The sequence below is a fragment of the Schistocerca gregaria genome, chromosome X (genome assembly GCF_023897955.1).
Source record: "Schistocerca gregaria isolate iqSchGreg1 chromosome X, iqSchGreg1.2, whole genome shotgun sequence".
NCBI classification, from domain to species: domain Eukaryota; kingdom Metazoa; phylum Arthropoda; class Insecta; order Orthoptera; family Acrididae; genus Schistocerca; species Schistocerca gregaria.
In genome coordinates this window covers 788,571,516-788,715,694 of record NC_064931.1, presented here as the reverse complement: position 1 = coordinate 788,715,694, position 144,179 = coordinate 788,571,516, and positions in this window count along the sequence as shown.

Here is a 144,179-nt window from a genome sequence, read left to right as displayed (position 1 = left end):
AGAATCACCTTTCAATAGGATTTCGCAACATGTTGTTCATTGACTTCTCGGGAGTTGAATACGGTGGTAATAAAACTATCATAATAGCAATTACAATGTTTAGCAGTTTTTATCGCTTCATTGAAGTAATCTGTTTATAAGTCACCGTCATCCAATTTAAGTAACCATTGTGTGAAAACAAGATTATAATTTGATTTCCTATTACGAGTCAAGTTATGAATTTTAATCTGAGATCATAAGAGCGATCGCTTTCGACACTGGGTCTTCTATTGGCACGTCTAACGACGGATAATACATGTCGGAACTCTCGACCAAATAGAATTACTTTGCTCTATAAGGGAGATTATTATTCATGATGTCTCTTAAAAGTCGATCGACAACGCTTAGCGCGTCTTTGAAAGTAAACAGCTCCAACCGCTGTTGTGACTATAGTGAAACTAGACTGTCAGTAGATTGCACCTTCTAAATTATTTACAGCGACGTGTATGTCCGAAATCGCGTCACAGACTACGCTTGCGTAATGAATCTAAACAGCTATAACAGCTGTCGTGCACGCTAGTTACGCGGATTCTCAGTAGATGGTACCTTTTACATTGTTTTCATAAAATAAAATTTTATGGTAAAAACAATAACTTTAGAATATATGTGTATTTTTCGTTATTACCCTCGAACGAAATCTTGAAAACGACTTTACAGTCATTAATTTTGATTAAATGGTATGGGTGATATGGCGTGCTGATAAAAAGCATCGTTGAGACATAATATACATGATAGCTTGTTGTCTAATTTCAAGTCTTCATTAGGAAAGAAATATCGTGGAAGAGAGCATATCAGTCATGTCAGAATTCACTGTCTCGTTGGCAGCGCATTCATTTCAGGTGGAGCACTAGCTCAAATGAAGAGGTGTCGACTAAACCTAAAGAAAGATTCGATACTAGCTCTCTGGGAATGAGAGTCAAGAGTCGAAACCACCTGAACATTGTCTGTATGGCATACAGTAAGATGACTGGAATAGCGTAATGTATTTCATAACAGTATTCCAGGATCACCTTGAACGTAGTCTTTAGCTATATCTAGATATTTGTGTAGTTTTATTGCAATGTGTAATGTTGACAAGTAATAAAGACATACATCTATCTAACAAACCGGAAGTTTGAAAAAAAAAAAAAGGTTCAAATGGCTCTGAGCACTATGCGACTTCTGAGGTCATCAGTCGCCTAGAACTTAGAACTAATTAAACCTAACTAACCTAAAGACATCACACACATCCATGCACGAGGCAGGATTCGAACCTGCGACCGTAGCGGTCGCTCGGCTCCAGACTGTAGCGCCTAGAACCGCACTGCCACTCCGACCGGCGGAAGTTTGAAACACGATATACACTGAAGAGGCAAAGAAACTCGTACACCTTCCTAATATCGCCTAGGGCCCTCGCGAGCAAGCAGAAACACGGCAACACGACGTGGCATGGACTCGACTAATGTCTGAAGTAGTGTTGGAGGGAACTGACATCATGAATCCGCTAGAGCTGTCCAAAAATCTTTAATAGTACGAGGACATGGAGATCTCTTCTGAACAGCACGTTGGAAGGCATCCCAAATATGCTCAAAAATGTTCATGTATGGGGAGTTTGGTGGCCAGCGGAAGTGTTTAAACTCAGAAGAGCGGTCCTGAAGCCACGCTGTAGCAATTCTGGACGTGTGTGGTGTCGCAATATCCTGCTGGAATTGTCGGGATGCACAATGGACATGAATGGATTCAGGTGATCACACAGGATGCTTACATATGTACCATATATCAGAGTGGTACCTAGATGTATCAGGGGTCGTTATCAAACCACCTTCAGACGTCCCACACTTTATAAGAGTCTCTACTAGCTTGAACAATCCCCTGCTGACATTCATGGTCCATGGATTCATAACGTTGTCTTCATATCTGTGTGCGTCCATCCGCTCGATAAAAATTGAAATGAGACTCGTCCGACCAGGCAACATGTTTCGAATTATCAACAGTCCAGTGTTTGTGTTGACCAGCCCAGGCGAGGCGTAAATATTTGTGTCGCGAAGTCATGAAGGTTATACGAATGGGCCATTGGCTCCGAAAGCCCATATCGGTGATGTTTCGTTGAGTAGTACGCACGCTGACACTTATTGATGGCCCAGCGTTGAAATTTGCAGCAGTTTGCGGAAGGGTTGCAGGTCTGTCACGTTGAACGAATCTCTTCAGTCGTCGTTTTTTTTTATTTTTTTATTTGAATGTCAAGTTGCGTAGGACCAAATTGAGGAGCAAATCTCCAAGGTCATGGAACGTGTCAGTACATGAACTTACAACATAAAAAGTAATAGCAGATAAAAATAAAATGTTCATGAACCTGAAAGAAAATCAGTCCATAAATTTAAGCAAACGCTATCAGCAATACAATGAGAATCATCTTCATTTTTCAAGGAACTCCTCGACAGAATAGAAGGAGTGACCCATGAGGAAACTCTTCAGTTTCAATTTGAAAGCGCGTGGATTACTGCTAAGATTTCTGAATTCGAGTGGCAGCTTATTGAAAATGGATGCAGCAGTATACTGCACACCTTTTTGCACAAGAGTTAAGGAAGTCCGATCCAAATGGAGGTTTGATTTCTGCCGAATATTAACCGAGTGAAAGCTGCTTATTCTTGGAAATAAACTAATATTGCTAACAAGAAACGACAATAAGGAATATACATATTGAGAGGCCAATGTCAAAATACCCAGACTCGTGAAAAGAGGTCGACAACAGGTTCGTGAACTCACACCACTTATTGCCCGAACCGCCCGTTTCTGAGCCAAAAATATCCTTCTAGAATGGGAAGAGTTACCCCAAAACATAACACCATACGACATAAGTGAATGAAAATAAGCAAAGTAGACTAATTTACGTGTCGAATTATCAGTCACTTTTGATAGCGTTCGAATAGTGAAAATGGCAGTATTAAGTCTTTGAACAAGATCCTGAACGTGGGCTTTCCACGACAGCTTACTATCTATCTGAACACCTGGTAATTTGAACTGTTCAGTTTCACTAATCATATGCCCGTTCTGTGAGATTAAAACGTCAGGTTTTGTTGAATTGTGTGTTAGGAACTGTAAAAACTGAGTCTTACTGTGATTTAACGTTAGTTTATTTTCTACAAGCCGTGAACTGAGGTCATGTACTGCTCTACTTGAAACCGAGTCAAGGTTGCACACAACATCCTTTACTACCAAGCTAGTGTCATCAGCAAACAGAAATATTTTAGAGTTACTCATAATACTAGAGGGCATATCATTTATATAAATAAGGTACAGGAGCGGCCCCAACACTGATCCCTAGGGCACTCCCCACTTGACAGTACCCCACTCAGATCCCATATCACAGCCGTTATCAACATTGTGAATAATGACCTTTTGCTGCCTGTTGCTGAAGTAAGAGGTGAACCTATTGTGAGCTACTCCCCTTATTCCGTAATGGTCCAACTTCTGGAGCAATATTGTGTAATCAACACAGTCAAATGCCTTTGTTAAATCAAAATATACTCCAAGCGTTCGAAACTTTTTGTTTAGCCCATCCAGTACCTCACAGAGAAAAGAGAATATAGCGTTTTTAGTTGTCAAAAGCCGAACTGTACATTTGATAGCAAATCGTGTGATATAAAATGATCAATTAACCTTACATACACAGCCTTTTCGATAACTTTTGCAAACACTGATGGCATAGAAATAGGTCTAAAATTATCTACATTGTCCCTTTCTCCCTTTTTATAAAGCGGCTTTACTACTGAGTACTTTAATCGCTCAGGAAACTTACCATTCCTAAAGGAAAAATTACAAATATGGCTAAATACAGGGCTAACATGTGCAGCACAGTACTTTAATATTCTACTAGACACTCCATCATAACCACGAGAGTCCTTAGTCTTCAATGATTTGATTATTGTCTTAATCTCCCTCTTGTCTGTATCACAGAGGAGTATTTCAGACGTCAATCTCGGAAAGGCATTTGCTAAGAAATTTGTATGATTTCCTGTAGATACTAAATTTTTATTTAATTCACCACCAATGTTCAGAAAATGGTTGTTAAATACTGTATATATATTTGATTTAAAAGTAACAGAAATATTATTGCTGCAAACTGACTTTATATCGTAAACCTTGTGCTGCTGACCAGACACTTCCTTCACAACTGACCATTTGGACTTAATTTATCCTGTGAATTAGCTATTCTATTTGCATACCACATACTTTTTGCCTTGCTAATAACATTTTTAAACACCTTACAATACTGTTTCTAATGGGATACTGCAGCTTGATTGTGACTACTTCTAATATTTTGATATAATTCCCGCTTTGTTCTACATGATATCCTTATCCCACTAATCAGCCAACCGGGCTGTCCATTACTGCTAGTACCCCGTTTAGAATGTTCTAATGGAAAGAAACTCTCAAAGAGCGCGAGAAATGTGTTATGGAAAGCATTGTATTTATAATCTATATTATCGGCACTATAAACATCTTGCCACTCTTGTTCCTCGACAAGTTTTGAAAAACTCTCTATTGCTGTTGGATTAACTTTCCTACGTAGTTTGTAATTAAATACGACACTGGTTAGAGTACAAAAACCTTTTAATGTTAAAATTTGTGCATCATGGTCTGAAAGGTCATTCACCCTTTTACTAGCAGAATGCCCATCTAGCAATGAAGAATGAATAAAAATATTGTCTATGACTGTGCTACTGTTCCCCTGCACCCTAGTTGAAAAAAAAAAAAAAAAAAACAGTTTGCATCAGATCATATGAATTTAGGAGATCTACCAACATCCTTTTTCTTGCACAATCATGTACAAAATTAATATTGAAGTCACCACATAGAACTACTTTATGGTATTCCTACAAAGTGAACCAAGAACCCTCTCTAACTTAAGCAAAAATGCTCTGAAGTCGGAGTTAGGGGACCTATGAACAACAGCAATTAGAAGTTTCGTTTCACTAAATTCAACTAACGCTGCACAACTTTCAAATATCTGTTCAGAGCAGTGTCGTGATTCGTCTATGGGCTCAAATGCAGAATCTTTTCCCGGCCGTAGCGATGTCGGACATTTGATGTTTTACCAGATTCAGGGTACACTCTGTGAAATGACCGTAGGGGAAAATCCACACTTCATCGTTACCTCGGAGATGCTGTGCTCCACCGCTAGTGTGCCAACTACAACACCCCGTTAAAACTCACTTCAATCTTGATAACCTGCCATCGTAGCAGCAGTAACCGATCTAACAACTGCTCCAGACACTTGTTGTCTTATATAGGCGTTGCCGACCGCAGCGCCGTATTCTGCCTGTTTGAATATATCTATGTATTTCAATACGCATGCCTATACCAGTTTTATGCCGCTTCAGTGTATATAAACGTGGTAGACTTATGCTCTGGACTCCCTGTCAAAATGGCTGCATTATTCCGACTGACTGTTAATCATTTCAACAAAATATGTACCTGGTATGTTATTTATCAGAAACGGTCGGCAAAAGCACTCATATCAATACCCCAGACATAAAAAAACTAATAACTTTGCACCTCCTGCCGATCAGTCAGTTGCAAAAAACGATTTTAGCATATCTGATGAGGAAACAGCGTAGCTCACACTCGCTCAGACATTTACGTAAAAATTTTTATGTGATGGACATGGGATGGGCACAATTTAATACCAGATTCAAACTGACTGCCCCGCTACAAAATGGTGCTCTTTTGCATTTGACAGAAAAGCAGAGCATCTGACATTGAACTATTAATTTTAATGTAAATGAAACTAGAAAACCAGAACGTGTTGCAGTCAAAAGAGAAAAATATGAAACTGAACAGTCTAAACTAAGGACGATAACAGTGCATATTGGTTCGTATTAGTACGTCTGTGTGACACGTCAGCTTATTAAAAGAGTGAACCTTTTTACAGTGTGATCAGCTACCTAGTGCCGTAATTTCGGTTTACCATTGTTACTTTCTGATGACGGAATGTATCTTGATTTTGTGCCAGTATCACAAAGATGCTCGTAACAGTCTCATATCGAGATGTCGATCGGTATTATACATTTACATCTACTTATACAGTGTGTTCGGAAGTTACCGTTACAAATTTCTAAGACTTAGAAAGACGAGTGAGTAAATAATATTTTGAATAGGAACCCATGTCCGGAAAGGAACTGTTTATGTTCTACGACAGTTTCAGTTCAGATGTTTAACTCATTAACTTCTGCTTGAGTAACTTAATTAGGCGTGAGGCAGTACAACTATTAGTGAACGTTTATTATATTACTGTATATCATAAGGTTTTATCTGGTTCTCATTCATGAACGAAACGTAAGAGAAATCCCACTGTGAACGATGTTGTTTGGATATTTGTCAGCTTCACACTCCCTACTATATGCATACATAAGGGCCTGTAGAATATTTGTATAAGGGGAAGTCAAATGAAAACAAGACGAATGGAAAAAAGTAAATAAACCATTTATTATTTCAAAAGCAATCCCGTATCTGTGTGGGTGAGAAGGGTGTAAGGATGTACGGGTGGGCGCTCAACGACCAACTTATCAGCGAGAAAGTAATTCCAATAACTGTTAATTCATTTACCCCACTGCGAGAAAACACGGTGAGTGCCTTCATGGAAAACATTTTGGGTTGTCTACGGAACCATTATTGAACCCAGCGTGTACTTCTCCGTCCGAAGAAAATCGATGGCCTCGAACATCTTTCTTCAGGGCTCCAAAAATATGTAAATTGTATGGGAAGGGATCAGGACTGTATGGAAGATATGTGAGGACTTTCCAGACTGCTCTGAACGACCTTGGTAACATGTGGACGGGAATGCCATCAAGTCCAACAGCCCAGAAATATTGATGAAAATCATTCTGTTGCAGGTTAATGCGCGCCCACAAGTGCCAAGGTTCAAACATTTTTCCATGGAGACACTGACCGTCATGCCTCAGAGTGGGATAAATGTATGAGCAGGTATGGTGATTACGTTTTTTACATGTGTCTCATTTTTATTCAGTTACTCCCTTTACCTATATGAAAAGTTGCTCTCTAATATTTTATTCATTTGTGCTAGTTACTCGGCGTCTGTGTTCAGGTATCTGCTATCTCTGATTTTCAAGCTAAGTTGCTACATTCTCCCGACAGTCAAATAGACTGGCAAACATTCGCTCTGACCTTTGTTCTATGCTCTTAATGTCCTTTCTCTACGTCTCCTTTGATATACCGCAATATTTCAGGGTAGATGGGACGATGAAATGAAGTTTCTAAGTATCTTATTAACGACTCGATGTCCTAATTTGATTTGTCTGCATCTGAGGCGACATGGTCTCTCTCATCGAACATAGCGACACTCAGCTATTTGAAGATGTGTGAGGTCGTCCAGGGTATACTGCTAGTCAGGTATAGTTTACTAATACAAATATGCATATCCACGCTCATCCATTAATAAACTTGATGCCTGTTACCGCAACGATACACTCTTCGTCCAGAAGCTGTGTACCTGGAAGGAAGGGCATACAGCGAAAAATTGCCACCTAACGGTCGTAAAGAAAAGAGAAATGACTGTAATCTGTAATTAACTATTTCATGGAACTAAAGCCTAAAGCATGTAAAAATCATTTAGAAAAGTCAGTTTTACCTTGTGAGGCTATTATTATTAGACAAGAATCTGTAAACTCTCCACCAAAGACAGCAGCATTCCAAGCTTTCATTAAAGACGATGTGGTGCTTCTGAAGTATGGGGCTGCAAGATCCGCTGTGAGTGTGGCCTTTCATACATCGGACAGACGACACGTACAGTCCATGAAAAATGCACAGAACACAGCGTAATAAGTGGCTGTGGCTGAGCACTGTATTGACAGCAGGCACCATATGGTGTGCAAAAACGTCGAAATTTTAATTTGATAACTAATGGAGTCCGGAAATTTCTGTAATGAATCTAACTCCTGTATATGTTGTATCTCTTTGCTGCCAATCAACGTCTCTGGTGTCTTCTGTATCTGTGGACGCATGCGCAGTGGCGAGGTCCGCGAATTTAAAAGGATCGTGCGAGTGCTGGAACGTTAGTCATTCGGCTCACTCTGAATATAGCTGAACGATACACAGCCGAAATGTCAGAACTGAAAGTGGAATTAATGCGGCTGCACGTATATACCGATAACTCATAAAAAATTAGCATGAAGTCAGTGTTACACCTGTATTTGTATACAAATCTGTCAGATGCCCGCAGGTATTGTGACTGATTCAGCAGTAAATAGTGCATTTCTGTATTATATTACTTACGTATATCTGTTGAGTGTACAGATGTTGGATGACTTGAAAATAGCTGTAAATGCCTAAAGCAGATACTTGTGTCACATGTATGGAATTTTTATTCGATAATTACAGGCAAACCTAGAAAAAATGTCACTTAAGAATATTGTAAATTTATGTTTTAAGACCAATAATTCCTGCGTTACACAGACAGTTATGATGTACTACAATTTGATGTTGGGCTGCCGCCCGCTCTAATGCGTTTTCAGGCGCCGTACCATAGCTCTCGAAGTCCCAAAGAACACTAAAAGATTAATCGCACTGCAAGTGAACTTTAATGACTACTGCCATGGGCACGCATAATGCCATCTCACAGATCACAGTCGTGTACAGATGCTCTGTGCATGTTAGCCATCCGCTGTGTATCGAGGTAGAATTGCTGACCTGGGAGTGGTGCCGGTTAAGTGTTGTAATTATGTTGAAAAGGAACACTAATGTTGGCTCCCACAAACTACAAATTAGCTATAGTTTCAGTTCCTTACTACCATTCCACTGGCCACTCGAAATTCTAGTAGTGAAAAACAATTATGACTGGCAAGGAACCGCTTGAGTGTGCCGTCGCAAAAAGCCAATGATATTTACGGAATTCGACGCCGTACATGTTGTCTTCCATGCAGCCACAATATTGGCTACTAATGGCAACAGGAGGAGCGACTGGAGGTATCCAGTAGTGGGCACAGCGTGAGGCTCCGGAGCGTAGTCAACGAGTAACTCACAACAGTGCAACACTGCTGCTTGTGTTGATAAAAAGCAGAGCAATGGAAACGGTCAACAAAGCAAACATTCCATTGTATCTACGGCAACAGCTTGCCGAAGTCTACATTTCCTTACACTGGAACCCATTCATTTTCACAGAGTGAGGAAGAAGCGGCAGATTATATACCGGGTGATCAAAAAGTAAGTATAAATTTGAAAACAGAATAAATCACGGAATAATGTAGATGGAGAGGTAAAAATTGACACACATGCTTGGAATGACATGGGGTTTTATTAGAACCAAAAAACTACAAACGTTCAAAAATGTCCGACAGACGGCGCTTCATCTGATCAGAATAGCAATAATTAGCATAACAAAGTAAGACAAAGCAAAGATGATGTTCTTTACAGGAAATGCTCAATATGTCTACCATCATTCCTCAACAATAGCTGTAGTCGAGGAAAAATGTTGTGAACAGCACTGTAAAGCATGTCCGGAGTTATGGTGAGGCATGGGCGTCGGATGTTGTCTTTCAGCGTCCATAGAGATGTCTGTCGATCACGATACACTTGCGACTTCAGGTAACCCCGAAGCCAACAATCACACGGACTGAGGTCTGGGAACCTGGGAGGCCAAGCATACGATCATCACCAAACGACGCGCGCAAGAGATCTTCCACGTGTCTAGCAATGTGGTTCTAATAAAACCCCATGTCATTCCTTGCATGTGTGTAAATTTTTACGTTTCTGTCTACATTATTCCGTGGTTTATTAAGTTCTCAAATTTATACTGACTCTTTGATCACCCGCTATTAGCGTTTTGCAGGACGTGTCGTACACGATCGCTTGTGCGGAAAATGAACATCAGTAGAGAAATTATGACGATACCAGCTTAACAGGTGAAAGTATACTACTGGCCATTAAAATTGCTACACCAAGAACAAATGCAGATGATAAACGAGTATTCATTGGACAAATATATTATCCTATAACTGACATGTGATTACATTTTCACGCAATTTGGGTGCATAGATCCTGTGAAATCAGTACCCAGAACAACCACCTCTGGCCATAATAACGGCCTTAATACGCCTGGGCATTGAGTCAAACAGAGCTTGGATGGCGTGTACAGGTACAGCTGCCCATGCAGCTTAAACATTATACCACAGTTCATCAAGAGTAGTGACTGGCGTATTGTGACGAGCTAGTTGCTCGAACACCATTGACAAGACGTTTTCAATTGGTGAGAGATCTGGAGAATGTGCTGGCCAGGGCAGCACTTGAACATTTTCTGTATCCGGAAAGCCCCGTACAGGACATGCAACATGCGGTCGTGCGTTATGCTGCTGAAATGTAGGGTTTCGCAGGGATCGAATGGAGGGTAGAGCCACGACGACGAATACACTCCGGTCGCAGAAATTGTTAGTGCTGGTGAACAGGTTGCAGCTCGACTTCCGCCAGAATCAGCCGAGGAAATACGTCGGGAAACTGGTCGTGCGTTGACGAAATCCAAGCCGATGAAGTCAAATATCAGCAGTAAAGAGAGGGCGGCCATTCGTGATCTGAGGGAACGCTCTGAAATTGTTGTCTTTCCGGCTGACAAAGGCAATGCTACAGTTGTTGTCCCCCATAAGGACTACACTGATAAGATGCAGAGCCTGCTAAATGACGATTCCTACAGGAAGATCAGCGTTGACCCTACAAAGAAGGTGGAGAACAAGACGTGGATTCTTCTCAAGGACGCAGATTTACCGGAGGGTGACGCTAAGAAATTGTTACCCCAAGGTCCGGTACCGCCTAGACTATATGGACTCCCGAAGGTTCACAAAGACGGGGTACCATTACGCCCCATTGTCAGCAACATCAGGGCACCTACATATTTGTTGGCCAAATACCTGACGGGAATATTAAGTTCTTATGTGGGTAAATGCCCTCATCACATCCGTAATTCCGTGGATTTTGTTAAACGCCTTGATAACTTCAGGTTGGATGAGTCAGATATCATGGTGAGTTTTGACGTCGTTTCCTTGTTTACGAGGGTACCCCTGCGAGAGTCGCTAGAGTTGATTGGTCAGAGGTTTGACGAGAATACCACTGAACTTTTTAGGCATGTCTTGACTTCCACGTATTTTCTTTTTAATGGAGAATACTATGAACAAACGGAGGGAGTCGCCATGGGTAGCCCACTCTCACCGGTGGTAGCGAATTTGTACATGGAGAACTTCGAGGAGTAAGCCCTGTCGTCATCCGAATGGAAACCTACTTGCTTTTTCCTTTACGTGGATGACACGTTTGTCATCTGGCCACATGGTATGGATAAACTTCTTGACTTCCTTACACATCTAAATTCCATACACCCCAACATCAAATTCACTACGGAGACTGAAACGGAGGGTAAATTACCTTTCCTTGACGTCTTGGTCAGGAGAAGGGCTGACGGCACCCTAGGTCATGGGGTGTATCGAAAGACAACACACACTGATCTGTATTTGCACGCAGACAGCTGCCACCACCCTTCACAGAGGAATGGGGTACTTAAAACACTAGTACATAGGGCGCGCACTATCTCTGACACAGAGAGTCTACCCCAGGAATTGGAACATCTGAGAACTGTGTTTCGAAAAAATGGGTACTCAGAGTGGCAGATCCAACGTGCTCTCCGCCCAACCACTGCAGCACAACCTGTTGAGATGGATGAAGTCACGAGGGAGGAGGTAGGCACTGCATTTATTCCATACACAGGCGCACTCTAGGGGAAAATCGCCCGCATTCTGAAGAAACACCGGGTCGGAACTGTGTTTTGTCCTCCGAATAAAACTCGTGCACTGGTGGGGAGCGCCAAAGATGACCTCGGTTTGAGGAAGGCCGGCGTGTACCAGATTCCGTGTCAATGTGGCAAGTCGTATATTCGTCAGACGATGCGTACCGTCGAGGATCGATGCCGTGGGCACCAGAGCCACACTCGACTGATGTATCCGAGCAAGTCGGCGGTCGCTGAACATTGTTTGTCGGAAAATCACGCTATGGAGTATGACCGCACGAGGATTCTGGTACAGACGTAGACATACTGGGACAGCGTTGTTAGAGAGGCCATCGAAATTCGCACCAATGACGACCTCATAAACCGTGACTGTGGCTATAATCTTAGCAAGGCTTGGGAACCAGCGATTGGGTTAATCAAGAGTAAATCGAGCAAACGCATAGTTGTGACGACCACGGCGGACAGAGCCATCACACCGACGTCATCTCAGACGCCGTCGCAATCTGTTCCACCGCGCTACTGTGGCGCGGGGCGCGGACGGCGGCGGGAGCGCGCCGCGGGCGGAGGGTATTTAAATCGGCCGCCGCCGCAACCGAACCCAGTTCTCCCTGAGCAGCCATAGCGTACGGATCTCCGTGCCGGCACGTTCACAGGAGCTCAGTCCGTCGGTTCACCTGATGATGGCGACATGTTTGATCGCCGAAATATTGTGCCCGTTGGACACTATACACCGGCAGTACACCCGTGGATATTTTGATTATTTGATTTAACATTTCTTGAATGTCGATGATGTTCGTTTTTTGAAGTGTTTTAAATGCATCCCATAGAAGGCTGCCCTCTGCACTCATCCCGGCACTCATTTCCGTCGCCTCCTGTTGCGTATGGTGAGTCATTAATAGGTAAAAATTTTCATGTCGTAATTACTAACACCACACTTTCAAAGAGACCTGACTAAAGATTGAACTCAAGGGGTTCCTTGTGAGTATCGCACGGAATATCACTAACGCTAAGATGGCTGTGGGGACTGCATGTGAACAGAACAGTTAATGAAGAAACTGACCAAATTGGCCACTACGGTCAAACATTGACCGTAGCCACCATAAAAATGTGGGACTGGACATTAAAGATAAAGCCCCATCGTTTCTTATGTCTCTATTAGGTTTACTACAGCCAAACCTGCTCTGAAACGACACTGCTGTCCCGTTATTGATAACCCTCGAAACGAACGGGGTTTAATCCTGCGTGGCGTAGCCATTTGCCAACGCACTGGCACTCTTAGGATACTGTATGGAGGATATTATTCTTCGGCAAAACGAGGTAATCGTTGCAGTTGGGGCTCTTCAGACTGCTGGAGGATCGGTCGCTACTCTGTTTCTGTGCTTCTTGGTGATCATCCTGACGCAATATTTGTATGTGAATGCAATGCTCCTTCTTTTTCCACCGAAATACCTTTGTGGCGCTGAGGAGCTTTTCAATGAAGTGTCTAAATGTCTGTGGAGGAATGGCAGCCTATTGCTGCTGAAGAGCCGAAATCACAGACGCTAGTGATGTAGATTCGATGCTCGTTCTGGAGTGACGTCAGGGTCTAATTCATTCTAAAGGTGCTCCATCATGTTCAGGTCGGGACTCGGGGCAGGCCACTTCGTTTCAGGAGTGTTAGTGTCAATAAACCATTGCCTCGTAGATGCTGCTTTATAAGAAGGAGAATTACCATCCTGATACAAAAGAAAGCCTTCGTCTCCGAATTGTTCCCGTACTGTAAGCAGTGCCCAGTACTGCAAAATGTGTTCATATCCTTCCGCATTTTGTGCATTGAGCCCAATAAGGGCAACACTTCATAATCAGGAAAATCTCCCGTATACCGTAAAACCACACGCGGAATACTTCACTGTTGACACTAACATGTTGGCTGCTAACGCTGTCCAGGCGTTTGCTAAACACAAATCTTTCCATAGGATTGCCACAGGGTATAGAGTAATTAACTGGTACCGCCAGGGAGAGCGGTGTGTTGTCTCCACGTCCCTCCATACTGCATCTAATGACGATGTTGGCAGAGGGTGACACGGCGGCCGGTCGGTTCCGATGGGTCTGCCGGGGCCTGTGGACGGAGTTTATCGTCCGTTCGTATCGCCCTTTATATAATCACAAGTGTCGCTTACACTGACATGCGAGGAGTTGCTTTACCATCGAACCCCATTCCCTTTAACTCCCTAGGCACCGTCAATGTGCTAATCTGATAGTTGATAGGACTCTGGAACTCACGAGTGATTCTTTCCGCTGATTTAAAGGGATTTTGTCCAACCACCCTCCGCAACGCTCGACAGTCGCTGTCAGTACATGAAGTCTGCCACGTCTTGTTTTAGCTCCGGTTGTTCATTCGCGCAGGAGTCGAATTGGGCAGCTTTAGAAGCTTGAAACGTCGGTGATGAATTTTTTACTCAGGTTACATCCACTGCCTAGTCGACATCCGAAGTCACTAAGCTCTCCTGACCCACCCATTCTGCTGTTGCTGACTCTCTACTGATATCACAAAACTCTTCGCCTCTTTTTATGGCGACGGGTCCGCCTCTCCCGGCATCTGTGGGTCAGCTCCACATTGCATATGGGAGTGTGGACACTTTTGATGAAATAGTGTAGTTTGCTCCGATCCAGGCGGACGCTTTTTGTGATTGTTGATACTAATGAGATGGCGTCCTTGTCTGTATTACTCGAACACGTAAATTCTTACAATCTGTTTCATAAACGCAAACTAAGCCAACTATGCTCTGAAACATAATAAATGACATTTGGAAGAAGTAGGATTTTGTTTGCTGCAGAACATAAAATCACTCTACGGCCCGGATACGATATATAAAACGAGAAAATTGTTATGTTGACCGAGGCAGCTCCGCCCATAAACAAACTAGATAATAAAAGAATAGTTTCTTACACCAGACCAATCGCTTTCCCTTACCGTATTAGTCTCGTAAGAGCTCCTGTTCATCAATAATGACATCGAAGACAACCGCTTTCTAAATATCAGCAGGTGAAAAACTAAAGGAAGAGCGAGACGGTTTACTAAAATAAACCGAGATACATTGACTGTTAACAGTCGGGCCCATAGAAAAACCTACGAAAGGCAGAAAACGCTGATCGTATCAAACATAAACATATACGCGCTAGGTAGCTAAATTACTGAAAGACTAGCAATTTATTGAGGAACATAACATTTGAGCCTCAGGCATTTACATTTATATATAATAAAAACGTAGGTACATCGATTCAAATTTTCAAAAGAACTTGGTCCGCAATACAGTCTATGGGATCGCGCATGATCGGCCGATCGCTCCTTCAGCCTGAGTGTACAAGGACATCGGACGCCAGTAATGGAAGGACGTGTAATTGGCACACCCGCCCTTTAGCCGCTAATCACGTCTTTAGAAACCGGAACCACTACTTCTCGTCGAGGAAGATGGCGGTTGTCCTAACGAGGCTTAGTGGATCCCGTTACAGCAGCGCTGCCAAAGAAATGTCATTGGCAATGCCGGCATCGAATCCACCAAACGCTCATTCGTGAAAGGACTCAATTTAAATTGCTACTATGGTTACTATAATAAATTATTTTGTTTAAAATATTGTTCCATCAGAAAAGTATATTTTACTTTCAAAAGAAGTAATAAAAACCCTCGTTTATTTTAAGCTCTGACGACTTTATCGTGATTTATGATGCTTTGAATGTTATATCTCACTTCCAGTTCACACTGTTTCTCCTGCTCCTTGCGTGGTCTATCCGAGTCTACCTTAAATGTATAATTTGTTTTGTAATACTGCGAAGTCAGTATGGGAAAGTGGTATTTAGCTTCCGGTGAATGTTCTGGGTCGTATGCTCGTAGTCCATGAAACTTTACCGTTCCTAACGATTCGTACAGAGCTCCGCTAAACCTCTTCAGAGGTGCACCTGTTCTCACTGAGAATTATCAACTGACCGGTATGGCATCGGATTGCGCCATAAATGACGTAGAAAAGGGACGTGCTCGAAGCTCACATGTGGTCGGCAGAGATAACCAATGTCATGGATAGAAAGAAACTATCGATTGTCGTCTAACGGAGCGATGGAGAGTTGGAATATATATATATATATATATATACACTCCTGGAAATTGAAATAAGAACACCGTGAATTCATTGTCCCAGGAAGGGGAAACTTTATTGACACATTCCTGGGGTCAGATACATCACATGATCACACTGACAGAACCACAGGCACATAGACACAGGCAACAGAGCATCCACAATGTCGGCACTAGTACAGTGTATATCCACCTTTCGCAGCAATGCAGGCTGCTATTCTCCCATGGAGACGATCGTAGAGATGCTGGATGTAGTCCTGTGGAACGGCTTGCCATGCCATTTCCACCTGGCGTCTCAGATGGACCAGCGTTCGTGCTGGACGTGCAGACCGCGTGAGACGACGCTTCATCCAGTACCAAACATGCTCAATGGGGGACAGATCCGGAGATCTTGCTGGCCAGGGTAGTTGACTTACACCTTCTAGAGCATGTTGGTTGGCACTGGATACATGCGGACGTGCATTGTCCTGTTGGAACAGCAAGTTCCCTTGCCGGTCTAGGAATGGTAGAACGATGGTTTCGATGACGGTTTGGATGTACCGTGCACTATTCAGTGTCCCCTCGACGATCACCAAAGGTGTACGGCCAGTGTAGGAGATCGCTCCCCACACCATGATGCCGGGTGTTGGCCCTGTGTGCCTCGGTCGTATGCAGTCCTGATTGTGGCGCTCACCTGCACGGCGCCAAACACGCATAAGACCATCATTGGCACCAAGGGAGAAGCGACTCTCATCGCTGAAGACGACACGTCTCCATTCGTCCCTCCATTCACGCCTGTCGCGACACCACTGGAGGCGGGCTGCACGATGTTGGGGCGTGAGCGGAAGATGGCCTAACGGTGTGCGGGACCGTAGCCCAGCTTCATGGAGACGGTTGCGAATGGTCCTCGCCGATACCCCAGGAGCAACAGTGTCCCTAATTTGCTGGGAAGTGGCGGTGCGGTCCCCTACGGCACTGCGTAGGATCCTACGGTCTTGGCGTGCATCCGTGCGTCGCTACGGTCCGGTCCCAGGTCGACGGGCACGTGCACCTTCCGCCGACCACTGGCGACAACATCGATTTACTGTGGAGACGTCACGCCCCACGTGTTGAGCAATTCGGCGGTACGTCCACCCGGCCTCCCGCATACCCACTAAACGCCCTCGCTCAAAGTCCGTCAACTGCACATACGGTTCACGTTCACGCTGTCGCGGCATGCTACCAGTGTTAAAGACTGCGATGGAGCTCCGTATGCCACGGCAAACTGGCTGACACTGACAGCGGCGGTGCACAAATGCTGCGCAGCTAGCGCCGTTCGACGGCCAACACCGCGGTTCCTGGTGTGTCCGCTGTGCCGTGCGTGTGATCATTGCTTGTACAGCCCTCTCGCAGCGTCCGGAGCAAGTATGGTGGGTCTGACACACCGGTGTCAATGTGTTCTTTTTTCCATTTCCAGGTGTGTATATAGACAGATATTTACATAAGAAAGAGGTGTGTTACATCGGTCATGGCCTTGCTTGTGAAACTATTTGTATCATGTGATTTAAATATATCACGGAAACTCTAAATCTGCGTAGCGAGGAGGAGATTTGAAGCCCGAACCAGACAATACGAGCCCGGCATACTAACCACTAGGCCATTTCGCTCGGGGTATGGTACTATCTATACTATCGGTGGTTTTTGTTATTCTATGTAATATATTCTTTTGCTATTGCAGTCACGATATGCCATTTGGGCCTTTTCATACTAGTAATGCAGATACAGCTTGTTGAGAGCTCAAAAGGAAGAACTCGCTCTAGGTGGGTGTTTTACTTTTCGTGTCTTAATGTGTTCCACCTGTAATATTCATAATAACTTGGGAATTCGTGGAAAACAGGTAGTCTAAGTACTTCACCTCGCGTAATCTCTCTTTGCAAGACCTGGCGTTAAATGACCACCAACAGAAACGCTGTTTACAAGTTCAGCGCTTCAGTGGCGGTCACAGAGAAACAAACTTTTTTCGATTTCGAGCGGATAGCGGCGTGGGAGGGGGATGTTTGCGGCCGGTGAACCGAACCTGAAGCCTTTACGAGTGCAGCGTGCTGGCGCTGCGCTTTCGGGCCAAGTCAAACAAATAATTCAGAACTGTTCTCCTCGTGACACCGAAGCAAATTTTTAAAAGCACCATATCGATTGAAAGCAGGATCAGAAACAAGGCAGGCTTAAAATATGCAAGGCACACAAACAGGCCACTCGACGAAGCAGCCGTGCAAAGTTGATGCTATCGAAACTAAAGGAGAGAAGAAGTGGTGAGCAGAAAAAAGAAACGTTGAGCAATACTGTCGACCAAAATTATCACGTCCCGCAGAACACCAGCGACATTAATAAAATATCTCCACACAAGGTCCGAAGATTTCTTGGAAAATGTTCTCCCTCGCTGAGTACAGTAAAGTGACATGAATTTAGAGTTGTGCTTAAGACGGAAACTGCGAGTCACGTACAAGGAGATTGTACGAGGAGGGCCCAAAAAGCCAATAAACGAGAGAAAATCCAGCGCTACTGATGAAAGTTGAGCGAAAGACCTTAGCTGCAAGTACATTAAGGATTATCAAATAAGATAATGTAATCAGCGGAAGTAAGTGCAGTCCAAAGTAGGGAGCGCTTCAGCCACTGTAGTGCTGGTGTAAATCTCCCTCGGAAGAGGGGAAGAAAGACATCGTGAGTGGTGAAGATAAAGTGTGTTCTGCCAGATCCAGTTTACTATGCGACGGTTCAGGTTCCGTAAGGCAGGATAAACTTTACATGGAGTGAAAGCAGGTGCTAAGTATAACAGAGGAGAGCGTACTGTTGTGTTGACAATGTTAGTAAGGATGCAGTTTTGTGTTTCACGAGTACAACCTGCTGAGATGTTAGCCAAGAAGACTTATTCTGGGATATAAAAGAATTATACATCAGAGCTCCTCGATTTATAGTGTGGGTGCAGTATTCTTGTACATCTGTCAATCATACCGCGTAGATGAACGGTTTTCCGAAGAAAACAAAATCATTTAAATACCAGCAGCATGTGCATACATGTAATACTGCTTCGTCGAGAAAGTTATATGTTCAGATACCACCTTTATCTAATCATAATTGGTTTGGAAATATATGAAACTATTTAGCTATTGAGCTTTAGAAAACACAGTCAACATTAATTAAGCTGGATTGAAACATGATAATAGACAACAGCAAATTTCTTCCGTTTTAAGATTCAAATGCAGAACAGTTGAGCAGCAATGATTAATATAACATTGAGTACAGTTTAGTTTGTCGTTCAGTTGCGATTGATGACGAAATACATTCATAAACTCGTGAGTTATTCACAGAGGCAAGGTGAACCATTAGTCTCCCAGCGAAACACCGAGTCCCGCCAGTGGATATGATATCCACTACATAGTTTGAAACTTCCTGGTAGGTTAAAGCTGTGTGCCGGGCTGAGACTCGAACTCGGGACCTTTGCCTGAGTTCGAATCTCGGCCCGGCACAAAGTTTTAATCCTTCCAGGAAGTTTCACATCGGTGCACACTCCGCTGCAGACTGAAAATATCATTCTGGAGTATATATTTTCTTCTTTCATCGTATCACCAAACATTCCATTAGAGACGTGGAAGTTCAGCAGCATGATCGTCAAAGGATACGTGAACACAATTTATCGAAGAAGGTGGCTCAATCTTAGTAACAGGATGTCGGTTGAAATAGACGCCTGACCATCCAGATTTAGCTTTTCTCGTATTTTTCAAATTCGCTTAAGGCGAATGCCGTTGCGGTTTCTTGTAAAGCGCACAGTCCAATTTCATGCTCATCCTTCCTCAAAAAGAGCTTGTACTCCACCTATAGTGACGTCATCGTCGACGGGACATTAAACCCTAGTCAACTTTCTTTCCTCAAAAGTGTTTAGACATTGCTATGTTTGGGAATACGTCAGCATCCGGAACACCATCTCAAACATGAAATGCGATTGCTCACCAATAGTTTCTATATGAATATAAATCGCACTTGGAGAGGAATACACTCATGCGTAACTGAGTCAGAGAGAATTACTTACTAGCGGGTAGTACTGCGTTACGCTGTGATGTTGAAGAAGACGCATAGTAAAACCAACTCCACGGCAGACCGAAAGCGCTAGAGAGCCTTGCATTACCACACAACTCAGGCGATTGCTTGTAGATGTATCGAAAGTGTACACGTCTCTCTCGACGGCACCTGAGATGCAATCGATCACACTTAAGTAAGGCTTCCTGCTTAGACACATAGGTCAACTATATACGTGCGGTGTTCAAGAAGTCATTCAGATGCAGTTTGGAAGCGATACGGTCGGGCATTAGCGCCTTGTCGAACGATGAGGTGCCTGCAGCGTACTACAGGCGAAACAACATATGGCCATGGTGACACAATAGGTTCCCACCTCTCACCATATGAAGCTACTCAATGCATCCACGGGCACTATCAAAATGTTCAAATGTGTATGAATTCCTAAGGGACCAAACTAGGGAGGTCATTGGTACCTAGACTTACACACTACTTAAACTAACGTATGCTAAGAACAACACATATACCCATGCCCGAGGGAGGACTCGAACCTCCGGCAGGAGGGGCCGCGCAATCTGTGACATGGCGCCTCAAACCGCACGGCCACTTCGCGCAGCATGGGCATTTTCGAACATGATCGTTTTGGTGGTCCAGTTTTTATGGTGTCTAGAGGCATAAGTTGCATTGGCGTACTGAACCTGTAACCTGCTCGTGGGGCACACAATACTCCTTAAAGCCTGTACTATGGTAAGTGAACGGGCTTCACCTTATGAGAAAGGATTTTCGTATAGATATCGACCGCGTGTACCTCAATGATGGCAAATCAGACTTACACCCACTCTGTAATAACAATGATACGTCATGTAAGTTCGAAATGCAACTACACGTCAGGATGGACAAAAAGCAACACGGAAGATGCTACCAATTTGTTAATAATACGGTCGCCAGCCTAATTAGGCATTAACTGAGTTTCTTCCCTGTACAAGTTGGCAGATATTCGTGCAAAGCAACAAGTAGTAACACTGCATAATATAGTAGAATTTTAGAACCAGAAAATCTATAGAACTGATAGTTTCACGTTCTGTAGTGATATGGAAAAACCATGAATACATAACACTACACTATAATGCATACTACAAAACTTTATACTGTCTATTGATCTGATTAAAATCGGGCATAGGTTACCCTAGAAATAGAACTTTCGAGCCACACACAAAATGTCAATCTTGATAAAGATAACACTGATAAATTTTGACTTATATACTGACTTTAACTTTTGCTGGTCAAACCAATGTGGAACACTTCAGAATTCAAGTGAATATAAAAGTGGGTACCCTGAAACTGTTATGATCACTATATTAAAAAAAATTCAATACTGAAAGTATCATGCGTTCAAGATTTTCAGCATATGAGTTACTATTTTTTTTATCTTATTTACCTCTCATTTAATTACCTTTATATCTGTCTCAAAATAATTAAACTTCATTACTATATCAATATTAAAGTTATCTTTCAATTTCGTTAGACCTTCGTTATTCATTTACTAGTTCATTAACTAAACATTTCTTTAAACACTATTCTGACATATTTAGGTCTGCAAGTAATTATCATTAACACAAAATTTAATTTTTCATTTCGGGACACTCGGATTGCACAACATTTGGAAAGGACCCAGTCTAGGTTAGTTGTGAGGATAATTAAATGAGGGGAAAGTACTGGTAAAATTTAGGTTATTATTGAACAGTTCACTCTATGATCCATGCGAATACAATACTAAAAGTTTCAACCTGCTTGTATCTATGCGGCGGTTGGCGAGCGGCGAGATGGGGAGGCACAGAGCACACATACAACCACAGCTATGCCTCTTGACGTATCGGCATTTTAATTCTTCTTAGCGTCGCAATACTTTTTCATTTAGTGCCTATGGACTTTTGCCACGCTGTGTGGGCGTTGGAACGGCATACCCGAGGCTCAGTGAAGCTACATCTTCCAGGAGAGCCTCCTCGCTCCAGAAGGTGTTGCTCAGACCAATTCCAAACTCCAACTACTGCTGCTGAGCCCGTTGTGTCGTGTAGTGCCCGTGTGCATTTTCCCGCGCTCGCCTGCCATCCACCTTTTACCGCTCCCTTACAGACAGGGTATTCATCCGAGGTTTTGCATTCTACATATCCTAACACATTCCCTACGTATGGACCAGACGCACAGTTACAAGTTTAAACATCTTACAACAGTTTCAACATTTGTTACATTTCTATTCTATCACAATATTGCTTGACATTTGACATAAACATTAACTTTCACATTGAAACCCGTTTACAGTTTTCTTAACACAATGGCATGAAACCAAAAAGAAATGAAAGCAGAACATTAATTACACAAGTATTTCGAAAAATCACAAGAAAAAATTACTTATTGATACAATAGAACAGCGTTGTTGTTGTTACAAACCTTCAAATCTCTGAACATGATATACTCTTCAGTCAACTTTATTAGGACACACCACTACTTTCTCAAGTGAACCCACTGAGGTGATGCAGTTGTTAGCGGAACGGACTCTCATTCATGAGGACGGTGGATCAAGTCCGCGTCCCGACATCTAGATAACGGTTTGTTATTTCCCCAGATCACTCCTGACAAATGCCGGGATGATTCATTTGAAAAATGGAGCGGTCGATTTTATTCCCCATCCTTTGGTAATCAGAACCTGTGCTCAGTCTCTGATGAGCACGCTGTCGATGGGCCGATAAACTCTAATCTTCCTTCTTGCTTCCAGCCTACTTCATGTGGGTCTTTCCAGGGCTGCATTTCGCCTTAATTTAGTTTTTATGGCTGACTATGCGCTACCGCAACGAACAGCGCAAGTGGAGCAGCTATTAAAGCGAGAGGACATTCGATGGAAGGGCTGTCGTGTCCGCTACCCCGACTCAAATCCCATCGAGCACGTGTCGGATACATCGGGGAAACGTATTGCAGAGCGTCCACATGCACCAACGACCATCATTCATCTGTCAACCTCTTTAGTGCAGGAATGAAATGACCTCTCACAAGAACTCCTTAACAATCTTGTGGCCACTATGGTAGCACGTTGTAGAGATTTTTTTGCCGTCCGTGGTAATGGCACACCCTATTACGAACCATATCTCACTTTTTGTAATGTCCAATGGACCATAAATCGCGGTGACTGCAGTATAGCTATTGTCTAGGAAGAAAAGAATTATTTCTGCTGGTCTCATTACGTATTTCTTTCAGTCACCTTCTGTACTGTACTATACTGTACTGTACCAGTTCTTTATTTGTATGGGCTCACTCTCCAGAATCTCTTCCTCATATCGAGCTAACCTGTTATAGATAGTACTAGAGAGATATTTATACATTAAGTTAAGAAGCATAATTCCTCCGTAATTCTAAGTATTGGTTCAAAAATGGTTCAAATGGCTCTGAGCACTATGGGACTTAACATCTATGATCATCAGTCCCCTAGAACTTAGAACTACTTAAACCTAACTAACTTAAGGACATCACACAACACCCAGCCATCACGAGGCAGAGAAAATCCCTGACCCAGACGGGAATCGAACCCGGGAACCCGGGCGTGGGAAGCGAGAATGCTACCGCACGACCACGAGATGCGGGCCAATTCTAAGTATTGTTTCCTTTAGTAAGTATTGGGTGAATTACATTTGAGCTCCAATCTTTGACAATATTTTCCTGATTCCATATAACCTTAGTTAGTGGACGCATCTCTGGAGTCCAATTCCTCCATTTTTCAACAGTTTTGCGGTTATTCCATCAGTTCACGTTGCTTTTATTAATTTTTTTTAGAAACTGTACTTCGTTGCATACTTTCTCTTATTTGGATTCCGTCTGTTTGGAACCACAATGTAATAGAATAGCTGCTCACTTCTGGTAGGACTGCCCTCCGAAATTCTCTCAAATTACTCTCTCCAATTGGTGAGGTCGTCATGTTTCAAATGGTTCAAATGGCTCTGAACGCTACGGGACTTGACATCTGAGGTCATCAGTCCCCTAGAACTTAGAACTACTTAAATCTAACAAACCTAAGGACATCACACACATCCATTCCCGATGCAGGATTCGAACCTGCGACCGTAGCGGTCGCGCGGTTGCAGACTGAAGCGCCTAGAACCGGTCGCGCACAGAGGCCGGCTTCGTCATGTTTACCTGTCAGTAGCTTCCCCCTTTATCTTTACATGGTGTTATTCTGCATCTATATTCTTGAGCTCCTTCTCTAATTTTCTCGTAAAGTTTTCTGCTTTCATTCCTTTAGTAATGCTATTTCGTTCCTATATCTTTGTCTTAATGGCTAACTCTCTTTTCATTATAAAATGCCTGATTTAATCTCGCATTTTGTTGTAAGCATTTCAGTCTTCCATCCTTTTTCTGTTCCGCTGCCACTATAGATTCGTCATCATTTCACCCTTCAATTCTAAATCTCCTTATTCCGCGCAGCCGGCCGCTGTATCCTTAGCGGTTCTAGACGCTTCAGTCTGGAATCGCGCGACCGGTACGGTGGCATGTTCGAATCCTGCCTCGGGCATGGATGTGTGTGATGTCCTTAGGTTAGTTTGGTTTAAGTAGTTCGAAGTCTAGGGGATCAGATGTTAAGTTCCATAGTGCGTGGAGCCATTTGAACCTTATTCCGCGCAGTATGTCTTGTGCAATTGTTAGAATAACATTTTTAATACAGTTCCTTTCAGTGTCTATCTGGTCTCCATCATGTTTTGTTTGTGACTCTTGGACTATAATTGTTTTGATATTCTTGACAGTAGACTTATCCTTCAGTTGTTCGGTTTTCCACTTATTTACTCTGGTACTATCTGCTTTGACAACTATGGCAAATGTCTGCCTCATTTTAGCTATTACCAGGTAATGGTCGTATTCGGAATTAGCGCACATTTTCAAAATCAGATATTCGAGGGGTGTTCAATAAGCAACGCAACACATTTTCTTCTCAAAGCAGTTTGGATTTATTCATGATTCCAATACACCATAATATTCCCCGCTCTTTTGGCTGCAAAACCCTGTTTTCCAACATAATCTTCGTTCACTGCGACGGGTTTAAGCTTACTTACTGGGAGGGCCTGGATGCCTGCTTGGTACCACTTTACTGGTTGACGTCAGAGCCAAAGTCTTGCTGCGTCAGTAACCTCACCGTTATCCACGTACTCTTTCCCGCAGAATGATCTTTAGTTGGGCAAAACGGGTGGTAGTCGGAAAGTGGGAGAACCGGGTTGTAGGGTGGATGAGAACGAAACGTCAAATGACGTTTTGTGAGCTGCTCTCGGGAGCCCAGATTTCGCCAAGACTTTACCGGCTGAGTGTGCGACTTTCAATATTTTATTCGGAAATGAGGTGCTGTGGCACCACTCCATGGATTGCCATTTGGTTTCCAGTTCGAAGTAACGGATCCATGTTTCTTCCTATGTGACGATGCTCGACAAAAAATTTTCACGACCTGCCTTACAACGCTCAAGCAATTTCGCACAGATGTTGTCCTTCGTTGCTCTTTATGACCTTATGTTAGAAGGCGAGGAACCCAGATGACACAAGCCTTCGAGTACCCCAATTGGTGAACGAGTGTGTCAGCACTGCCGACAGATATGTCCAGTAGGGCACCGGGGTGTTTCATTTTGATCCGTCGATCACCGTGAATGAGTGAGTCCGGACGTTCCAACATTACAGGAGTCACAGCTGTATGCAACCGGCCGGTACGCAGGAGTTCGGACAGGGTTAAACGACTTCGTTGCGATGATGGCAGAGGCCTCGTCCAACGGCTCACAGTGCTTTTGTTCACTCTACCACGTATCCGTAGACATTATGCAAGTGACTATGAATATTTCTGATGTTCTGGTTTTTCTCCAAAAGAAACTCAATGACGGCTCTGTGTTGGAACGTTTGAAAGGCTACTTATAGCGCCGCCACCTATCGGGATTCCATAAAATTAAAGGGGCTGAAGCAGGAATATTCAACGATGTTCCACAACAAATTTTGCATTTCTTTACCCGAAATCGGTTGAGAAAAAAAAGTGATGTGTTACGTGTTGAATGCCCCTCTATATGGTCAGCTCGGTTTGCTTGATTTTTTCCTGGTATTTTCCAGGTACCATTGTGGATATTTTTACTTGGGGAACAGGTACATAATGCCTCTAACTTGTTCGTGGCAGCAAACTGCGAACCCTCATACTGTTATTACTAGTTCCTTCATACAGACTTCCGTACTCACGTTAAGTTCCAAATTTGAGCACCTGTATATCCATATTCCTGGTTCTTAACGTAATTCGTCTTCGTAAGAGCACTGTGGCGTTCATTGTTAAATTATTGGCGATGGCAGGATTTCGACAAAGCAGGGGTATCACCACGCGCTCAGCAAGCAACCTGGAGGATCTGAGTTTCACTGAAATGTGAACTCTCCTAGGAAGACGCCGCCACCCAACCCAGTGTTGTGGAACACAGTCTGGCTCCAACGCTGAGGCCAAACAGGCTTGGGAGAGCCTGTCAGTAGCTACGTTCCCGCGACATAGCTCCCAGTTTCCTCAGAACAGCGGAGATATGCCGGAAACAACATGTGATTCGGATTCCTCGTTAAATTGTTCGTCCCAGGGAGACGTGTGTAGTCGATATGGTGTCAGACTGGGAGTCTAGCACCAGGCCGCTGAGCCACACGGAGTAATTATCACCATCAGGTACTCCGATCACACACATGAGACGGTGTCTCGTGAGAATCCTAGGGCCTGTGTAATCTCGTAAACAGTGTTGGGCTCAACAAGGCCAGGATAAGAGGAACTTTGACGTGTGCCGTACCAGCCCCGGTCTGTAATATGACGTCGAAGAGAAGTAAAAGTTTAGACGACATAGTAGTCACGTGGTTCCCAAAACTGCATCAGCCAGCATGGCAGCAGCAACATTGTTCACCAAAGTTTATCACCTGTTCACTTATTTTTTCCGAAACATCTTCTGAGTACCCTATTGGTTCAAATGGTTCAAATGGCTCTGAGCACCATGGGACTTAACCGCTGAGGTCATCAGACCCCTAGAGCTTAGACCTACCTAAACCTAACTAACCTAAGGACAAGACACACATCCATGCCCGAGGCAGGATTCGAACCAGCGACCGTAGCGGTGCAGACTGTAGAGCCTAGAACCACTCGGCCACTCCGGCTAGCAGTGCCCTTTTGACGACATGGAATCCCACCATCTGAGGGATGATGTTAAAAATAAAACTTCATTATCAGTGAATTCCAGCAGGTCACGCTTTGTCTCCGATCCTGAATGGAGCACTGCAAATTGTGTACACAGTTCTATCAGTCTCTCAGCACCTCTCGGAAAGTCATTTGAAGCTTACACCGTGCGCTCAAAGTCACTTATTGGCAAGGAGGTTCTTCAGCACGTCAAGTTATCAGGCGCGGTTGAGGTTGTTTGGGGGTATAGACCAAACAGCGACGTCATCGGTCTCATCGGAATTAAGTAGGACGGGGAAGGAATTCGACCGTGCCATTTCAGAAGAACCATCCCAGCGTTTGCCTGGAGCGATTTAGGGAAATCACGGAAAACCTAAATCAGAATGGCCGGACGCGGTATTGAAGCGTCGTCCTCCCACATGCGAGTCCAGTGTGTTAACCACTGCGCCACCTCGCTCGGTTTATCAGACGGAATAGCGTACTTCACAGCGACGTCTTCAGAGCATTCAGCTGCTGTCGTGGGACACAAAGCAATGACGATATGTCTTGTAGTGCTATACCGCAGTCATCAACACAGTTGATGACCACTACCTACAACTGGTGGCTCGTGTGTGCGACCAGCAGAAAGCAACATAACATCTCCCTGCCATTTTTGAGGCAACTGGGAGACCTGTGTTGACCTAGAATGTGGGAAACTGCACCCACACGATCAGTTCCACATACAAGCGCCAATTACAATGAACAGCACAACATCGTTAAGAGAGGGAAAGGTAAGTTCGAGAAGAACTTCACGCCTTGCTTTCAATAGAGTTAGCCGCATTATTACGAGGGCGTACTGAGAATCAATGCCTCCGAAGTTTCTATTTGAAAACTCTTAAGGTTTTTTAAAAAATAAAACAACTGCTTCATTTAGCACCTTTATTCTTCGTAACAACATATTTAAGCCTCAGCCTGGTCACCCTGGCGACAAAAAAACTTCAGACAACGGGAGACCAGTTTGTTGATACGTCACTGTAGAATGTTTGACTTTGTTTACGGAGCCACAACCTCCTCTCTGCTGGAACCGCTTCCTCTCTATCAAACTGAAGTCAGAGTGAAAGCGTTTTTAAATTTTGGAAACAGGTGAAAATCGGATGGGGCCTAGTGGGGACGATATGGAGGATGATCGATGACAGTGAACGCAAAGCGACGATTTTTATAGACGCAGCGCTCGTGTGTGGAGTCGCCATTGCCATGCTGAAGAAGAAGGTGCTCCATGTGTGGAGAAACACCTGCAATTCCAAACTCTGTTACAGCACTCTGTTTATTAAGTACCGATTCGTAGCCCTCTAGTGGCAGAGGGTTGCAAACATGTAAACATGGAGAATAAACATGTAGAAGGTTAATAACCAGAATGAGATTTTCATTCTGCAGCGGAGTGTGCGCTGATTTGAAACTTTCTGGCAGATTAAAACTGTGTGCCGGACCGAGACTCGAACTCGGTCCGGCACACAGTTTTAATCTGCCAATAAGTTTCAAATCAGCGCACACTCCGTTACAGAGAGAAAATCTCTTTCTGGAAACATCCCCCAGGCTGTGGCTAAACCATGTCTCCGCAATATCCTTTATTTCAGGAGTGCTAGTTCTGCAGGTTCGCAGGAGAGCTTCTGTTAATTTTGTTAAGTTTGGAAGGTAGGAGACGAGGTACTGGTAGAAGTAAAGCTGTGAGGACGAGGCGTGAGTCGTGCTTGGGTAGCTCAGTTGGTAGAGCACTTGCCCGCGAAGGGCAAAGGTCCCGAGTTCGAGTCTCGGTCCGGCACACAGTTTTAATCTGCCAGAAAGTTTCAAGGTTAATAACGTTTGTTTTATTTAAAAACGTTTGTTTTATTTTAAAAACTAGGAAGCATTAATTTTTAATGCACCCTCGAAAATAAAACGAAACCTCAACTAATTGGTCCCTTTTTACAACCTAACATGCAGCAAACTAACTTAAGCAGAGTGACAGTCATAACACCAGTGAACTCCACAACACCCTCAAAATTTTCGACTTACTGAAACATCACAGGTATAGACGTGAAGAAGCTACTGGAAGAATGGACAAGTGGGCGATCTTCAGTAAGCACCAACATTTACCGGGTGGTTATAATAAAACTTTCGCTACTTGAGAGGGCCCCCATGAAAACGAGTTACTGTAAGTCAATGAAACTTTTTGGAATCATTTGCAAGGACATCCGGAATAGAAATAACGAATAAAGCATTGGAAGCAACACATTTAATATCAGCATGAAGAGGTAACATCAGTCAAATGTGTGCCGTGATTAAGTTGCTCGCTAGAAACGTTGCTCAATGTGACGACCATTTGCATTCCCGACAGACTGGAACCGCACTAGCGGAACCGTTTCACAGTTTTTGCAGCGTTTATCGAACAGTTGACAGTAGAATGCTCAGCTATCTGGACACATCTCGTGCGCTGCTTGAAGATCGCAGATTATGTCCAGCATTCTTAGCAATGGCGACAGTAACTTATCAATTCTTGGCACAATTGGCCGTCAGTGTCTACCATAAACTATTCCCAAATCGCCATTTAATTCGAACTTCCCAATCATGTTGATCGACCACATTGCGGAAGGAGGACCTCTCTGAATTCCTTCAATGAGACAATACTCCTACGAGTAGCAACAGTATTGCTGTCTTTTTGATAAGACAGCTTTCCAGACCCACACTGAATGGCTACAACTGTAAGGCACAACAATCCTTGTGATCCAACCCTACGTTACCGTACCAATCCCGGCAAGAATGACATCAACACTAATAACAACGCAAATACTGCAAAGCATTGTCCGAACACTATTCGAATAAAGTACCCACACGGTAAATAGTTTTCCATCTACACTGGCTCAGGAAGCAAAGATTTAATCACAGCCACCCTGAATTTAACGATACAAACACCTAACACACCTTCGTTGACAGAGGTCGACCATTTACCTGAAATCCAATGAGTTATTTCAAATGACACAGGTCTGAGCACACCATTGCTGTAGGTAAAGGCGAATCTTAATGCGATAGATGTAGAATATCTGTACAAGTTTCGGAATCGAAACACACATCCCCGCCACAGTGCATTAACTATCATGATGAGCATTCCTTGTGGGGCAAAGAACCTCTTTACACGCCGAGAAGCTGAATTTCGGAATCAGAATGTAACCGGAGAAATTCCTTATCGTGGAGTGAAACTAATGTTCAAAGCTGCGCAGACTCCTTGCCTTAAAATCTTATTTGGTACATCTGCGAAGAAGCTTTCATGTACAGCTAAGGCTTCTACACAGTGAGACTTCTGCCACATATATCGGCATCTGCAGATTCACTTGCAAGCCAATAAGTGTTAAGTTGCCCATACCTGCATCTAAGACGACGTTGAGTGCAGTAGTAAGCAGTACTTCGTGAGATATGGCTGTACCAGCACAGCAGTATAATAAAAAAGCATCCACTTCCAAACAGAAAACACAAAGTATAAACAGCGAGATTCCTACAGGAAAGAACAGAAGAAGCGTGAAGTCGGGCACCTCACAGATAGCATGTCGAAGAGCATCCTCTTTATCCCAGAGTACAAATAATTTTGTAGAACTCAGTGCTAATATGGACAAACCAAGGAGACTCTTACTTCTCCTAATAAAACCACTTCCACAAGACACAAGGACAGAGGGAAAGTATATCGTCAAGCGATTCAAAACTCCTGAACAAGAATTAAGCCTCTCGACTGACAAAATTCGGAAACTTGTTTATCGCGATGCTTCAACATAAACTGCTCTGTGGCCTCTCACAGAATACGCGGGCAGGGATATTCCTCAGCAATACATATAACCCATTTTTAATTAGAGGCTCTGGCGGGAGCACGTGAGGCTTCACAACGTACTAAATCCTCGAAGTCAAATGTCATTTACAGTTCCGCAAACCTAATCATTTGTGTGTTTTCTGTATCAGATCTACAGCATACGCTTGATTCCAATCATATATACAATTCCTAGTTTTCAGTTCTCACAAATACTTGTATAGCTCTACGCCTCCCATTACCTATCATTGTACTTTCATCTCTTTGTTTTCTTACTTCCTAAGCGACAAAACATTCATTTAACCATTAATCGAAACATGGACGAAGAAAGAACGACTTAATTGGTGGAAAGCCTACTCGCTTAGAGGAAGAAAAATTACAACAATAATTTGAAAACCGTGTCAAATGTGCTATTTGTCATATATTGCATTCTTAAACATTGATCTTACCTGCAAACTGTACTTTGTTGACAACCAGGTCTCACGCCACCAATGCAATAATGTAAGTGCCTGGCTCTGAGCACTATGAGACTTAACTTCTAAGGTCATCAGTCCCCTAGAACTTAGAACTACTTAAACCTAACTAACCTAAGGACATCACACACATTCATGCCCGAGGCAGGATTCGAACGTGTGACCGTAGCGGTCACGCGGTTCCAGATTGTAGCGCCGAGAACCGCACGGCCACCCCGGCCGGCAATAATGTAAGTAGCTATGTGGTTCTGCATTTGATTTATTCTGATGTTTCCCTTATTTTTCATGCGTTTTATCAGATAAATTTTAGACGAATGCAGAAAACAGCCCTTTTAACGTGTGAAAAGGAAATACCCTAAGATACAACTCTTAAGAAAATATTTACGTGTGCCAGTTCACACTGGCTATATTTTTTCATATATACAACGGCTTTGTGAAGCCTTCCCAGGTCGCTGTGCTTGTCAAAGTGTTGCTTCGTCGACGAAGAGGTGCCCCTGCGCTGGGTCCAATCCGAACGGCTGGTTAACAACGAGGTTCGGTGTGCCGGCCAGTCTTTATATGATTTTTAGGCCGTTTCCCACAGCCCACTGGGTGAATGCCGGGCTGGTACCCATGTCTCGCCTCAGTTATACGATTCACAAACCATTAGAAGAATTTCGCTCACTTCAGCATTGAAAAAAATTGCACGCACAACATTGGGGATACACATATTCTACTCCAAAGGCTAACAGCGTGGTGACGGTAACAGAAACTGGTTACGCCTTAAATTAGCCATACCACATCCGTTTCTAACCTTGCTGACCCTACCTTGATGCGGAGCAGAGGCACAAGGAGAAACAAAAGACGACCAGAAGAAAGCATTTTTCAAGACTTCTGTACTCTTGAGGTGCAGCATGACACAGTGGAAGAATATTTATCCACAGACATAGAATCAGTTTTGAGTGAACTCCAAACTTCGGTGACGGGACTACTAGCGTCCATGTCATACAGGCATGTTAAATTTAAAATTTTTGTGAATAAGTTTTGCAACAAATGTGTTTCCTTAGAGGCAGTATACAATCTAACCCTTTGACTAGCATCGGGACATATGTGTCCCACCATAGTTTATCAGTGGGAATTTGCTTCATATTCTTGCTATGTATCAATGTCCGACTGTTAAAGGGAAGGCTGTTAACAGTTCGCAGAATTCTTATTGCACCAGTCGTGCTGTCCTCAAGTTTCTTTATTAGCTCTCCTGTAGGTAATGTGACATGGACATAGTTTGCTTCTGCATACAGTTAACCCAATTCACATTGAGCGTCGTCTCAAAGAATTGCAATCATGATTACGTTTCCCACACCACAAACGAAGCCCTTACTGTGCACTTGCAATATGAGTTACAATCTTGGAGAGATTCGTTATCTACTGGTGTATGTCTGTTTCATGTATATATTTTAGTTTTTGCTCTGTTGTCCTATGAAACCCCACTAGTAACGAATAATCTTTTATAGCCTACCTCATCCCGTGATGGAAAATGAAACGGCTGGAAATATTGTCTTCATGTTGTTTCTGTGACGTTCACTGAAATAACCATACATTAATGTCTGAAAAAAGAAATGTCAAAGGTCAATGAAACAGTATATTATTTGAGAGGTTGATAGTTTTACAACAGTTGTTACTGATTACACTGAAAACATTGTAGAGAAACTCGATGTTTACGCGTCAAAGGAGGCGAAATTGTGCTATTACGTAGATGCAATGCTGCGTCGTGAGGCGTTCCTACATAGCTCAATCTTTGAAACTGATCGTAAAACTTGAGTCTGTTCCTCATACACTACAGTCTAGTGATCTAAGCTTTGAGTTTTAGCGCTTAATACACTCCTGGAAATGGAAAAAAGAACACATATACACCTGTGTGTCAGACCCACCATACTTGCTCCGGACACTGCGAGAGGGCTTTACAAGCAATGATCACACGCACGACACAGCGGACACACAAGGAACCGCGGTGTTGGCCGTCGAAGGGCGCTAGCTGCTCAGCATTTGTGCACCGCCGCCGTCAGTGTCAGCCAGTTTGCCGTGGCATACGGAGCTCCATCGCAGTCTTTAACACTGGTAGCATGCCGCGACAGCGTGGACGAGAACCGTATGTGCAGTTGACGGACTTTGAGCGAGGACGTGTAGTGGGCATGCGGGAGGCCGGGTGGACGTACCGCCGAATTGCTCAACACGTGGGGCGTGACGTCTCCACAGTAAATCGATGTTGTCGCCAGTGGTCGGCGGAAGGTGCACGTGCCCGTTGACCTGGGACCGGACAGCAGCGACGCACGGATACACGCCAAGACCGTAGGATCTTACGCAGTGCCGTAGGGGACCGCACCGCCACTTCCCAGCAAATTAGGGACAGGCGTGAATGGAGGGACGAATGGAGACGTGTCGTCTTCAGCGATGAGAGTCGCTTCTGCCTTGGTGCCAATGATGGTCGTATGCGTGTTTGGCGCCGTGCAGGTGAGCGCCACAATCAGGACTGCATACGACCGAGGCACACAGGGCCAACACCCGGCATCATGGTGTGGGGAGCGATCTCCTACACTGGCCGTACACCTCTGGTGATCGTCGAGGGGACACTGAATAGTGCACGGTACATCCAAACCGTCATCGAACCCATCGTTCTACCATCCCTAGACCGGCAAGGGAACTTGCTGTTCCAACAGGACAATGCACGTCCGCATGTATCCCGTGCCACCCAACGTGCTCTAGAAGGTATAAGTCAACTACCGTGGCCAGCAAGATCTCCGGATCTGTCCCCCATTGAGCATGTTTGGGACTGGATGAAGCGTCGTCTCACGCGGTCTGCACGTCCAGCACGAACCCTGGTCCAACTGAGGCGCCAGGTGGAAATGGCATGGCAAGCCGTTCCACAGGACTACATCCAGCATCTCTACGATCGTCTCCATGGGAGAATAGCAGCCTGCATTGCTGCGAAAGGTGGATATACACTGTACTAGTGCCGACATTGTGGATGCTCTGTTGCCTGTGTCTATGTGCCTGTGATTCTGTCAGTGTGATCATGTGATGTATCTGACCCCAGGAATGTGTCAATAAAGTTTCCCCTTCCTGGGACAATGAATTCACGGTGTTCTTATTTCAGTTTCGAGGAGTGTATATGAAGATAAGTCAGATGTGAGTGTGAAATCGGGTCACACGCCACCGAGTGAGAACTTTTGGGATCGATAGAAATACTGAGTCTTTATAGTCTTTAGTTGGACAGGCTGCATGCAGAAGAATTCATATATAGCGACTGCATTCACACTGACAAAATGCCTGAGTTCTCTCTACGTAAAAATGAAATGATTATATGGAATTGATGGGCGGCAGATCCCACCTGAAGTAGTTCGGCTACCAATTGGAAGTCTTTTCAGATGACGCCACATTGGGCGATTTGCGTGTCGATGATGATGGAATGAAGTTGAAGACAAAACAACGCCCAGTCCCTAGGCGGGGAAAATCTCCAATATAGACGGGAATCAAACCCAGGCCCGCTGCGCAGCAGTCAGATTCGCTAATCGCTCAGATGAGGAAGCCTCCATCCCTCTCTGTAGTACAATGCTAGTCCTAGGATCGGAATATGTTTTCCTAGCTACCATTCATCGACGAACGAATAACGTGCACGAGTACGTGGACGACTGAGTGACAATTTTCTCGGTTGTATGCATGGAAAAAGCTGTCCGGAAAAGGGGAAGCTACTGTGGATGATAGTCCATGATCAGTACAGTCTTTCATGGTTGTCAATGAAACATATGCTGTCGCAGAGGACAATCTAGTCAGAGTGGGTCCTTGAAACCTGGCCCAGAACCTTATTCTCTCTCACAAATATGCCTTCATAATAATCCACAACAGTTTGCAGAAAGGATAAGAGTCAGAAGCTAAACCCGAAATTATACTCTAAGAAAAAGAAAGATGCATCATGAACGAATTATCAAAATGGGAGGCAAACAGTTAGATGAGTTGTAAACGAATAGGCAAACAAATGATCATAATTTCAGAAAAATTGGATGACTTATTCAACAGAAAGAGATTCACAAATTGAGCAAGTCCATAAAGCGTTGCTCCACCTGAGGTTATCAAGCAAGTAATTATTCGGCCTGACTTGATTGGCCGGCAGCGTGGTCGAGTGGTTCTAGACGCTACAGTCTGGAACCGCGCGACCGCTACGGTCGCAGGTTCGTTTCCTGCCTCGGGCATGGATGTGTGTGATGTCTTTGGGTTACTTAGGTTTAAGTAGTTCTAGGTGCTAGGGGACTGATGACCTCAGAAGTTAAGTCCCATAGTGCTCTGAGCGATTTGAACATTTTTTTTTGTCTTGATTGATAGAGTTGTTGGATGTCCACCTGCGGGAAGCCGTGCCTAATTCTGTCCAATTGGCGCGTTAGAGCGTTAAAATCCCAGGGTGATTGGAGAATCCTGCCTACGATGCTCCAAATGTTGTCAGTTGGGGAAAGATCTGGTGACCTTGATGGCCAAATTGTGGTTTGGCAAGCACGAGAATAAGCTGAAGATACTCTCGCCGCGTGTAGGCGGGCATTATCTTGCTGAATGGATGGCTTGCCATGAATCCAACATAATGGGGCGTAGAATATCGTCTATATACTGCTGTGCTGTATGGGTGCCGCGGATGGCAACCAGAGAGGTCCTGCTATGAAAAGAAATGGCGCCCCAGACCATCACCCCTGGTTGTCTGGCTGTACTGCGGGCGACAGTCAGGTTGGTGCCCCACCGCTGTCCAGGGCGTCTCCTGCCACGTCTTTGTCCTGGAATTGTCTTTAGTGATGAGTCCCGCTTCGAACTGACCCCCGATGACCAGCGGAAACACTTATGGAGATGCCCCAGACAGTGGTGGGATACCAAGCTCAATGATGGCGCGACACCTAGGAGTAATAGTCTTGGGTGTCATTGTTTATCATAGAAGGACACCTTTGGCTGTCATCCGCAGCACAAGTAAGGCACAGCGGTATGTAGATAATATTGTACGCCTTGTTTTGTTGCCCCTCGTGACAAGCCATCATACGCTTACATTTCAGCAAGATAATGCCCGCCCGCACACGACGAAAGTTTCTGTTATTTGTCTTCGTGGTTCTCAAACCCTAGCTTAGTCATCATGTCGCCGGACATATCCCCAACTGAGAACGTTCGGAGCATCATGGGCAGGGCCCTCCAACCAGCTTGGGATTTTGACGATCTAACGCGCCAATTGCACAGACTTTGGCACTACATCCCTCAGGACATCCAAAAACTCTGTAAATCAATGCCAGGCCGAATAACTGCTTGTATAGGGATCAGAGATGGACCAATGCAAAAAAATGTTCAAATGTGTGTGAAATCTTATGGAACTTAACTGCTAAGGTCATCAGTACCTAAGCTTACACACTACTTAACCTAAATTATCCTAAGGACAAACACACACATCCATGCCCGAGGGAGGACTCGAAACTCCGCCGTGACCAGCCGCACAGTCCATGACTGCAGGACCAGTGCGTTATTGACTTTTTCAATTTGTGAAGCTCTTTCTCTTGAATAAATAATCTAATTTTTCTAAAGATGTTATCATTTGTTTGCCTGTACATGTCCATCATACGGTCTAAGGCGCTGCAGTCATGGACTGTGCGGCTGATCCCGGCGGAGGTTAGAGACCTCTCTCGAGTATGGGCGTGTGTGTTTGTCCTTAGGATAATTTAGGTTAAGTAGTGTGTAAGCGTAGGGCCTGATGACATTAGCAGTTAAGTCCCATAAGATTTCACACACATTTGAACATTTTTTTGTCCATCATATCTACCGATTTCCATCCCATTCAGCATAAGTCCTTCATGGTGCATATCTTTTTTGTCTTAGGGTATATTTAACATATGGGTAGAATCATTTCAGAATTCAAGTAATACATATTTGTTAGGAAAGCAAACCAGCAACACAGCACAAAGATGCCACATGGTTCTTCGTCACACTTAAAAATTAAAAAAAAAACAGAATTTCAGGCTAATTGATTTTCATACGATTAAGAAACTCATAATGTATAAAGACGCCGACAGATGCAAGGTAAAATGTCATCCATTTCGAACCTGTTCATGCTACCTTCAGGTACAAAAACATCAAAATATTATGATTTTATACAATATTTTTCTGCTGTGGAGCAGCGCTTAGCAAGATTAGTTAGATACGCTTTAACCTGTGTGATTCAAACCGCTCCTTCCAAAACAAACAGAAAACGTGGCCGTTTGATTGAGGTCATATTTTTTCAAAGCAATGTAAAACAACACACGGTTCCACGTACCACAGTAACCGCCCTCCACATCGAGCGAGGTGGCGCAGTGGTTAGCACACTGGACTCGCATTCTGGAGGACGACGGTTCAGTCCCGCGTCCGGCTATCCTGATTTAGATTTTCCGTGATTTACCTAAATGCTGGGATGGTTCCTTTCAAAGGGCTCAGCTGACTTCCTTCCCCATACTTCCCTAATCCGATGAGATCGATGACCTCGCTGTCAGGTCTCCTCCCCCAAAACAATCCAGCCAACCGCCCTCCACAGCCTGGAGTTCTCACTTGGCTATTTGCAGATTTTTCAAAGTGAAGCCTAATCTAATCCACGACAGGCGGAAAGGTGATAAAGCAGTGAAGCATTTGTTCAGGCAACTTCCAAAAAAGTTTCCGAATAAGGAAAAAATTTAAAAAGATTGACTGGATGACGAAATTTGTTTGGTGATTATTTCTAAAAGCGCTTATACGGGGAGGAAACATAATAAACGTCGCTTCATTTCCATTTGGCTCATCTTCGTAATTTCAACCATTAATTAGACTTAAGAAAAGACATCGTTCAGGTAACACTCAGAGTTCGCAATCAAACGGATTAAATTCCTGTGCGCTTACAGAAGTGCGATATTGAACACTGCATAGAGCATAAGGGTAACTGTTTAAAAACGACACAGCTTTGTATAGTTTTGCTGCCATTAATAATATGTAAAAAATGCACTAACTGTTGAAAACACTTACCCTCTTAACTCCAAGAATTAGCAAAAATGGTTAAAATGGTTCTGAGCACTATGGGACTTAACACCTGTGGTCATCAGTCCCCTAGAACTTAGAACTACTTAAACCTATCTGACCTAAGGACTTCACACACATCCATGCCCGAGGCAGGATTCGAACCTGCGACCGTAGCAGTCACGCGGTTCAAGAATTAGCTGTTGTTGACATGTCAACATTACACACGAGCACGAACGTCGTTGGAAAGCGGAAACTGAAGCAACGGTGTAACTTACGGGAAACTCTGTTCTCAAATATCTTGGACAACCAGACAGAAATCATGCTTATGCAAAAATTTACATCATTTTAGCCCTTTAATGGCAATTGAAATCGATTTAATTCCATTCTGCATTGAACACTTGGACAAAAGAATACATTTCTTCGGAGTACATCAGCAGAGTGTCCTTTTATTAGTATCAGGCTGTATAAGTATGCGTGCTATTACTTCGCTTTATATTCACTCCTACTGGAAACGCGAAACTACTGTGCATCTTGGTCCCGATGTGTAGCTAAATGAGACTCTCTGCAACAGATATATTAATAAACATGAAGATTATTACTATGATGCCAAAGGGATATTGTCGGCGGTAATTCGTGGTACGGAACAAAGGACGTTTTCGCCAAGCTATCCTACGGAACGTCCTGTTTCATAAAATTCTGCAATTAAATTTTTCAGCAAACAAAACTTTCCAAACTGTGCCGCAGCTACCACTGACAAAGGGGTAGAGAGCTGAAATCCAGCACAAGAACAACTAATACAGATCTACATTTCTGAAGATCGCCGCTGTGTTAGAGTAAAGTGGTCGATTACTGATTTGTTCATTTTTATATGAAGTATTAAATCTGCTTAATCATCTTGGTGGTAATGGTAGTTCCTGTTGACGTTTCCTCCGTATTTGTGAATTAAATCTGTGTTTTTAAACTGCTAAAAACAATATATGCCTTTTTTCTACTAAGCCTCAAAAAGGCGGTGTACAACATCCATTTGCAGATCATTTTATAAAGAAAAAACAGCACCCAAATAATCTTGAAACTAATTTCAAGATCCTCAGAGAAAGCAATGATCTGTAACAAACACAAACACAATAGGAGAATTACCTCATAAAATGCAGTAGTATAAGGAAAGAAAGTTTTGTATGAATACACAACATTATGCAACGAAACGCATTTGAAAAACTTAATGAATTATGCTAAAACATTTTATCCAAGAAGATATAGTATATTTAACACCTTGCATTACAAAAATGATACACGTGCGCACACGCACACACACGGGCACACTGGACAAATGCAAAACGATGTACAAGTGGGCTGCGACAATGACATAGCCTCTCTCGTTGAGTGTGGCAAGCCGGCCGTTGTGGCCGAGTGGTTCTAGGCGCTTCAGTCCGCTGCTACGGTCGCAGGTTCCAATCCTGCCTCGGACATGGATGTGTGTGACGTCCTTAGGTTAGTTAAGTTTAAGTAGTTCTAAGTCTAGGAGACTGCTGACCTCAGATGTTAAGTCCCATAGTGCTTAGAGCCATTTGAACCGTTTTTGAGTGTGGCGATATATGTTTAGTCTCAAATGACGTTTTGTTTATGAAAACGTGATATCAGGTGAGGGTGAAGTGTAAAGAACGTGTATGTAATTACAACCAGAAACAAACCAAAGAAGCGTAATAAGACGCACGTCATAAGCGAGTGACTGCGTGTGAGATCGCTCTCCAGGTTTTTATATATTTTTAGGTTTCAGATACATATTTTAATGGTTTTTGTGACAATATTTACAGTATAAGTGACTTATTAGTGGTTTCTTCATTCACATCTGCCTTTCTTGTGTTGTGACCTGATATTTGTGAGTGTTTCGTATCGAGCAACGTAACCTCTTACCTGTGTTTACATTCCGCGCTGACCAGTTGCAGCTGTAGCGGCGCACCGAAAGCTAACTACTAATTAATTGTTAGTGTATAGTGGTTTATTTAGGAACTTTAGTAGTCTTCAACCGGATTTTTTTGTGTTTTCTGGTGAAATAATTTCAGAAGAATCTTTTGAGAACTGTTTTGAGCTTCGTTACTGTGTCATTAGACGTTTGATTCTCTTTCTGTATTAGTCTTTTGTTATATTCACATTTGTTGTTTATTAATACTGTTAATAATAGTAGTTACTTCCCTTGTAGAGTACGTTTGTGATTATTGTAGTCAGGTTTTTAACATCTTCTTATTGTAGTACTTAGAAAAAGTAAAATTTTACCATGAGTGAGAAGTGTGGGCTTTGCCGTAGGTTCGTGAGTAGTGGATTGCGGTGTGAGACTTGTTGGAAGTATTTTCACTGGGTGGAATGCAGTGGGGAAGCCAGTGGGCATTCTGGTGAGATCGTCTCCTGGAACTGCAGGTTATATAGCAAGAGTAAGTTGATAGAGGAGCAGGAGCGTAAGATCTATGCCCTTCAGATGTAGTTGAAAAACGCACAGGGGGAGCTAGATAGGATGAGGAGGGAGAGGGGGGTTGGAGAATGGGAGGTGGCTGTCGGCAAGAGATCTGCTAGGAGAAGAAGATTTTCAGATAGTTTTACTATCGGTGTTTACAATAGACATGACCAACTGTCAGAGTCTAGTGGAGAGGAATCTCTAGTAGCTGTAGATGTAGGAAGTATGCAGCAGACCTCAGTAGTTACGGTGGCTAGATCAGTTGCAAAGTAGAAGAGGAAGAAGAAGGTTCTGCTGTTAGGTAGCTCTCATGGCAGAGATGTAGGCCAGCAGTTGCAGGAAGTGCTGGGGAGTGAGTACCAGGTCACCAGCATTGTGAAGCCTAATGCAGGATTGGCTCACGTGACTGTTAACATAGGTGGGTTATGTAGGGATTTTACTAAAGAGGTTCAGGTAGTGATTGTGGATGGGGCTGGTAATAGTATTGACAGGGATGGCGAGTATAACATAGATGGTGACCTGGAAAAGATAGCCACTCAGACTGGCAACACAAATGTGTATTTCGTGTAACTGTTTCAGCGTCACGATCGGCCTCATCTTAATACAGCCGTCAGGTGAAATAACATGAGACTTGGGGGTGCGCTGATGACAGAAAGCATTTCTGTGGTGTCGGTGGAGTCTATCAGCAGGACGGGTTTCACTAGACATGGCCTGCACGTCAACAGGTATGGGAAGGGGAGGTTGGCAAAGCTTATAGGTGACAGCATAGGTGGGGTTGGTGGGATCACTCATGGGAAAATTCCTGCAGTAGTGGGTGTTAGAGCTGCACCTTTTTTAGATTGAAGTCAGCTGATAGGTATTCCTGCTTAAGGGAAGTGTCTCTAACAAAGGAACCACTTTTGACAAAGCTTAACTATCCGAGTAATCAGGGAATTAGTATATTTCATCAAAATATACAAGGTATTAGAAATAAAGTTAGTGAACTGCTTATAGATGTTGACACTGAAATTATTGGGTATCTGAACAATTCTTAAATAACGAGATAATTCAGAGGATTCCTTTACCAGGATACATGTTGGCTGGCAGCTTTTCGAGTAGCTCTTTGCGGTGTGGGGGAGTAGCCATGTATGTGAAAACCGGCATCCCATTTGAGTCAATTAATGTTTCAAAGTACTGCGCCGAAAAGGTGTTTGAATGTTGTGCAGATGTGGTTAAATTTAACGGAGCTAAACTTCTAACTGTTGTTATTTATAGATCCCAGACTCCGATTTCACAACATTTTTGCTAAAGCTAGAGGAGGTTCTTGGTTCACTTTATAGGAAATACAGAAAGTTAGTTGTATGTGGTGACTTCAATATTAATTGTATAAGTGATTGTGCACAAAGTGCCAATTATATCAAAACGTTAGAAACAGTCAAAATCTAAACGCAGCAGTCCATTACAAACAGTATTGTAAGGTGCTTAAAAATGTTATTAGGAAGGCAAAAAGTATGTGGTATGCAGACAGAATAGCTAAGTCTCAGGATAAAATTATATACAGTTTTTAATAATCACTTTCTGAATATAGCAGGTGAACTAAATAGAAACCTAGTCCCAACAGATAATCATATAGCGCTCTTAGAAAAAAGTATTCCGAGACTGTTATCTGAAATGCTCCTCCATGATACTGATAAGAGGGAGATCGAGTTAATAATTAAATCACTAAACACCAAGAACTCTCATGGATACGACGGGATATCTAGCAGAATACTGAAGTATTGTTCTATGTATGTTAGCCAAGTACTTAGCCATATCTGTAAGTTTTCCTTTAGGAATGGTCGCTTTCCTGACCGATTAAAGTACTCGGTAGTGAAGCCACTTTATAAAAAGAAAGACACTGATAATGTTGACAATTTTAGACCTATTTCTATGCCATCGGAGTTTGCTAAAGTTATCGAGAAAGTTGTACATACAAGGTTACTGGAGCATTTAAATTCACATAGTTTGCTGTCAAATGTTCAGTTTGGTTTTAGAAATGGTTTAACAACTGAAAATGCTATATTATCTGTTCTCTGTAAGGGTTTGGACGGATTAAATAAAAGGTTGCGAACGCTAGGTGTTTTCTTTGATTTAACGAAGGCCTTTGACCGTGTTGACTACAACATATTACTGCAGAAGTTGGACCATTATGGAGTAAGGGGAGTAGCTTACAATTGGTTCGCCTCTTACTTTAAGAACAGAAAGCAGAAGGTAATTCTCCGCAATATTGAGAGCGGTAGTGATGTTCAGTCCCAATGGGGCACTGTTAAGTGGGGCGTTCCCCAAGGGTCGGTGCTGGGGCCACTGCTGTTTCTTATTTATGTAAATGATATGCCTTCTAGTATTAAAGGTGATGCAAAAATATTTGTGTTTGGTGATGACACCAGCTTGATAGTGAAGGATCTTGTGTGTAATATTGAAATAGTATCAAATAATGTAGTTCATGAAATAAGTTAGTGGCTTGTAGAAAATAATTTGATGCTAAATCAAAGTAAGACTCAGTTTTTACAGTTTCTAACTCACAATTCAACAAGAACCGATATTTTGATCAGACATAATGGGCATATTATAAGCGAGACGGAACAATTCAAGTTCCCAGGCGTTCGAATAGATAGTAAGCTGTTGTGGAAAGCCCATGTCCAGGATCTTGTTCAGAAACTAAATGCTGCTTTATTTACCATTAGAACAGTATCTGAATTAAGTGACACTTCAACACTAAAAGTCGTCTACTTCGCATATTTTGATACGCTTATGTCGTATGGTATTATTTTTTGGGGTAATTCTTCTGATTCAATAAGAGTATTTTTGGCTCAAAATCGGGCTATACGAGTTATATGTGGTGTAAGTTCGATAAGCTCTTCTCGGCCCCTATTCAATAATCTGGGAATTCTGACATTGCCCTCACAGTATATATTTCCTTTAATGTCGTTTGCCCGCATCTCGTGGTCGTGCGGTAGCGTTCTCGCTTCCCACGCGCGGGTACCCGGGTTCGATTCCCGGCGGGGTCAGGGATTTTCTCTGCCTCGTGATGGCTGGGTGTTGTGTGATGTCCTTAGGTTAGTCAGGTTTAAGTAGTTGTAAGTTCTAGGGGACTGATGACCATCGGTGTTAAGTCCCATAGTGCTCAGAGCCATTTGAACCATTTAAGGTCGTTTGTTGTTAGCAATATTAGCCTATTCCCAAGAGTAAGCAGCTTTCACTCAGTTAATACTAGACAGAAATCCAATATGCATGTGGAATGCACTTCCTTGACTCTTGTGCAGAAAGGAGTGCACTATTCTGCTGCATCCATTTTCGGTAAGCTACCACAAGAGCTCAAAAATTTTAGCAGTAGCCCAAACGCTTTTAAGTCTAAACTGAAGAGTTTCCTTATGGCTCACTCCTTCTATTCTGTCAAGGAGCTCCTGGAAGAGCTAAAAAAGTAAGCAAATTCCAGTGTTACATTCTTGATTTTCTTTATTTAAACTTAAGACTTGTCACCTGAATATGTTTTTTTTATATTTCACTTTATCTGTTTCTACTATCGTGCTATAATTTCATGTATTGACTCGTTCCATAACCATGGAGACTTCTCCTTAATTTGGTCCCACGGAACAATAAATAAATAAATATAAAAGTATGGGACACACGCTAGTACGACTACTACTATCGGAAATGAAGTCCCATGCTTCTTCACAGAGTGTAGGGGAACAATTCGGGAAACCAGCACCACCGTACTAGGCATGGTTTTAACGGAGGTGGTTTGCCGTTACCGTCCCCTGACCGTAATGGGGATGAATGATGATGATGAAAACGACACAACACAGAGTCCTCTCGAGGTAGGTGAAAATGCCAAAGCCCGCCGGAAATCGAACCCGGAACCCCGTGCTCGGAAAGCGAGGAGGCTGCCGCGAAACCACGAGCGGTGGACACTACTACTATTACTACTCTCTAACAAGTATTCCAAAAGTAATAAGTCTTTAAGCAGATTTTTCCGTCTACTGTGGAAATAAAATGCATTCAGAGTATAAAAAGGTACAAATTCAAGCTGAATTGTACAAATAAACTTTCACAATGAATGTGACTTCAGGTGAGCAACCAAACTAAATAAAAAGGCGTATATTAAAGTTCTTATTGCTGAAACAGAAGACAAGTATGAACATTGTGTAATGCACTGTCTGAAACAGAATGTGAGGCACCCAAAAGGGGTGGAGGAAACGAAAAGGAACTTTATGGGTTGAGAAATAATATGATGTTACTTCAGTGATTATAAAGTCAAGTCAAATTTAAAAAGATCTTGGTAGTACGTGTGATCTAATAGCGTTGGAAAGCAGTCATAAAACTGCTGTATTCTCTGCTTAGCCAACCTGGTCCACAGCTGTTGTATCTGGTATTTGGTATTCCAGATACTGAACTGTGACGGAGTTGACGTCTGAGTTAGTCTCACATTCTCTCTGTATGGATCATATCTGGTGATCTCGCTGGCAATGGGTATACATCAAATGGCTCTGAGCACTATGGGACTTAACATCTGAGGTCATCAATCCCCTGCACATACAACTACTTTAACCTAACTAACCTAAGGACATCACACACAGCCATGCCCGAGGCAGGATTCGAACCTGCGACCGTAGCAACAGCGCGGCTCCGGACTGAAGCGCCTAGAACCGGTCGGCCACAATGGCCGGCGGGTATACATCACCATCACGCAGACTTTTCATAGAGAAAGATGTGATGTACGAACGAGCATTATCGTAATGAAAAATTACATCACTGTACTGTTCCATGAGAGGTAAAACGTGAGGACACAAGATGTCCATGACGTACCCTTGTACCGTCGGAGTGGCGCACGAAATGTGTTACCATTTTGTTTTTGAATATAAACTTTATTGTCAATACAATCTGAAAGGAACATATGCTACAATGAACAGTTGTCCATGGAGATTTTTTTCTAACTCTTCACATGCTCAATATGTCCACCATTTCGTTTCCTAACTTCCTTCAAACGAACACTGAAGATAGTGATTACCCTACGGCACATGTCTTCCGTAATTTCACTGCAATCTTGAAGAACAAGTCTTCTTAGCTCCATTAAATCACGTGGACGTTTCGGGAAATTATTTTTCTTTAGGTACCCGTAAAGAAAAAAGTCACATGGATTAAGGTGTGGACTACCGGGGGCCAATTTTTTCCGTCATTAAAGCGACCTAGAAACCTAAGTGAAATGATTCGCATGTCGAAATGCTCGCGTAAAAACTCCAAGACAGTGTTTGCAGTATGTGGCCTTGTTCCAACTTGCATGAACCACTGCGTGTTGAAGGGCAAGGCAGTAACAAGAAGCTGTGGATTGAAGCTATTGCGAAGCATGCTCAAATAACGCTCGCTGTTCACAGTTTCTTCAAAGAAAAAGGGTCCAATAACTCCGTGACTGGAAATTGCTGCCCACGCTGTAATCCTCGGAGCATAACGTTGTCGTTCATGAAGCACTTGTGGGTTTTCAGTGGCCCAAAAGCGTACATTTTGTTTGTTAACCACACCGTCTAAATGAAAATGCGCCTCGTCTGAGAACCAAACGTTGAGAGTTTCTTCCCTATCCTCCGCCCACTGAGCAAACAGTAGTCTCTGCTGCTTGTGTTCTTCAGTGAACTTCTGTGCACAGGTCATCTAATATGGGTACAGATGGAGGTGACTTTTAAGAATGCGTTGAACGGAGCGTCTGGATATTCCCAGTTGCACTGCTGCCTTTCTACACGATTTCCCGGGACTTCTCTGTACAGCAACACGTACCGCTTCAATATTCTCCGGCGAAAAAACAGGCTTAGGCCGAGATCGCTTCGCTTCCAATACTGTTCCTTCCTGTACAAATTTATCGTACAACCTGTGGATGGTCTTCTTGCAAGGACTCATCGTCTGTTAAACTGTTGTCGAAAACGCCTCTGAGTCACAACAAGGCTTTTCGTTTCATGATAAACTAACACAATTGCCGATCGTTGCTGTGTCTTCAGTCTTCCATTGTCAGCCATTGGTGCTTACTAGTTTCCTAGCGGCAATATCGGAAATTACACGTCATTTCGTAACTCATTTGTTTTCCAAAGCTCTGCTGGTACTGCTGTAGAGATCCCAGCGGGATGTCTATTGTGCGTCGTAAATTGTGAAAGAAACAATTGGTAACACATTTCGTGCGCCACCCTGTAGTAATCTGAAATCATATCAGATGGTCCCCTCACCATGACAACAGGAGTAACGCAGCTGTCATTTACCAACACATTTGAAGAATGGCATCTCTTCCCAGGTTGCCACCATACTCGCTCACGATGGCAGTCCGGGGTAATGCAGAACTGCGACACCATTCGTCAGCAGTCCAAGTGTCCCGGTTGTAACACCACACCAGAGGCAGCCGTTTGTGCAGTGGTGTTAACGGAAGCCTGTGCATTTCTTAATCGAGCTGCTGCCAGGCTCCGACCTATGTTGCGGGTTGATAAAGATGTTGCAGGTATTTCATACTTGTTCTCGGATAGAGAGGGCAAATGTGAAGAGGTTACAATGTGCTTGCTGCACAATACGGTAATCCTCTCCTGTGGTGGCCAGACTTCGTCGTGAGGGACCTTGACAGACTTCACACATCGGGCCACTGTCAAATCCGAACGCCCTACAAATTAACATATTGCGCGATTCGACTAGGTAAACTAGAGACCCATAACGACGAACCTTTAAAATTCTGTCAGGTGCTTATACACTGTCTCACACGAACACGTGGCATATTCGTTTCCTCACAGTGATCACGCAACACCTCACGTTGTTCTCGGTCCTGCCGGGCCTGGTAACAACACTAAACACGAACAACAGTAATACACTGTGGTGATCGTTCAACCTGTCACAGACGAATCAGTCATTTACATACCCGCTCAAAGTGCGTACGTGTACTAAGATACATTGACATCCGACATGCCTTCTGGTGCATCACTTTCTTTGTCAGGTGGTATTTTTTTACTGAAACGTATCGAGGCTCACAGAATATGACATAAATGAGTTCAAACATAGAAGCGCAAATAGGAAAAAGAAAGACATTGTTATTGAAGAGGGTAGAGTTTAAACACAATAGAAATCTAGTCTACTAATTTCCTTGTCGATTTCCAGGTATTACTTCGTAGCAACCGTGTGGAGGATTGAGCTTTCAGTGCTGGATAATTAGTACGAATTCAAATTCCAGAAGACATCAAACAAATCGAGGAGATGCAGATGTTGTAAGATGGGACAATGCTGAAACTCCTGGTTGCCATCATGATACAGTCTTTTTCGTTGCTCCCTTCAGACATACCGAGTGGAGGAAATGACAGATGTCTGAGTTTGTCCTTCAACAGTTCATCTGTTCACAAATGGTTCAAATGGCTCTGAGCACTATGGAACTTAACTTGTAAGGTCATCAGTCGTCTAGAACTTAGAACTAATTAAACCTACCTAACCTAAGGACATCACACACATCCATGTCCGAGGCAGGATTCGAACCTGCGACCGTAGCGGTCCCGCGGTTCCAGACTGTAGCGCCTAGAACCGCTCAGCCACCATGGCCGGCAGTTCATTTGTTACTCCGTCTCTAATGATCTCACTGTCTTCGAGTTATTATTATCCTTCACGTAGGATACAGCAATAGTTTTGTTTCTTCCTGTGTTTTAGCTTAGTATTACATTTTTATTCATCTAAGATTTTAAGATTCTTTAGTGGGGACAATCTTGGCCTTATGTTCTTTACGGAAAGTTGTGGTTGGAGAGGTAGGAAACAAAAGTTCAAATGACAATAAATCCTATCGTCATCTACTCTGGGTTGCCAAATGCGTGAACTGAAAACGTTGCTGTGTCACGTAAGTGCACCATACAGGCTGATTTGTCTACATAAACATGATTACTCTGAAATTCACAACTAATTGCTGGCCGGCCGGAGTGGCCGAGTGGTCTAGGCGCTACAGTCTGGAACCGCGCGACCGCTACGGTCGCAGGTTCGAATCCTGCCTCGGGAATGGATGTGTGTGATGTCCTAAGATTAGTTAGGTTTAAGTAGTTATAAGTTCTAGGGGACTGATGGCCACAGAAGTTAAGTCCCACAGTGCTCAGAGCCATTTGAAACATTTGAACTAACTGCTTGGCAGAGGGTTCATCGAACCGTTCCATTCTCGAATATCGCAAGTTAGAACGAACCCTTAAATATTTCCGTGCGAGTTTAGATTTCCCTTATTTTATTATGATTATAATTTCTGCCTATGTATGCTGGCACCAACAAAAATTTTCACACTCTGAGAGAAAAGTTGGTGATTGAAATTTCATGAAAAGATCGAACCGTACCGAAAAATGCCTTTCATAAAACTGAGTTCGCGATTGTTAGTGCGAACGAGTGTCAGCTGTATAAGGGAACAACGATAGTGAAAAGTTGTGACGCACTGGGACTCGAACCCGCGTTTCCTGCTTTACGCGAGCGGTCACCTTAATCGCCTGGGCTATCCGTGTACAATTAACGCCCAGAACTGACGGCCAGGTCCAAACGTCCATATGTTGTCATTCCTGCGTCACAACCTGTGCCCGTACACACATTATGTAACGCCCGTACAGAATGAATGCACGTCCGAAAGAACATTGTATCGTTATCGGTAGCGGTGCGTTCAGCGCTGCGGAGTGCTAAGCGAAGGGGCCCGGGGACTGCATGTTGTGTTCTCCTTACTTTATTATTGTCATAACTGATATTACTATTGAGATCGCTGAATGGCCGTGGCCATAAAGTCAATAAATTGAAAAAAACTACAAAAGGAAAAAGAAAACATTGCATCGCTCTTCTTAACAACACAGGCACTGCAATGTCTTATTTAGCCAACGATATCGAGCAGCGACTTTCAATTGAAATGTCCCCCCCCCACCCTCCCATCTACAAGAATTACATAATGTGTGTACGAGTACAGATTGTGAAGCAGGAACGACAAAATATGCAAGTCTGGGGCTGGTCGTGAGTTGTGCGTGGATAGCCAAAGCGGTTAAGCGACCGCTCGTGTAAAAGGGAAAATCCTAAATCAAGTCCTGGGCCAACACAAATTTTCATTGTCATCATTCCCTTGTACAGCATGCGACTGCTCGTATTCGCAACTGCGAATACATTTATGTGTCTAACAACGCGTGTAGTCGCCGCAATGCCTATTCCTTCAAACATGCAAGGATGTCCGAAAGAACATTGCATCGCCCCTGTTAACAAAACAGACACTGCAGTAGCGTAAAAATACCTTACTTTTAATTGTTACCACAACAAATCGCGTATCATACCCGTAGCACTCTGTCCCCTATTTCGCGGTAGTGCAAAACGAGGTGCCCTTCTTCAAACTTTCTCGATGTCCTCCGTGAATCCTATTTGACGTGAAGTGGGCAGCCAGTTGCAGTGTAAGCAGTCTCTTTAGTACACCTCTTACATTTTCTAAGTGTTCTGTTAATAAATCGCAGTCATTGGTTTTCCTTCTCGCAAACATTATCTATATGAGGTGTTCCAGTATACGTTGTTCTTAGTCGTAATCCCTAGGTGTTTTGTTGAACTTACAGCTTTCAGATTTGTGTGATTTATCGTGTAACCTATGTGACTATGTTTAGCGAATATGGACGTTTAGATTTAGTTGGTCGAGCGGTTCTAGGCACTTCAGTCTGCAACCACGCGACCGCTACAGTCGCAGGTTCGAATCCTGCCTCGGGCATGGATGTGTGTGATGCCCTTAGGTTAGTTAGGTTTAAGTAGTTCTAAGTTACAGGGACTGATGATCTCAGATGTTAAGTCCCATAATGCTCAGAGCCATTTTAACCCTTTAGATTCAGCTGTCACATTTAGCACCATACAGACGTCTTGTCTAAACCAGTTCGAAATTCGTTTTAATCTTCTGATGACTTTACAAGATAGTAAATCACAGCATCACCTGCAAACAATCTAAAAGGGCTATTCAGATTGTCTCCTAAAGCGTTTATATTGCTCAGGAACAGCAGACGGTCTACAACGCTTCGTTATGTAACGTCAGATGTCACTTCTGTTTTACTCGATGACTTTCCGTTAATTATTACGACCTTTGATCTTTAAGCCAGGAAATCACGAATACAGTCCGACAACTGTGACGATAGTTCATAGGCGCGATATTTTCTGCATCCGTATTGACTGTTAGTCAAAAATCGTTTTCTTCGAAGTAATTCACAATTTTCGAACACAGTACACGCTCGAAAGTTCTACTGCAAATCGAAGTTGGAGCTATGGATCCGTAATTCAGCGGATTACTCCTATTTGTTTTTTAGGTACTGGTGTGACTGGTGCGATTTTCTCGTATGTAAGTACGGATATTTCGACGAGAGAGCGGTTGCATGTGATTGCTAAGTATGGAGCCATTGTATCAGCATACTCTGAAAGGAACCAGACTGGCATACATTCTGTACTGGATGCCTTGCCTTTATTAAGTGATTTAAGCTCCTTCGCTACACCGAGGACATCTACTTTTCAGTTCCTGATGTTGCCATTTGTTCTGATGTTCGAATTGTGGAATATTTACTCTGTCCTCTTTGATGAAGGAATTTCTGAAAACCGTATTTAGTTACTCTGCTTTAGCTGCACTGTCATCAGTAACTTCAGTACTGCTGCCATGCAGTGAAGGTATTGATTGTGCCTTGGCGCTGGTGACCATTACGTACGACCAGAATCTATTTGGATTTTCTAGACAGAGTTTCATTGCGGAAACAACGGATTTACGTCACTTCGCATTGAAGTTCGGGCAAAATTCGAGCTTCTGCAGAACTTCTCCAGTCTTGGAGGTCTTATGTTCTTTTAAATTTGGCAGGCTTGTTTCGTTGCTTCGGCAACTGTGTTCTTTGCTGTTTTGTGTATCGTGGGAGATAAGTACCATCTCTTATATATTTATATAGTATACATCACTCACCTGCCATCCAAACTACTTCTTTCAATTAATACCACATGTTGTCTACGCGGTAGCGTTCTCGCTTCCCACGCCCGGGTTCCCGGGTACGATTCCCGGCGGGGTCAGGCATTTTCTCTGCCTCGTGATGGCTGGGTGTTGTGTGATGTCCTTAGGTTAGTTAGGTTTAAGTAGTTCTAAGTTCTAGGGGACTGATGACCATAGATGTTAAGTCCCATAGTGCTCAGAGCCATTTGAACCATTTGTTGTCTACGCTTACGTATTCAAACTGGAAGGAGTGGAGGCTGTCTCTTAGGACGGCGTCAAGCGAATTTTTATCTTCTTTCTTAAATAGCTGTGTTTTGCGTTTATTGCCGTCATGATGCTCCCTACTTTCTGAGCATTATCTGTTGCGAAGTGGTCAGGTATGTTTTCGCAACCGTTTACATTTCAAGTGGTCTCCTGAGCATATTTTTCAAAATAATTTCCTGTGAAAGCGTTCAGTACGATTTTGGATGGTGTTTTATGCCTATCACCGACTTTAAACATGTATTTTCATCACCAACTATAATTGTATGATTGGGGTACCTATTTGGAATGAGACTCAAGTGATCTTTGAGTTGTTAAGCACCTGTATCATCTGCCTCGGAGATCCATAAAAGAAACCAATTTGTCAAGTATAATCTCTACTCATGGCAACTTACAGGAACTATGTACATCAACAATTAATATCTACATTATTTTGTTCATATATCAGCATTTCCGTAGACGACTCATTTCAAAACTGTGTCAATATGATTTTCACCATATATTTCTCCCAGAGCCGGCCATCGATAACATGCAGTGAGCCATTAGTAAAGGTGTTCTAGTACAGTAATGAGGTATGAACTCCTTTTGACGAAACGTAGATCGTGCCTTCAGATTTCAGTAGAGGCACTAATCTATGTGGTAAACACCGCTCAACAAGCATTTTTCAAAATATGTAGCTTTCCCTTTGACAACCGATAGCTGTAAACCAATTTGTCATTCTTTCCTTTGTCCCCCGTTCAGCATCATCACCCCCTGCGCAAGTGACGTTGGGCTACCATTCGTGAAATACATATCTTGCGACCTTAAGACTGTTTATAATTCGTCTGGAGCCAGTCAGGTTTCTTCAAACATATGGATAACACTAAGAAGTGAAGAGAAAAGGGATGAGCACGTGAAATTAGCAAGAGAATTTGCGAATGTAACACCTAGATATACTGGGAATATTATGTGTGTGGTACATCTGCAAAGAAAGCCGCATATAAGATGCACCTAATTTTAGAGCGTTGCTCCGGTATTTTGGTTACACATAAAGAAGGCGTAACAACAGCACCGAACGAACTAAAAGAGGCACTGAAAGTAACAGGTCAGTACAGCCTATACGAAAATGAGAGCAAGATACTCAGAGAATGTAAATGGAGACAGTTGGAAGGAGAACGACGATACTCTCGCGAATTTCTGTTGGTTAAATTCAGAGAAATGTTGGTGAAAGACTGTGCAACAGTTCTGCTGTATTCATTATATTCTTCGCATAGGAACCATAAGAATAAGAGAAGAAAAACTGCGACGCGTTCCTAGCCATAAAGAGGCGGTCCAGTGGTTTATGCATCTGTACCAATGTCCTGCTTCTGTGCTTTCCTTAAAGCAGTTCAGGCGAATACTGGGATGGATATCTCACCAGGTGAAGGTCGTATACATGAAACTTATTTCGTAATGAATTTCAAATAAGGTCCATGTTAAGGGACATTAAGCTCATATATATTTCCTTCCTTCGTATGAAGATCTGCATTACTTACTAACCGCTGCTCGTCCACGGATACCTAACCTTTCATCAAATTCTGGGCGTATTGGCCGCTACTTAAAAATCTTTAAATGTTTTAAACTCTTAGATACTGGCGGGATAGGTTCTCTTAAAGATACCCACTAAAGCTCAACGGTCCTTAGAACGAAATGTACGACATTATTTGGTAGCTTTTGGGCTGCGAATTCTACGGATTACAGGGACTATGATCGGTTAAGATTAAGGGAACTTACATCACGAACGCAAAAGAAGGGAACATTTAGTCTGCGTTTTGGAACGTCGCAGCAGAATGTAGGGAATCCTACAGAAGAAAAGGTATGCTGAAGATTCTACAGTAACATGAGCATAACTCGGACGTCAGCGTCAGTCGAAGAATTTCTGAACTTCTGTTAACTTGCACGCTCTAATGAAAGACATATAATTTTCAGTGGCTAGCTAAACACTTTGTCTTATACCAACGTTGGCAGTTTTCAACGAAATGTGGAAAGCATTATATGGAAAATGCATCCTTCTTTTAAACTGAGAAAGATTTTTCCATTAATCTCGTCGTATGATGCCTTATTCAACTGAGTTGGTTTTGGATCATATTCATTACTTAGTTACTGACGACCTGTTTAGAAACTCTCCATTACTGTGAATTGTGCAAGGAATAGCATACAGTGAAAACATATTTGGTACTATTGACGCCAGTTATACAGCGAGGTGAGGGGAACGGGTAAATTAGTATGTGGTAAGAGATGGTTCAAATGGCTCTGAGCACTATGGGACTTAACATCTGAGATCATCAGTCCCCTAGAACTTAGAACTACTTAAACCTAACTAGCCTAAGGACATCAGACACATCCATGCCCGAGGCAGGAGTCGAACCTGCGAACGTAACAGTCGCGCGGTTCCGGACTGAAGCGCCTAGAACCGCTTGGCTACCGCGGCCGGCGTGGTGTGAGAGCCGAAAAAACAAAGAGCTTCCCCATGAATTCGGTACAATTGCGTTCCCTCTTCTTCCAATAACTGCTTCTTTGTAGGAAAAACATTTCAATTAATGTATTTTTCCATGGCTAATATATGAGCTATGTAGTATTGCAGACAAATTCTACTTGGTAGTTTCTGTGTATAATTCTTGATAAATTTAACAGTTGTCGTTTAGCCGATATGTGGTTTTTTCTTACATCTTCTTATTAACTTATTTCAGTAGCATCCTTACAGCTTCGTGAGTGCGATCGAAACATATGCAAAGTAACATCCATGGTGTTAACTGAAAGTATTCCATATGGAGATAAACAAGAAAAAAGTTCAGTAAACATTTGATCCAGCATGCATACCTTAAGATCTATGGGCAGTTGTTCATCTTCGCTGTTGTGAAACATATTTCCCCTACTGCAAGCTCTTTGCTGCTATGAACGACCTACAGAATTCAGTAAACAAATGAGGACACATTCCTCTGTTATTGTCCGTGGATGCATCATGCAGTAAACATGTGTTTATGTTGTTACTGTAATCCGTATTCACAGTTCTGGTTAAGTTCAGTGCATAAATAAGTTCTAATGGAACCAGTTTGTGTTTTGCTAAATTTGTGAAATGCTTTGCGGTTTAATTTTATCTTTGCACTTACCAGCATAATTATTTCACACAAAGTATAACAGACGTGATGAGCTGCTATTGTGTGGCAAATGGAAGCAATTGTGGAGCCTGTGTCTGCCATTTCCCGTGTGAATTATGTGCTTCCATTAAACCGCTAAGCGAAAAGGTACAGTACGGCTATACCTGCCGTCAATAGCTGATTAGACACGGTTTTTGAGTACGCGGTTCTTGAGTGCTTGCTTCGCCATAGTCTGCAGGCCTTAGTTCATAATCTTAGTACTAAGTGCATACTGTGACACACCTGGACCTAAATTCGTGCCAGTTGCCATTAAATACCCCTTGTCAGTGCTCACTTCGATTTGGAATCTTGTTAGTAATTATTATCGTAAGCTATGAAAAAACGGTCTACCCTAAGTTAATATAAGGAAGATAATATTATTATCATTTTATTAAAACATGTTGTGTTTGCCGTTGTTAGGAATATTATTAAAACGAAAGCTATGGGACGTGGAAAGTGGGAGTGGCAGCAATCAACACTGGTGTGAGTTGGGAGAGATTAGAAGAAAACAACATACTGTGACACCCCTGGCCTAGATTCGTGCCAGTTGCCATTAAATACCCCTTGTTAGTCCTGTGCGGTATTTAGTAATATTCTAGGATGGGTCGCACGGGTGTTTCGTAAGCAGTCTCCAACATTTTCCCGTTATCCTACTATATGGACGGAAGTCTGCCTCCTACCCTACCTTTCGATTTAACCTATTTCTTTATCTTCATATTTCCACAAACAGTTGCATCCAGACATTTGTATGAGTTGACTATTTCTAGTTTTGCCCTTATGGTACGATTATAGCAGTTGTATTTTGCGGAATGCATTTTTTTCTATTTCTGAACATTTCAAGCAGGTCTATAGTGGCTTCTTCAGTTTTAAATATTACCTACATTCGAAATGACAGAGACGTTAAAGTTGTTTAATTAGTGGTAAAAAAATAATCATTTTCTTTTCCACCTTCTGTCATTTATTCAGACTTTCATTTCCGATGTTGTACTTCTCCCAGTGCAGTTTACGGAGTTGTCACACAAGAGAACAACACAGTGTTGTATAAATTCGTCTGGTATTCGAGAGTAGTGAGATTCCAAATGCAGTCTAGAAAGTACGCTTTCCATTTTCCGTGCTACTCCAGTGTAGCGGAATATCGTCGTTAAGCCGTAGCTGAGCGGAGATGAGCTTCCGAAGCCTTCTTGCCTTTCACATGCCTTTTCCCCTGGTGCAATGTTATTCGCGGGACATTCTCCTCCATTTCTTAATTTCTATTCTGTCCGTCACGGAAATAACCAGCAAACAGAAAAGAACGACTTCAAAGCCGGCCGGAGTGGCCGTGCGGTTCTAGGCGCTACAGTCTGGAACGGAGCGACCGCTACGGTCGCAGGTTCCAATCCTGCCTCGGGCATGGATGTGTGTGATGTCCTTAGGTTAGTTAGGTTTAATTAATTCCAAGTTCTAGGCGACTGATGACCTCCGAAGTTAAGTCGCAAAGTGCTCAGAGCCATTTGAACCATTTTTTGAACGACTTTAAAAACTTTTTAATTCTCATCCACACACTTTTCCTTCTTCTGTAAATAGTACCAGCAATCTGCACTCTTAAAATGAATTACCAGTAGCAAATTCATATTTAGGAATTAGTGTCACAAGCTCATAGCTTCCTTCCAGTAAAACATAATATTCCAATATCATATACTATGGAGAAATCCTGAAACATTCGAAAGGACAGTGTTAACATAAGTTTCGCAGAGGACATGTTGTGTCAAGCAAACGATATCTCTTCAAACATTCACTGTGCTGTATGTGATTATCACATTCCTAAAACATTTGAAACCCCTAGTAAGCTGGGAGCTTCTACATTAGCAAAATTGTATTGTAAATGGCAGACTGCTACAAATTGTACACGGACGGTTCCAAAATGTATGTCTCTGCAGGAGTCGCATTTTTTAATGATGAGACAGGGCGTCGACAATATTTCCTGTTGCTTACTGTAGCGTTGATACAACCGCGGAGTTGTACGCCATTCACCAAGCTACACTTTACATGTCGACTTACATGTCGAAGAGGTCCCAGCATGGACTGACTCGGTAAGTACCTTTCAGTCTCTTATAAGGGCAGCCGATCGTTAGGGATACGAAATACTGCGAAGTCTCAGTCGGGCAAAGCAGCTGCGTCAGTGGGCTCACTTTCGACGGTAACCGGGGCATGTTGGAATTAAAGGCAACGGAGGTGTAGATTAACTGGCTAAAACAGTGCGGTATCTACTCCACGTCGACATACTCATACAATACAGTGATTTTCATAGTAGTTTCACCCGACAAGCAAAAAGGGAATGGACGAAGTTCGTAGGCATGAACCGTAACATCAAAGGCACATGGTACTGTGCGATTCAGCAACATATTCCATTCCAACCTAGGTTTTTCAACATGGCACTAACAAGAGTAGAAACTGTTATTCTTAAAAGACTGTAGGAGGCCATATGTAGAGCAGTAAAACGAGACATTGATTAAAATTCATTCCTTCTTCAGACTGTGATTTCTGTCTCATTGAGGAAGACATTGCACATATATTCATAGAATGTGATAGATACCATCGTCTAAAAACACACTATAAAATATTTTGAAAATTAATATTTTAAAAATATTGGCAAATGTATTTGCGATTTCAGTCTTCATAAAGGGTAACTTCAAAATTTGGGCTGTCTCATATTTCATTATGAATGAATTTAAATGGATTTTATGATACGATTCCGTGGTTTTTATTATAATGAAGCAGTCGGAGTAACGTACTTTGCTGACACGTTATTTCGTTTAATTATGTTTCATATTTTGTAGTAAAATCCGACCAATGTCCTTTTTTGTATAATAATGTACAATAATAGGTATCCGGTGAACGAACTCTGCATCAAACCAAATAACATAAAATGAAACAAAAAGAACTTAATATTTTGGCACAACGGAATACCAGAGTGGACAATAACTTAGCAAGACATTTCTCGAATTCAGTCTACGAAGCGGCAGGACTCAGTGTGTTTTTTACGTCGCTTCGCATATTTTCCCAAGATAATACGTATTTTGTGCTGAAATTTTGCCAAGCCTAATTTCGTAATCAAGAAGATTAGGGTAGAAATATACCGATTTATGTTTCACACGCGGGAGGGATACCTCGTTTCTCTCCTTCTTTGCCAACAATTCGTTCATAACTAACCTAGTATTCTAGTTCGAATGACACTGCAGCAAATATTAGCTTAAACACGGAAGTTACAGACATCCAACTACATGTATTCCGATTATGGTGGACAGATAACCATTAGCTCCTTTGCAGATCAAGATAACGTGGAAAACTTTGATATTCGTGCCTTAGGTTCATACCAAACAGCATTTAGTAAAATATAACTCCACAGCGATGTACAGTATCAAAGTCACTTTAACAACTCAGTCTATCGTTCGATTTATAAAATATACGCAATAGCAGTTCATTTAAAAAGAAGTTCTCTTCTGAGCAACTACGAATAAGACATTTTTTCTGTTGTAGATTCACCGAAGAGAATAAAATTCTGTCGCATTATTCTTTCAGGCCCTAAACTTAACGTCTCTCAGAAAAAAATAACTTTTTCAGACTCATTTACTGATTAAATTATTTGCAGTGCTAAGGCTGAGTAAAATAGATTTTTCTTTGAATTACTGAAGAAATTAAAAAGAGATGAATACATCATCCATACTGATACCAATAGGGAATGTTAGCCCCAGCGGCCAAATTTGGAGTTTTTAATATAGAGAAGTTGCTTACAAGATCGTGTGGCCATCGTTTCCTATATTCTTCTTTTTGCTTCTAGTGAAGTCTTCTCTGATTTGAAGGCAAGCATAATACAAAATGCACACACCTGTTACTCACTGTTTCAGGCTGAAACAGCTCTATACCATAAAAGTACAAGGAACATTTAGCATGGAAAGAGCAGTAGGACAAAATTAGCAGCATGCTGCCGAACTTTGAAACAAGAAACCTCATACAGCAAGAATGTTCTAAAAATGAATCCTTGACCTCATTTATTCTCTCATATGGGTGTAAGGTCATTCCAGGAGAGACTTTTCGGTAACATTTCAAAACTAAAACATATGACTATCTGCATTTTTACTGTGTTCCCCTGAGTTTAACCATCAACCAATAAGGGCAGTTCTTTGCTGTTCTGTATCGTTTCAATAGGGATGCAAAAGCGTTCCAAGAAAAAAACTATACGCTCTGCGTTGTACGTAAGGAAAATCGAGCAGTGTGTCTAAAGGAAAATCGCAACGGACCACTTACATTTTTGTGATGTAATAACATTCTTTAAATCCAAATAGAGGACGAATCAGTGCGATACTAAAATATTGGGGCTGTATCCGCATACAAATGATATCTAGTAAGGAAAAAGAAAATCCAGAGCATTGACTTGTGACTCTCTTGCGACATTTCGCTGGTTATCCTTCATGTTGGAAAGGAAACCAATGATCAGCATTAGTTACATACGTATTGAACATTACGAAGATTTGGAATGTATATCGTTAAATGATACTGTAGCCATCTCACTACTGATCTGAAAAGAGATGGCGTTCCCAGATAGCGAACATTCGTCTCGAGATTATGTGATGGTGTTGATAAAAAGTCAAAAGCGGACGCTAGTGTAAAAACAATTGGATTGCGTCAGCCTGAGAGTGTTTTTGTGATAGACCAAACTGGGAAGAGAGTAGGGAAACTGTACAAATATATTCATTGGCTAGAAGAGAAGTTTCACAGCCTACTCAATACCTCATAAATATTAAACGATGTATACGGAATTAATTTTCAGGTCGGTCTGCTGGCATCGAACGAATATAAATAATGAAAATTGTCGGAGAGTATAGAATGCATGCTGAAAGGTATGCCAGTATGTGATACACCGATGGCACAAAGTGAACTTTGTGTTAGCGAGGCCTTCCTACACATTTGCCGAGCCCTCTACCTCTAAAGGTCAGAGTTCAGCTGTTGCACAAAGCCTCTTCCCCACGAATGTGTCCGCATTCAGTGCGTACCACATGTGTATTTCCAACTTTTTAAACGAATAGGAGCACAATTGGAAGTGTCAAGTAAACGTTTTTTTTACGAACTCCTTTCATTAAAATGAAGTCTTACGATCGACTCCGTATTCGTGACAAAGCAACGGTCTGAACATTGCATTGAAAATAAACAAAGTACTGTAAACAGAAAGCGAAACTTTGAGCAGGCAACGCGAGTTGGCGTAGCAGTCGTACGGTAAATGTCGCCAGCACGGCAGCACGGGGAGTGAGTGAGGGGGCGTGGTGGCGGCTACCCGCCTACTACACTCGCTTTCCGCACTCGCATCTGATACGACACTGCGGTTCGCCTCGCGTGGCTACGGATTACAGTACAGGCATCGGGGGCAATAACATTACGTGTGATACGCTAGGAAGCAGGTGACGGAGACATTCCACCAAACTCTGAGCTCATCCGAGAGATACGGTTTTTAAGTAAGGGGCGACATAAATGAGTACTGCACCACTGAAGTGATTATTACACGATCCTCCAACACAAAGACGTATGGATTCGTAAGATAATGCCGCGTTCTCTCTTCCGAAAAAGACACGATGAAATAAAAATTTGTTTTTAGACTTATAGACGGCTTTGCGCAAAGGAGTTACTTAGGATACGCAAGCTCTCGTGCGGCAATGTCTAGACAGGGAAGCTCTAAAGGAGCGGAAAAAATATGGGAATCTATCGAGGCGAGCGTTGTTCAGAATACGCTGTGATGTAACATTGGAGTGATAAACATTAATAGATACGTGACGTATTATAAAAATTTGTTTGTGATACGCTATTTACAAATTCTGATCAAGAGCGAGTATTTCCCTAGTAGTCAGTTTCAGAAATGAAAAAGACAATTGCAGTTAGCTACTTTTTCATTTGCTAAGCTACTAGAAAGAGGAAGGCTCGAAATGGCACAGTGTTGTACAAAAAGACGTTAGTTCAACGTCTCGATCAGCGCGATCGCGATATATTAATTGTTGCGCTGTTGTCGTCGAGAACGGCGTGTGGAGAGTCGGGAAGTGAAACTGAGAGGTAAGGGTGGGCGAGGGAGCGTGCAGAGCGTGCGTGCGAGCGCGAGCGGCGCCGGCGGCGTGGGGCCACCTGTTGCTGACTCACCAGAGCGCGAGCCGGCGTGGCGGGCGGCGCGGACACCACTGGCGCTGCGGCGAGGCGCGCGCCGCTCCACACGGCCGGCGCTACCCCAGCGCCGCCGCCGACGCTGCCGACGCCGACGCCGCCGCCGCCCCACCGCGACATCGATCCCACCGCCACGGCCAAACGAGTGCACTCCGCAAAACCTGGCTCCAATTTTTATTTTTTTCGGAAAGGGAAGTACTGACGGTGACGATGGCACGGCGTCCAGCCACCGGTGCTCGTAACACACGGCGCGGCTCCGCGGCCGGCGCAGGACGCACCCGCAGCCGCCGCGCTTCCCGCCGTCGCCCTCCTCCGGAGAAGGATTCACCAGCTCACTCCTTCTTCGTAACGCAGCATACTTTCCGTCCCAGTAATAATTATTACACATATCGGAGAATAGTTTTTGTTTTTCCTGACTCACCGTTCGAAATACTCGTGGAAATTTCTGTGAGATTTCGTATGTGTATACCGGGTGATCAAAATGTCAGTATAAATTTGAAAACTTAATAAACCGAGGAATAATATAGATAGAGACGTAAAAATTGACACACATGCTTGCAATGACATGAGGTTTTATTAGAACTAAAGAAAAACAAACGAAGTTTACAAAGTGTCCGACAGATGGAGATGGAGAGCAAAACGTCACTGACTGCTCATGACAATCGTGTATAAAAGGAGCTGTAATGAGAGAGAGAATCCTTAATTCCCGTCGCTCCGCAATCTTCCTCTCCCTGGACCTCGAACGTGCCTATGACCACGTATGGCATTCCGGTCTCCTCTTCAAGCTCCAAACCTTCGCCCTTCCCATTAACTACGTCCGTTCCGTCTCTAATGACCTCGTTGTCGACGGGACGTTAAACACTAACCACTAACCACCACCAACTATGTCCGTCTGATCGGCTCCTTTCTCTCCAACCGTCCTTCCTACGTCACCATCCATAACACGGATTCCTACACCTTTTTTCCCTCCGCCGGTGTGCCTCAAGGCTCCGTCCTCTCCCCCCTACTGTACCTTTTGTATACGCCGCCGTCACCCCCCGTCCACCTTCTCCAGTTTGCCGATGACACCGCCTTCCTTGCCCTCGAACCCACCCTGCAGCGTTCCCATCACCTTCTCCAATCCCATCTTGACCAGTTCACCGCTTGGTGCAACCAGTGGTTGCTCAAGGTCAATCCCTCCAAAACCCAGGCGACCATTATAGGCAAAACCACCCCTTCCTTCCGCCTCCTTGATTTCTATCTCACCATCTATGGCCGTCCTATCGCCCTCACCCCCACCCTTATGTACCTTAGCGCCACCCTCGACCGTCGCCTCTCCTGGAGCCCCCATCTCCGAACAATCCAAGCCTAGGCACGCTCCCGACTCCGTCTCCTCGAGCTCCTTTCCGGCCGTACGTGGGGTCTGGACCCCTCCACCATACTCCACGCCTATAAATCCCTCATCGCCCTATCCTCTGTTACGCCCATCCTGCCTGGATCTCTGCCCCCCCCCCTACCTTTTACAAGTCCCTTCAGATCCTTGAACTCCATGCTCTCCGCCTTGCCTATCGCATCTGTCTCCCTTCCTCCACGCGGATTCTGTACGACCTCATTCCGTTATTCCACCTCCTCCTTTTCCTTGAAAGGATACAGATCCTCTATGCCTCCTGTAAACTCAATCCTCCTCACCTGCTCGTCTCACCCATCCTCTCCCACCCCCAACGCTACCGCACCTGTGTTCCCATGTCCCACCTGCTCTCCATCTCTCCACCCTCCTTACCCTCTCCCAAGGTGGTTTGCCCCAGCTCCCCCTCCCTGATGATGCCTTCCTCCCCTCCATTTACCCCTCCTACCAACTTCCCTCCCTCTTCCTGTGTTTGCTCCTTTGGGCACCCTCCCTCCCATCTCTCCCCCTTCCCTCCCATCGGCATTTCTCCCCACTCCTCTCCCGGGCTTCCCCTCCCCTGTCCCTCTACTCCTCCTCCCATCTCCTCAGCATTCGCATCTTTGTTCTCCCCTCTCCCCTCCCCCTCACCCTTCTTCCCCTCTTGGCAGGTCCCCGGACTCGCACACGCTACGTGTACAATCGCGCACGGAAGATCATCACCATCAGTGTCTCGTGTGTGCCGTTGTGTTTAGTGTTCAGTGTTCACCGTCGCACTCCATCGTTCACCTGTGCCATCGATATCTTCAGTGTTTGTTCGTCATGTCAACTGTTTGTAGTGTGGATTATCGTCGAGTGTGAACAGCTCCGTGTTTGTCTTTATGTGTCTACTGTTTTATTACCCACCGTTATGTAACTTATGTGTATTCTTTCTGTTGTTTCTTTATCTATTCTATGGCTGAAGTGCAGCGTAACATGCTGCTGACAGCCTTCCTGTTGTAGCACCTTGAAAATAACAATAAAGAAAGAAAAAAAGAGAGAGAGAAACAGATGCGCCAGCCGTCGCAGCATGTTGACGTTACCTGAAAAGGCGCTTTTAGTGAAGCTGTATTGTCAGAATGGGGGATGTGCTAGTTCAGCGCTACGATCCTATCGCCATAGGAAGGGTATTAGAACGGGTAAAGGTCCGTTGACAAATGCAGCTGTGCCGAGAATGATTTCGAAGTTCGACGCCACGGGTTGTTTAGACGATAGACCCCGTAGTGGCCGACCGAGCACAAGGCGTAATGCTGCTGAGACAGTTCAGGAAAAAATGGAGACTGTAGCTGGTTCGTCTTTGCACGGGGAAATCAGCGCTCGTGCAGTCGCACGTAACACCGGCATTCCATACACTACTGTTCGATTGGCACTCAGGCGTACCGTCCGATGCTATCCGTACAAAATCCATCGGCATCATGAACTGTTACCTGGCGATTTAGTAAAGCGGAGGGCATTTGCAGTGTGGGCATTTCAAAAGACGATTGGCTGAGTAACGTGTTTCACGCTCCGAGGGTCTGTCAACGCCGACAACTACAAAATTTTGGCTACCGAAAATCCTAGAACTGTCGTGGAAACTCCATTGCACGACGATAAAGTCACGGTACGAGTGGGATTTACTACATCCAGCGTTATCGGGCCTTTTTTCCATCGAGGAAATGCGTGATTCTGGTTTTGCAACTGCTACCGTGAGGGGTGAGAGGTACGCCGATATGTTACATAATCGCATCATCCCCAGCCTGGCTGATAAACACCTGCTGGAACGTACGATGATTATGCAGCATGGCACTCCACCCCATATTGCTAGATGCGTGAAAGATCTCTTGCGCGCGTCGTTTGGTGATGATCGTGTGTTCAGCCGCCACTTTCGTCAGTCCATGCGATTATTGGCTTTGTGGTTACCTGAGTCGCAAGTGTATCGTGATCGACCCACATCTCTAAGGAAGCTGACAGACAACATCCGGCGCCAATGCCTCACCATAACTCCGGACATGCTTTACAGTGCTCTTCACAACATTATTCGTCAACTACAGCTATTGTTGAGGAATGATGGTGGACATATTGAGCATTTCCTGTAAAGGACATCATCTTTGCTTTCTCTTACTTTGTTATGCTAATTATTGCTATTCTGATTAGATAAAGCGCAATCTGCCGGACATTTTTTGAACTTTTGTATTTTTTTGGATCTAATAAAACCCGGTGTCATTCCAAGCATGTGTGTCAATTTGTACATCTCTATCTACATTATTCTGTGATTTATTCAGTTTTCAAATTTATACTGACTTTTTGATCACCCGGTAGCTCCGCATTACACTTCGTATACCTATCAATTTATTAAAATGCCTTTTACATTGATTGAAGACCTGGAGAGCTCGGAAATTCCTATTCCCTTTTCTTATGTCTTTCTTTAAACAACTGATGAACTAATGTCAGGCAGGGACAGATACTTCATTAGGTCGTATCGGAGACGATACGTTTCTAACGACAGAGGAAAATTCTTACACGCATTAAAAAATCTCTTTAAATACTTGTGTCATCGTTATTGACTGATTGATTGAGCGGGATTATAGGACTAAACAGCAAAGTCATCAATCCCGTGATTCAGAGGTAGGATGGAGTGTCCGCCAAAAGTGGACGGACAGTCAGAGATTGTGAGAAACACGAATATCTAATTACATAAGCAATGACATTCGTAATGTAACACCACTTTCAATATATAATTTTATTTGAATTACGACGAAAGAAAAAACATGGAGACAGGACGGCGTTTCACTTGAAATGGTCAAATCTGGATGCAAAATAATAAAGAGAAAGAACATTTGTTTACTAATGGTCTTTGGAGGAAGACAAGGCTGCCGGGCTGCCCGAGCGGTCCTAGGCGCCACAGTCTGGAACCGCGCGACAGATACGGTCGCAGATTCGAATCCTGGCTTGGGTATGGATGTGTGCGATGTTATTAGGTTAGTTATGTTTAAGTAGTTATAAGTTCTAGGGAACTGATGACCTCAGGAAGACAATTCCCCAAATCTGGAACGCTGTAAATATTCAAGTACAAAAGAAAAGTCTTTCACGGCTCCCTTTCATAGCATCCAATCAAATACACTGTCGGAGAAACAATCACAAAACCAAGAAGAAGCTGTGCGACATAACCAAAAGCTGGTAGGCGTGTTTCTACGTATGAAGGGTGATGTCGGTTCCAATTTGGTTCCACATACATAAGAGTGGCGCTAGTAGCGCCGTTATGAGTATACAAGTATGGTTTCCTTTAAATTCGCACTGTAACGGTCGTGAGCATTAGTTACCTTTGAGATTGGACGTAGTGAGTTGATAGTAGTCAGGAATGGCTTTGAGGCAACAAAGACGTCATTATCAACACCCCACTGTGTTTGAAAGAAGTCACGTAATAGGACTACGAGAAAATTGGTATTTCTTCTGCAACATTGCAGAAAGACTTGGCAGGAATATAGCCATTGTACATAATTGCTGACAGCAATGGTCACGAGAATGTACGGTTACAAGAAGAAATGGTTCAAATGGCTCGGAGCACTATGCGACTTAACTTCTGAGGTCATCAGTCGCCTAGAACTTAGAACTAATTAAACCTAACTAACCTAAGGACATCACACACATCCATGCCCGAGGCAGGATTCAAACCTGCGACCGTAGAGGTCGCTCGGCTCCAGACTGTAGCGCCTAGAACCGCACGGCCACTCCGGCCGGCGTTGCGAGAAGACCGGGCTCAGGCTGCCGCGTGACACTGCCGAGAGGATGGACCATCATGTTAGGTATACGACTCGGGCGCATCTTATTGCATCTGCAGCAGCAATTTTATCAGCAGTTGGCACCACAGTGACAAAGCAAAGTGCTACAAATCGGATACTTCAAGGACAGCTTCCAGCGAGACACCCTCTATCGTGCATTCCACTGACCCCAAAACACCGCCATTTGGGGGTTCAGTGCTGTCAAGCGAGAGCTTTTTGCAGCCCCCTCACGCCGCCGCTACAAGAGGGCACGGTGGAGGTCTGCTGTGTTTTCTGACGACAGCTGGTTCTGCCTCTGTGCCACTCATTGCCATGTGTTGGTTAGAAGGAGGCTAATTGAGGGTCAGCAAACAACCTTTTCTTGCGTTCTAGACACGCTAAATGTACACATCGAGGTAAGGTCTGGTGTGCGATTCCGCGTTAAGTAGGAGCACTCTCGTGATTGTCAAAAATGGTTCAAATGGCTCTGAGCACTATGGGACTTAACATATGAGGTCATCAGTCCCCTAGAACTACTTAAACCTCACTAACCTAAGGACATCACACACACTCATGTTAGAGGCAGGATTCGAACCTGCGACCGTAGTGATCGCGTGGTTCCAGACTGAACCATTTAGAGCCGCTCGGCCACTCCGGCTGGCTTCGTGATTATCCCACTCACCCTGACTGCAAACTTGTACGTCAATCTGGTGATGCAATCTGTTGTGCTGCCATTCATGAAAGCGTTCCAGAGGATGTTTTCGAACAGGATAATGCTCGGTCACATATCACTGTTGTAATCCAACATGCTCTTCAGTATGTCGATATGTTGCCTTCGCCTGCCCGATCACCATATGTATCTCCAGTCGAGCACGTGTGGGGCTTCATCGGATGACATATCCAGTGTAATCAACAAACAGCATTAACCGTCCCTGTATTGAGCGACCAAGTGAATGAAGCACGGAGCTCCATTCCACGTGTAACAGTCAATGCATGCTCTTTTGCATGCTTGCATTCAAAATTCTGGCGGTCACACCCGTTATTAATGCACCTGCATTTCACATTTACGATGTCTTATCTCAGGCTTACATTACCCTGTGGTCTTGGAATGTTAATCACTTAAATATGTTACTTAGACAAACGTATTAGTGAAATTTCATTACTCAAAATGAATTATTTTTTGATGGAGCGATTTTTTCCGTCAGTGTACAGAGAAAACTGTATTCCACTTTAATGACCAAATGAGGAACCTGACTTTATAAGTCGATATAACACAAAGGCTCAACGGAAAACAGCGAACTAAATTACTTTGAGGAGCCACGTGTATCAGTTACCACACTGCTGCGATTTGCACATTCTGAGAAAACTTATTCCGCAGTTTCAGAATGGTTCAAATGGCTCTGAGCACTATGGGACTTAACATCGATGGTCATCAGTTCCCTAGAACTTAGAACTAATTAAACCTAACTAACCTAAGGACATCACACAACACCCAGCCATCACGAGGCAGAGAAAATGCTGCAGTTTCAACTAAATCTGTCCAAACAAACCCCTATAAAAGAGACATTGATTCAATTAATGCTAGTACACCGATGAATGTATTCGTCAACGCCAGATATTGCATTAGTCTTCATGTGGTATGTGAAAAATTCAGATCTGAAAAATGAGTCACGTGAGAAGAATCCAAATCACCAAATCTATTCCCAGCAGCCCTAGAGAAAATTTTCAGAGGCTTATTTGGGAAAACTAACAACGAACGTGCGTGCTTACATCTTACCTTCATTTTGTTGATGACATTTGGCTCTTTGTCTGTAGAAAAGAAAAGCTTCAACAACGACTAAAATAGGTTAAAGGAGCTTGAATCAAGAATGTGTAACTGACACATTATTTTACTTAATTTAAAATTGACAATGGCCTTATCGACTTTATGCTTGCTGTGAAAACCTGCCGCCCTGTGTGGCCGAGCGGTTCTAGGCCCTTCAGTCTGGAACAGCGCTACCGTTACAGTCGCAGGTTCGAATACTGCCTTGGGCATGGATATGTGTGATGTCCTTAATTTAGTTATATTTAAGTAGTTCTAAGTTCTAGGGGAGTGATGACCTCAGATGTTAAGTACCATAGTGCTCAGAGAAATTTGAACCATTTTGTAAAAACCTCTTCCATTTCTGTATTATGTAAAATGGTCCCGCATCAGAACTTTATAAGGAATCAGTGGCGACGAGTTCAAAACGCGTGCCGGACCGGAACTTGATCCCGTGATCCTAGGATTACTTTTTTATGAATCTAAATATCTTAATTAGAAAACACAAATGAGGAATAATGGAGAATCGTATTTACAATATAATTTATATTATAAGGGAAGAAAGGGGAGAGGAGAACAATTGGGCATATACGTGCTTCCACTGGTGGAGTCCGAGGGCTGGGAGGGTAGCGGTCATGATTTGAGGCCTAGCCATGCTGCCCCAGAACCTCTCCACAGTCGGATGCAGAGGAGCGGTGTACGTATGGTAGTTACGGTGAAATGGGGAAGACTTTCTGTTGTTTAATCGTAATTGGGGTGACGTGGGGAAAGAGAGTAAAACTCATGTGGTACCTTATGTGGGCTGTGCTATGTTTTGGGTAAGATAGGTAACGTTGTGGTGTTTGTGATGTCGTCAGAAGGCGGAGTTTAGATACGCAGATGCAGTGAAAGGATTGGGAGAGGTAAGTCATAAAAGGGGAGTCAGAATGAGGCTCATTACGTCACAACTGGGCGGGGGGAGATGAAAACACCATGCAAGTAGTTAGAAAAAAGGGTCCAGCAAGTGGTCGTTGATCCAAGGCGGAACGTGAGTTGGCTGAGCGCCAAATTTTTATCTCATGTATGGCGTTGGTTTTGACAACCAGGGGGAGCCGGGAAGTATATGTCTTCAAGAAAGATACACGCCTTAAGTTCAAGCATCGTCGGAGGAACGTGGAGAAAGCAGACGACCCTTTTGTGGCTAAGCTGCCAGACATCAAGGGTTGATGGGCGTGTTAGGTGGTGAGTATCCTCACCGGGGTGTTGGCAGGAGCCACACAATGAAGTCTCAGCTAAACCAATTCCACGTAAGTTCTGTCGTATCCCAATTTTATCATTGGTAATCACGTTGCTGTAACATATGTGGGGAGGTAAACCTGGTGGAAATCGCGTTACACATTTGACCAATGGATTGTAGGAAACCTGTGTTCTACCAAGTTATCCAAGTTATCTGACACTAGATGTACTTCATTGTAGGAAGATGCATGATCGGGAGTGCGTGGTGCACATGACTATAAGCCACAATAAAGGTCGCAATATGTGACGAGGAGATATGAATGTCACCATTCGCCACCAGTGGAAGAATGGACGTCAGTATTTGGACGTCAACCAAGCTACATGTAATGGACGGTACTGGTCCAGTCCATTGGTTCCTCATGCTTCCACATCGTTCGCATATACAAAAGCATCAGCTCTGTGCTGTATGTTAGGCACACTAGTCCAGAGTCCTCCCTCACGCGCGGGGGCGGGGGGTATAAGCGTTCCATACTGGACCTTCTAGATCATTTCCATGGTCAAATAGTAGTCAAAGACCGCTTGCATATGGACTCCAGTCGTGTGTGGCAAAGGTAGGTGTTGTGTAAAGTGCACCAGTTTCCAAGCAACATGGTGTTTGAGGTAGACGACCTGCTGAAGAGGGTCGAGACAGTGGAGTAGACTGATCTCGATACGAACACTCTGCAATGTGCGCCAAAAATTCGTGATTGCCGTATGGGAAGCATTGGGGATAAAGGCAATGCCCAGGTACTTGATCGTCTACATCCATGGGGAGGCCACGACCTGTTAGGAGAGCTGCAAATTTATTCACATTCATCGGCCTGCCCGTCGTTGCGTTGTATGTCACGATTCCTTCAATAGTATGTAATGTTTTTCTCCCGAGGAAACCATGAGGAACTGATCGTCGGCGTATGCTCGACAATGGAAAGTGTGTTGTCGTTGTGTGACTCCCATGAGAGTAAATTTCAGGTTCCCAATGTGGGAAGCGACTCGTGTGAAAAGTTCTTGAAAAATGATGGTCGATCTCGGGGCCATTAACGCACAGAAGGAACGATACAACTCTATAGGAATCAGTCTGTTCTGAGGGATTTGTTAATTGTATCCTTGTCGATGGCTGTCTCTACTTTCTCGGTAGTAACTCATTCTGTTAATTAGGTATCATCTACATCACGGCTGGTGTAGGGGATGTAAGAACAGGACCTGACCAGTTAATGTTGCTTCAACAATTCCGGCAACATAGATGTTTCAGTAGTGAGCGATGAAGACGGTGATTATTACGGATTGTTGGGTATGGTTTGCGCCTGCAGTGCGACGAGTTTCGTTGTCAGCTGTCGTTGTTGGCTATGTGGTGTCCATGGTAGGAGTCTCGTGGTCCAATGAGTCTTGTAGACACGTCCTAATGAGGACTTCCTGTAGCTGACATCAGGCTATAATCCGCTGCTGCTCCTTCTGGACGTGTAGGTTGGGTCCTTGGGTGTCTAAATCTCGGAGGATGGCATAATAGTAGTTAGTTGTGTCACAGTATGCCATAAGGAGGCTTTTCATACCATAACCACAATTGTAAAGTCGTTCTATAGTTGGCTTCGATGTGGGAAGCAGGCATTGTCAAATTTCTCTTTCCATGAGTCACTGAGTGGGAGGTCTCGGGCGATATGGAGATCTTCAATGGTATTAAAGTGAAGTGCCTGATCTTTCTCCTGCCAGACATAGTTTAATTTGCCTCTAAATATGTAGTCACCGTAGCACTCTAAGAAAAATGGGGTAGTGCCTTCAGAGTAGTTTGCTCGCCGCTGCCGGTGGGCAGAACCAGACAAGGCATAGATGTTGATGATCCAGATATCCCTAGTGATGAAGGCCATGCCTCATGCCGATGGGAGAATGCTAAGATTCATAATTGGGATTCCTTCACAAATGTATGCAGCCATGCCCCTATGAAGAAGGTCACCAGTAAAAGTGTAAGGTGTGTATCTGGCAACGTGAGGCAGAACAGCAAGATGCGCTTTCTGTAGGAGTTCAATGTCAATGTCACATGCCCTGATCATTTCCTGGAACACGGATACCTGTTGGGAAGAACTGATGTGGTTGGTATTGATTTTTGCAGTCCTGTATGATTGGCAGTATGGTAAAGGGAGGTTCAGTCTCACGTTGTCGGTAATCAAGGAGGAACAAGGTGGTCACTGACCATCCTGTCCAGATCCCAAAGTTTCATCCTAGATACGTTTAGGCCTTGGCTGCTAGAGACGCTTTCGCTGATTGGACGTCAGGGTCGATTTCTATGTCATCTCTCTATGCTGAAGTGTGGAGTCCCGGCGAATCATTCATTATCTCCAGCAGTATAGGGTGCTTGACTGCTAAAGAAGTGTCCAAATGGTCAGTCATGTCCTCTGGTCCCACAGCCCCTTGACTTGATGTCAGGGCTGACGGTGGCTGTTCGTTTGTGGAACTCGGTGTTCTCAACTTCAATCGACTTGTGGTAGTCGTCCATGGGAAATGCAAGTGAGGAGTCATCAGGGGGTGAGGCATCCCGATCTCAGATCGTGTGGCATCTGCGTTCACAGCACTTGGGTGACCGCTGCTTCTGTGACCGGCCTTCCATGTGGGAAGGTGGGGGCCAATCGCATCGTTCCAGCACAAAGGCTGTCACCGGTGCTATCACTGATCTAAACTCCACTGTGTCATCTGAGAAATAATCGACTTCCGCTGGCGATGGTGCCGGTGGTGTCGACATGGCTGTTTGTTTCTGTGGATGTTGTGCAACCGTTTAACAGTGGCGTCCAATATGGGTGCCGATGTAGGATCCAAGCAGTGCTGCGAAGCTGCGTGGCAACGAGATCCATTGCATAGGAGATCAGAAAGGGCAACGATTATCGTGCAGGCGTCATGTCAGAGACTGGCAGTTCTATGGTGCGATCGTGGAGGCATTCTGATCGACTGTGCCCTTCCTTTCCACATCCTAATCAAATCCGCAACTAGTCGTCGTAAACGACGATCGTGCGGCAGTCACATATCTGGGGGTAGGATGGCACATGACGACAGAGGTCTATAGTTACTTGGCGGACGCCACTGAGGAGTGAGTGCTATCGAACGTGGGCCCACGGTTCGGCCAGAACTGTTCTCGTGCCTAATTCCGCACGGTCCACCGTCAATGCCACGATGTTACCATCGGCAGGGCGGCTACGGAGTTCCTGCTTCGTGTTCCGAAGGATCTTGTGACAGGTTGCGTAAGCGGTTAATTTAACATACACTGTGCTGTTCGATATAAATAAGTAGATGCCCATTAGTCGTTCGCCGTGATTTTAGATACATCAAGAGTAAAGTGCTGTACCTCGAGGCCTTTGGTATTGCGTAGTCATTGCAGAATGTGAATCGGCGGGTTGATTTACGGAATCTGTTCGTGACTAATCTGGAGTACAGGTACGAGATTGAATTAAACAAGAATAACATTCACGCTCCGCAAGCGGAAATACAGAACGACCGCACTGCTCGGCTGCTAAAGCCGAACTACTTACTAAGCAGTTGCGCTGACCACTGGGCCATATGGACAGAGTGTTAATTGCAAATGTGCGGTCTATCTCGGCACGCTCCTTGTTCAACCCACATTCCCACCCAGGGTCACCACTTATCCGCACTACCCGTCCATGTTCTCCATTCTCCCTAATTGTAGTTTCCTGCTGGAGGTAGAATGTAAATGTTCATCTGCACTGATGATTGTGGATTCGTAGCCCATCAAGGAATACCAATTATCCAACTATATGAATGCATGATGACTGTTCTTTCAGACATATCGAGTGCACTGTTTGTCCATTTCGAGTCTATGTTCATCGCAACTGTGCCCTCCTGGGTAATATCTCGCTGCCTAATTCTAGGGTTTTCTGTTCCACTCGTTCCATCTGTCAGGTGCTGATAACGCCTTCTCACAAGTACCTCGGGGTCGTTAATAGCGATCACTCAACGTCTAACTCTCTTCGTGCCCCTTATATAAAGTACCTGATCTGATAACAGCCCTTAAAACGGAACTCTCGTGACCATTGCACTTATCACAGGGAATTGCAACTCTAAATCATTTACGTACCCACCGATGGTGTGCACGTGTACGAAGTTACATCTACATCCGACCATGTCAGTATTGGGAAAAATCCATTTCTACTCCAAAGTACTGTTATCGAAGATGGCGACGATGACGTCATCCAAGATGGCAGTCGTGACGTCATCTGATGACGACATCCAAGATGGCGTATTTTGGCGGGAAGTTTGAATTTTGGTGGGAAGACAGGTCAATTGGGCTAACTCCACTAACATAACCCCATCCCTTAGAAAATGGTGGGAAGTTCAAATTCCATCAGGGTAATGCCCCCTCTACTAACATATGAAAAGTGGTTGGAAACAAAGGGCAGTTGGGCTACCTCCACTAACCCAAGTCGTTCGACCGCCATCTCTCCCTAGGGATTGGTGCGATGTTTGAATTTTGCCGGTAAAGAAAGGTCAAATGGGCTATCTCTACTAAACTAAGAAAATGGCAGGAAAAAAAGGTTGCTTGGGCTACTTCCAATAACCTAAGTCACCCGACCGCCACCTAGTCCTAGGAAATGGCTGCAAGAGGTCTCAACGTGTGCTGGACATTAGTCTTTATTTTGCATGCACCAGTCTTTATTTAAACAATTTGATGCAGTACAGCCATACATTGTGTTCACCATGAGTTGTGGACTCCAACTGACCTGGTACACAGTACCACCAACACAGGGCACTCTCATCTACGATGTCAACAAAGATGGCGTCATGATGTCAGATGATGATGCTAGTCCTGTTATCCAAGATGGCGGGAAACAGTGTGTTTGCCACGAAGACTGGGCCTAGTGCACAGTACCACCACGAGAGAGCGCTGTCTTCCATGAAGTAACCCAAGATTCTGGGGGAAGATAGTGGGAACCAGTATGGTCACCATGAGGTATGGACCTAGTACACAGTATTGTCACCAGAGGGTGCTGTCGCTCGTTCCATGAAATAGCCCAAGATGACTGTATGGAGGGGTAAATGACTCAGCCTGCACCGGGCTGCTGGAGAGAGGAAGGAGTGTACTTTATTTATTTTGGAACAATTTATTTAGGGATGAATTTGAGACAAACAATGTGAGCATGTATGCATCGACCCCCCCCCCCCCCCCCCCAGCCCCTCTACTAGACCGCACAGGAGACGACTGCACATGCTCCCAGAAGTCGGGATGGACCAACAGCCACGCAAAGTGATGCAGTCATCAGCTGACAAGCCATGCACCCATGCACAGTTGCCCATTCAGGTCTCTCAAGCATGAGCCTGCAACATCCCTTTCATACTTGGTACATGAGAAATTCCTTTCGAAAGAAGAGATCACCTAGACACCGTTGCTGACATGGCTGGACAAGAGTGAAGACCTATTTGCAGAGCGTGTTGATGCCAGACGCAGACCAGCGTGAGCCATCACTATCACTCTGCTGCTGATAGCATGTGAAAGTTCTTCAAATGTTATACTGATGTCACAGGTCTATATAATAAGCACCAAGTCATCCTTCGGACCCCGCATGCGTGTGTTTACTATTGCTGGTGTGATGATGCATAGCTGCAGTGCGGTTCCAGTGGAGGCACCGTTCGTCATTGTTTTCTGCAGATGAGACTTCTGGCGGTAAAATTATTTTGCACAGATCGCTAAACTGCACTGACAGTTAAACCCGCAAAAGTTGTATACAGTTCATCAGATACATACAAGACTCGCAAGAATATTGGAAGACAGGAACATACACTCCTGGAAATTGTAATAAGAACACAGTGAATTCATTGCCCCAGGAAATGGAAACTTTATTGACACATTCCTGGGGTCGGATACATCACATGATCACACTGACAGAACCACAGGCACATAGACACAGGCAACAGAGCATGCACAATGGCGGCACTAGTACAGTGTATATCCACCTTTCGCAGCAATGCACGCTGATATTCTCCCATGGAGACGATCGTAGAGATGCTGGATGTAGTCCTGTGGAACGGCTTGCCATGCCATTTCCACCTGGCGCCTCAGTTGGACCAACGTTCGTGCTGGACGTGCAGACCGCGTGAGACGACGCTTCATCCAGTCCCAAACATGCTCAATGGGGGACAGATCCGGAGATCTTGCTGGCCAGGGTAGTTGACTTACACCTTCTAGAGCACGTTGGGTGGCACGGGATACATGCGAACGTGCGTTGTCCTGTTGGAACAGCAAGTTCCCTTGCCGGTCTAGGAATGGTAGAACGATGGTTTCGATGACGGTTTGGATGTACCGTGCACTATTCAGTGTCCCCTCGACGATCACCAGAGGTATACGGCCAGTGTAGGAGATCGCTCCCCACACCATGATGCCAGGTGTTGGCCCTGTGTGCCTCGGTCGTATGCAGTCCTGAATGTGGCGCTCACCTGCACGGCGCCAAACACGCATACGACCATCATTGGCACCAAGGCAGAAGCGACTCTCATCGCTGAAGACGACACGTCTCCATTCGTCCCTCCATTCACGCCTGTCGCGACACCACTGGAGGAGGGCTGCACGATGTTGGGGCGTGAGCGGAAGACGGCCTAACGGTGTGCGGGACCGTAGCCCAGCTTCATGGAGACGGTTGCGAATGGTCCTCGCCGATACCCCAGGAGCAACAGTGTCCCTAATTTGCTGGGAAGTGGCGGTGAGGTCCCCTACGGCACTACGTAGGATCCTACGGTCTTGGCGTGCATCCGTGCGTCGCTGCGGTCCGGTCCCAGGTCGACGGGCACGTGCACCTTCCGCCGACCACTGGCGACAACATCGATGTACTGTGGAGACGTCACGCCCCACGTGTTGAGCAATTCGGCGGTACGTCCACCCGGCCTCCCGCATGCCCACTATACGCCCTCGCTCAAAGTCCGTCAACTGCACATACGGTTCACGTCCACGCTGTCGCGACATGCTACCAGTGTTAAAGACTGCGATGGAGCTCCGTATGCCACGGCAAACTGGCTGACACTGACGGCGGCGGTGCACAAATGCTGCGCAGCTAGCGCCATTCGACGGCCAACACCGCGGTTCCTGGTGTGTCCGCTGTGCTGTGCGTGTGATCATTGCTTGTACAGCCCTCTCGCAGTGTCCGGAGCAAGTATGGTGGGTCTGACACACCGGTGTCAATGTGTTCTTTTTTCCATTTCCAGGAGTGTAGAAACATCAGTACCATTCTTATGACTTGACGTGCTGTTCCCTTGGTCATCACAGTACTCGATGTCAAATCCATACCTTCCTTATGAATCGACATAGTCATTTCATTTGCATATGTCGGAACACAAACACATGCTTCCCAAGCCTGATGCTCAAGGCAAACCTATCACACACCCCCTACTACTAAGTGTAATACTTCACCAATAAATAATCGCTGGCGATACGAAATAATACTGACTGAAAGTCAACTATGGATGGGCATGTCTCCAAGTTTCTTCCTGCGAGTGCCACCAGGTGTTAAAAAATCAAACCGCAACAACTACTGTAAGTTACTGTCACAAGAGTTCTTGGTTCTACATGTGCACACAAGTACCCATGTTAAAAGGTATACCAGCTTTACAAATCCACGTATGGCATTACCTATAAATCACGTGGTTTTTCCAGACAAATACCGAGAATGTGATCGTAGGAGTGCATGTTATCACACCGGCAGTCCGGTTACAAGTAGCCCACAATGCAAACTCGTCATAAAGTCACTCAATTTTGAAAGTGATTCAGCTAAGGAACTTGGAATGAAACCGCTTTTTGCAGCCCCCTCACGCCGCCGCTACTAGATATTTTTCCAGTATTTGTAACATATTCTGTCGCACTACCGTGTCAGAGGTTCTGCAATATATCCACTGAGTTATAGGCGATGATTGATTGAGAACGATCACAAACAATAGTAGATGGTGTGCTGATTAATGTCGCAAGAAATGTATACTAGCTTTTCAGATCTCTAGAGTTACGCTGTCTGCTAGAAATGATGTCTATGATTTGGAATATAGTTTTTCCATTCAACCACATACCTGAGTAGGATCCTATTGAGAAGTCCTCTAATGATTACAGTCACTAGTAAATCATATTTCTGGCACTCTCATACCTCGAAATGGCTACCTTTCTCGAACTTATCTGCTACAGTAAAATTCTAGCATGGTTTTAGGTAGCCCCTATGCATCTTGCAACTACTCCTGAGACACTGAACTGCTGTCCATGCAGCTTTGCGCATGTGATCGTTCCAATGTATTTTGGAACAGAGTAGAAGTCGGAGAAAGCTATATTTACTACCTTCTGCAACCAGTGTAGAAACAGGCGAAGCTGAGTTACTGCAATAGAACTGTGTTTTGACCATTTGACCGAAATGAAGCCTGCTCGAGCAACACGAGGTAGTATAAAAGGCAGTATGGGAACTGGGGAAAGTATGAGGATTTTGCTAGTGCATTGTGGTGCTTCTCCAAACTACAAATGTTCACATGGCTCTAATGGGGGACTATGGGTCTGAACATCTGAGGTCATCAGTCCCATAGGCTTAGAACTACGTAAACCTAACTTACCTAAAGACATCACACAAATCCATACCTGAGGCAGGATTCGAACCTGCGATCGTAGCAGCCATGTGGTTCCGGACTGAAGTGCCTAGAACTGCTCGGCCAGAGTGGCCGGCTCCAAACTACAAGCAGGTACCACAGATCCACATCCCTTGGGGCCCATTCACATGTATCACCATAACATTCTATCATTGTTGTTCTGTTCCATATACCAGAGAAAAAATTACGAACTATTAAAGCTCTACTAACTTCATCCGACAGAGAACTCGATAAGACATTTACTGCATCGTTCTCCTCTCATATACTGAAAACAAATACCACATGTGTGCGAGCTTCGAGCACGTGTGATGATCCTATTAAATATACAGGTATTGACCCACTGCACAGACCTGTTTGAAGTTTCATCACCTATACTCTAGGAGGATGGCCACAGCCCACAGACTATACTGTAAGTCGCAAGAGACGCTCCCTGTGACCGCGTGTCGTTGTTTTAAATATATTTTTTCCTGCTGTAACACGATTTTTAGCGTACACTACTATACATAATTTTCTTCCGCCACTTCTTTGAGGTCTTTGTCGGGTTCTAAACTGATATTAATACACTCTGATCCATTGCCTCTTGCAGAAAACTAAACGTCACATGGTGTAAATGATGTTATTACTGCACTTACCATAACACACCGGACAAAATGGCTCTAAGCACTATGCGACTTAACCTCTGAGATCATCAGTCGCCTAGAACTTAGAACTAATTAAACCTAACCAGCCTAAGGACATCATACACATCCATGCCCGAGGCAAGATTCGAACCTGCGACCGTATCGGTCTCTCGGTTCCAGACTGTAGCGCCTAGAACCGCACGGCCACTTCGGCCGGCTAACACCCCGCACACACTGAGTGATTTTAAATAAGAGACACTTAGAACATAAGGACACTGGGAGCATTTTACGACATTGGCGTGGGTTTCCAAACTACTTTTAAACTCTTCTGTCACATTGACCGAATAGCTGATGGCTCTGCGTTTCATTTCTTCTGATTCCCCATATTCCAGTCATGTACGTGATCACTGTTTCGATACTATCCATACACAGGCGTTGTGCCCTCCACCAAAACTCTTTCTCCACCTCAAACAAGCCGTGTCAGTCAATCATTAAGTGGTAACCAACAGCGTACCAGCAGATGGATGGGATGGAAAAGACACTCCCCGTGTACTGAAATAACAAGCAATACAGTTGATTGTGTGAACAATTTTACCAATATTAAAGTATGTTTAATACTGACAGATGATGAGACAGCATGTTTATGAGTTTTAGTATCATAGCTAAACCACCCCATCCCCCACATTGCAAATATCATTGCGAACGTGTATAGATGACTGTGCAGTACGTCCATGCATTGTTAATTCTTGAATACATCCATCAACAAAGTTTATCAGACAGTGCTCTACATATTTCTAACACATATTCTCTTCTAGCGTACCCTCATTTATATTAAATGTTCAGATGTGTGTGAATTTCTAAGGGGTCAAATTGTTTAAATGGCTCTGAGCACTATGGCACTTAACTTCTAAGGTCATCAGTCCCCTAGAACTTAGAACTACTTAAACCTAACTAACCTAAGGACATCACACGCATCGATGCCCGAGGCAGGATTGGAAACTGCGACCGTAGCTGCCGCGCGGTTCCAGACTGTAGCGCCTAGAACCGCTCGGCCACCCCGGCCGGCAACTTCTGAGGTCATTGGTCCCTGGACTTACACACTAGTTAAACTAAATTACGCTATGAACAACACACACAAACACACACACGCGCATAACCGATCGCGGTCCTCTGCTTTGGAGCCGAGTGGAAGGCTTAAACCAGAGGCTCAGACGATTCTGCGGAGACCTGCGGTGCAAATTTCTCGACCTCCGCTATCGGGTGGAGAAATGTAGGGTCCCCCTGAATAGGTCAGGCGTGCACTACACGCCGGAAGCGGCTACGAGGGTAGCGGAGTACGTGTGGAGTACACATGGGGTTTTTTTAGGTTAGAGAATTCCCTCCCTAGGCCCGACAAGACGCCTCCTGAGACGCGGCAAGGCAGGAGTAGGCAAAATGCAACAAGGAATAACAATATTAATGTGCTAATAGTAAACTGCAGGAGCGTCTATAGAAAGGTCCCAGAACTGTTCTCATTAATAAACGGTCACAACGCCCATATAGTACTAGGAACAGAAAGTTGGCGGAAACCAGACGTAAACAGTAATGAAATCCTAAACTCTGATTGGAATGTATACCGCAGAGATAGGCTGGACAGTGAAGGGGGAGGCGTGTTTATAGCGATAAGAAGTGCAATAGTATCGAAGGAAATTGACGGAGATTCGAATTGTGAAATGATTTGGGTGAAGGTCACGGTTAAAGCAGGCTCAGACATGGTAATTGGATGTCTCTATAGGCCCCCGGGCTCAGCAGCTGTTGTGGCTCAGCACCTGAAGAATAATTTGGAAAATATTTCGAGTAGATTTCCCCACCATGTTATTGTTCTGAGTGGAGATTTTGATTTGCCGGATATAGACTGGGAGACTCAAACGTTCATAACGGGTGGCAGGGACAAAGAATCCAGTGAAATATTTTTAAGAGCTTTATCTGAAAACTACCTTGAGCAGTTAAACAGAAAACCGACTCGTGGCGATAACATATTAGACCTTCTGGTGACAAACAGACCCGAACTATTTGAATCACTTAATGCAGAACAGGGAATCAGCGATCATAAAGCGGTTACTGCATCGATGATTTCAGCCGTAAATAGAAATATTAAAAAAGGTAGGAAGATTTTTCTGTTTAGCAAAAGTGACAAAAAGCAGATTACAGAGTACCTGACGGCTCAACACAAAAGGTTTGTCTCAAGTGCAGATAGCGTTGAGGATCAGTGGACAAAGTTCAAAACCATCGTACAATATGCGTTAGATGAGTATGTGCCAAGCAAGATCGTAAGAGATGGGAAAGAGTCACTGTGGTACAACAACCGAGTTGGAAAACTGCTGCGGAAGCAAAGGGAACTTCACAGCAAACATAAACATAGCCAAAGCCTTGTAGACAAATAAAAATTACGCGAAGCGAAATGCAGTGTGAGGAGGGCTATGCGAGAGGCTTTCAATGAATTCGAAAGTAAAGTTCTATGTACTGACTTGGCAGATAATCCTAAGAAATTTTGGTCCTATGTCAAAGCGGTAGGTGGATCAAAACAAAATGTCCAGACACTCTGTGACCAAAATGGTACTGAAACAGAGGATGACAGACTAAAGGCCGAATTACTAAATGTCTTCTTCCAAAGCTGTTTCACAGAGGAAGACTGCACTGTGCTTCCTTCTCTAGATTGTCGCACAGTTGACAAAATGGTAGATATCGAAATAGACGACAGAGGGATAGAGAAACAATTAAAATTGCTCAAAAGAGGAAAGGCCGTTGATCCTGATGGGATACCAGTTCGATTTTACACAGAGTACGCGAAGGAACTTGCCCCCCTTCTTGCAGCGGTGTACCGTAGGTCTCTAGAAGAGCGAAGCGTTCCAAAGGATTGGAAAAGGGCACAGGTCATCCCCGTTTTCAAGAAGGGACGTCGAACAGATGTGCAGAACTATAGACCTATATCTCTAACGTCGATCAGTTGTAGAATTTTGGAACACGTATTATGTTCGAGTATAATGTCTTTTCTGGAGACTAGAAATCTACTCTGTAGGAATCAGCATGGGTTTCGAAAAAGACGGTCGTGTGAAACCCAGCTCGCGCTATTCGTCCACGAGACTCAGAGGGCCTTAGACACGGGTTCACAGGTAGATGCCGTGTTTCTTGACTTCCGCAAGGCGTTAGACACAGTTCCCCACAGTCGTTTAATGAACAAAGTAAGAGCATACGGACTATCAGATCAATTGTGTGATTGGATTGAGGAGTTCCTAGATAACAGAACGCAGCATGTCATTCTCAATGGAGAGACATCTTCCGAAGTAAGAATGATTTCAGGTGTGCCGCAGGGGAGTGTCATAGGACCGTTGCTATTCACAATATACATAAATGACCTGGTGGATGACATCCGAAGTTCACTGAGGCTTTTTGCAGATGAGGCTGTGGTGTATCGAGAGGTTGCAACAATGGAAAATTGTACTGAAATGCAGGAGGATCTGCAGCGAATTGACGCATGGTGCACGGAATGGCAATTGAATCTCAATGTAGACAAGTGTAATGTGATGCGAATACATAGAAAGATAGGTCCCTTATCATTTAGCTGTAAAATAGCAGGTCAGCAACTGGAAGCAGTTAATTCCATAAATTATCTGGGAGTACGCATTAGGAGTGATTTAAAATGGAATGATCATATAAAGTTGATCGTCGGTAAAGCAGATGCCAGACTGAGATTCATTGGAAGAATCCTAAGGAAATGCAATCCGACAACAAAGGAAGTAGGTTACAGTACGCTTGTTCGCCCAATACTTGAATACAGCTCAGCAGTGTTGGATCCGCACCAGGTAGGGTTGATAGAAGAGATAGAGAAGATCCAACGGAGAGCAGCGCGCTTCGTTACAGGGTCATTTAGTAATTGCGAAAGCGTTACGGAGATGATAGATAAACTCCAGTGGAAGACTCTGCAGGAGAGACGCTCAGTAGCTCGGTACGGGCTTTTGTTAAAGTTTCGAGAACATACCTTCACCGAAGAGTCAAGCAGTATATTGCTCCCTCCTACGTATATCTCGCGAAGAGACCATAAGGATAAAATCAGAGAGATTAGAGCCCACACAGAAGCATACCGACAATCCTTCTTTCCACGTACAATACGAGACTGGAATAGAAGGGAGAACCGATAGAGGTACTCAGGGTACTTTCCGCCACACACCGTTAGGTGGCTTGCGGAGTATGGATGTAGATGTAGATGTAGATGTCCGAGATAGGACATTGCGACTCTAACCGAGCGACCACTCCGCTCGGCATTTAAATTACGAGGGGCGTTCAATGAGTAATGTAGCACATATTCTTTTCTCGGGTAATTGTGATTGAAAAATTTCGGAATTTTTTTTGTTGTGGGACATGGTGGAATATTCGTGCTTCACCCTTTATAGTTTAATGAAGTTCCGACAGTTGGCAGAGCTACCCATGGCCTTCAGAATAGAGTCTGTAACAGAGGCATGTTCCCACCAGAGAGTTGCCATTGAATCTGTTTTGGAAGAAAGCATAGCAGATATTCATATACGCTTACAGGATGTCTAAAGAGACCTGGCAGTGAAAAACAGTACGGTGAGCCGTTGTACGAGGCGTCTGTCATCGCAACAAGGTCACGCAAACCTGTCCGACATCCCGTGTGCCGGCCAGCCGAACACAACTGTAACTCCTGTAATGTTGTAACGTGCGGACACACTCGTTCGAGGTGTTGGACGGATGACAATCAAACACCCCACTGCACGACTGTATATCTCAGCTGGTAGTGCTGACACACTCGTCCACCATTTGGAGTACTCATAGGTGTGTTCCCGCTGGGTTCCTCACCACCAAACATAACACTATGAGAAGCAGAGAAAGACTATGTGTGCGGATCTCCCTGGGCGTTACGAGGATAATCGTCACAATTTTTTGTCGATCATTGGTTCATCATTTTGAACGGGAAACAAAGCGGCAATCCATAGGGTGGCACCACACCATCTCACCTCCGAAGAAAAAGTTCAAAGCCTCACAGTCAGCCAGTTGACTCACGGCGACGGTATTCTGGAGCTCTTAAGGTGTTACTCACTTTGATGTCATCCCTCATGTTACAACGATCGACTGCGAAACGTGTTGCACTACTTTCGAGAACCTGAAGAATCGATTTTAGCTTGCTCGTTATCACAAAAATGTAGACTAATTTTTCTTTTTTCATGAGAGAAGTATGCGTGCCAGTGAAGAGGTCACAAAACCTCGTTGGACCGTTCTTTCTCATCCTCCCTACAGTCCAGATCTCGCTCCTTCATATTTTCACCTGTTTTGCCCAATGAAGGATGCATTTCGCAGGAAGCAGTACTTGGATCATGATGAAGTTATTGATGCAGCAAGACATTGGCTCCGACCTTGACCAGTACAGCGGTACCATGTGAGCTATACACACCTTTCCAATAAGTTTGCGTAGGACCGTCGCATTGAACGGAGACTATGTTCAAACATAGCCAAAAGAGAGAGGAATAATAATATTATGTATCGTGATCCTGAATAAAATGTCTGCTTTCAGAGTGTTGCATTACTTATTGAACGCCCCTTGTATACCAGCATTCGTCATAGATTGAGAGATCGTTTCAGCAGTACTTGTCCGCAGCTCGTGGTCTCACGGTAGCGTTCTCACTTCCCGAGCACGGAGTCCGGGGTTCGATTTCCGGGCTTTTCACCTGTCTCGAGATGACAGGGTGTTCATGTGTCGTCTTTATCATCATCATTCATCCCCATTACTGTTGGAGGAAGGCAATGGCAAACCACCTCCACTAGGACCTTGCCTAGTACGGCGGTGCGGGTCTCCCGCATCCTTACCCTACGCTGTGTCAAGGAGTATAGGACTTCATCATCAGCAGCAGTAATTACACTGTGCTTTATTTTATCAGCTTCGGTGTGGAGAACGGTCTAGTTCGACACGCTGGGATATGTAAGATTAACATTACAGAATATTTATCAAATATGTAATATTCTTTGTTTGTCACAATGATCGTTACTGTGAAATGCCTTTACGGGACGTAAAATTGTTATTTGTCCTTCAGATAGCGTAACCATTTGTGGTGGAATGAATGGTTTCATTGTAAATGTGTTTATAATTGCTGTTAGTAATTATTCATACGGTGTACTGCATTCCGGTGATTGACTTAGTGCTCTTGCATTTACTGTATCAGTATTCCTGGACTCATTTCATGTTATTAAAATGTGTGCTATGTCTGTCGTTAGCTGTCCGTATAAGCTACTTGGGATCCTACTACCTGCAGACCAGAGCGAATGACGAGCAGCCGCCTGTAAACTCCGTGCCGGTAAAACGCGGTGGCTCGCTCGCGCTAATCCTCTCATTGTCCGCAGGCCCCCTCAGTGCGTGCTCAGCGAATACCATTTCCATCATTCTAGCTTTCTGTTCATATTTACTCAGACTCAGATTCCACGTAATTGTTTGTTATTTTCCTCTACAGCCCAAGGATTCTCTCAAGACACATTAAATTACAGTCTTCTACTGTAAGAGCGTCCTGGTCTCACTTGCCAATCCAAAAATATACCTTACTTGATATGGTCTTAGACTTGTTGGGTTGTAATGCCTCCAATTAATGTGACCTTTATTTTACTGAATGGTACATTAAGTAGCACCTGGCATAACTAGTGACAATGAACATACTCTCTACTGGTGTCTAACCAGTAGCGTAAATAATTTGATGTGGTGCATGAAGCAGTATGATTTATCTACAGAAATTACCACGATTCAGCCCAGACGAATACAGTAACATATACATTCAGCATTAAATTGACTTCAACATTTGAAATGGTATAATAGTTCTCTTAGATTTCCTATTTTCAGATGTCTTTTACGAAGTTACTTCCATTTAAGGAAATTATTGTTTGCTTTAAGAAATTACATAATTTGAAACGACCTTAATAACTACTTAAAGAGCACGCGGCATTGCTTCAAAACACTGAATTCATTGTTAGGCTTCAGTTTCTCACTTATTTCACAGCACCGTAAAGATGTTCTGGCGTCGGCCACTCTACATTTCCTGCAGTAGCTGCACAATCTGTCAGTGATGAGTGTGGCACCAGACACTCAGTACTGAAACAACGCATGTGTTACTTTGCAGCCAACATCAGCAAAGAGAATGTGAGAGCTGCTGACAAGTGACCAAGGTATAGCTACCAAGAATTTATATTCCAATGAAAGCACATTTTTCAGGCCCTGAAGGCAGCCCCCGGTGGAGACGACGCACTGATACGGTAAGTGGAAATACAAATGCCATTATCTCTTGGAAATGCTTGATTATTTTTTATTTTCTCAACAGCCCTGTTATTTAACAACAAGAACTCCATTTTAACAACAATTTAGCCAGAAAACAAAAGTAATGAATTTCTTAATCTAAGATAAAATTTAATTATACTTTCCTTGTGTGGAATTCATACAATATTTTATTTCAATTAAGAAGTTGTACACTTTAATAAATGCTACTCATCTAAATATGACACAGTGATAATTATTAATTCATAAACAAGTATTTGCATCATATCCAATTCAGTACGTACTACGATAATTTAGTTCTTCATGATATTCCGGTCTTCACAGATCTGAAGCACACCATGGTCTCAAATTTTTATTCATCCTTGCACACATTGCTAGTGTCTGTTGTGCTTCTATTTTTAAACCATCCCAGCTTTTAACTTTTTCGATGTGGCCAATACTTCGTTACCCTGTTAAAATGTATTACAATTTTGCCTTATGTGTCATATACTGTAGCTCAAATACAAAATACTTCTCTAAAAAGTTAAGTGAGGAACTCATTTTACAGAAATATCAGTAGGCATTACAACATCTGTAGTTAGCTCATTCACTATGAGACATATTGGAGTTATGTTCTCCACATTGTAATTTTAATAAAGATTCATTTTTATGGGCATACTTAGTTCACTAATGGCATTTTTGAACTTGTCACCTGTTACTGGAAGTGTTAGTAAATTCTTATTTCTATACCCACTTATAAACTCTTCCAAAACCACTGACACGTTGCTCAATTTCTACTTCTTCCCTCTCTAAACGTTTCTCACTTAATAGATAATTTTCAAAATCTGTTTCTCTTTCTTCCACTTCTAAAGCGTACATCTCGTAGGTGAAAGAACCTTCAACCTCTTGTTTTGCTACAGCTGTGGGGACATGAAAAAATAGAGAAAGGCATGAAACTTTTAAATGCAAGAGAGCTAACACAATCACCAGAATGCAATAAATATGGCTCTGAGCACTATGGGACTTAACGTTTAAGGTCATCAATCCCCTAGAACTAAGAACTACTTAAACCTAACTATCCTAAAGACATCACACACATCCATGCCCGAGGCATGATTCGAACCTGCGACCGTAGCGGTCGCGCGGGTCCAGACTGTAGCGCCTATAACTGCTCGGCCTCCCCGGTCAGCCTGCAATAAATACATCGTATAAATAACTATAAATTGCAATCATTAACATATTTATAATTAAACCGTATGAGCGATGAGATTTCAGGATTGCAGCCGGATCATGCAGAATTCTTGCCACGATATTTCGGCTGGCAATCGTCCAGCCATCTTCGGGTGAGTGTTCGTTTCTTGCCACGATATTTCGGCTGGCAATCGTCCAGCCATCTTCAGGTGAGTGTCAACATGATCCGACTGTAGTCCTGAAATCTCATAGAACATTCAATACGCCGGGAAAACTTCAAGAATCAAACCGTATGAGAGGTGTAACTGTGACGATGCAACCTGCAGTACTCTGTAGTGCTGTAGCGCACCGAGCATATATGGCTAGAAACGCACAAAGTAAGAAGTAGATTGCAGCGGCTCCAGCCACAGGCGAGCACAGATGTTATGCCTTACTAAATATAACACAGCCGCCTCAACTTTTCGGGGTGAGCCGCCTGGCGAGCTGTGGAAACAGTAGACACACCAGTGCCTCGGGTTAAGAAAGTAGAAGCCTTACCACACCGGCAGCCGCAGAAGTGTTAATGTACCTGCCGCGAAGCACGCCAGAGCCCAGTAAGTGGAGCCTGAAAGCGTATAAATACGTAGAAATTTCGTACTGAAACCAATTGTGTCAGTATTGCAGCTCTGCCGCCACGGCGACTGTGACACTGGGGTGCAACTAGCACGCTGTTCCAGGAACATAATTCAACTCTACGTGAGAGCAACCAACCATGAGATCATTGGGCGGAGAGCCGCAACCACATTTGGGACGCCCAGCCCTTGGAAGCAGCTTGCCGGTCGTCAGCGAGAGTCACTGGGTAAAGGCCATTACGCCACCCGCCAATATCTGCTGATCAGCACGAAGGATGCAAGATGCACTGCCACACACGTGGGTACAGCCATGTGTAGCTGCTGGTACCCGAAATCGTCACTGCCAGAATCAGTTGCATAACGCACTACCACTCGGCCCACCCCGTGCTCTGTCAGCATTGCTGGGCGACACACACACACACACACACACACACATACAAAGGAGACCGCGGAATGCTGCAGCCACGCCGCTGCTGCCTGTAATGAATTATGGCGGGAAACCGCAATAAAGTAATTTGGAATTCCTGGCTGTCTGACTGGCACAGCAAGGCTTTCCCTGCCCCTCCCTGACTCCAGACCTCTTCACTGTGATAGTCTAGGTGCTTTGTACTCCAGTCAAACTCGGTTTCATATTTTAAAGCTTGCGCCAATCTCCCGGAACAGGATAAAGGGTACCTATGTCGTATGTCTCTCTGTAGCTCTAACCTCGATACGCAACATCTCATCATTTTAATCACCCTTTCCGTCTTCCTCCAACAAGAATTCACTCGCTTCCACCCTCGTATCTAATTTCCTATTCCAAGCTGGTGAGACTACAGTTACATCGACTACACCGACATTACTTAACACTATAATTTCACTTACTCCGAAATATTCCTCGCTACTACAAAGTACCTCTTCAGAATTCATAGTACTTTTGTCAGATTTTGGCTTTCGTTCTTTGCTTTAATGCAAGACCCCCACATTTGCATCATTGACATTAACTACAGACACCTTTCCAATTTCATTACCTTTGTTAAACAGGTAATCATATACTTTCCTTTCTCCTAGGTCTTTTCTACTCCCCTCAAGCTCTTTCGCTACTTTAAATTTTTCTTTCGTTCACTATTTTGGTAACAGTGTTTCTAAAGACTCCCATATGATCTCCAATCATTAATACTATAATCCGCTTCCTACTTTACTTGCTACTCAGTATTAATTTCCAAATGTAACTCAATAGTTTCTCCATAGTTACTTACTGCTATCTATTGATCTGTTTTGAAAATACTCAGTGACACTTTATCGACATCTAACTACATTGGCTCGTCTCCCTCTATAGACAAGAAAGACCTGATTCCCTTACCGAAATATCCAATCCAGCGGTAACACTATCCTCGTCCACAACTTTATTTCCTGAACTCTCCCCCTCATTTTCCCTCGACAGTAAATGTATTATTTCTGTCCGTATATACTGACTTTTTAACCATATCAGCTGATACAAATTACAGTTCACTACAACTATCTTCTTCAACTTCCGCCAATACAATATACGTATCACCGGAACTATTTTCTTCAACGTCCACAGACACATTAAAATCTTCCGTTTCTGACTCTCTACCAACCTCACATTGATTGCCGCTATCAGACTGTATCCTAGTCGAGTTTAAATAACATTCTAGTACCGTCAACTTTCACTTACGTCTGGTCTCGAATTTGATACCCAATTTTCCATCAAATGTTCTCTTCTTCCCCAGAATCCGATTAACCTTCTAGCTTTATTTTATCATCATGTAATATATTTCTGTATCTTATATCTCTTCCATTCTGTTAGTTTGCTTCCGACTTCTTCCTACTCTCCTTTCATCTTTTAAAGCTCAATTTACGTTATTTGAGCCCTGTTTTCTGATTGCCTGTATGCTCTCGGGTTTGCTACCCGCAGTGTTCTTTTCAACTCCGGTTTGTTTTTCAATCTCTCTACCAAAGATGCGGAGAAAATAGTTTTCCGATCTCTTGTCGCTGTTATCCGATGCTTCAACTCTTTGTTCCCTATCAGATTCATAAAATTCCCTTCTTGATTATTGCCTCTTTGATAATTATTCCCATTGCTATTAGTGTTCTGATGAAATTAATTACGTTGGTTTCGTTCTTGATAGTTGAAATAACCATTGTGATACCTATTCCCTTGTTTCCTGTAAAAAGTTTGTGGGTTAAATTTCAGTGGGTATTCCGACATTTCTACGAAATCTCAAAACTCATTGACTGGGCCATGGACTAGGTCTCTCTAACGATTCCGGTAATCGTCACTTGAATGTTGTAATTTAGTCAGAACACCAAGTGACCGACTTAAGCGCATTAGTTTATTTAGTTCATGTACACAAAATTAACGCATTGTCATATTGCTGTGTCTATAGCTTGGCCCGTTTAAGAATTCATTCAGCAGTCGTGTCAGCTTCGCCTCACTCCAGAATGTATTCACAAAACACAGTTCAAATGCTTCGTAAATGGTAAATGAATTGTTCATCGTATTAATTCTATTATCGTATTGATTATTATTATTATTGCTATTATTATATTCACCATTATTATTATATTATTCACCATACATATTATATGATTGTTCGTCACAACCTACCTGCTTTTTAACCAACTTGACATTAATTTCATCAGACATTCCCAGTGCGAAACTGTCTCTAAACAATGGAAGAAAATTTATTGGATAGTACTTTTCATCGTTAGCAAAACATTTTGTGGTTTCTGGTCAACCCCAAGGTACATTTATTACAGTTGCTACCTGCACTGTCACTAGACCGTCCAGTTTCGTACTCATATCTTTAATTTATTGCTTGTGTTGTCCTGTCTCCACACTAATTGCTTCCTCCAAACCCCATTGATTCTTCACAATGGCCCTTTCACACTCAATATCTTCCAGACATGTTATGAACTGCCGTTTGAGTCTCTGCCACGTATACATTCTGCCTGAGTATACAGGAACTTCCACCACTCCCCAATTCAAAATGCATCTGCCAGCGATTTTTTGACATCACGTATTTTACCCTCAACGTGGCTGACTTCCTCAGCAATTTTGCCCATTTCGGTTCGAATCTCTGTTAGGTTCCCCTCAACCATAGCCTCTATATCCGTTTTAATTTCCCCAACCTGTATTTTTGTGTCAGTTTTAAAATTCCCTGTGTCAGTCCACAATTGAGAGCTCACATTTGAAATATTAGTTTTTATATCCACCATCATTCTAAACATCTTCTCAAATGGGTCTTAACTAAACTTCCCCGCTCTGATTTAAGGGCCATTTGCGAAAGTGTAATGATAGTTTACCGAATAGCCCTAAATCAGAAAAAAAAATGGCTCTGAGCACTATGGGACGTAACATTTGAGGTCGTCAGTCCCCTAGAACTTAGAACTACTTAAACCTAACTAACCTAAGAACATCACACACATCCATGCCCGAGGCAGGATTCGAACCTGCGATCGTAGCGGTCGCACAGATCCAGACTGAAGCGCCTAGAACCGCTCGGCCACTGCGGCCGGCCCCTGAATCAGAGCGAACTACAAGTGCTCGGTTGCTGTTTACTCCGTTTCCGATATTGATCCTGCAGTCACACAACTTCACCTGTCGTCACCAGTGCATAGCTTTCCTGGAGTGATGACTGCCTCTGCTGTGAAGTTGACACGAGAAGTATAGGATTCTGCCGACGTAGGAGCTGACACCACTGCCGATGGTAAAGATCTTTATGTGGCAGTCATAGCCGTTGCCGTAGCCTGTGCTGCCATTTGAGTCTCCACCGCTAAACCTAATGTCTCGCACTCAGCACGTCTTTGCGTTGCCGCCTTCCTCTTTTTTTTGAATACTGCTCCACGCCTAATTTCCCAAGCGTAATTCCTACCAGCTTCGTGTATTTTCTACAGTCGATGATTTTTAAACTCGGAACCGCTATGCAAACTGCCTACACCTCTCAGGACCTGGGTTACGGGTTCCTATTTACAGCTTCAAGAAGAAATGTATTTAATTCGAAACCCTTATTAGAAAACCTACTTACGGCGTTATTGCCGTAGCATTTAATGTGACAGAGAGGCAAATATACGCCTTCGAATAATGTTTGGCTCGTAAAAAGCGGAAGTCGTACACTTGTTTACTTTACGCCCCGTTGCTGTATTAGCAAAATAATTTACGAGAAGGTGATCCTGCGGTCACATAAAAGAGAGTAAACGTGTTATACGAACTATAAATTAATGAACGCAATAAACAGGGAAACTTTTGTAATATACGTAGGCAGTATTACAAAACGTGGCTCAAATGGCTCTCAACAGTATGAGACTTAACATCTAAGGTCGTCAGTCCCCCGGACTTAGATCTACTTAAACCTAACTAACCTAAAGACATCACACACATCCATGCCCGAGGCAGGATTCGAACCCGCGACCGTAGCAGCCGTGTGGTTCCGGACTGCAGCGCCTGGAACAGCTCGGCCACCGCGGCCGGCGCAGTATTACAGATTTAAATTTTAAGTACAGATGGTTTATTCAGTAAGGCCGAAATTCGTGCTGATTGGTGGTGCAACAAGCAGTTTTATATACGAATAAAGTTAATTATTAAAATATAACAACAGCCACTGTAACCAAGACTTGATGTCCCAGACGGTTCTTTTCTTCCCTTCTGTCCTTTCGCTCCCAGGAGCACTTCTGCCCCCGCCGACAGGCACCAACGTCATAATACTTATAACGTCATAACCAGTGGGAGCTGGAACAGCTGCCCACCAAGTTACGCCTTGTAAAACTCTCTTGAATATATACAAATGGATCGCCATTCCTACACTAACGATTCTGTAACTGAAATATATATTCTAATCGACAGATTATGTCATGACGAGTCTGCCAACACCATCTCTTATTTTACACATCTCTCTAACATCGACATTTTTGCGGTTTTAGTGTGCCTTGATTTATATAATAACCGGCATTGCTTATAGGTTAAATACTGATTTACTAATAATTACATATGGCTTCATTTTATCAGTGCAACTATAGAGAACGATCTGGTGTGATAGACTTACGTATATTAATGTTGTATTATAGAATTTTTAGCAACAGTAATATTAATTGTTTGTCATGATGATGGCTTCTGTGCAATGTCATCACCAGACGTGTGGTTTAGAGTAAATTATAAAGTTATTTCTCACACAGATAATTAAATATTTGTGGTGGAATGAATGGTTTGATTGTAAATGTGTTTGTAATTGCAGTTGGTAATGTTTTATACTATGTATGGAATTCACTTGATTGACTTAGTGCTATTACATTTACTTTACCACTCTTCTACGCCTCATTCAGGTTATTAAAGTGTGTCATATGTCTGTCATTAACCAGTCACGTACGCTAGTTAGTGTCCAACTACGTACGGTCCGGTACATTTGACCTGCAGCCCTATTTGAACGTATTGTCTGAAAACCCGGTTCACGCGCTTATGTAATCCTCTCATTGCCTGTAGGTCTTCTCAGTATCTGCTCTGCCTGTACCATTTCCATCCTTCTAGCTTTCTATTCATATTTACTAGGAATCGAAACCTACCTAACTATCTATAATGTTTCACTGCAGCATCGGGAGCCTTCCAAAAAAATGGCTCTGAGCACTATGGGACTTAACATCTGAGGTCATCAGTCCCCTAGAAACTTAGAACTACTTAAACCTAACTAACCTAAGGACATCACACATATCCATGCCCGAGGCAGAATTCGAACTTACGACCGTAGCAGTCGCACGGGTCCGGACTGAAGCGCCTAGAACCGCTCGGCCAACAAGGCCGGCCGGGAGCCTTCCAAGACTCATCAAATCTCAGTCTTCTATCGTAAGCTTGTCCTGGTCACACTTCCTGAACGGAAACAATGCCACGACCGCTTAGCGAATAATAACTACTTGCTATTTGCAGTTTCAGCAATGTTATTCGCATTTTGCAAGCAAACGTATTCCATCCATTCACATGTTACTTCACCAAAAGACTGGCAAAAGACTGGCCACCGAAACTATAGAAGCCTGTTGCTTCATACTGATGCAACATCGCCAACATTGGTTCTTTCTTCAGATAATTCTGTTAATTGATGAAGAAAATTTTACAAGTCATGGAAATTTGAATTAAAGAAAAAAGGACCATTGGAGTACTAAATGTCTGCGCTGGCACAGGCAGACTGAACATCAGAGGTGATGGTGTGAGACTGTTACATAGTGTATAACTTATTCTTCCTTCACTGAGCAAAACTTAACAGATAACAGATCCGCCCAATTTTTAACCTAAGTTGTACCATCTCTTTTTGGGGAAACATCAATTGATGTACATCGACGTATTTCGCTGCGGCCGAACTCATTGCTGGTTACTGGATAGTTGCCAAATTTATGTCCATACACAACCAATTGCCAATGTGTACTACAGTAGGCGATGTGAATTTTGAATATTTATGAGATAAATATAATTTTATCGAAGCTGTTATGACCACTGCCTAATTATGCTGTTGTTTTTGTCCCTGATGTAAGTATATAATGTAAATATCGTTCCCTAAATTAAACTCACATAATTTTTTTACGGTGTAGCAAAGTGTGATTATGATCAATGTTAGTCAGTTAGTAGGATGTTCCATAGGTCATTTGGATGATTATTTTATCGAAATGATGTGGAAAGACTCCATTTTCCAGGTTACGTATACAGATTACTTTTAACATTTGAAAAACCCACGAAAGAAACGGGGTACATCACATTTTGTACGTTTATCAGGAGAGGAAATTTAACTTCGAAAATTACAAAAAAATACTTAAAACACTCCAGTCGAGTGTACCCAACGTAGTAATGATGCTAAATCTTATGCTTGTAAAGGAGGCACTTTAGAAAAAAAAAACAACTGAAATTATATCATAAAAAAGAAAAAAAGTGAAGAAGGACATCTTTGTCACGGAAGGTAAGAGGTAAGACCATCACTTTTTGCTAGGCTTTCTTCTTTTGTTTGCGTTGTTTAGCTTTGGAAGTTTCTTTTTGTTAGTCTTGGATTTTGGTTCTTTGTGTGGTAGACTGGAATAGAAATTTCCTGCCCCTTTTCACAAAGCTGTTTTATTTGTAGAAGGTCTGTACATTTTTCATAAGATACTGGCACGAGATCTGAAAATATGCCCTTAGAATTACTTACTTGCAAAACAATCTTGATTTACCTTAAAAAGCATCATATTACACAACAGTTACCATCATACGCTTGATGAGGCTGTAAGAATTCGTCATGTCCCAACGGTTGATACTAAGGCTCGACTTCTACTTGTAGACCATCAGAACGTTCCAGACTCCATGCTCGAGGTTCCTTGGTAAATAATCCAGTATCTGAACAGCTTATGTTCCTTCACAACCAGAGCTTCTCTGAATAGTCTTGGAAATAACAATTCGGTTTGTTGCACGTTTTTAAAAAGATCGTCCAGTCTCTAATAATTCGTTATTAAATAGGAATGACTTTGTGAGATCTTGAATTTATCCTAGCGGTTCCAAACGAATTAAGCCAGTCTTCTGGTAACACTGAAACAGTTTTCTTTTTTATCAGACCAAAGTTTTCATCGTATTACCTATAAAAGCGTAGTGAAGATATACGAGCACAGCATAGTTCTTACACTCCTGGAAATGGAAAAAAGAACACATTGACACCGGTGTGTCAGACCCACCATAATTGCTCCGGACACTGCGAGAGGGCTGTACAAGCAATGATCACACGCACGGCACAGCGGACACACCAGGAACCGCGGTGTTGGCCGTCGAATGGCGCTAGCTGCGCAGCATTTGTGCACCGCCGCCGTCAGTGTCAGCCAGTTTGCCGTGGCATACGGAGCTCCATCGCAGTCTTTAACACTGGTAGCATGCCGCGACAGAGTGGACGTGAACCGTATCTGCAGTTGACGGACTTTCAGCGAGGGCGTATAGTGGGCATGCGGGTGGGCCGGGTGGATGTACCGCCGAATTGCTCAACACGTGGGGCTTGAAGTCTCCACAGTACATCGATGTTGTCGCCAGTGGTCGGCGGAAGGTGTACTTACCCGTCGACCTGGGACCGGACCGCAGCGACGCACGGATGCACGCCAAGACCGTAGGATCCTACGCAGTGCCGTAGGGGACCGCACCGCCACTTCCCAGCAAATTAGGGACACTGTTTCTCCTGGGGTATCGGCGAGGACCATTCGCAACCGTCTCCATGAAGCTGGGCTACGGTCCCGCACACCGTTAGGCCGTCTTTCGCTCACGCCCCAACATCGTGCATCCCGCCTCCAGTGGTGTCGCAACAGGCGTGAATGGAGGGACGAATGGAGACGTGTCGTCTTCAGCGATGAGTGCGCTTCTGCCTTGGTGCCAATGATGGTCGTATGCGTGTTTGGCGCCGTGCAGGTGAGCGCCACAATCAGGACTGCATACGACCGAGGCACACAGGGCCAACACCCGGCATCATGGTGTGGGGAGCGATCTCCTACACTGGCCGTACACCTCTGGTGATCGTCGAGGGGACACTAAATAGTGCACGGTACATCAAAACCGTCATCGAACCCATCGTTCTACCATTCCTAGACCGGCAAGGGAACTTGCTGTTCCAACAGGACAGTGCACGTCCGCATGTATCCCGTGCCACCCAACGTGCTCTAGAAGGTGTAAGTCAACTACCCTGGCCAGCAAGATCTCCGTATCTGTCCCCCATTCAGCATTTTTGGGACTGGATGAAGCGTCGTCTCACGTGGTCTGCACGTCCAGCACGAACCCTGGTCCAGCTGAGGCGCCATGTGGAAATGGCATGGCAAGCCGTTCCACAGGACTACATCCAGCATCTCTACGATCGTCTCCATGGGAGAATAGCAGCCTGCATTGCTGCGAAAGGTGGGTATACACTGTACTAGCGCCGACATTGTGCATGCTCTGTTGCCTGAGTCTATGTGCCTGTTGTTCTGTCAGTGTGATCATGTGATGTATCTGACCCCAGGAGTGTGTCAATAAAGTTTCCCCTTCCTGGGACAATGAATTCTCGGTGTTCTTATTTCAATTTCCAGGAGCTTTGTAAGAACATTTATTTTTCGATCAAGGATTTCACTCACATAAATGTGCTAAAAGCTAATATCTTCTTGCGCTATTTTATGCTCTTCATCATCAGTGTCAATATTAAACACTACATCACTGTTGTTCAGTTCATGAATGTGGAAACTGTAAAACGATACGTGACGCTCATAATAAACGTCATTAGTTCTGATATTTTCCGCTATCTTTTTACTTTCTCACCTGGCTTTTCACTTTCTTCAATGAAATGGAAGAGCCCTTAACTTATGAACCTGGACTTCTACTCTAAGTCCTTTAATTTAATTTGTAATTTCACACTTTTCTTTTTCAGAGATAGTTTGTGAAAACTTGACGTTCAGAACTTTTGATTGTGCCCGAAATCTGAAATAGCGATTTCTGAAATAGGTATCATCATGCCTAGGGCTTCTTCGAGCAATTAATGTCACAGAAGTTAAGCTGGTTAAATAGGAAGACTGATCATTCCAGTTGTCAAAGAAATAAAATTTTTTGATCATCTGATCTCTTTCGTGGGATCTGGTTTGTTTGAAACATTCAAACAATAACCATTTGCAGTCAATGCCTAACTGATTAGACTTTGCCGTAAGTTCCCTACAAACTTTCATCATTGCGCCGTAACTTTATCTCATTTTATCCAATTAATTAACAGATGGCTACTCACTATCTTGTCACGATCCACAGATTTTAAAGATCCTAAGACGACCTCACTACAATCACACATCAAGCTAAACACTTTTACTCAGAGAAAGAGACGTAGAGTAAGAAACACGGCGGGTGGAGATTCGATTCCTCCCTCGGGCATGGGTGTATGTGTTTGTCCTTAGGATAATTTAGGTTAAGTAGTGTGTAAGCTTGGGGACTGATGACCTTAGCACTTAAGTCTCATATGGTTTCACACACACACAGCTGACGTTACTGGTGTAACGAAACCTGTGGAAGCAAACGTTGGGCCGCCCCATACTTTCCGTCGGAAGACAGAATATTCTTTTCGTTACCGTTAATAGTAAAGCCCATTGTAGCTCTGTAACTTTCCAAGCTCTTTGAAAGTCATTTTAACTGTGTTGTAGCACCGACGGCTGGCCATCAGAATGTGCGATAAACTCATTATTTTATCAAGTGGACTACCCCATTTTTTCCTATGGTTCTTCATTTAAGAAAACTTTGTTATTTAGTCCTAGACATGCAACTACACTTAACAGCAAAGTTTTTTTCTCAGGCTACTAGTTTTCAAATAAAAATTCATTCATGGAATAATAGAAGTTTTCCTGAAGTAATGGTTTAATGCTAGATTTTAACGCTTTTTCTACCCATCAGACATTTGATGTTACTGGGCCAATGATCAAAAGTTTTAGTTTCTGCATGTTGGACTTCTTTCTGAGACACTAGTAGCCTTAATAATTGGAAATGAATGTCATTTTTTTTCTTTAGTGCCGTAAGTATAGGCTTCACTGTCATTTTTAAATTGTAACGAATTTTATATGGTGTAACTCATAACTAAATAGATATTATGGCGATGGTACCAGACTCCTTGAAGGAAACTGCGGATAAAAAACACATATTATTCTTTCTAGTCATTCTTCTGCTAGCACTATTGTAATGACTTCAGAATTATTCCATAAGGTGTAATTGAGTAGAAATATGCAAAATATGTTGGGCTATTGAATCTTTTTTTTTTTTCAAAACCAGTATTTGTATGAAGAGAAAAGGTGACACGAAGACTCCAATTTGCAGGATATGTCTGTGTAATTACTTTATCATTTATGAACATTTTATTATTCAGCCCTACTCGTGTTTGAGTGGTTCAGTAACATGCTACTTCCAATTGATATTTTCATCAGTACGTACAGTCAAAAATATTTGACATTCTACCTTATTTACTGACTCCTGTTCATTTGCTACATCAGTTGTTGGCATGATACTATTTGTTGTACAGAACTGAATACAGCGTGTTTCTTCATGAACTGGGAAGAGTCCATTTTCTGAGAACTACTCTTTTAAAAACACCATTAACAGTTTTTTGTTGTTTTTCCACTAATGAATCTTATTATAACATTAGTATCTTCTGCTAAAGTTACCAATTCTGCTTGATCAATGTTAAGTATGGGGTCGTGCACATAACGAATAGAAGTGTACCTCAAATCTAACCGTGCGAGATTCCCTTCGCGATCTCTAACCAGTTACTAAAATTTCCCCTCCCAACATCGTTTGAATTGCTTAGGACAATGTGTTTTCATTTTGTTTGTTAAGTATGAGTCAAACCAGTTATTTGTAAAGCACTCAATTCTATAAATTCTCTCTCAGATATATTAGAAGCTATTAATTATATTTTGAAACATGTAGTTGGTGTCAATATATTCAAAGTATCTAGTTTAAATGTTGCTATGGCAAGCGACTATAAAGTATTTAGTGAGAACGTTCTTCTAATTAATTAGGATTAATACTCTAAAACAGTTCCTGACTTATCACAGGTTAAGAGCTAAGATGAATAATCCTAAATTTAAACTTCTTCACACTTATTCAGTATATTCCGATACATAATAACAACCAATGATGGCATCTTACATTCGATGAGCAGTACGTAAGCCATAAGTACACATCGACTTCTCCATATAATGTGATATACGTTTAACCAGCAACTCGTGTTCAAAGCCATAGACTCTTGCTATTCATTTCACTAACAGCATCCTCTGAAAGATATGCCACTGAATTATACGGGTATTCAGAAAATATTTTCTGAATGAAAGAGCTTCACCAAACTTTGAAAACTTACATTCGGGTACAACAGTTCAGCACCAGACATCCAGGACTTTTTATCTATTTCTGTCCCACTGAATGCCTTTTGATAAATTTAGTACGTCTACAGTGACTGCATGCTTCAGAAAATTGTGATCTTATATTATTCATACGGCTCATAACGCAGTGGCAGATTCAGTTAACTGTTATTTTAGATGCAACTATATCGTAGCTTAATCGCTTCTGGAGATTATTGGATGCAGTTTTTATGATGCAACATAAAAAAGGTTCGTTGAAATTACATGCAATGATGGATAATCACAATCCAACAAAGCATCCCTATTTAATAAGATACGTATATCTGAGGAACTGGTGTAGTTTGTAAATCGTATTTAGATGGCTATAGAAACAAACTGAGGCATCATGTTTAAAAGTTTGAACGGAGAAATTTTTGGAATTGAAGAGAAATAGCTTTTAACGTCTGCTTTAGTGGCTGTCTTTGACTTCATTTGGAGTTCCAGAGACACTACAGACATAAGACTTCTCTACTCGTTACTTTCCACATCAATATGCACATGGAATAGAGCGCAAAAGCGATAATGTGCAATTCCAGAGTCTTACGGAGTATATACGCAGATGTAGATGCAGGTAAGTGTCTCCGGTGTGTACCCAATAAAAATTTCTGCAATATTTCCACACTGTTCTTCTGATATAGGACACCAGTGATTAATCCTGCTATACGTCCATGCGGCGTGCAGGACATTTTTTAGTCGCGATATTGAAATTCTGTTATGGCCAGCATGCCGTAATTGTAAACATTCCCTTGGTTCGGACAAGCTTTGTCATACTGGTTCAATGCCTCTTACAGGGATGAGCTGAAAGCCCCCAGCCAAGCAACGTTAATGACTCTATTTGCGTTTCTGTGAATCAGACTGATGCATACTTGACTGACGTTTAATCCCTAATCGCTTGATGTGCTTCCGAGGTATACGAGGCAATTTGAATTTACGAACTCTCTCGCCTACAAAGGAATTTTTTCATAGCTTATACAAGGAAAAATAAAAGAAAGTACCACAATCAGTTACAAACGCTCTTGTGGTAACTGGATGGCAGTCTACACTTTGAGTATAGTCCCAATGGATATTGTAATACTGTCTCCTTCGTCCTTCAGAAACTATGATCCAGTTTATTTAAGGGTTTATGAATTTGATGCACATATGGAAAACTTAACCTGTCGACTACATCGTTAGCATGTAAGATTAACTAAAGTCGACTCAAATATGTCATTTAGTGATGAACGGAACACTTCGTAAAAGCCAAAAAAGCACCAAAAATAGGAAACTGGAAGCAGCAGCACTGAATCATTGAAAACGGAAAATGGCAGCTATATGTGTATGGGAACCTTGTTGTTCTGTTTCTTTAGAAGAATTTCGTGTCACCCATGAACACTTATCTTTAACCGTTTTCCGCAAGAACTGGTTGCAGCTATTTAGAGAACTTGTATTTTCAAGCACATGTTACATATTTTACTCTTGTTAAAGTCCGTGTATCCACAGCAGTAATACCAAAAGTATAAGAAACAGTAGTTTTTACTATTGCTATACACATGAAGGGGACTGAGGCGTTTGGATTGGTATTTCCTCCTGGTAAAACGTTTTGGGTTTATGGTAGTTTACTCAAGTCTTTACCTGTGTGTTCATGTATTGTTTCTGTAACTAGGCTGTAGCTCTTACTTTCCACATTCAACACCAGCAACTAATAACGATGTCTTACGAAAACGTACATAGCCTGACAAAAGAAGTGAAGCCCCAAGAAGCAGGATGGCTTCGCATACATACATGCCATTGGCGGGTATGTAAATGATTAGCGTTTTAATTCTCTTGGACAAGTAGGACGGCCAAAAGAGTGGATTATTGTTCGTGTTTAATGCTGTTAGCAAGTCGTTTTCAGTCATCCGTGTTCTGAATAGTTGGATGCGGCCGGCCAGGGATTCTCTCAGTCAGTGATGGTTGAAGGTATCGCTATACAAAGCAGAAATCTACTAATGCCAATACTGCTGTCTTGTTTGGATCAGAACCGAGGTGGAATCTTCCTGCACGTTGGTCAGGGGCCTGAAGATGGCGTAGTAAATCACCGAAACTAGTAACCAAATAAAATGAATTTGGAAATTAGACGGCTGAAAGGTTTTTAATTTGACATAATGTACTTTCAAGAGGTATCGAGCAGCTTCATTTTGCACGATGCATTAGCTACTTGATACTAACCTTAACACATAGCCGCGTTCTTCAAAACAGATGAAATAAAGAGCAATAATGTTTCCCGGGAGAGTTTACGCCTTGCCGGAGGCAGTGGGGGGAGCGAGAAGAGTTAGGGACGCACTCTACGGCTCGTAAACACGGGGCAGCCGCAAGCAACGCGTAGCTTCCACTGACTCTAAAAGTCACCGCTGGTATTATTCACCAACTCTCTGGACCACAGGGCGTGAAATCTGACTGCTGACGAAATTTGTGCGCACAAGCAAATTGTACCCCTTCTGCTCGACCTTCCACGGCTGTAGCGTATCGTAATCCCACCGCATCGACGAGGAAATCCATTACATAAAATAATGCAATAATGCGCGCGTAGTGTACGTCACAATAAAATCACCTACTCATCCATAATCCGTAACCAATGTAATAATATTTTCAAAGACACCACTCTCGTCTTCGACTGCTAATGACTTTCATAAAGTTTTATGTTGTTATTGTTGCTGGCCAACGGCGTTTCCGCATTGGTAACGCCAACTCTCCTCAGATCACCGAAGTTAAGCGCTGTCGGGATTGGCTAGCACTTGGATGGGTTACCGTCCCTGTCTTTTGGCAAGTAGAGTGCACACAACCGTTGTGAGATCAACTGAGGAACTACTTGATTGAGAAGTAGTGACTCCGGTCACGAAATCTGACAACAGCTGGGAGAACGGTGTGGTCACCACACGCCGCTCAGTATCTGCATGCAGTGACGCCTAAAGGCTGAGCATGACAGGGGGGCCTATCGTTACCGTAGTGCTTTCAAGGCCTGTTCGGACGGTGTTTGTTGTTGTTGTCATTTTGGTCTTCCGTCAGAAGACTAGTTTGATTCAGCTCTCCATTCTACTCTATCCTGTGCCAGATTCTTCATCTCCAAATAACTACTACAACCTTCTGAATCAGCTTACTGTATTCATCTCTAGCTCTCACTTACGATTTTTACCCGTTAACACTTCCCTGAAACACTAAATTTGTATTCCCTCGATGTCTCAGAATGTGTCCTGTCAACCGATCCTTATTCTAGACAGACTGCGTCACAAATGTCTTTTTTCCCCGCTGTTTCTCATTAGTTACATGGTCTACCCATTTAACCTTCAGCCTTCTTCTGAAGCACCTCATTTCACAAACTTCTATTCCCTTCTTGGTTCAAATGGCTCTGACAACTATGGGACTTAACTTATGAGGTCATCAGTCCCCTAGAACTCAGAACTACTTAAACCTAACTAACCTAAGAACATCACACACATCCATGCCCGAGGCAGGATTCGAACCTGCGATCACAGCGGTCGCGCGGTTCCAGACTGTAGCGCCTAGAAGCGCTCGGCCACCCCGTCCGGCTCTTCCCTTCTTGTGTAACCTGTTTATCATCCACATTTAATTTCTTTACCGGGCTATACGGCATGCAAATATTTTTTGAAAAAGCTTGCTGACACTTACGTCTGTATTCGAAGTTAACAATCTTATTTTCTTCAGAACCGCTTTTCTTTCCATTTGCACGTCTACATTTTATATCCTCTCTTCTTCGACCACCATCAGTTATTCTTATGCACAAATAACAAAAATCATCTACTACTTGAAGGGTCTCGTTTCCTAACCTGATTCCCTCAGAATCACCTGATATTATTCAACTACATTCAAATATCCTTATTTTGCTTTTATTGGTGTTCATTCTGTTCAATTGTTCTTCCAAGTTCTTTGCTGTCTCTGACAGAATTATAAAGCCGTCGGCAAAAAGTCAAAGTTTTTATTTTTTCTCTCTGAACTTAAATTACTACTATCAATTTTTATTTTGTTTCTTTTACTGTTTGCTCAATGTAAAGAATGAATAACATTGCAGACAGGCTACAACCCTGTAACCGAGCGAGGTGGCGAAGTGGTTAGCACACTGGACTCCCATTAGGGAGGATGACGGCTCAAACCAGCGTCGGTTATCCTGGTTTCGGTTTTCCATTATATCCATAAATAGTTTGTGAGTTAACGAGCATTGCGCTCCCATTCGAGTATATGGCCGGAGGAGTCTGCCTTCAGGAATTGTGAAACGAAGCCTGTCGTCCAGGACCGAATGTCACAAAGGGCGCCGATTCACCACGAGATGGGGATACTCACAGACGAGAACATACGTCATAGGGAAACCCAGTAGAAGGCTTTTGTGGATGAGGTGACGTAGCAGTGTTACATATTGTGGACCAAAGATCGGCCTAAAAGGCAAACATTTATGAAAACTATCTAATTCTGTAGCAATGCATGCAATCAAGCCACAGTAATTTTAATTTACTATCCTCCTCCTCATACAATCCTATCTCACTCCTTTTCAATCACTGCTTCCCTTGCATGCCCCTCGACTCTTATGACTGTCGTCTGGTTATTGTACAATTGTAAATAGTCTTCCGCTTCCTGTACTTTATCCCTGCTACCTTAAAAATTTCAAAGAGCGTATTCGAATCAAATTTGTCAACAGCTTTCTCTAAGTCTACAAATGTTATAAACGTGAGACTCCCTTTCTTTAATCTATCTTGTAAGAAAGTCGTAGGGTCAATGTTACCTCGTGTGTTCCTACAGTACTGCGGAATCCAAACCGATCTTCTCAAAGATCGGCTTCTACTAGTTATTCGTTCCTTCTATAAGGAATTCAGGTTAGCATACATTTTGCAACCATGACTTTAAGTGATATTTCGATAACATTTACAACACCTGTCAGCACTGCAACGGTACCTAACATTTACTGCCTAGTACTTTCTCTGCGTAACATCCCATACGAACAGGCCATCTGCGACTTTGCCCGATGTAGCTCATACCTTAGGTACTTGTGCTATCTAAATACACTCCTGGAAATGGAAAAAAGAACACATTGACACCGGTGTGTCAGACCCACCATACTTGCTCCGGACACTGCGAGAGGGCTGTACAAGCAATGATCACACGCACGGCACAGCGGACACACCAGGAACCGCGGTGTTGGCCGTCGAATGGCGCTAGCTGCGCAACATTTGTGCACCGCCGCCGTCAGTGTCAGCCAGTTTACCGTGGCATACAGAGCTCCATCGCAGTCTTTAACACTGGTAGCATGCCGCGACAGCGTAGACGTGAACCATATGTGCAGTTGACGGACTTTCAGCGAGGGCGTATAGTGGGCATGCGGGAGGCCGGGTGGACGTACCGCCGAATTGCTCAACACGTTGGGCGTGAGGTCTTCACAGTACATCGATGTTGTCGCCAGTGGTAGGCGGAAGGTGCACGTGCCCGTCGACCTCGGACCGGACCGCAGGGACGCACGGATGCACGCCAAGACCGTAGGCTCCTACGCAGTGCCGTAGGGGACCGCACCGCCACTTCCCAGCAAATTAGGGACACTGTTGCTCCTGGGGTATCTGCGAGGACCATTTGCAACCGTCTCCATGAAGCTGGGCTACGGTCCCGCACACCGTTAGGCCGTCTTCCGCTCACGCCCCAAAATCGTGCAGCCCGCCTCCAGTGGTGAATGGAGGGACGAATGGAGACGTGTCGTCTTCAGCGATGAGAGTCGCTTCTTCCTTGGTGCCAATGATGGTCGTATGCGTGTTTGGCGCCGTGCAGGTGAGCGCCACAATCAGGACTGAATACGACCGAGGCACACAGGGCCAACACCCGGCATCATGGTGTGGGGAGCGATCTCCTACACTGGCCGTACACCTCTGGTAATCGTCGAGGGGACACTGAATAGTGCACGGTACATTCAAACCGTCATCGAACCCATCGTTCTACCATTCCTAGTCCGGCAAGGGAACCTGCTGTTCCAACAGGACAATGCACGTCCCCATGTATCCCGTGCCACCCAACGTGCTCTAGAAGGTGTAAGTCAACTACCCTGGCCAGCAAGGTCTCCGGATCTGTCCCCCCACTGAGCATGTTTGGGACTGGATGAAGCGTCGTCTCACGCGGTCTGCATGTCCAGCACGAACGATGGTCCAACTGAGGCGCCAGGTGGAAATGGCAAGGCAAGCCGTTCCACAGGACTACATCCAGCATCTCTACGATCGTCTCCATCGGAGAATAGCAGCCTGCATTGCTGCGAAAGGTGGATATACACTGCACTAGTGCCGACATTGTGCATGCTCTGTTGCCTGGGTCTATGTGCCTGTGGTTCTGTCAGTGTGATCATGTGATGTATCTGACCCCAGGAATGTGTCAATAAAGTTTCCCCTTCCTGGTACAATGAATTCACGGTGTTCTTATTTCAATTTCCAGGAGTGTATATGTCAGAATTTTTTATTCTCCATATTTATGCATGAAATGGAAATAGCATCAATACCTCACATTTTACCATACTTGTGTTCTTACTTAACGAACAGTTTACTAAATTGTCAGCAACTGTCATCGCTGAAGACGACACGTCTCTATTCGTCCCTCCATTCACGCCTGTCGCGACACCACTGGAGGCGGGCTGCACGATGTTGGGGCGTGAGCGGAAGACGGCCTAACGGTGTGCGGGACCGTAGCCCAGCTTCGTAGAGACGGTTGCGAACGGTCCTCGCCGATACCCCAGGAGCAACAGTGTCCCTAATTTGCTGGGAAGTGGCGGTGCGGTCCCCTACGGCACTGCGTAGGATCCTACGGTCTTGGCGTGCATCCGTGCGTCCCTGCGGTTCGGTCCCAGTTCGACGGGCACGTGCACCTTCCGCCGAACACTGGCGACAACATCGATGTACTGTGGAGACCTCACGCCCCACGTGTTGAGCAATTCGGCAGTACGTCCACCCGGCCTCCCGCATGCCCACTATACGCCCTCGCTGAAAGTCCGTCAACTGCACATACGGTTCACGTCCACGCTGTCGCGGCATGCTACCAGTGTTAAAGACTGCGATGGAGCTCCGTATGCCACGGCAAACTGGCTGACACTGACGGCGGCGGTGCACAAATGCTGCGCAGCTAGCGCCATTCGACGGCCAACACCGCGGTTCCTGGTGTGTCCGCTGTGCCGTGCGTGTGATCATTGGTTGTACAGCCCTCTCGCAGTGTCCGGAGCAAGTATGGTGGGTCTGACACACCGGTGTCAATGTGTTCTTTTTTCCATTTCCAGGAGTGTACTTGTGTAATGAACAATAAAAGGAGAAGTCGTAAATCAATGAATGAAATAGATACAGGTACATAGCATTCAGGGATGATAGGCATAGTGTAATGCTGCCATCTGAGATAATTTTTCCTTAAATTGCTTGAATTGTTTAAAAGTTTTTAAATCGGAGATCCATTGTGTAAATATTTATTCACTGTGAAATATTAAATTCCGTAGTTTTAAAGAAACTGAAATACTGTTGTGTCATTGCATGCTCCTCATTTTTCTGGGATCGCTATTTAGATCTGTATTAATATTTGATTTTGAATTATTATAGTCTCTAGGAGAGCTGTAAGAAGCTGTGTTTCAGTTTGTCTCAAAGCCCGACATGTTTTGGATCATAGTCTTAAGCGATCGACGCGTCATTCAAATTTCCCATACGGGATTTTTCTCACAGCCGGTCCTTTGCGAACACACGTGGCTCGCCTGAAGCTCGGCGGGCGGCCCGTCCGGCTGCATAGCTTAGCAAATAAATTCCCTCATACCATTAATGAGTTGCCGATTGGCTCGCCTAAATATGCGTAACGTTACAACACCTGTTTTCTTAGGAACTGATATTACTACACCCTTCTTGATGTGTCTCATACATCTTGCCTGCCAGATGTATGAGTTTTTCCACGGCTTGGTCTCCCAACGCTGTCAGTAGTTCTGAGCGATTATCGTCTACTCCTGGAGCCTTGTTTCTACTTAGGTCTTCCAGTGCTCCGTGAAATTCTTCTCGCAGTATCACAGCTCCCATCTCATCTTCATCTGCGTACCCTTCCATTTCTATAAAAAAAATTTAAGTTCATCTCCCTTCTATAGACCGTCTATATACTCATTACACCATTCAGTTTTCCTCTCTTTGCTTAGGACTGGTTTCCCATCTGAGGTCTTAATATTCATACCTCTGCTTCTCTTTTCTCCAAAGGACTCTTTAATTTTCCTGCAGCCGGTATCTATCTTTCCCCTTGTCAAATATGATTCTAAATTCTTAGGCATTCTTGGTTAAGCGTTTTTCACTTCCTGTAGACTCCTTTTTTAGACATCTGTATTGAGTTTCACCAGCTTATTTTGCTGCATTTTTATATTTTCTCCTTTCATCAATTACATTCAATCTATTCTGTGTTATCCAAGCAGTTCTATTAGGTTTTGTCTTTTCCCTACTTGATCATCTGCTGCTTTCACTGTTTCATCTCTCGAAGCTACGCTTTTGCCATTTACTGTATTCATTTTACCTATCCCAGTGAGTCGTTGGCTAACGTTCCCTATGAAGCTCTAAACAGCCTCTGGCTCTTTCAACCTGTCCGGGTCCTATCTCCTTAATTTCTTACATTTTTCCAATTTCTTCAGTTTTAAGCTGCAGTTCATAATCAATTAATTGAGGTCACAGTCGACATCTGTCCGTTGAAATGTCTTATAGTTTAAAATCTGATCCGAAATATCTGCCTTACCATTATACAACCAATCTGAAGCCCTTCGGTGTCTCCAGGTCTCTTCCAGGTATACAACCTTTTTCCATGATTCTTAAGCCATGGTTAAATTATGCTCTGTGCAAAAATCTGAAAGGCGGCCTCCTCTTTCACTTCTTTTCCCTCTCCATATTCACTTACAATTTTTCGTTCCCTTTCTTTTCCTGTTATCGAATTCCTATCTCTCATCACAATTACATTTTAGTCTCCCTTAACTACCTCAAAAATTTCGTTTATCACATCATTTATTTCTTCGATCTTTTCATCATCTGCGGAGCTATTTGGCATATGAACTTTTACTACTGTGGTAGATATTGGCTTTGTGTCTTTCTTGGCTATAATAATGCGTTCACTATGTTGCTCAAAGTACCTTAAATGGCTCTGAGCAATATGCCTCTTAACTTCTTAGGTCATCAGTCGCCTAGAACTTAGAACTAAGTAAACCAAACTAACCTAATGACATCACACACATCCATGCCCGAGGGAGGATTCGAACCTGCGACCGTAGCGGTCGCTCGGCTCCAGACTGTAGCACCTAGAACATAGTACCTTATCGGCATTCCTATTTCCTTATTCATTATTAAACCTACTCCTGCATTACCGCTATTTGATTTTGTCTTTACAAACCTGTATTCAAATGACCAGAAGTCCTGTTCCTCCTGTCATCGAACTTAACCAATTCCCACTATATCTCACTTCGCCCTGTCCACTTCCGTTTTTAAATTTTTCAATAGTGTACATTAAAATTAAATGTTGTGTTTGTTTTCGTTAATTTCAAATCCTAATCTTCCTATTATTCTTTTCAAAGCCAGTTTTAAGTCAGCAGACAAATGCACGATATTTCGGTGGCGAGACAGATAGGTGGGTGAAATTAGTACTTTAACTACGGAATATAGACAGCCGCAATAACAGGCATGGATATATTTAGTAATGTAATTGCTACTTGTTTCTGTTGCTCCACCCATATCTTCAGAATCCGATTGAGATTTGATTGTTATTTTATTTCTGTGACAGAATACCCCGTCTGGACCTCTTTGCTTACTTTGATATGAATGGGGTTTCGTGATTACTGGCCGTCGGTTGGTAATGAATATTTTCTCAGTTTGATTCCAGATTCAAACGTCCTTTATACCCTGTTCCATAGGCGAGGATGGGGAACCAGGTGAGCATTTACATAGACGGAAACACTGAACCAACCAGAAAAACTAGAGTCACAGTGACTGGATTACAAGGACAGTGGCTGGTTGTGGTGCGTGTAGATTCGGCCCTCGCCAGACTCACTTCACTGTGCCTCAAAGTGGCAGTATACGGTTTAACTCAATATAAATATAAAATTCAGTATAAATACAGACGAGTAGCTGGAAATAAAGACATCACGTAACGTATAAAGCCTAGCATACTTCAACAGATCATATAATCCAGTATTTCTATAAGTGCGGCAACATATGACAAGCTGAAGCGTGCTACCCTCAGGATATGTAAATAAATAGAGAAAAAAAATTGGTTTATTCGGTCAAAAGGCATTAAATGGCCTTGCCGTCTGAGGAGCATTAAACACAAACAAAGTCAGTTCTTATTGGTTTTTACGTCTTCAGCTTACTGCTTATTTAAGTAATCAGAATTTTACACCAGACGCGTTTCGCTTTTATTTATAAAGCACCTTCCGTGGTTATTCTGTTAATTGCATACATATGTTCGCAAATTTGTGGTTCTTTTAGATTAAAAACAGCTTTTTGTTTATGAAGTTGGAGTACAGGTTAACTACTTTACAAACAAAATGCTATTTTTAATCTAAAACAATCAAGAACGTACAAATACATGTATCAAGCTTACAGAATAACCACAGAAGATAATTTGTAAATAAAAGCGGTCTAAGATTCTCTTTAATAAAGCTGCAGTAAGCTCAAGACGGAAAAACCAATAATAATTGATTTTATAAGCTGCTGCAGAGGATGGCCACGCAAAGAAACTCGCAACCAAAGTCACTTTCATTGTTTAATCTTTGCTGCTTAAGCTCTGTTACAGTCTGTCAGTTCCACTTCAGTTATGTAAAATATTTTTTCTTGCCCTCTTTCGTTGGCACCATCACGCTCGTCACATAATATGAGAGTTCTACACCTGTGCCCTGCAGCACACCTTGTGGTGCGGGCGTTCGTTATGTCCTACATCATTCTCGTTTTCCTCTCGGTCCCTCCCATCCCCCCCCCCCCCCCTCCTCCCGGCCCCCCAAAAGTCTTTCCGGTTACAGTCTCACACGACATATGCAGTAAAAACAGCAGTTGGCAAGTTTCACTCTGAACTGGAATCTCTCTCATCTTATCCGCGTGGTCATTCCTAGAGATACACCCTGCCTAAGAAAAAAGTGAAGCGTCCAGAAAGAGAGGAGAAACGAAATGAAATTCTGCGGGTTGAGATGGTATATGATATTAATGCGGTGCTTACAAAATGAAGTCAAATTTAGAATGAATTTAGCAGTATGAGCTTCGTTGTCAGTGCAACGTTAAGCTCCCCCCTGGCCTGGATTCGTCTGGAAGGGGTGTCAGAAAGCCGCTGTATCCTCTCCTGATTTAAGCTGACCCACAACTGTTGTAACTGGTCTCTGATGTCAAGACAACAACTGATGTCATACACTATGGCTCCGCACATCATGATGGAATCAATAACATTGTTGTAAAACGCCAAAACCCTTAAAGAATGAGACTGTCCATGTCGCCGCACTAATCGCCTACGATGGTCTTTTGGTATAGTTCAGAAACGCCATTCATCGCTGAAATAAATTCAAGGTCAATCATCAGCAGTCCACGCTTCCCGGCAATGGCACCACTCGAAACGCAGCCGTAGACTACGCATTGGACGGTAATTCCCTATTCAAGCAGCTGCTAGTCTCCGAGAAATAGTGCGGGATTATACACAATGTAGCAGGGAGTCCATTACTTGTGCTCAGATGGCAGGAGCGTATGTGAAGGGGCTACGATATGTTGGTTGCACAAAACGGTGATCCTACTTTGTCGCCGTGAGACGTGTTGAGTCGAAACCTTGACGCCAAGTACGCCTGCCCTTAGGTTTTCACGCTGTCTAACGTCAGGCCACTGTTGCATGTGAGCGGTCCACAAATTTGGATATTACTCAATTCGACCAGCCAGCCAAATGCACAGTGAGGTTCCTTTCAGACTATCAGTTGCAGATAATGCTGTCTCAGACGAGACGCGCCCTCTCCGGGTCTGTACGGTGATCACTCAACTTGTGACTTTTATTTTCCTTTATATTTATTTTAATACCTAAACAATCAGGAAGGCTGTCAGCGGCATGCTACGCCGCTCTTCAGCCACAGTGTTCACATAACAGAACACAGGATGGAAAAGCAGAATGAACATAGTGACGAGCAAAAAACAGTGGTTACAGATACACAAAAAACACGGAGCCGTTCACACTCGACGATAACGACACTGAAAACACGTTGACTCGGCGCCCAGAACACTGATGAATCCGACGGCACAAGTGAACGTAGAAGCCATGACGCCGGACACTAAAAAACACAAAACGACGTCAGATACACGAGACACAGATGGCGATGATCTCCGTCGCGCGAAAGTCCACGTAGCGTGTGCAAGTCCTGGGAGCTGCCAAGAGGGGAAGAAAGGTGAGGGGAGGTGGAGAGGGTGGAGAGGGGAGAACAAAGATGCCAATGGCTGAGGAGATGGGAAGAGGGGTAGAGGGACGTGGGAGATGAAGCCCGGGGGAGGAGTGGGGAGAAAGGGAGGAGTGAGGGAGTGTGCCCAAAGGAACAGACACAGGAAGAGTGAGAGAGGATCAAAGTTGGTAGGAGGGGTATATGGAGGGGAGGAGGACATCATCAGGGAGGGGGAGCTGGCGGAAGCCACCTTGGGAGAGGGTAAGGAGGGTGGAGAGATGGAGACCAGGTGGGACGTGGGAATACAGGTGCGGCAGCGGGCATGGGCTGGAGAGGATGGGTGAGACAAGCGGGTCAGGAGGATCGAGTTTGCGGGAGGTGTACAGGATCTGTATCCTCTCAAGGAAAATGAGGAGGTGGGGGAATGGAATGAGATCGTACAGGATCTGCGTGGGGGAGGGGAGACGGATGCAATAGGCGAGGCGGAGAGCATGGCGTTCAAGGATTTGGAAGGATTTATAAAAGTTAGGGGGGGCGGAGATCCAGGCCGGATGGGTGTAACAAAGGATAGGGCGGATGAGGGATTTATAGGTGTGGAGGATGGTGGGGGGTCCAGACCCCACGTACGGCCGGAAAGGAGCTTGAGGAGACGGAGTCGGGAGCGTGCCTTGGCTTGGAGTGTCCGGAGATGGGGGGTCCAGGAGAGTCGACGGTCGAGGGTGACGCCAAGGTACTTAAGGGTGGGGGTGAGGGCGATAGGACGGCCATAGATGGTGAGATAGAAATCAAGGAGGCAGAAGGAAGGGGTGGTTTTGCCTACAATGGTCGCCTGGGTTTTGGAGGGATTGACCTTAAGCAACCACTGGTTGCACCAAGCGGTGAACCGGTCAAACTCGTGACTCTGTTCACGCCCCTTATGTACCGTACCAGGTGTGGTAGCAGTACTAAACGTGAACACCATTAGTGCACTCTAGTGTCAGTTCAACCTGTCACACAGAATTGTAACTCTGATAATTTACAACCCGCCGTTCGTGTGTACATTGTGTAGAACTATATGGACATCTTATCATGTATGCAAGGAAGGTGCTTCCTTTCTTTCTGGCAGTGCATGTAAGTGAAAGACAACTCCACTGACAAAACATCGCAAATTATTCGGAGATTATTACACACTATTTGAGTATAAACAATCTGTGATCTCCAGCACTTTCCCAACTACCTTAATTTCTGTGGAATATCTTGACACAGTGAATAAGGTTGTAGCATACTATCACCAAAACATACAACACGTAATACAGGGTACTGCAACAACCCGCACACGACACTTTTCTCATAGAGTTGACTCTGTTCTGACACAGCACAGCATAACAAGTAACATAAGCAGAACTGTTCCCTTAGAGGTGTTGTTCAAAATTTCGATCATCATGAACACGGTAGAGTTTACAGAGAATTGATATTGACTGTCTTAAACGGGTAAGTGCTGTCTACATCTACATCTACATCTACGTCTACGTGATTACTCAGCTATTCACAATAAAGTGCCTGGCAGAGGGTTCAATGAATGACCTCCAAACTGTCTCTCTACCGTTCCACTCTCCAACGGCACGCGGGAAGAACGAGCACTTAAATTTTTCTGTGCAAGCCCTGATTTCTCTTATTTTATCGTGATGATAATTTCTCCCTATGTAGGTGGGTGGCATCAGAATGTTTTAGCAATTGGAGGAGAAAACTTGTGATTGAAATTTCATGAGAAGATCCTGTCGCAACGAAAAACGCCTTTGTTTTGATGATTGCCACTCCAATTCACGTATCATGTCTCTGACACTATCTCCCCTATTTCGCGATAATACAAAACGAGCTGCACTTCTTTGTACTTTTTCTGCCAATGAATCGCTTTTTTTGGTTTGCTCTACCCACAATATTATCTACGTGATCGTTTCAATTTAGGTTATTTGTAATTGTAATCCCTAAGTATTTAGCTGGATTTACAGCCTTCAGATTTTTTTTTAGTACTCATGTGAATAACTTCACACTTTTCTTTATTCAGGGTAAATTTCCACTTTTCGCACCATACATATATCTTATCTAAATCATTTTGCAAGTCGTTTTGATCATCTGATGAGTTGACAAGACGGTAAATGGTAGCAACAACTGCAAACAATCTAAGACGGCTACTCAGATTGTCTCTTATGTCGTTGTGATGTGACTGCCGTCGCTGTGAGTACGGCTGATTATTGTCTCGTTATTGAGCTCTACCATTACATTTGGTGACTCCACTCCACATATGAGGTGCATGTACAGTGCCTAATCATGAAAGTTTCCTGTTACGTAGCCACTGTCATTCTTGTATTGTATTATCCCTCTATTGTGCCAACTACTCATGCTGTGACAATGCAAAGATAGAAAATCGACTGTAGGCAGTTTGGTTAGTTTACATAGTCTTTGAAGCTCATGGGTAGTCTGCGAGCCAATCGCACCGCTACCCGCCGAGCGAGGAATTCTGCGATTTTTGAATAACAGCTGTCGCATTGCAACTGTACGGAAAAAAAATTACGTGAAGTTTCTCTTTGGCTCGTATCATTGTCGCAGGGTTTGAAGTCCGTATCTGTAGCTTTTTCAATAATAAACTTCGGATTAATTGTCACTGAAACACAAAATCTGAATATAAAACTGTTAGGTTGGTTCATAGGTGGTGCATGTAAATAATGTTGCCCAACAACGACTATAGAGTTGAGTATCAAACGCAGTTAGTTGGTTAAATGCACATATTAAATCGCAGACTGGTGAAATTCTATTCAATATATGTAATTAGATATAAATAGCTCGAGCTCCTAAATAGTGTTTAGACGGTCACTATGAATTTTAAATAGATCCAGTAACATCAAAAAGTTATATAAAGTTCATCAATTCTCTTTCTCGAAATGTACTATGTCCAGACCAGCAATGAGAGCCATAAACAGAAGTCCGCCGACAATCGCCACAGCTATTCCAAGTGTTGACTACCGTAAAATATTCATAGTTCCTACTGAACTGTCTCAATTAGAGTCCTACTCACCACGAGATAATTCTAAGTGCTGAACGTCATTATTCGCGATTACCATTACGTCCGTCCGATACCCGGAGAAATTAAGCTACAATGCGGAAGTAAGTTAAAATATTCAGTGTCCAACTCAACTGTGTGACTTAAAGTCCACGTCAGTACGGATTTACTCTAAGCGACGACCAACCCCACATCTGAAAGTCACCAATTCAATAGAAGCACCGACGGAATAATCTTGTGTGTTGACTGCTGTCCTGAAACGTACTACGTCCCCGAGTAACATAGATCCTGCCTCCTCAAGTGCGTCTGGGCGACTGCTGGAAATACTAAGATGGGGGCCCACTTTTGTAAGACTGGTTGCTCAAGCCCTAGAATTTCCGAGAGTTTACGTCATTTAGTAGGTTAGAGAGATCACAAACCTGAACTAAAACTTCTGATACAAAAATGTGATCTTAGCCGTAGAACACTAAAGGGGGGAATATATTACATTCCTGTTACACCACCCCATTGATCAACCATAAAGTCAAAAAACACACAAATTCTTCTGAACCATTGTAAAGTTTGCAACTTCACATTTTATTCAAAGGAAACAGCAGTTTATTGGTAATGCACTAGTTAGTTACAATCATTCGGCAATTGACCCTAAATAATGGAAGTATGAGGTCATGCACATGAGTACTAAAAGGAAGCGGTAAAATTTTGGTTACACGATATATTAGACAAATCTAATGACTGTAAGTTCAACTAAATTCCTAGGAATTACAGCTGCAAACAGTTGAAATGGTAACAATCACGTAGACGAATTTCTGGGGGAGGCAAACCATGACTGCGTTTTATTACCAGGAAACTTAGAAGATCTTCGAAAGAGACTGCCTACAATACGCTTGTTCGTCCTCTTCTAGAATACTGCTGTGCGGTACCGAACCCTTACCCGATAGCACTGACGGAGAACATCGAAAAAGTTCAAAGACGAGCAGCCCAGTTTAAGTGTTTGTTTTTCCAGCGTGTTTTTAGAGAGTGGAAGGATAGAAAAATAGAATGTAAGTGGTTCGGAAACCCTATCCCAGATACTTAAGTATGAATAGAAGAGTTGTCACGTAAATGTAGACAGAAGTATTGTTCATAAAATGTGTTTATATTCTCCACGACGTGTTGCCATTATATTCGTGTAGCAATCTTGGATACTTAATGACTTTTATTAAATAGCTGATTGCATTACCTCTCAGTGGATAATTTAAGTATGTACATAAACCAATATGTAGCTCACTACAAGCATCTGGATCTGAGGTTTTATTGGTACGTCGATATCTTTTGTAGTTCAGTCATTACAATTGTTATTAAAAGCATTGTGGAAGTTTGTTACAGATACCACATGGCTCAATAAATATTGAAATATACAATTTGAATAGTCAGTATGGGCTAAATCGCATTGCTCTGCTCTTGAAGTGTGTGTATCGTACTTCGCTGTATGTTTTATGGTTTACACTACCCATGTGTAGACGTGCACAAAGTTGCAGAACGTGACTTCACATCCGAACACATGCGGATTTGACAGGACCGCGTGAACTTGGCACCTCCTTCCACATGTGGCTCTCACACCAACTGCTGTCTTCAACCGGAAACCACCTACGGTCTCTGTACAGTCTGTCGTGTTACAGTACCTTCACTTACCTTATGTTTCACGCAGTAAAAGCACAGTAGCACCAATACGCATTATTCCACCGAAAGAGCCGTGGAGTTGTCTGCAAAAACATAAATAACTGTCTAACAATTTGAGCACTGACAAGGTCACCATGTGTGGCACGTTTTCGGATCTTACTATTTAACCATTTGTTCAACATTTAAGAGTGACATTTAAAATACAGATAAAACGACACATCCTCATACCTAAACACGTACAACCTTGTGTATATCTGTGTGTACTACGCAGCCTCTATTTTACTGCAAATGGCCGTTATCGAAAACGAGTAAAGTGTTGACTAGAGTAAAGGCATCGCACTGCGGATGTTTTTAGGTCAGTTGTGAATATGCTACCTCCCTGATCACACGCTTGACTCACGGTAAGCCGAGTGAAGCGTCCTCACTACTAGGTGCAATAATATTGTCATACACTAATATGTCAGTGTAACATTTGTAAAAAAAAGAAAAAAAATTAATTAAAGAAACACCGTGTAATAGGTCAAATCAACTCTTTTATCCAACACTACAAATTGAGTTGATCAAAAAGCAAACAGAACAGTTAAAAAAAACAGTATGTTCCGCTTTCATTGAAGCTGTGGGCACCGGCCGCGGTGGTCTTGCGGTTCTAGGCGCTGCAGTCCGGAACCGCGGGACTACTACGGTCGCAGGTTCGAATCCTGCCTCGGGCATGGATGTGTGTGATGTCCTTAGGTTAGTTAGGTTTAAGTAGTTCTGAGTTCTAGGGGACTGATGACCTAAGATGTTAAGTCCCATAGTGCTCAGAGCCGAAGCTATGGACAACTATTGTCACAACTTGCTGTCAGCAGTTTCTAACTTCCATTTCAATTTCTTCTCTGTCATATCGCTGCAATCCTAACAGTCTAGCCTCTGGTAAATAAGAATGCACATGTGTATACCTTTCTTTTCCTGATACAACCGCTTTCCCTTGGAATGTACAAATACTTTGAAGCACTCTCCCCTGTAGTCAGAGTTACATAGTTTCTTTGACATATAATGCCAACTTAAATTTTCAACTGCTTCGGATACTGACAAGACTTAGCTCAGTAACATGAAGAAACTGCCCTGCTTTGGTGCTATGTCCATATTGACTCTGTTTTTTTTCTTATTGTTTAACAATTTCAAGAGTAACAACACGCAGGTTATAAAGTGCTAGCAGCTGAACTTGCAACAGTTGTAGAGTCTTGTAACTGTCAGCAGTATCACGTTTACTTTGTAATTGGTGGAAAATTGAAATTTCGTAGGATGCCAAATCTGGAAATTGCTGAAACTTGCAGGATATGTAAAAAAAAAAAAAAGAACTTTATATGTACACGTAAATGCATCTATTCTTGCAGAGAAAGATGTGTGCTATGTCAGCAATTAGCTGCCTTACACTGACTGTTTTTCTTCGCCCAGTGGCACTGTAATACGAGGTAGTACAATGTCACTATGTAACCTGTACTCAATAGTATCCACACAAACTGAATGATGTATCAGTCGGGCACTATTTCTATCAGCCATTAGCTGCAAGTCCTTCACTGCTTTTAGGCAATTTGCTCTCCATTCTAGATCTGCGCTCTATAGTCGTAGGGTTAGGGTGTTGGTGTTTGTTTTGAGATATTATTATTATTCCAATTACATGCGTTTTCGTCATTCACTTCATTGAGACGTAAGATTTTTTTTTTAAAAAAATGGGGAAGTGAGTGTGACATCAAAGCATATTCTGCTAAAACAAAGAATGTGATAAACAATTGCGTAGGATATTGATATTTTGACATTGCAGTGTATGACACAATGATAAATTAGAAATCATTACGCTAGGCAAATTGTGTTTGCGTGTGTGTATGTGTGTCTGCGGGTGTGTGTGTGTGTGAGAGAGAGAGACACGTAATTCCAGCCAATATACCATTCTTAATACCTTTTGTAACTGGTAGAAAACTACTGGAGGTTTCCTCTAACCACGACACAAATACAGAATCTCTGTTAATTAGTTAATGTTCGATGGATTACTTTGTATGATAAATCATTATGGTGTGTAATGTGTAATGTTACATTCACATCTCAAGTTAATTTGTACATATTGTTACGTTCTGAAAATTTCCATTTTTTTGCAACTAGAAAAACGATATACAGACGCTGTGATACGCTAAGTCCCACCCACCACCTTTTACACATTACAGTAATAGAAGTTTTCAACGGAAAAGAAGAAATTGTCAAGGAGAAATTTCCTCAGTTTGTTTTCAAGTTTTACTTTTCTGTCTGTCAGACATTTTATATCCTTGGGTACGTGACCAAAAACGTTTCTTTCAACACTGTGCACCCCTTTTAGTGCTAAGGGCAACATTAATGTGGAGTAGTGGATGTCAGTTTTCCTTCTGGTATTGTAATTATGTACATCATTGTTCGTTTTGAACTGTAGTGGGTTATTTACATCAAACATTATGAGGGAATCAGTATATTGTAAAGAAGCCGTCAAAACTGCCAACTCTTTGTACAGATGTCTACAAGATGATCGTGGGTGAGAACCACACATTATTCTTACAGCACGTTTTTGAGCAATGAAGACTTTATAGCTTAAAGATGAGTTACCTCAAAACATTATGTTATGTGATATTATTGAATGAACATATGCCAAATATGTGAATCTTCAAATTGTTTTTTCCCAAAGATTTCGAATGGTTCTAGGTGCACATGTGGGTGAACTAAGATATTTTAGGAGATCCAGCATATACTTTTTCCAGTCTAAATTCTCATCATTGTCGATTGCATTTACTTAAACTTATGGACGGAGTTTTTTCTGGTTCATAAACATTTTATTATTATCTATTATTACCTTGATGTTGTAAATTCATGTACTGACACGTTCCATGACCTTGGAGATTTTCTCCACAATTTGGTCCCACGGAATGTGACGTTTAAATAAATAAATAAATAAAATCAGTATGAATACCTAAGAACTTTGTAGTTTACACCCTATTTATTATTTCCTCGACATGCGTTACACTTTTCACTGGTGCAACACTCTTAGACGTCCAGAATCGCGAAACGCATTTGCATTAAATATTCTAGGGTTGTGATATTATATTTATTTTACTGCCCACCAATGAGTCGATGCATTTTCTGTGAGCACTAAAAGACATGACTGTCATCTGACATTTACATCTCTGCACAGTAAAGCGATACCCACATCATCAAAAAGGTCCAATGTATCTATTAAATTATAGCCACAAGTGACTTTCTTCAAGTGCGACATGTCACCTCCAAACGAAAATTTGACCCCACCTAAGCGAAACTTACCTTATGTGCTCACATGTCATGGGATACCTTGTAATATCGTGTCGGACCTCCTTTTGCCCGGTGTAGTGCAGCAACTCGACATGGCATGGACTCAACATGTCATTGGAAGTCCCACACGGACATACTAAGCCATGCTAAGCCATGCTGCCTGTTTAGCTGTCCATCATAACGGAAGTTTTACTAGTGCACGACCTTCTGCACGAACTGAGCTCTCGATAATGTCCCATAAATATTCGATAGGTTTTCATGTCGGGCGATCTCGGTGGCCAAATCATTTGCCCGACTTGTATGGAATGTTCTTCGAACCAGCCGCGAACAATTGTGGCCTAGTGGCATGGCGCATTGTAATCCATAAAAATTCCATTGTTGTTTGGGAACATAGAGTCCATGAAAGGCTGAAAATGGTTTCAAAGTAACTCAACATAACCATTTCCAGTCAGTAATGGATCTGTTGGAAAAGATCACCTAGTCAATTTTATGTAGAGACAGCCCACAACGTTATGGAGCCACCACCAGATTTCACAGTGACTTATTGAGAATTTGCCTCCACAGTTTCTGGGGACCTGCGCCACACTCGAACCCTACAATCAGCTCGTACCAGCTTTTACAAACTTAAATCGAGACTCATCTCACCAGACCACAGTTTTCCAGTCGCCTAGGGTCCAACAGATATGGTCATGAGCCTAGGAGAGGCGCTGCTGGCGATGTCGCGCTATAAGCAAATCTACTTCCGTTGATCGACTGCTACCATAGATCATTAACGCAAAATTTCGCTGCACTATTCTAATGGGTACATTCGTCATACGTTCCACATTGATTTCTACAATAATTTCACATGGTTTTACTTGCCTGTTAACGCTGGAAACAACGCAAACGCCACTGCTCTCGGTTGTTAAGCGAAGGCCGACGGCCACTGTGTTGTCAGTTGTGAGGACTGATGCCCAGAATTTGATATTCTCGGCACACTGTTGACGCTATGGATCTTGGTCACTGTCAACGGTATGGATCTTGAAAATTCGAATCGCCTAAGGATTTCCGAAATGGAAAGTCCCAAACGTCTAGCTCCAACTACCATTCCGCTTTCGAAGTCTGTTAATTCCCACAGTACGGCCATAATGACGGCGGAAATCTTTTCATATGAATCATCTGAGTACAAATGATAGCTCCGCCAATGCACTACCCTTGCACCTTTTGTAAGCGATACTACCGCCATCTGTATATATGAATGTCGCAATCCCTGACTTTTGTATCCTCAGTGCATGATTTACAGTGCTGTATTGCATTTGTATCACCATCTGTATATATGCATATCGCTATCCTGTGACTTTTGTCTCCTCATTGTATGATGTATGGTGCTGTACCGCATTTGTATTGCAACAGAATAGCGAATAGAGAAATCGATAATACAGGCCATACCAGGGGCAGCTCCTGTATAGGTTTGCAGGTTTGCGCTATCCCCAAGGAATAATTTTGTTCAACTGTGTTTGCCTTCTGAGAGTTCTGTACTAGTGGAGAAAGCGCCGTTTATCTGTTTTGAAATGGCCGGGCTCCAAACGCCAAACGCAGCGGAGTTGGACGGAATGTGCCGACGGCGGCTGCGGGTTGCACTGTGCCTGCAAACACGAACAATGGTGTCTCTGAGGGGGAGCGGGGTGTTGGGGCCACACTTGGCAACACTGTACTCGTATGGCGGGCCACCCTGCCAGCGCAGGAAGAGGGCTCGATCTCTTCTGAAGGAAAACGGAACTATTAGATCTTCGAACAAAGCGGGATTCTCGTGCCACCTTACCAGATCGCTTGCAGCTGCGAGCGAACTATTTCCTGTGGGTTGTGTTAGTTATTTTAACATGTGCTGCAGTGAATTCTGAGGCTCAAGTGACAAGTGAATACGTGAAATAATGAAATAGGTAACTTCATTGCTCTCTGAAACCTTCAGTTCGTGGAAGATTGAAGAAAAATTAGAAATCAAGAGGCTAGGTAGGCCAGCTCCTTCTTTGACATTTTCGTAGACCGTTAAAACGAAAAGCCGCCAATTCAGTAGGAAATTTAACTCTGAATTGTACAACAAGCATAAATGGCTGTGTGGTTGTAACATGAAAAATGCCTTATTTTCATTTCCTTGCTTATCATTTGGAGGAGATCTTTCATGATCTAAATACAGAGTCGGTGACATTCAACACCTCCATGAAAAAATTAGAAAACATGAACTTTCTTCAGTCCCTGAAAATAACATTTTGAATATGGCAAGTGTAGGCAATATAAATATAGCTACCCAATTAGACAGTGGGTACAGAAGGTCTGTGGCATTACACAACCAAAAATTACCGATAATAGGTACATATTGAATCTAATTATTAATCGTATTCGTTTCTGTGGTGCCCTGGAACTTGCCCTTTGAGGACATGATGAGACTGAATCATCTTCCAATCCTGGTGTTTTTCGTTCCTTGATTAATTTTAGTGCAGAATTAAACTCTGTATGAAAATCGCATTGAGAGAAAGCTACAGTTTTCAAAGGAACCTCAAAAACCATCCAAAAGGACCTCCTCCAGTTCATTATTCAACTCTGCCAAGAGGAAATTAGAAAAAATGCTGAGTTTTTGGCCATAATAGCTGAAGAAAGCAGTGACGTAGACTGTGTTTTCCAGATGGCTATAGTATATAGGTACATCATTAACGGAAAACCAATTGTAAGTTTTTGGAGCTTCATAGCACCAGAAAATCATGATACCCTGTCTTTGGCAATGTCCATCATCTAACAGATAAATAATCATTTGGGGCATTGCCCACAAAAGCTAATAGCGTCAACATATGTCAGTGGTTCGCACATGGGGTGCAGGCTCTTGTTAAGGAAAAGTTTCTCAATGCTTCATACATTCATTGTTATGTCCACCAGTTGAATCTCAGTATGACTAAAGCCTCTTCCATTAATAAAAATGTGCGAATATTCTTCACTAAACTTCAGGGACTTTGCACCTTCTTTTCAGCATCTCCTCAAAGAACAGCAGTTCCCTACGAAATAGTACGAAAACGAATGCCACGTTCAGTGCCTAATCGTTGGAATATTCAGTCAAGGAGCGTCAATACCGTTTTCGAATATAGGGAAGATATTATCACGTGCTTGAATAATATGAGCCAGGGGGACAAACTGTGTAATGAGAACACGATCCTTCAAGCCTGTGGCTTAGTAACAATTTTGAACAATGAAAAGTTCATTTTTTGGCTTTCATTTTTTCGTAAAATCACGATCCATGTAGATATTTTGTATAACCAGCTACAAAAAAGGTATATTGACCCAACTTACGCACAAAAACAGCTGACAGTTTTTGAGCATGAACCTGTGAACATTAGGGAAGGAGAGAGTGAAACTTCAACAGGTTTAAACGAGTACCATAAATGAGGAAGAACTGAAGATGGTGGAGCAATGTGTAATCTACTGCAGGAGGCAAAAGAAGTATATGAAGTCATAAGTTACGAGGTGAAAGAAAGATTCAAGTTCACTAGACACCTAGTAGCAGCCTCTCTCTTTCTACAAGAGAAATTCTCTACTTACTCTTCCAGTTTTGGTTCAAATGGCTCTGAGCACTATGGGACTTAACATCTGAGGTCTCATCAGTCCCCTAGAACTTAGAACTAATTAAACCTAACTAACCAAAGGACGCCACACACATCTATGCCCGAGGCCGGATTCGAACCTGCGACAGTTTTCCAGAAAATTCTTCCAGAGTTGCTATTGAATGCTACTATTTTTTTGAACCAAAGAAAATTCGAACAGAACTCTCTGTTAATTGTCGAACAGAGGAGTTCAAAAGCATGTGTGGAGGTTTGAGCTTTCTGGATTACATACCAGATAATAATCTTTGTGATACACTGAGAGAATCTGTGAAGCTCCTGAAAGCGATAATTACAGTTCCAATGACCACATCAGAAGCAGAACGTTGTTTTTCTTCTCTGAAACGCATCAGAACTTTCTTACGTAATACTATGGACCAAGAAAGACTATCAGCACGCGCGATGCTCTCTATTGAACGAGACCTCGTTTAAGGATTTGCAGACTTCAGTCAAAGAGTGATTGAAAGATTTGCAAATATGAAGGAAAGAAGAATAGAGGTCCTGTACAAATGATCACCACCACACCAAAATTCAGGGATAAAATCGAACGGCGTTAACATCAGTCCTGCTCAAAAAGGTTAGTAAGACAAGCCTACCACTTTCTGAGTACATTGAGCTGCAGTTGATTTTAATTCCTTTTATCCTGCAAAAGTAATACTTTTTTTCTGTGTACACTTTTTGGTTTTATTATGAGTAGATGCAGAAGTGACACGAGCGAGCGATCTGTTTGTATCAGGCATTACAAAAACCTGAGCAGTGTACTGATTTTCTCTCTTGTGTTGATGGTTTCCTTCGTGAGCAAAGTGCACCACCGTCTTCTTTGGTCACGAGCCGCCACTGGGCCATGCCATAAGTATTATACAGAAGTATTGCAATGCTTCTGCAGAAATGGGTTCGTCTGTACCATTGATTTACCCCTTTCCTAACAACTCGAGAGTTGTTCCTAAGGTTTAGGAATATATACTTAGATTGATGGGTAGGAAATTACTGGAAAAAATCATTCCAGCATAACGCAACGTATTGAGGGTAAAATACAACACTGAAATCCACCCGAAATAGGGTTAGTGGTACTATAAACGCTTAGGGAGCTTGCTGCTACGAAAAACGTACAAGCAATATTTTAGAAGTTCCAGTCAGTTAAGAACGGTATGTATATGACATGTCTGAGACGTGGTCTGCGTTGCGGCAGGCAACTATACAAACACAATCAGCTCTGTATGTCGGTCCACCAATAGCTATTATATAAGCAGCATTGATAGTCTAGATAAATTCCTGTCAGAGCTGTAACTGTCAGCTTCTGACGTTTAATACAGTGTATTTAGTGCACAAAATCGGTTTGTAAACCCTTTAAAGAAGCAGAAGAGAAAATTGTTGCAGTATATTTCAATAATAACAATAAAAACAATAGTAATTACTTTAGAACCTATCGCTGTGAAACTAAGATACACAGCTGTCGATATGTATGTCACGGCTTCTCTCTGCTTTAAAAGCAACGACGCACAGCGACCTTTCCACGTAGCTGGCCAGCGCTGCACACAGAACGCCTTCGTGTTTCAGCTTCCCTACGCGATGCACGAACACACACACACACACACACACACACACACACACACACACACAGAAATATCGCGACTGTCACAAGACTGTCGGCCATTTTTGCCATGTAAGAAAAATTACGCTACAATTTAGCAATATGCCAAACCCTAGCAGCAAGCATTGGGTATTTTCTGAAAGTACTCCAACTCCTATTGTAATTTACCATAACTGAAGCTGATTTCTCTAAATAACTCTATCACTAGGCTATTACCTCAGTCTAACAAATGAACTACGTCTACGAGGAAGCATAAACATGCATTATTAGCGTATAAAATCACTATGAGACTGCCTCTTCGGTGAAAAGCAGAGAGTACAAAAATATATAATTATTACAAGTTACTGAAACGAAATTATGATACAGCACAAACAGACATAATACACAAATAACCCTGGCAATACGAACATTGGCAGTTGTTGTTGAATTATATTAACAGCATACATTTTAAAGAGGTACTGATAGATAATCATGGACTAGAACCTGAAAATGCCATTTAACACACTTAGCAATACCTACGCATTTTCAGTAAAGTATATTCTGCCGACTTTGTGACCACCGCAAAAAATATAAAAATGCCCTCCATTCTTATTGACTTTTACTCTCAAAATACTTTTTAAAGGGATAATTATGTGTACGTAAGGCCCTGAACCTGGAAATATTGAATACAATCTTCACTGGGCAAAGTGACATCTACTACTGGCCGTGCTTTGAAATGCAAAGCTGCAGCTGTCAGCATAATAGCTAGATGAACTTGTAAAAAGATCAGCGCCTTGTAACTGTCAGTTTCTGGCGATGGTACAACACAGTTTTATTGTTATTATTATAGTTATTAAATGTATCACGTTAAAACAGAATGTATTCTCCTTCTTGCTGATTTGAAAAGTAGGAGACATGTACGCAATCAATTCATGACAGGAGTTCGAATTTATAACGATCGAATAAAATGAGAGTGAATTTGAACACTTACCAAAGAAAGAAAGCGGCAGTGTAGTAGCTCCCTAACGACGTCTTGGCACTTGTGCTGTGGTCTTGCACCAACAGTGCTGCTATAATCTGCAATGACTGTTAATTTTTTTTGTTTTAGACGTTTTTTATACACAAAACTCGATGATGATATGTAAAGTATTGTAAGTAGTGTACCTGGAATTGTATAATATCTTTAAAGAAATTGTGTGTAAAGTAGCAAGCAACTCAGGCTGAAGCGATTGCTAGTCAAGAGTTAATATGGTGCATACAGTGGTGGAACTGTGAAATGCTAAAAAAAGATTGAGACTTTATATTACAGTTCACGTTCTTTATTTATCATCATCAGTATTCTTAATAGTGCTTATGTCACGGAGAAAGATGTAACTATCATCATCATCATCGTCATCGTAGTTGTATTCGTTCCTATCATCTGTATTTAATAGTTCTCTCTCAACGCTGTTGCCGGCAACAATCAGCTCTGTATCGCTAATACCTCCTCAGCTGGTGGAATGAATAGCTGATGGTGCCATGAACGTAATTCCAAAGGGATTTGTGAACGTTCATCCACAAATTCTATAAATTCAGAATCACGCTGCACGATCATAATCAATAGAAGCTGAGTATTTTGTCTTCATATCCGCGAGACACTGACGGGCTGGATGACTCACCGCGAGGGCAGAGATACAGAGTCAGTGGCCAAGAACACTGCTGTGTGCTCTGCGAAACTTGCAGTTGTCTGCACTCAAGTTGTACAGCGCTTGGTGATTTTTGTTCGCGTACATGCCGGTGGTTGTGGAAAGGTGGAACTACATAGTTTCACTAGAACGAGTGAATATGTGTATTATGAAATCCATGCTACATCTACATCTACATGACTACTCTGCAATTCACATTTAATTGGCAGAGGGTTCATCGAACCACAATCATACTATCTCTCTACTATTCCACTCCCGAACAGCGAGCGGGAAAAACGAACACCTAAACCTTTCTGTTCGAGCTCTGATTTCTCTTATTTTATTTTGATGATCATTCCTACCTATGTAGGTTGGGCTCAACAAAATATTTTCGCATTCGGAAGAGAAAGTTGGTGACTGAAATTTCGTAAAAAGGTCTCGCCGCGACGAAAAACGTCTATGCTGTAATGACTTCCATCCCAACTCGTGTATCATATCTGCCACACTCTCTCCCCTATAACGTGATAATACAAAACGAGCTGCCCTTTTTTGCACCCTTTCGATGTCCTCCGTCAATCCCACCTGGCAAGAACCCCACACCGCGCAGCAATATTCTAACAGAGGACGAACGAGTGTAGTGTAAGCTGCCTCTTTAGTGGACTTGTTGCATCTTCTAAGTGTCCTGCCAATGAAACGCAACCTCTGGCTCGCCTTCCCGACAATATTGTCTATGTGGTCCTTCCAACTGAAGTTGTTCGTAATTTTAACACCCAGGTACTTAGTTGAATTGACAGCCTTGAGAATTGTACTATTTATCGAGTAATCGAATTCCAACGGATTTCTTTTGGAACTCATGTGGATCATCTCACACTTTTCGTTATTTAGCGTCAACTGCCACCTGACACACCATACAGCAATCTTTTCTAAATCGCTTTGCAACTGATACTGGTCTTCGGATGACCTTACTAGACGGTAAATTACAGCATCATCTGCGAACAATCTAAGAGAACTGCTCATATTGTCACCCAGGTCATTTATATAGATCAGGAACAGCAGAGGTCCCAGGACGCTTCCCTGGGGAACACCTGATATCACTTCAGTTTTACGGGAACGTGATACGAGGGCGTGCAGAAAAGTAACGCGACCTAATGTTTTATGTGGAAATTCTTGACGTTTTTGAAATAAAACAAACGTCAATAACATTCTACATCTTTATTCAGTTCACGTCAACATATCTGTAGCCATCTGCCGCTGGAGGGCTACGAATTGTACCGTATAACATGGTAGTGTGTAGCGTAATCACGCTAGTGGGTGAGAAACCAACTGCTGTAATCAAATTTCGAATTCGAAGAGTTCATCCACACATGGAACAACCCCTCCTCTAACACAACAACGCCGGCCCACACACAAGCGCTGAGACATTTGCAACTGTCCGACGCCTTGGGTTCACTGTCATCGATTGTCATCCTCTGAGTCCCGACTTGTTCCCATCCGATTTTCTTCTACTTACAGAACTTAAAGAACATCTTCCTGGACTTATCTTTGATAGTGATGAAGTGGAGCAATCAGAGGTGAGGTTGCGGCTCTGTTAACAAAGTTAAACATTCTGCAGTTACGGTATCATTACATTAATCTCACGTTCAGAGAAATGCGTTTGTTACCGGTGTAACTATGTTGAGAAACAAATGTGTAGATTAGAAGAGTCAACATGTGGAATATATACATCGTTAGCTTTATTTAAATAAAAACATTAATAGTTTTCACTTAAAATTTCGGTAGCTTTACTGTTCAGGCCGCCATCGCATTTCCTGCACCCGCTCGAGGCAAAAAGCGTGACTTCATTGTCTTACTAGATTCGCTCTCTACGTGGCAATGGGAATGAGTGCCAGATTTCAGTCACACACCGGCAGTTGCGGAAATGCGTGATAAAACGCCAACATGGTGTGCGGTAAAAAATATCCATACCGCGCAACCGTGACATCACTGGTTTCCACACGCATACACAAGATCGCAAAAAGTGTTTGCCATTATTGCTTTTTTTTTTTTAACAGACTCTGTTTCCACGCTGTCGTGGGAAGACATGCGAGCTTCCGATCAAAACATAATCTGTGAACGTGAGTGGAAAAGTAACAATGGCAATATCTGTCACAAGCATCAAGCAGCCATTAGCACTGAAATACACTGCACGTGTCTATATGCTGACAATACGTCAAATGTATTCTCTAGAAAATAATATTTTTGGTGGCCCGTTCAGTATTATTCCTACGCACGCGTCTTACGAAGACATATTGGCAACGTGACGAATGGAAAACAGCATAGCTATATATGCAAGTCCATATGTGAGTACGGCCGCATCTATTCTTTTAGTATAGTTAAGCACTACTAATACTGCAGTGGTATTATAATGGAAAGCAGAAATCCATAATAATCTCTACAGAAGTTTAACTCTGTCGGAATTGGGTTAGCTACCTGAAACCCCTCGAAAAGTTTGCAGCCTTACTGATGTACAAGTGGTACCTTACTGCAAAGGCGAAAAAAATTATTATACATTATGGGAAGGGTATAATTGTGGAGCTGTTAAAGGAAAAGGTTTTTTGTCCCACATTGTTTCTCAAGCATGAGAGAGGAAGGCTTGCAATTCGTACATAATTCCAGTGTGTTAGTGTGCTATAGCTGGACTGCGCATAGGATTTACATTGTGTCCTTCGCCACTGAGTGAAGGTGTTTTCTTCATTAAAGGTACACTATGGGTTCAACAGTATCCGGACACCCCCAAAAACACACGGTTTTCATATTAGGTGCGTTGTGCAGCCACCTACTGCCAGGTGCTCCAAATCGGTGGCCTCAGTACTCATTACACATCGTGAGAGAGCAAAATGGAGCGCTCCGCGGAACACATGGACTTCGACCGTGGTCAGGTGATTGGGTGTCGCTTGTATCATACGTTTGTACCCGAGATTTCCACACTCCTAAACATCCCTAGGTCCACTGTTTTCGATGTGATAGTGAAGGGAAACATGAAGGGACACGTATAGCACATTTATATTTCTCGTTCGATCTGCCAGATACATTTTACAAAGAACAGATAAGATTAATATAAAGCACAATAAACGTTTGGAAATTACAATGTGGAAGTAAATTATATCAATTATTACTTTACAGCTGTGGCAGGGAAACTACATTATTACATTAAATGGAACAAAAATCACTTAAATTGAAGACAATTAATTACACAGTAACATTAAGATTATGGAGCCATTTCCTGGCATTGTCCGTTAACTTGCGGAACGACTCAGAGAGCCGTCTCTGAAACCATGAATGTTACAAACCAGAAACCAGAAGATGTTCCATTGTTTGTACCTCGCCACAGTCATAACACTAATCGTCTGTATAGCCCCATTTGGTTGTTTGCTGTCTGCATCGTCCAACTCCCGTGCGAAACCTGTTTAGGGCCGACCAGTGTTTCCTGTTGAGATTGAAGCCTTAAACCCTTTTGGTTGGGTCGTGGATTAGGTGATGGTTTTCCACGACGCCTCTTCTCAGACCCTGCCATGCACTCTTCCATTCAGCATGGAGACCCTCTGAGCCCAATGCTCTGCTCCAGACGATAGGTTTCCTGGACTTGAGTCTCGTGGGTCCTCCCACGTCGGCATGTATGGCTTTCAATTCTTTTTACTATGTCCTGGGTTGCTTTCTCTCTACGTATGCAAGCACGAGCGATGTTTGCCAGCACCGGAAGCCTCTCAGCAGGGGTTGGCCTGAGAGTGCCGCTGACGGTTTCAGAGAGGCATTTAGTTGTACATCTACTTTTTTGGCATGCTTGCTTCTGCTCCAGACTGGGGCACAGTATTCTGCAGCACTATACACCAGTGCCAGTGCAGCAGTTCCTAGAGTGGCAGCATCACAACCCCAAGTGGTGCCTGCCAGTCTGTTGAACAGGCTATTTCTCGTCTTTAGCTTTTGGGCAGTATCAGTTAGGTGTTGTCTGAACGTCATGCTGCAATCTAGCTTAATAACGAATTATTTTGGGAAATTTTCGTGACTTACAGCTTTACCATTTATAAACAGGCGCAGTTCCCTTCTCGCGTCCTTGTTGTTTAGATGCATGATTGTGATTACTGTTTTTGTCACATTGATTTTTAGATGACATGTGTCATAGCATTTATTCAGTGTAGCTAGATCTTCATTTAGTGTAGATTCCAGGTTTTCAAACGAGTTACTTTGCGCTGTAATAGCTAAATTATCTGCGTAGGCAAATTTACGTGAGTGCAGATCAAGCAAATCTGCTATATAGATGTTGAAGAGCCGGGGGGAGCTAAGACTGATCCTTGCGAAAGACCATTTTTTAGGGAATGGCCCTTTCTGGTTGCACCATTTAATTTGACCCTGAACTTCCTTTCGCTGAGCATGTTGTTCATGAGCTTCAACGTTGTTTTGCATTTGACTATCTTTGCCAGTTTTAACATGAGACCATTTAGCCATAAAGTGTCGTACGCTGATGTCAGGTCAATGAGGGCTATCCCTGTTTTCTTCTTTTCCTGAACGCCTCGTTCAATGTGCGTGGTAAGTGCCAGCACCTGGTCGAGCAGCTTCTTCCTTGTCTAAAACCTGCTTGTTCCACTGGCAGTTGTTCCTCCGGTACTGGTTTAAGTCTTTCCAACAGTATCCTTTCAGTTTGTGGGTTATGCACAGTAATGAGATAGGCACAAAAACATACAGACCGACCTCATCTGTTGACTGACAGAGACCGCCGACAGTTGAAGAGGGTCGTAATGTGTAATAGGCAGACATCTATCCAGATGATCACACAGGAATTCCAAACTCCATCAGGATACACTGCAAGTACTATGACAGTTAGGCAGGAGATGAGATAATTTGGATTTCATGGTCGAGGGGCTGCTCATAAGCCACACATCACGCCGGTAAACGCCAAACGACGCCTCGCTTGGTGTACCGAGCGTAAACATTGGACGATTGAACAGTGGACAAACATGGTATGGAGTGGCGAATCACGGTACATAATGTGGCGATCAGATGGCAGGGTGTGGGTATGACGAATGCCGGCGAATGTCATATGCCAGCGTTGGTAATGCCAATAGTAAAATTCGGAGGCGGTGGTGTTATGGTGTGGTCGTGTTTTTCATGGAATTGCCTTGCATCGCTTGTTGTTTTGCGTGGAACTATTACAGCACAGGCCTACACTGATGTTTTAAGCACATTCTTGCTTCCCACTGTTGAAGAGCAATACAGAGATGGCGACTGCATCTTTCAACACGATCGAGCACCTGTTCATTATTCACGGCTGTGGGATAGTGGTTACACGACAATAACATCCCTGTAATGGACTATCCTGCACAGAGTCCTGGCCTGAATCATATAGAACACCTCTGGGATGTTTTGGAACACCGAATTCGTGCCAGGCCTCACCGACCGACATCGATACTTGTCCTCAGTGCATCACTCAATGAAGAAACCTCCCAACATCTTTCTAAACGTATGCCTGCAAGAGTGGAAGCTGTCATCATGGCTAAGGGTGGGCCAACACCCTATTGAAATCCAGCATTACCAATGGAGAGCGCCACGAACTTGTAAGTTATTTTCAGCTGGATGTACGGATACTTGTGATCATGTAGTGTATGTCCCTCAACATCACTCATATCATCTGTAATGATTTTTTGCAGTACCAGCTTTACACATATGTGTATGTTTCACTAGATTCCGTTCTTCACGAAAATACTCGGCTGCACACTGCAGGGTCGGGAAGGAGGCCCCTGCAGCGTTTTCGATGTTATGTGTTTGATCACCCATCATACAGCCAAACTTGACTCCCTGTGATGTTCATCTCTGCTCCCATGAACTACAGGCTCTAAAGACAACATTTTGGCTGAAACAACAAACTGCAAACCAGCATAGAGAAGTGGGGGAAAGGACAAGTGGCTTGCTGTCTTCTATGCCGGAGGTACTAGAAAGTAAGTTCAGCCCAGCGACAAATGACTCTCACGGAGCTGCGACTAAAGCAGTGGCTGAGAAATGTAGCAAACCGTTGCAAATAAAAATTTTTTCATTGAACTGTGGTTTCCATTTCGCAACCGATCGGACCTCACTTTCCGAAGATCCCTCATAGAATTAACTCTGAAGTCGAGTTTTCTAAGGTACTGCAGTTTTGAGCTGAGCCACTGTTATTGCTGAGGTGCGATATGTCAATGTACAAGAGACGACAGCCATGTTTTTTTTATATTAGGGTGGCTTTGTATACACCATCATGAGGGACTGATTAAGTACACTTTGATATCACCGTATTTCATGTATGGCGGCCAGTATTTCGACCAGCTGTAAGGTATGGCCATAGAAAGTCCGGTAGTTCTATTCATAGCCTGACTTTTGATACAGAAGTTTGAAGACATTGGCTTGAACACGGCTCCAGCTAAGCCACGTGATTTTATCATTACGTCGACATTATGTATGGCCCAATGGGCATCACAAAATGCGAGAATTCTTAGAACACCTGAACAGCATTCACGATCTCATTAAGTCTGCTGAGTGTGGGCCTTCAAATTAGCAATGTGAATAGTGTGGCCCTCAACTACTTACCTTCAGACTCAGAGTTGAAATATTAAAAGTTCTGGTTCGTTTCGTTGTCTAGGGCCTGGGATACGTAGTTGCCGCCTTACAAGCCAAACACTGCTGAATCTACAGTATACAATATGAGTATACACATGAATCTAATGGTCGAAAGTTCCTGTCACGGGGCAATTGCGAATTTTGAACGTAACATAGACATTTACAAATGAAAGACTGGAACTAAATAAATTCTGCAGGTACTATTTTAACGACTTTGTATGATGAGTACTATAGCTGAAGTACCTTTACGAATGCCCTTTATTACTGTAAAACACTTATTGGTGTCAATGGTCCACCAATTAAATAAAATATAAGTCGAATAACAGGGAATCAATAGATTCCTACTTCACATAATTAGTTATGAACAACAACATAGCTCGCGAGATATTCACTTCTAAACGCATACAACGTCTTCAATACAGAATCCACTGAAATCTCACAAGTGTACAGGTCGGCACTAAGAAATATTTCTATTTCTCGCGACCACGCGCAAACTGCTCCACTCTCCAAGTCTTTCCCGCGACCGCCCGTCGCGCTTCCTCGTCCAGCACTCCTCTGTTATGTGCCGTACTCCCCCACTCCCATACAGTCTCCCCATTAACGAGCGCTGTGATTGGCTAGAGCGCTCCCGCCATGCCTTCAAGCCAATGCACACTCACAAACATATCGAAAACACACACGAAATACTGGGTTTACATTTAAATAACTTGAAATTAAATAAATATTTCTACAGCTGCACCATAAACACGCTCTAATACACATTATTAAATACATACACAAATTAAATAAACATATATCAAAGGAATAGAAGCATAAGTAGGTCAGTAGCTTAATGTCTCTGTGCTTTCTAAAACACAGCAAATATTTGACCAATTTCTTCATGAATAGTAGATAATTGGATATAAAAGAGACACAGACGAATAATTGTATTGATAAGCATGCTGATACCGTCTTTCCATGTCACTGTGGAGCACTTGTGGCCTGACGTGATTAATAGTAATCGGTCACTTTGACCTCTAATAACTCATGTACTATTCAAGTTACATGTCTGTAATTAATACCAATTTAGGTTTACACTAATAGCTTTCTAAAGACACTCACCCATTACCTCAAATGTAGAAGTAGAGGTAGCTGACCCATTGCCCTACCTTTAAGCCCACGTTCACTGTAAAACTAATCGGCACCTCACCCACAGTGTCCACTGACAGAAAACCCACACTCGCGGATCGGTATCTGCACGCTTTCAGGCGCAACAATAATGCACAAAAACGAGGCGTTCTGGACACCCTTGTCAACGGTGCTAAAGTCGTCTCAGATACTGAAAATCTGCCATTTTACCCTACCCACTTACGAAAGGTCCTTCGGCAAAAATTACTGCAGTCACCATCAGGTATCACTGGTTATTTCTGTTGAGACGCTCAAAAATAGCACCAGGGACGAAGACCGCAGGAAACTTACGTTTCTGCTTTCCTGTGGCACTGTGCCAGTAAAAATTAGCTAGCTCCTGCAGACTCACAACATTTCATCAGTGGTATTGAAGCTCTTTTTTTCCGTGTTTGCTTTAACAATATATATGTTTTTTGGATAGGGTCCGCCTTTAGCAAAACACAGTTTTGTTTTTTAACCCAGACATGTTTCACTGCAGTTGCAGCATCCTCAGTGGGCTTTTATTTTCCATCTGTTAAATATAAAGAACGTTCTTTGTTGTTTTGTATACATGTAGCTATTAGTTTTAAAAAAATGTAATTATAGATATTTGAAAAAAAACACATAAATTATGAAAATCCATACCTTTTTACCACATGGTGTGGTTTTTCTGACGTCTTGTGTTTCTACAATGACCGACAGTTTGTCATCTGCAACCACTTATACCTTAAAGTAGATACATTGTTTAAGCCAAAATTACGATTTGAAGAACTATGTTATTATAATGCCTGAAATTATTTAATTCTATGTGTGTGTGTGTGTGTGTGTGTGTATGTGAGTGTCTATTTACATGGTGTTTCACTTACTCTTTTTTCGTCTTCATCACTGTCAAACACTGAATATTGAGTTGCCACTGCCACTGTCACTGTCACTCACTGTTTCACTGTTTATCAGCTATAAAAACAAAACATGGCTGGCAGTGGAACAGCTGGAAGTGTAAAAACAAGATGGCTGACAGTGGAACAGTTGAAGGTGTTCCTGGCGGCTGTTTTGAACCTTTCAGAGGTGACAGATATTTTACTTTTTTTTTTTCCTTTTTTTTAGTGTGTGTTTGTGTGTGTGTGTGTGTGTGTGTGTGTGTGTGTGTGTGTGTGTGTGTGAAGGGGGAGACAGAAAGAAAAAGAGAAGGAGAGAGAAAGGGAGCAACAGCCCCTCACAAAAACTGATAATCGAAGAAAATTACCAGATACAAAAAGCCATAGTAGAAGGCAAACAAATAATAAACGAATACACAGCTCTCTGCAATGGCACTCTGTTCTCTGCCCTCAAAGAATTAACAGACAAAACCAACCTATAGAGACCTTAACCCCCCTCCCCCACCCACCAGAAAAAAAAAAGATCCTGAAACCTAAAATCTCTCTCTCCCTCCCTTTCTCTCTCCTTCTCTTTTTCTTTCTGTCTCCCCCTTTACACACACACACACACACACACACACACACACAATAAAAAAAGGAAAAAAAAAGAAAAAAAAAGTAAAATATCTGTCACCTCTGAAAGGTTCAAAACAGCCGCCAGGAACACCTTCAACTGTTCCACTGTCAGCCATCTTGTTTTTACACTTCCAGCTGTTCCACTGCCAGCCATGTTTTGTTTTTATAGCTGATAAACAGTGAAACAGTGAGTGACAGTGACAGTGGCAGTGGCAACTCAATATTCAGTGTTTGACAGTGATGAAGACGAAAAAAGAGTAAGTGAAACACCATGTAAATAGACACTCACATACACACACACACACACACATAGAATTAAATAATTTCAGGCATTATAATAACATAGTTCTTCAAATCGTAATTTTGGCTTAAACAATGTATCTACTTTAAGGTATAAGTGGTTGCAGATGACAAACTGTCGGTCATTGTAGAAACACAAGACGTCAGAAAAACCACACCATGTGGTAAAAAGGTATGGATTTTCATAATTTATGTTTTTTTTCAAATATCTATAATTACATTTTTTAAAACTAATAGCTACATGTATACAAAACAACAAAGAACGTTCTTCATATTTAACAGATGGAAAATAAAAGCCCACTGAGGATGCTGCAACTGCAGTGAAACATGTCTGGGTTAAAAAACAAAACTGTGTTTTGCTAAAGGCGGACCCTATCCAAAAAACATATATATTTCATCAGTGTTCAGGCCCCAGCAAAACACGACAGCCCGTAAGGCTGGTGAAGGGTGACCTAGGATTCAGAACACCTGGCGTGTACAAAATACTACATCACTGTGGCTGTTATTATGTCGGCCAAACTGTACACCGGACGGGACACGAGAGGTGCTAATGCCCACACTTTCCGGAAAAATTAGCTGTGGCAGAACACACTTTAGAAAATCGACAACGAGGTCAATTCGACGAAACGTCTGTCATTATCAGGGCGACTGGATTTTGAGATAGCATTATAAAAGAATGAAAACATCACCAATAAGGATGGCCATTTGCGGCTGAACGCAGCCTCATACCCGCCCATCGCGAGGTTGAAGAGGGTGCTATCGACACGGGATAAAAACTGTACCACATTGGCGACGAAAGAGCACCAGTTAATTCACAGCCAGCACAGGGCTGCTATATAACAGCGAATCCTCGGCGACACTGCAGTCATTTGCCACTTAACGATGGCCCAGGAGAGACTGGTCGAAAAGTTGTGGGATTTTATCTACCTGACGAGGCTGGAAGCTTCAGAAGATTTTATTTAAAATTCATATCTCCGTGAGGTAGCGTATTCATGCACTGTGAGGGAATTATATATTGTGGTCCAAAAGTCCGGAAACACCTTCCTAAAATTCAAATGGAATAGCAAACAAGGAAACAAGAATTCCTACACACGAGTAACGGGAAGGGGGAAACTTCATACGCTATGCCACCAACATGGCGGCCATCTTCAAAGCCGCCATCTTGGATTCAACTCCAGAATTTTAAATGAGAATGTGATCATGTGACATAACAAACAAATAGAGAATTTCACCAGAAAAACAATGCCGTTGTTATTTTAAACAAAGCTTTATTCATTCTCGGGTTATAGCCAGTTATATGTGGCAACGGTGGGACGCTCGGCAGCATGTGTGTTATGTGCCGAAGAGACATTACGCCGATGTTACACAGTGCCGAGAGACTACCAACAGTCATAGGAATGGCTCGATATGTTGTCCATTATGTTGGGTTGTTAATGCTATCCTCTGAACCCAGTCCTGATGAACTTTGACCAACACACCTGGCTGAATTTGACCACACGCATCAACAATGATAAGGAATCTATCTTTCTATGTATTCGCAGCACATTACACTTGTCTACATTGAGATTCAATTGCCACCCCTGCACCATAAGTCAGTTCGCCGCAGGTCCTCCTGCATTTCAGTACAATTTTACATTGTTACAGCCTCCCGATACACCACAGCATCATCCGGAAAAGCTCCAGTGAACCTCCGATGTCAGCCACAAGGTCATTTACGTATATACGTCCTACGACACTGCCCTGCGGCACACCTGAAATCACTCTTACTTAGGAAGACTTCTCTCCATTGAGAATGACATGCTGCGTTCTGTTATCTAGGAACTCTGCAATCCAATCACACAATTGGTCTGATAGTCTATATGCTCTTACTTTGTTTATTAAACGACTGTAGGGAACTGTATGGAACGCCTTGCGGAAGTCAAGAAACAAGGCATCTACCTAGGAACCAGTGTGTATGGCCCTCTGAGTTTCGTGGACAAATAGCGAGAGCTCGGATTCACACGACTGTCTTTTTCGAAACCCACGCTGATTCATACAGAGTAGATTTCTAGTCTCCAGAAAAGTCATTATACTCGAACATAATACGTGTTTCGAAACTGATCCACGTTAGAGGTATAGGTCTGTAGTTCTGCACATCTGTTCGACGTCCCTTCTTGAAAACGGGGATGACCTGTGCCCTTTTCCAATCCTTTGGAACGCTACGCTCTTCTAGAGACCTACGGTACACCGCTGCAAGAAGGGGGGCAAGTTCCTTCGTGTACTCTGTGTAAAATCTAACTGGTATACCATCAGGTCCAGCGGCCTTTCCTCTTTTGAGCTCCTTTAATTGTTTCTCTATCCCTCTGTCGTCTATTTCGATAATTCCATTTTGTCATCTGTGCGACAATCTAGGAAGGAACTACAGCGCACTCTTCCTCTGTGAAACAGCTTTGGAAAAAGACTTTTAGTATTTCGGCCTTTAGTCTGTCATCCTCTGTTTCAGTACCATTTTGGCCACAGAGTGTCTGGACATTTTGTTGTGATCCACCTACCTCTTTGACATAAGACCAAAATTTCTTAGGATTTTCTGCCAAGTCAGTACATAGAACTTTACTTTCGAATTAATTGAATGCCTCTCGCATAGCCCTCCTCACACTACATTTCGCTTCGCGTAACTTTTGTTTGTCTGCATGGCTTTGTCTATGTTTATGTTTGCTGTGAAGTTCCCTTTGCTTCCGCAGCAGTTTTCTAAATCGGTTGTTGTACGACGGTGGCTCTTTTCCATCTCTTAAGATCTTGCTTGGCACATACTCATCTAACGCATATTGTACGATGGTTTTGAACTTTGTCCACTGATCCTCAACACTATCTGTACTTGAGACAAAACTTTTGTGTTTAGCCGTCATGTACTCTGAAATCTGCTATTGGTCACTTTTGCTAAACAGAAAAATCTTCCTACCTTTTTTAATATTTATATTTACGGCTGAAATCATCGATGCACTAACCGCTTTATGATCGCTGATTCCCTGTTCTGCGTTAACTGTTTCAAATAGTTCGGGTCTGTTTGTCACCAGAAGGTCTAATATGTTATCGCCACGAGTTGGATCTCTGTTTAACTCCTCAAGGTAGTTTTCAGATAATGCGCTTAAAAAAATTTCACTGGATTCCTTGTCCCTGCCACCTGTTATGAACGTTTGAGTCTCCCAGTCTATATCCGGCAAATTAAAATCTCCACTCAGAACTATAACATGGTGGGGAAACCTACTCGAAATATTTTCCAAATTATCCTTCAGGTGCTCAGCCACAACAGCTGCTGAGCCAGGGGGCCTATAGAGACATCCAATTACCATGTCGGAGCCTGCTTTAACCGTGACCTTCCCCCAAATTATTTCACATTTCGGATCTCCGTCAATTTCCTTCGATACTATTGCACTTCTTATCGCTATAAACACGACTCCCCATTCACTGTCCAGCCTGTCTCTGCGGTATACATTCCAATCTTAGTTTAGAATTTCATTACTGTTTACATCTGGTTTCAGCCAACTTTCTGTCCCTGGTACTATGTTGGCATTGTGACCGTTTATTAATTAGAGCAGTTCTGGGACCTTTCTATAAATGCTCCTTCAGTTTACTATTAGCACATTAATATTGTTATCCCCTGTTGCATTTTGCCTACTCCTACCTTGCCGCGTCTCAGGAGGCGTCTTGTCGGGCCCAGGGAGGGACTCTCTAACCTAAAAATCCCCCATGTGCACTCCACACATACTCCGCTACCCTTGTAGCCGCTTCCTGCATGTAGTGCACGCTTGACCTATACAGGGGGACCCTACATTTCTCCACCCGATAGCGGAGGTCCAGAAATTTGCACTCCAGATCTCCGCAGAATCGTCTGAGCCTCTGGTTTAAGCCTTGTACTGGGCTTCAAACTAGAGGACCGCGATCAGTTCTGGGAACGATACTACAAACAGTTAGCTCAGATTCCACCCCGCGAGCGAGGCTTTCCGCCTTCATCAATTCCGCCACCCGCCTGTACGAACTGAGGATGACCTCTGAACCCAGACGGCAGGAGTCATTGGTGCCGACATGAGCAACAATTTGCAGTCGGGTGCACCCAGTGCCTTCTATCGCCGCCGGCAGGGCCTCCTCCACATCTCGGATGAGACCCCCCCGAAAAGCAGACAGAGTGAACACTGGCCTTCTTCCCCGACCTTTCCGCTATTTCCCTAAGGGGCTCCATCGCCAGCCTAACGTTGGAGCTCCCAATCACTAATAAACCCCTCCCCCTGTGTGCCTGCTCGGACCTTGCTGATGAAACAGAGTATTTTCATTTGCTGTAGAGGTTTCAAGCATTGGCATGAAATTTCGGGTGACCCATGGACAGCACACACTCTATGGTTCTAGAAATGCATTTTTCTGCTTCGTGTAAATGTTGTGGACAATGTCCGTCATACTAAAAGAGCAATAATTCCAGCAAGCGGCATGTCTAAAGCTAAACTTACGGCAAATATTGTAAAAAATTGAAAAAAAAAGAACATTGCCATCTGAACCGCTTGTGGTTACGAAGACTCGTCTGTATGAAATTTGCTTGCACGATAAAGGTCAGTACGACATTCCACCCACGTTGAAATATTACCACTTTTGTTAAACGTACGCTTCCCATTTCATAGTGTTTTGTGTTATGCAAGCCTGAGGCATCTACAGTGAGAATATTTTTCAACGTAGTTACGACAGTATCAGCAAACGATCTTTCTTCCGCTTTGCAGGACGTATGCTCCACATTTTATAATTTAGTGTGTATTTATGGATATTAAATTTCTCTGTTTTAGTTGAACAATGAAAGTAATATGCAATAGATGTATTTTGTAAGCAAATTCACACGTGCAACTGTTTCCATTTCAAAATCATCGACGAACATTATGATGTGTTACATAAAATGCATTTGCTTCATGTTCTACATTCGTTTTAGCTAGATTAGTTTCTGCCATGTCTATGGCCGAGCGTTATGTTTCTGTATATATACAGGATGCGGCGCATTTTCTCTTGTGTTTCGCCAGATGTTTGCAATTTCGCTTTTGCAGCGTGCGGCTGGGGGCAGCCCAAACAAATGCCGTCTAGTGTCGCCGGAAACGCCGGTTTATTTCCTGTTATAAGCAAAATGTTGTTTGATGTGGAATTTAACTACCCTGTTCGATAGAGAGTTCTCATATTCGTATAGTGTGATATTCTTTTGATCTATATGTATTAACAGGAACAGTAAAACACGAAGAATAACCAGTGCTGCAGCAGTAACTGTATAGCGCTACTGCAGGGCGGTAGTAGATTGTGCCCGGTGCGGGATGGGGTAAATCTGGCAAAGAAGACACGGTGAATATATCGCATCTTGCAAGGAAAGTGACACATGTCAATAAACGGAAATTTTTAGTTGGTTCAAATGGCTCTGAGCACTATGGGACTCAACTGCTGAGGTCATAAGTCCCCTAGAACTTAGAACTACTTAAACCTAACTAACCTAAGGACAACACACACATCCATGCCCGAGGCAGGATTCGAATTTGCGACCGTAGCGGTCGCGCGGTTCCAGACTGAAGCGCCAGAACCGGTCGGCCACCAGCGGCCGGCAAATTATTAGTTTATGTCACTGAAAAAATACATGTGACTGGCCCCTACGCACACGAAGCACGTCACATTTCTACCTTGCAATTTGTCCGCTTCAGGACAATTGTATGAGTTTTATTGTAGGCTACTCCATGATTCGCCACAGCATGAAGAGTGTCGTTTCAGCGTCAGTTCTGATAGGTGTGCATGGGCCATTCAAGAAGAGTGGCATATTCTGAGTTGTGACTCTTTCCAGGTATCAGGTAAGTTCAGTGTAATATTAGTATAATTGATTGATTATTACAATGTCTGTGGTTGTGTGTATCTTACTTTACGATGTCCTTCAGACATGCATGCATGTATGAAGGAACATACAATGTTTTGATCATTACAGCTGTTGTGAATATTACGAAATTTTGTGCATTTCAGCTTACAAGAAAAGAATGTGAATTTCTCCTGTAAAGAAATTTCACTTTTCTTCGCGAAAAGTATTATAATTAGCTCATTTATTATTCTATGTTTTTGGAAAACAGCGTTCCTTAAGTTGTATCTAGGTGATGTTCCTTATCAAATTGTATTAATTCTTGTAAATTATAATTTTGAATTATGTATTTTTCTAAGAAAGTAATCTCAACTTGCTTTCATTTTTTATTGTAATTTAAATACTAATTTTACCTGATGGGAACTCGAACGTCGTATTATACGTATAACTCTAAGTAAAAGTAATATTATTTGGGGTGGAGAAGGGGTGCAAATATTACATCAGGGGTCATAACAAAAACAAAAAATTATTTTTTTTAAAAGAGGAAAGTTACACAACCTAAATAACTAATCAACCATTACCTGACAACATCTAACATTAGACGAAAACAGAACTACATTTCTATATTACTGTTGTATGAATTACAATTGAATTTACTGTCGAAAACATTTAATCGATATTTTAAATAAACTTATACTGTTTCAATACAAGTTTTATAAAATTACTTTAATTCAATTTTTCTCAAGTATCGCGTTTTTTAGCTGTGTTATGATTCTTACCGTGGTGCGATATGTTTACCGATATGACAAGTGCTATGAGATATTGATGGAAGTTGACAGTGGACGTATCTCAGTTTTATTTCTGCCCTGCAACACAACTGAATATGACATGTACATGCCTTCAGAAGCAACAGACACGATTTTGATAATAGCTAAATGTTGCTAAGGTTTTCTCGTAGAGGTATCAAGTTTCAATATTGTTAACTGATTCGGGTCGTTCTGTTCAGATTCCCTACTAGGAATTTTGTTTAGGCATGTCTAATTAGGTTACCAGAGAGGCAGCTTGGTAGTAAGTATCCGGTTCAAGAAGGAAGGCATTCTCCTGCAGACACGTTCCGGGCTGTAGTACAAAAAGCTCGAGACACAGGGGATTTGCGTCCGGCGAAACACCAACGAAGCAGGCCTGTGGGAAATCGAAACAGTAACAGTGCGTTGGATATGGTACACACAAATCCACACAGCAGTACAACGACGCTCGCTAGGGAGTCACAAAGCTCACGCTGCACGGTTCATCGCATTTTGAAAGACTCAAACATACACTCATGCCGCCGGCACATGCACCAAGGCCAGTCTGTTAATCTTTTGTGAGTGAGCGTTAAACTAAGTACTGAGTTTTTAAAGAGACTGCATATACTATCAACTTTTTGCAGCACAGGTGCGTTATGTCGTACTGTCAAACACCACTATGCCTCCGTGAACTACCACTGGTTGCGTGAGGCAGAACATCAACACTGATGGATCATCAGTTAATGGTATGGTACTAAAGGCAAGCATGTCGTAGGACCGCATTTTTTGAAAGCAGATTGGACGGGAGAACATACACCAAAGTCATTCACAACAAACTGACTGCTCTTGATTTTGAACGAAGCAAATGATGTAGAGGGAACGAGACGACGCACCATGCCACTGCTCAGTATCGCTCGACGAGCTTCATGGGATCTTCTTGACAATAAAGCAATAGGCGGACTT